This window comes from Argopecten irradians, chromosome 2, assembly GCF_041381155.1.
Source record: "Argopecten irradians isolate NY chromosome 2, Ai_NY, whole genome shotgun sequence".
Classification (NCBI taxonomy): Eukaryota; Metazoa; Mollusca; class Bivalvia; order Pectinida; family Pectinidae; genus Argopecten; species Argopecten irradians.
In genome coordinates, this window is record NC_091135.1 from 1,550,394 (window position 1) to 1,689,989 (window position 139,596).

General features: G+C 36.2%; 1 protein-coding gene across 5 annotated transcripts; it reads right to left on the reverse strand.

The window, feature by feature from the left end:
* Positions 1-14,021: 14,021 nt before the first annotated feature.
* On the reverse strand, positions 14,022-120,521 carry LOC138314065 (heparan sulfate glucosamine 3-O-sulfotransferase 5-like). Of its 5 annotated transcripts, XM_069254258.1 has the most exons (4): positions 120,187-120,521; positions 75,716-75,767; positions 28,208-28,270; positions 14,022-20,670 (listed from the first exon to the last, which is right to left on the reverse strand). In XM_069254258.1, exon 4 carries the CDS (start codon positions 20,647-20,649, stop codon positions 19,600-19,602), a length of 1,050 nt encoding a protein of 349 aa, XP_069110359.1. In that variant the 5' UTR covers positions 20,650-20,670; positions 28,208-28,270; positions 75,716-75,767; positions 120,187-120,521; the 3' UTR covers positions 14,022-19,599. The 5 variants fall into 5 exon arrangements, with proteins under 5 accessions (XP_069110359.1, XP_069110368.1, XP_069110379.1 ...); XM_069254267.1 differs by lacking the exon at positions 75,716-75,767; XM_069254278.1 differs by lacking the exons at positions 75,716-75,767; positions 120,187-120,521 and adding an exon at positions 61,272-61,503.
* Positions 120,522-139,596: the final 19,075 nt, after the last annotated feature.

The following is a 139,596-nucleotide window of genomic DNA, read 5'->3' on the forward strand; positions in this document are numbered from 1 at the left end:
CGGGTCATGGCTCTTTAAAGTGGTAATTTGATGGCCCCTGGTTCATAGTTCTTTGCAATGGTACTTTGGTGGTCTCTGGTTCATGATTCTTCGAAATGTTTTTGATGGTGTTTGGTTTAAGGTTATTTGAGGTGGTTATTTGATGGTCCCTGGTTCATGGTTCTTTGAGTAGATCTTTGAAGGTCCTTGGTTCATGGTTCTTTGAAATGGTTATGTGATAGTCCTTGGTTAATGGTTCGTTGAAGTAGTTCTTTGATGGTCCCTGGTTTCTGGTTCTTTGAAGTAGTTCTTTGAAGGTCCTTGGTACATGGTTCTTTGTAATGGTTCTTTGATTGTCCCTGGTTCATGGTTCTTTAAGTAGTTCTTTGATAGTCCCTTGGTTCATGGTTCTTTAAAATTGTTCTTTGACGGTCCCAGGTTCATGGTTCTTTGAAATGGTTCTTTGATGGTCTCTGGTTCCTGGTTCTTTCATGTGGTTCTTTGATGGTCCCTTGTTCATGGTTCTTTGAAATGGTTTTTGAAGTAGTTCTTTGATGGTTTCTGGCTCATGGTTCTTTGAAGTGGTTCTTTGTTGGTCCCTTGTTCGTGGTTCTTTGAAGTGGTACTTTGATGGTCCTTGGTTCATGGTTCTTCAAGGTAGTTCTTTGATGGTTCCTGGCTGATGGTTCCCTACTGCATGATTCTTTAAAGTAGTTCTTTTATTATCCCTGGTACATGGTTTTTTGAAGTGGTTTTTTGATGGTCCCTGGTTTATGGTTCTTTGAAGTGGTACTTTGATGGTCCTTGGTTCATGGTTCTTCAAGGTAGTTCTTTGATGGTTCCTGGCTGATGGTTCCCTACTGCATGATTATTTAAAGTGGTTCTTTTATTATCCCTGGTACATGGTTTTTTGAAGTTGTTTTTTGATGGTCCCTGGTTTATGGTTCTTTGAAGTAGTTGTTCGATGGTCCTTAATTTGATTATTTTTAAGTAGTTCGTTGATGTTCCCAGGTTCATTGATATATGATGGTAGTTCTTTGATGGTACCTGGTTCATGATTCTTTTAGGTAGATCTTTGATGATCCCTGGTTCATGGTTCTTTATGGTATTTCTTTGATGGTCCCTAGTTTATAATTCTTTGAAATAGTTCTTTATACATAGAGCTGAAATGTATTATTAGGGTTTGTGCAGTTTTCAGTCTAGATAGGATTGGAATTTCATCGCTCGTACGTGGTCGAAGACACCTTGTCTACGACTAGGTACTGGTGAGGAGTATTTAAAGGCCCTTATCGGGCTTAAATTACATTGCCCATAACATCACCATGGCAGAGGCGTTAGCATTTTTCCTATACGAATCCTTTAGCGAGTTCAATGAGGCCAACCTCTTCTGTTTCTACCAGGAACTGGACTACATGGAGACCAGTGTTCTTGGTTTCCATACCCTAGTTCTCTACTTATTGAGCGAAATCGATAATCTTATTGAATTTAATATTCACCTGGGTCTCATGTACAGCCTGTACACTCGCCATTAGGGTTAGGGTTAGGGTTAGATGGAGACACCATTTGTAAATATGTTATTTGTTTTATTTTCCAGTTAGATAATTTATTTAATTATGGCCTGGAATTAGCCATGGTGATTCCCTTGATTATACCCTACCAATCAGGTGGGATTGAAATTCAATTCATAGATCAGAAAACAATATCAGCCACACACACACAGACACACACACACACACACACCCTCACACACACATACATACATACATACACACACCTCAAACCTCAATGCCCATTCCCGCCAATTTTGTCACGTGATGATTTAATCCCAGAATGCTTTGCGTCGATTATTTTGAAAACGATAGGTGATATGCAGAGGCTTTTTTCTAGTTTTGGCGTTAACCTGGATGAGTGTAGGATGTGATTTTGGACGAACAGCTGAAAAAACATTGTCAATGTGGAGTGGTAGTGCGTCGTTTATTCCCGATCATCAGATATTAAGGTATGTTTTCTTTTTCAATTCGTTGTATAAGTAGTTAGAATGAGATATACAGTTAATCGCTGATGTTGTGAAAACATATATGTTAAACCGTAACATGAGCCTCTCTATTAATCAAAGACCATCAAAAAAGCTATTTCAAAGAACCGTCACCCAGGGACCATCAGGGAATTACTTCAAAAAACCATGAACTAGGGATCATAAAAGAATTACTTAAAAGTACCATGAACTACGGAGAAATAGCTGGAGATTACCAATCGAATAACAATAACCTATCTTGATCTGCACTAAATGATACATTTTAGAAAAAAAAATCACAAGATCGGTTTTAAATAATAAAACAAGGTTTGTTTCTCTATTTTGTCAAGTTGAGTCTTACCACTCGTGAAATTTTAAGTTATCTTCATATGCAACAGATGAAACTTTTGGAAAAAGAACCTTATGATCGTTTTTTATCAAATAACTGACCCGTCCAACCATGTCACGCGGCCATGTCAGAAATATTGTATCACACATAACACGATAACACTAATATGAGGACCTAACCCTAAACCTAGAACATTAACCTTTATCTATATACAATCAAAATAACAAGTTGAAATGATCATTTACTCTACACAGAAAACCCTAACTTAGGAGCAATTACTTTTCTATAAAATCTAAACAAAAAACATTTTGATTGTTATTACCTCAAAACTATCAAAGACAAAATAAGACAAAGAATAACTTTTAACAACCATTAACCACTTTCTATCAAAATTTCACTAACTGGCTACGATAACGGACCACCTGCGATCGGCTTTCATGCTCCGTAAACTGCAAACTATTCATGCACGACGTTAAAGAACTATAATATAGGCTGGGCTTTAGATAGCAAGAACTACATAAAATGAAAATAGAATCATACACAAAGCAGTGTCTTTTTATTGATGAATCAAATGAAATTACAGATGCAAATTATTACATGAAATAATTGCTGCAAAGTTTGAACAAATATTTCGTTTACTTATTCTGTAATCAACACATACACATGAAGAAAAAATGGCATATAATATCATGATGAAACTAAAGAGCACAAGAGAATATAACCTTTGTCATAGCTTATTCCATAATGGATTGACTTCACGTTCACTAAACTTTAGTCATCAGAACGTGATATTATTTTCACATATGTAGAACCTTAAGTTATCGAAGAATGACATTGAAAGGGGTTATATAGATTTAAACAAAATGTGTACGACAGCAGAAAATACGAACACTGCTACTTGCAGATTTGAAATATTATGAACAATTCGTTTGTATTGTTGAATAATCAATTGGTCGTGTTCATTGGTTTCCTTTTTTGACTCACTAGTGCTGAGAGTCTTTCCTTTCTTTCTTTGTTTTGTGATCTGACTCTTTCCTTCTTTAGATGGTTTCGGAAGCTTTCCTTCAAATATTCAACGAAGTCTTTCTCTGTATCAGGACGGAATTCCAAAGGCCAGATCTTTTTTTCAACTCCTTCGTCAATGCACTTCCTGGCCAAAGCGTCATTCACACTTTCCGAGCGATGACTGGAGACAAACATTCTCACAAACGCTCTCTGTTCCCGCGAAAGCCTGTCATTGCTGCTGCACGCAGTCATGTATGGAGTTAGATGATCTAGAAAAGCGGGGTCAATATCACGAAGTTGTTTGGACTGGTAGAACATTGTTAACGTTTAGTATGGGTCTAGGTGTAGACACGATATTCATGAATGCGTTTATTACAGAACTGTCTATTAGCATGTCCACGGGATCCAGGATAGCGTTGATTCCGGCCTGCAAGGCCGTCACTACACTTGTTGCTGAGTTCTTTTCTTTTTCTAAATGCTCTATTCGTTGCGCATGGACTTCAACCTCAGTCTTTAATTTATCTATTTCCTTGTCCTTTTCAAGCGACTCTCGCTTCTGCTTTCCAAGCTCACTTTTAAGTTCCCGAATATCAGCCTGTTGGGAGGCAAATTTTAGTTCAAACTCCTTGACCTGGGTTAAACTTGAATGTTGCAGTTTTGCTACCTCCTCTGCCACAAACATTTCGATTTCCTCCTTGGCAGATTTTTCATCTTCCATCATGTTAACTGCAATGTAAGGAGAATAATAAATAAAAACAAAACATGCCAATTATAATAAAATGTTAATCCTCATTTCTGAAAAAAATAACCATAGGTAAAATCTAATACCATTAAACTAGTACCGATCATAGGCCGAACCAAATAACCACAATGAATGTCAATTACATACCGACTGTCAAAGAACTACATCAAGATACATGGATCGTTGGACCATTAGAGAACAAATATAATCACTGAACTAAAAGGAACCAGTTGTATAGCTGCAATGAAATGCATCAAATTGACCATCAAAGAACAAAATCTTGTTTCCAGAATTTATTGACTATCGCAGCAACGCACAAAGATAGAATAAGTTGTAAACCATCGAAGAAGAAAATTGAGTAACATTGACTTGAGGGCAAATAAATGGAACTAACTTTAAATGACTATTAAATCAAACCAAAATTACCTAGGAACAGAAGAAAACCGCATCAACTTTAAATGACATACAGACACGCCTATAGAAGTACATCGGCAATCATTAACCTTTGGATCCTCAGAAAACGTTTCAAATTACGATGGCCTGCGGACCACGTTAAAACCAAAATTCCAAAAAAGGCAATCATAAACCTTATTCATATAACTACATTAATGAACTTACTTCCAGTTCTTACCAAAATACCAGGTAAAGGAACCATAAACCTTTGTCAGATAACTACATTAACAAACTGATACCCAATTCTTATCAAAATATATGATAAAGGAGCCATAAACCTTGGTGATATAACCCCATTAACGAACCATTAAGATATCTATAATACAATAACTTACTTTTCCGAAAACAATGTCCGCTCCCATAGCAATCATAAACCTTATTCATATAATTGCATTAAAGAACTTGCTTCCACTTCTTACCAAAATACCAGGTAAAGGAACCATAACCCTTTGTCAGATAACTTCATTAACAAACTGATACCCAATTCTTATCAAAATATAAGATAAAGGAGCCATAAACCTTGGTGATATAACCCCATTAACGAACCATTAAGATATCTATAATACAATAACTTACTTTTCCGAAAACAATGTCCGCTCCCATAGCAATTATAAACCTTATTCATATAATTGTATTGATGAACTTACTTCCACTTCTTACCAAAATACCAGGTAAAGGAACCATAACCCTTTGTCAGATAACTTCATTAACAAACTGATACCCAATTCTTATCAAAATATAAGATAAAGGAGCCATAAACCTTGGTGATATAACCACATTAACGAACCAATACCCACACTTCCAATCAAAATACCACATAATGTGCAATTTTATATATCATTTCATTAAGTAATCTTCAGAGAAATACTTGAATGACCATTACCATCTATTTCGAAATAAACTTGAAAAAAATCAAACCCTAAAATCAAAGGTTGAAAGGAATATTTATATTGTGAGGATCACATTTGAAAACGGGTCGAGTCTGGATATTGTCGAGGTCAGATATGAAAACGGGTGGAATCTGTATATTTTGTAGGTCATAATTGAATACGGATTGAGTCTGTACATTTTAAGGTCACACTTGAAAACGGGTGGCGTCTGTATATTTTGGAGGTCATATTTGAATACGGATTGAGTCTGTATATTTCTAGGTCACACTTGAAAACGGTTGGTGTCGGGATATTGTGGAGGTCACATTTGAAAATAGGAGGGGGCTGTTTATTGTGAGGGTCACATTTGGAAACGGATGGAGTCTTATTATGGTGGAAATCATACTTAAAAACGGGTGAAGTCTGTATAATGCTAGGGTCACACTTTTAAACGGGCGGAGTCTGAATATTGTGGAGGTCACATTTAAAAATAGTAGGAGGCTGTACATTGTTAGGGACACATTTGAAAACGGGTGATGCTGTATATTGTGGAGGTCACACTTGAAAACGGATGAAGTCTATATATTGTGGAGGTCACATTTGCAAATAGGAGGAGGATGTATATTGTGATGATCAGATTTGAAAACGGGTCGAATCTTGATATTGTGGAGGTCAAACTTGAAAACGGGTGAAGTGTGGATAATGTGGATGTCGCATTCGAAAACGGGTGAAATCTATATATTGTGGAGGTCACATTTGCAAATAGGAGGATGCTGTGTGTTATTGTGAGGGACACATTTGAAAACAGGTGGAGTCTGGATATTGTGGAGGTCACATTTGAAAACGGGTGGAGGCTAGATATAGTGTAGGTCATATTTGAAAATAGGAGAAGGGTACACACATTTGAAAACAGGTGGAGTCTGGATATTGTGGAGGTCACATTTGAAAACGGGTGGAGGCTAGATATAGTGTAGGTCATATTTGAAAATAGGAGAAGGCTGTACATTGTGAGGGACATATTTGAAAACGGGTAAATCCTGTATATGGTGGAGGTCACACTTGAAAACGGGTGGAGTTTGGATATGGTGGAGGTCACACTTAAAAACGGTTGGAGTCTTGATATTGTGGAGATCACATTTGAAAACGGTTGGAGTATGGATGTTGTGGAGATCACATTTGAAAACGGGTAGAGGCTGGATATAGTGTAGGTCACATTTGTAAATAGCAGGAGGCTATACATTGTGAGGGACACATATGTAAACGGGTTGTGTCTATATATTGTGGAAATCATACTTAAAAACAGGTGAAATCTGAATATTGTGCAGGTCACATTTGAAAACGCGTGGAGGCTGGATATAGTGTAGGTCTTATTTGAAAATAGGAGATGGCTGTACATTATGAGGGACATATTTAAAAACGGGTTGTGTCTATATATCGTGGAGTTCACACTTGAAAACGGATGGAGTCTGTATATTGTAGAGGTCACCTTTGCAAATAAGAGAAGGCTTTTTATTACGAGAATCACAATTAAAAACTGATAGAGTGTGTATAATGGGGAGGTCATATTTGAAAACGGGTAAAGTCTGTATATTGTGGAGGTCGCGTTTGAAAACGGGTGGAGTCTTGATATTATAGAGGTCATATTTGAAAATAGGAGGAGGCTGTTTATTGTTAGGGACACATTTGAAAACGGAGGGAATCTGGATATTGTGGAGATCACACTTGAAAACGGGCGGTGTCTGTATATTTTGGAGGTCATATTTGAATACGGATTTAGTCTGTATATTTCTAGGGTCACACTTGAAAACGGTTGGAATCGGGATATTGTGGAGGTCACATTTGAAAATAGGAGGGGGCTGTATATTGTGAGGGTCACATTTGAAAACGGATGGAGTCTTATTATCGTGGAAATCATACTTATAAACGGGTGAAGTCTGTATATTGCTAGGGTCACACTTTTAAACGGGTGGAGTCTGGATATTTTGGAGGTTACATTTAAAAATAGTAGGAGGCTGTACATTGTGAGGGACACATTTGAAAACGGTTGGAGTCTGTATATATTTTGGAGGTCACACTTGAAAACGGATGAAGTCTATATATTGTGGAGGTCACATATACAAATGGAAGGAGACTGTATATTGTGAGGATCACATTTGAAAACTTGTGAGGATCACATTTGAAAACGGGTCGATTCTGGATATTGTCGAGGTCAGATATGAAAACGGGTGGAGTCTGTATATTTTGTAGGTCATAATTGAATACGGATTGAGTCTGTACATTTTAGGGTCACACTTGAAAACGGGTGGCGTCTGTATATTTTGGAGGTCATATTTGAATACGGATTGAGTCTGTATATTTCTAGGTCACACTTGAAAACGGTTGGAGTCGGGATATTGTGGAGGTCACATTTGAAAATAGGAGGGGGCTGTTTATTGTGAGGGTCACATTTGGAAACGGATGGAGTCTTATTATGGTGGAAATCATACTTAAAAACGGGTGAAGTCTGTATAATGCTAGGGTCACACTTTTAAACGGGCGGAGTCTGAATATTGTGGAGGTCACATTTAAAAATAGTAGGAGGCTGTACATTGTTATGGACACATTTGAAAACGGGTGATTCTGTATATTGTGGAGGTCACACTTGAAAACGGATGAAGTCTATATATTGTGGAGGTCACATTTGCAAATAGGAGGAGGATGTATATTGTGATGATCAGATTTGAAAACGGGTCGAATCTTGATATTGTGGAGGTCAAACTTGAAAACGGGTGAAGTGTGGATAATGTGGAGGTCGCATTTGAAAACGGGTGAAATCTATATATTGTGGAGGTCACATTTGCAAATAGGAGGGTGCTCTGTGTTATTGTGAGGGACACATTTGAAAACGGGTGGAGTCTTCAAAAAAGGAGAAGGCTGTTTATTGTAAGGGACACATTTAAAATGGTTGGAGTATTGATGTTTCGGAGGTCACATTTGAAAACGGGTGGAGGCTGGATATAGTGTAGGTCATATTCGAAAATAGGAGAAGGCTGTACATTGTGAGGGACATATTTGAAAACGGGTAAATCCTGTATATGGTGGAGGTCACACTTAAAAACGGTTGGAGTCTTGATATTGTGGAGATCACATTTGCAAATAGGAGAAGGCTATTTATTGTGAGGATCACATTTGAAAACGGGTGTAGTCTAAATATTGTGGAGGTCACACTTGAAAACGGGTGGAGTCTGGATATAGTGTAGGTCAAATTTGCAAATAGGAGTGGATGTACATTGTGAGGGACACATTTGAAAACGGGTGGTGTCTATATATTGTGGAAATCATGCTTAAAAACAGGTGAAATCTGAATATTGTGCAGGTCACATTTGAAAACGGGTGGAGTCTGGATATTCTGGAGGTCACATGTGAAAACGCGTGGAGGCTGGATATAGTGTAGGTCTTATATGAAAATAGGAGATGGCTGTACATTATGAGGGACATATTTAAAAACGGGTTGTGTCTATATATCGTGGAGTTCACACTTGAAAACGGATAGAGTCTGTATATTGTAGAGGTCACCTTTGCAAATAGGAGAAGGCTTTTTATTGTGAGAATCTCAATTAAAATCTGATAGAGTGTGTATAATGTGGAGGTCATATTTGAAAACGGGTAAAGTCTGTATATTGTGGAGGTTACACTTGAAAACGGGTGGAGTTTAGATATGGTGGAGGTCACACTTAAAAACGGTTGGAGTCTGGATATTGTGGAGGTCGCATTTGAAAACGGGTGGAGTCTTGATATTATAGAGGTCATATTTGAAAATAGGAGGAGGCTGTTTATTGTAAGGGACACATTTGAAAACGGAAGGAATCTGGATATTGTGGAGATCACACTTGAAAACGGGCGGTGTCTGTATATTTTGGAGGTCATATTTGAATACGGATTTAGTCTTTATATTTCTAGGGTCACACTTGAGAACGGTTGGAATCGGGATATTGTGGAGGTCACATCTAAAAATAGGAGGGGGCTGTATATTGTGAGGGCACAGGTGTTCGTTTCTAATATAAACATAAGTATAATACTGGGTCAAGGTCTATAACTCGGCCGGCCATATAACAGTACCCAATTTCAGAAAAAGTATGATTATTAACCAACCGTATAGGATATGATAATAGGAATACTCTCAATCGACAGCCAGATAATTTATCTTTAATTTGGTATATGATACAATATATATCATGCCATATAAATGTCACTAGGTATCCAGAAACTTCGGAAAACAGCCAGATTTCAACTGGTCGGACACTGTGGTGTCCTCCGATAAAACACGCCAGGACTCTAATGCGTAGCTCAAAAACCATTGCATGTCAACACTTAAGCGTCATAAGAATGAAAGTTTGGTAGAAAACAAACTTACCGGTTAGTAAATCCATGGATAAATACCATCCATTTGCCTAACGTAGCCCTTTGAAATTTCCGATTGAAAAATTTATGTCTCTAGCCGCCATGTAAGTATGTGTGCAGTAGATTTGTTTTGTCGGCGTTGATTGGCTCTCGAAAATTAATTGACCAATCAACGCCGAGAAAACAAATGTACTACACACATATCAAACTGACGGCTAGAGACACACATTTTTTCAATCGGAAATTTCAAAAGGCTGTATTGAGCAAATGGATGGTATATAGATAAACACTAACATACCGGTAAGTTTGTTTTTTACCAAACTTTAATTCCTATGAAGCTGAAATGTTGACATGCAGTGGTTTTTGAGCTACCCATTAGAGCCCTGGCGTGTTTATCGGAGGACACCACAGTGTCCGACCAGTTGAAATCTGGCTGTTTTCCGATGTTTCTGGATACCTAGTGACATTTATACGGCGTGATTTATATTGTATCATATACCAAATTAAAGATAAATTATCTGGCTGTCGATTGAGAGTATTCCTATTATCATATTCTATACGGTTGGATAATATCATACTTTTTCTAAAATTGGGTAGTGTTATATGGCCGGCCGAGTTATAGACCTTGACCCAGTATTATACTTATACTTATATTAGAAACGAGCACCTGTGGTGAGGGTCACATTTGAAAACGGATGGAGTCTTATTATCGTGGAAATCATACTTATAAACGGGTGAAGACTGTATATTGCTATGGCCACACTTTTAAACGGATGGAGTCTGAATATTGTGGAGGTCACATTGGAAAACGGGTGGAGTCTGGATATTTTGGAGGTTACATTTGAAAACGGGTTGAGTCTGGATTTAGTGTAGGTCACATTTAAAAATAGTAGGAGGCTGTACATTGTAAGGGACACATTTGAAAACGGTTGGAGTCTGTATATTGTGGAGGTCACACTTGAAAACGGATGAAGTCTATATATTGTGGATGTCACATTTGCAAATGGGAGGAGACTGTTTATTGTGAGGATCACATTTGAAAACGGGTCGAGTCTTGATATTGTGGAGGTCACACTTGAAAACGGGTGAAGTGTGGATAATGTGGAGGTCACATTTGAAAACGGGTGACGTCAATATATTGCGGAGGTCACATTTGCAAATAGGAGGAGGCTGTATATTGTGAGGGACACATTTGAAAACGGCTGGAGTCTAAATATAGTGAAGGTCACACTTGAAAACGGGTGAAGTCTGGATATTGTGGAAGTCACATTTGAAAACGGGTGGAGTCTTGATATTATGAAGGTCACATTTGAAAATAGGAGGAGGCTGTTTATTGTGAGGGACACATTTGAAAACGGATGGAGTCTGGATATTGTGGAGGTCACACTTGAAAACGGGTGGTGTCCGTCTATTGTGGAGGTCATATTTGAAAATAGGAGGAGTCTGTATATTATGGAGGTCACACTTGGAAACAGGTTGAGTCTGGATATTGTCGAGGTCAGATATGAAAAAGGGTGGTGTCTGTATATTTTGTAGGTCATAATTGAATACGGATTGAGTCTGTACATTTCTAGGGTCACACTTGAACACGGGTGGAATCTGAATATTGTGGAGGTCACATTGGAAAACGGGTGGAGTCTGGATATTTTGGAGGTTACATTTGAAAACGGGTTGAGTCTGGATATAGTGTAGGTCACATTTAAAAATAGTAGGAGGCTGTACATTGTGAGGGACACATTTGAAAACGGTTGGAGTCTGTATATTGTGGAGGTCACACTTGAAAACGGATGAAGTCTATATATTGTGGATGTCACATTTGCAAATGGGAGGAGACTGTTTATTGTGAGGATCACATTTGAAAACGGGTCGAGTCTTGATATTGTGGAGGTCACACTTGAAAACGGGTGAAGTGTGGATAATGTGGAGGTCACATTTGAAAACGGGTGACGTCAATATATTGCGGAGGTCACATTTGCAAATAGGAGGAGGCTGTTTATTGTGAGGGACACATTTGAAAACGGCTGGAGTCTAAATATAGTGAAGGTCACACTTGAAAACGGATGAATCTGGATATTGTGGAAGTCACATTTGAAAACGGGTGGAGTCTTGATATTATGAAGGTCACATTTGAAAATAGGAGGAGGCTGTTTATTGTGAGGGACACATTTGAAAACGGATGGAGTCTGGATATTGTGGAGGTCACACTTGAAAACGGGTGGTGTCCGTCTATTGTGGAGGTCATATTTGAAAATAGGAGGAGTCTGTATATTATGGAGGTCACACTTGGAAACAGGTTGAGTCTGGATATTGTCGAGGTCAGATATGAAAAAGGGTGGTGTCTGTATATTTTGTAGGTCATAATTGAATACGGATTGAGTCTGTACATTTCTAGGGTTACACTTGAAAACGGGTGGAGTCTAGATATTATGGAGGTCACACTTGAAAACGTGTGGTGTCTGTATATTTTGGAGGTCATATTTGAATACGGATTGAGTCTGTATATTTCTAGGGTCACACTTGAACACCGGTGGAATCTGGATATTGTGGAGGTTATATTTGAAAATAGGAGGAGACTGTCACTTATAAACGAGGGGTGTCTGTATATTTTGGAGGTCATATTTGAATACGGATTGAGTCTGTATATTTCTAGGGTCACACTTGAACACCGGTGGAATCTGGATATTGTGGAGGTTATATTTGAAAATAGGAGGAGACTATATTTGAGGTTCACAATTGAAAACGGATGGAGTCTTAGTATCTTGGAAATCACACTTAAAAACGGGTGGAGTCTGTATATTGCCAAGGTCACACTTTTAAACGGGTGGAGTCTAAATATTGTAGAGGTCACATTTGAAAACGGGTGGAGTTTGGATATTGTGGAGGTCACATTTGAAAAAGGAGAAGGCTGTTTATTGTAAGGGACACATTTGAAAACGGATAGAGTCTGGATATTGTGGAGGTCATACTTGAAAACGGGTGGTGTCTGTATATTTTGGAGGTCATATTTGAATACGGATTGAGTCTGTATATTTCTAGGGTCACACTTGAACTCGGGTGGAATCTGGATATTGTGGAGGTAACATTTGAAAATAGGAGGAGACTGTATTTTTTGAGGGTCACATTCGAAAACGGATGGAGTTTTAGTATCGTGGATATCACACTTAAAAAAGGGTGGTGTCTGAATATTGTGGAGGTCACATTTGAAAACGGGTGGGGTTTGGATATTGTGGAGGTCACATTTGAAAACGGGTGGAGGCTGGATATAGTGTAGGTCACATTTGAAAATAGGAGGAGGCTGTTCATTGTGAGGGACACATTTGAAAATGGGTTGAGTCTGTATATTGTGGAGGTCACCCTTGAAAGCGGTTATCTGACCGTCGTCAGCAAATAACGGTTCGTTGGAGATTGGATATAATTATCCGTTCTTGAATTGTGAACTCCAGCACCTTGAGTAAGATAAATAGATAGCAGAAAACTAGAACGAATTATACTTGTTTATCGTATCACGGATTCCTAGATTCCATGGCTACAGGTTTGATTAATATTTGGTTAAAGGAAGAGACAAAGACAAATATAGGAACAAGTGTAGACACAACGTACAATAGAAGGAAAAATCATGTATATCTTAATGTAATATTTTACGAATTGAATGTGTATTACGTAGTGAGTAATCAGAGTCGTCTCTCTTCGACTAGAAAAAAGGCTATGGTAAGAAAGAAAGAAACATTTGTATTAAGCTCGTCTTTGGTTTCTTTGATTGTTTGTTTGGTTGATTAATAAACGTCCTATTATCAGCTAGGGTCATGTAAGGACGGCCTCCCATGCATGCGGTGTGTAACGTGTGTGAAGTGCGGGGTATATATATCCTATTTATATCCAAATACTATTTATATGTAGGTTTATTAAAGGACTGCCTCCCATGAATGCAATGAATTCTGTTTATTTTGTGAGGCTGTGGTATATTCGTTTTGCAATATGGGACACTCTTGTGTCTATTTTAGTGCAATCTCACTGAACCCTACAGTCAGTTTATGTCTGTCGTGAATTCATTGATAACTTTAGTGTGTAAACAAACATTTGTATTTGACGCATTTTAAAACTCAAATCTGTCAAAACAGAATACAAATAATAATCGTAAATCATAGACGTTAGAAATCGCACTAAGTGCCAATGATTTTTCTATGCATGTAATGTAACATAAAAAACACAAAAATAACACATAAAAGAAAATGAAATGTATTAATATTTTATTTCTTTTGATAAGAATAAAACGTTTGTAACAGTAGACAGTAACAGATGATTCCATTAAACTGGAATATTGTAACTAGCACACATAATAACAATGAACATTTCGTACAACCGAAATATCATCATATCCTCACGTACAATCGAAATATCACGACCTGTACATATTAAGTACTGCTCAGAAGCTAATTAGTTACCCAGATATCTGTAAATAAAACTTTGATTCCTCTATGATAACTTACGTGGTAAGAAACCAAGGTGGGATCATAGAAACATGTCGGACGAATACCAGATGGGATCATAAAAACAACATGTTAGACGAATAAAAGATGGGATTATAAAAAACATGTCGAACGAATACAAATGTACAAGCAAGCTACGAATTGCTCAAAACTCAATATAGATTATTTTAGTAGCTATGAATAAGGGTATACCTATAAAATCTACATCTGTAATAGGGTTACTGGTTAAATCTTTTATTATTTATAATTTTCTTCATTTTGAATACAAACGGTGACAACCTCGTATGACCTTTTAAAGAATAATTCATGAAACAAAACTGCTGCTCTCAACAGAAGTGGGGTATACAAATAACAAAAGGAACATACATTACGTACTACTTTAGGTGCAAGTACGAAGAGAGGCTCCTCAAAGCGAAATGTATAACTATAATATTCGATTCGGTCAGATTTTAGATTTTGATGAGGTATTCTTTATGATTAAGGTATTGCATGGTATTGCATGTATGTTAGCATAGCAATACATGAACCTGTTTATGCTGTCTGTAAACACCTGGACTTTAAAGGGACAATTCAGTGCGGCTAATTATGTTACATAACCGCGAAGCAAAATATGACATAAATGTATTGTTCTACATTCCTTATGAAACATGTAACAAGAAATATTGACAAATGACACGACGTTTTTAAGTATTTTGATTTGATAACGTTGAAATTCCAAATCGCTGATCAATACGATTAAGCATGTACAACATGTACGTTGTACCCATACCCGTGCCAAAGTCACTAACGTTCAACAAATACAATACAATTATTTTAGACAAGAACATATACATACTGAAGTGTTAATTTATCCCCTGATTTTTATTTATCATTATTATTATTCTTTCTATTTATTTACTATTATTAATTTATTATCATTATATTATTGTCTATTAATTATTTTGCACCACTATAATGCACTATAGATAGTACTCAAATAGTTTTATGTACATTTACTCAACTAGTTGTCACATAACTTACATTATTCTTTGTACAGATTAAGCCATGTCGAATATTGTATTACATTCATGTTATTCTATTTATGTAATCTTCAAATTGGAGGTAATAAAGAGAACAATAATACATCTAACAAGGTAATTAGGCAAGAACACGCATCTAATAAGGTAAACACACTACTGTAAGAGTGATATGAGTAGTTCTAAACAAAAACAATCCTGACTACGGCATACAAGACATTCGATCATAATGTGTACTAATGGCGGACAGTAAGCGAGTTTGAACACATCACACACATTTCACTACAGTGGGCTTTTCTGGCATTTTACAGTAAAACCAACTAATCTAATTTCCATTAGAACTGGTTTGTTTCCGAAACATGTGCAAATTTTAATGTACTCTTAGACTGAATTGTCCCTTTAAGCCGTGTGTCACCAAACAGACATGACTCCAGACATATAGGAGACCATTTTTGTCATCATTCCTTAACAGTCCAACCATAAAGAGTTTTCTAACTCATATTACAGCGACACCAGCCGAGTTACAAATCACCACGACATTACCCGATGATTACCCGAAATAGAATATAGGCCATGGAAATCGCTTGTTATTTAATGCTAACTTATGCACATTATTTGATTGAACAACGATAATGTAATGATTGTTTTGGGACGTGTTCCTATTGTTTACACACAACATAACAATGTGTTTTGGTATTTTACAGCTACATCAGTACTACGACGGGTTATTGAAATTATTGGTAATTAAAATGTTAGAATTCGTGAACATATTGAATTCTACGCATGTTGCTTTATGGAAGAACTAAGCTGAACACCACTTCCTTCTATCACAGAAGATAAATGGGCTGGGCGTATATCTTAACACAAAACAATTCCTCTCGTACGTTACAAACAACCCAGAAAGTACGTAATTATTAACACAATCTATTATGAATTATGGTTTTTACACAAATATCAAAACACCATTTCAACGTAATGACAGCTACATTGATGCATATAGGTTCTGTAAATAATTATAAGGGCGCAGCCCTTCGTGCACGAAGGGCACTAAGTGCGAAGCACTTCTAAGGTAACACATATATGAAAATATAAGAAAAAAAACAATTCAAAATTCAATCCAACACATTGACAACTTCAGTTTGAGGCCGCCATTGTTTTAACCACTGTAACAAATCCCATCAGCGTGAATGCGATGCTTTGAGGTGAGCTCATTATATTATCAAGCGGCTAAAACGCTTTTATGATCCGACGAACGTAATCTTCATCCACCAAAAGCTCAGTGCTATTGCTCTTTATAAAAATTCTTTCTCATATGTGGATTTCCTTCTCAAATGGGGGTTTTGGGACAAGGATAGAGTGTGAATATATGAATAAAAAATAAACAGAAAATTCGGCTCCGTTATTGCCGTAAATTGAACTTTTTTAACATTGTATAATTAATGGTTACTGAAACGTCTAGTCATATTATTACTATAACTTTTGTGACGTAACTATTGGGTAACGTCTTTGTGACGTAACAACTGGGTAACGTCTTTGTGATGTTACAACTGGGAAACGTCTTTGTGTTGGGATGGTTACACTGAAAGCACGTGTAATGGTCATCCTCGATATTCCAGGGGTTCCGATCACTTACGATCTCTACACCTCTGGACTATATCATAGTAAAACTGGAGGCGACAGAACAGAAGATGTGATTTAGTCCTTTGATGTACATCAAAAGAGCCGTGTAACGGTACACTGTGGTTGATTGTGTGACTTTGAAGTTGGGCGTCGCTCTCTCTGTAGTCATCACATTTTTTCTGCAGGCCTGTGATTAGTTCAGATTTGTTCCCCTGAACTGCCTTCAGTTTTACTATGAGGTAGAACAGGGGTTTCAATATACTACAAAGTAATACACACTACACTATTCAACATATCACAAAAATCCAAATTAACAGAAAACAAACAAAGAAATCAGATGGAGTTAACGTTATGATATGTGATCATAATATGAAATGAGATTACTGTGGAGGTATATATATCCAAACCAAGGCTCAACAATCACAATGTAATAAAGTAACGGTCATTTGTTAATACAAACATTAAATAACGTAAATAAAATAGTTATGTGTTTCCGGCAACACCCTTTGAAAATAAGAAGGTAAGCTCTTCTTTTCTTTTTACTTGTTTTCTCTCTTTATTGATTTTACAAAAATTAAAAAAAAAAAGAAAAAGAAAATTACCTAATTTAGACCACGCGTTCATACCTAGAATACAATTGGTATCCTTTAAAGAATATAACATATAAACAAGATTCTAAATGTGCAAAACAAACAATACTGTTTTGTTTGATGACTGACGGATGAAAATGGATATGGACTTGTATGGGTAGGTATGTACTGTAGCCTTACCGGAAACAGAAACATTTTTGCATGGCCTTAACAAAGCACTCGTCTAAAACGTACACATCACACACAAACAACTGATAGCATCCCTGGTATGACAGAAATATTAAAACTCGTGGATAATCTGCAATCACATTGTATATCATTTTTTCTAGAGATTCTCATATGCAGAACAGCCAATAAGACAACATAAACATATTCACTTTGTTCACAGTGAGTAAAACTTACAGGTACAACTTAAATAAAACGGGTATCGGATATAAAAAAAGATAAAATATCCTCATATCCTCTATGTTATAATATCCATCTGAGAAGGCATTTTAATTATATAAGAATCCTTTTCTGCATTTGCATATTACAGAGTTATCTGCCCTTGCGGGTAGGTATTGATTGTTACGTCATACTTTTCGACGTGTATTGCGCTCACAAAATATTGACGTAACAATCGATACCTACCCGCAAGAGAGCTAACTCTGTAATATGCAAAGACAGAATTGTGCATTTCTAGATGTTCTGGGGTGCTTGTAACTATATTTTAGTACCAAACCGTAATTAACATGGAATCCATACAAAATACGTGATCGTCTCCATGCTAAACTACTTAAATCATATCCATACAAAAATATGACGATCCTCAATTTCCATGGATCACACATGATCTCTACACCCATGGAACACAGTTCCGACCAATCACATGCCTGCAGATACTTCATTTGACGATTTACAGAAAAAAACGCTCACCTTCAAACCCATACAATACATCGATATTTCATTCTTTTGATGTACATCAAAGGACCAAACTACCTTATCCGAAGTCGTGCAACAGAACGTTCAGTTTTGCCACGACATATTTCCAGACAATTAGTGATCGTAACTCAAGTGTTGACAATTCCTTACGCTTTGTTTTAAAACTTAACGTGCTCGTACAATGCAACTATAGTTATTTTTTATCCACGCCTTCCTAAAACCATCATAAGATTGGCTTTTAGCTGTACAATATAGGCGAGGCTCTATCTGGGCCAATAACCGCTACTGGGACGACTTAAGCGAACGTGTATCACAATAGCTGTAACATGAAAAATCATTTACTATTCAACAGGTTTTTTTGTTTGTTTTTCCAAACACTAGTACTTTTTAAAAGGTTTATAATCAAATGGTAATTATATTATTAAACAATCGGATAAATAACTTTAATAAAACAAAATGCAAAACAATAAGACGAATTGATACAACTCTACCGGCACAAAATGATGGAAACAAAAGTCTATGGAATGTTAAGGAGCTGAAGTAAAAATATCTATGTGTTTATAAGTCAACAAAACAACGATGTCTATACATTAACCCACACATACAGGAATGTATCTAAAACGAAACCTCACAATACATCATATATTCGAGTGCTTGTTGTATCATCCATTGTCATTTGGTTTGGTTTGCTATCAACAGTCGCTCACATTTAATGATGTGCCATGTTTTGGAGATGGAAAAAGCCCGAGCACCCTGAGAGAATTATCCAACGCCGCTTAATTAATATGTTATAATTGTTACTCGCAATCCAAACTAGGTATTATCATAGTTTATTAGTTATCGCTGTTTTGCGGTGCTCCTTATCAAGTGATTTGTGTTGTTGATTGCACACATTCACAGTAAAGTTTACACAATTTATAAACTTTTGTCATCCGACAACTTGACGCACGTGCCATCCCAGAGAAATATGGTTCGACCACAGTTTTAGTGCCCTGTCGCCTGTCAAAGCACAAACTATCAGTATAACGAAGATTGAAGAACACATCGTATACAACAACCGTGAAGTAAATTGTTGGTTTCTTTTATCACGTAACCAACTCACAACAGTTCAACATAAAAACATTCCTAATTACGCATGGACGAGCTGCCTCTAGAAGAGAAGATTTACTTTTCATCACCAGTTGAATGAGCGACCGATTGTTCGATAAAATTTTTCGTTATATGGTTTAAAGAAACCCTTAAGTTTGCGCATAACTTCCGGATCAACAGCTGGATGGCGTCTGCCTTTTGTTTCCGGTAAACATTTGGTCTCTTCCCTCCGTCCTTTGTTCTTTTTTATACAATAAAAACCCTTTGTTGAGCTGAAAACGAACTTGTCTTTTGTCAAGCAATGAGGTATTCCAAGAAATTGTTCCACTTTTTTCACTTCCTCGTACGGATTAAGAATCAGATTACCTCCGTCCACAAAATGTAAGTTTTCCAGAGGAAAATATTTAAGCCACTTTACCGTATGTTTTTGGTAAATTGAAGGTTTGATGATTTTTTCAGAAGCGTCCACCTCGCCCGTGTCAGAATCTATTACAAAATTCTCAAATGGAGGATAGTCGATGTCGTCACTTTCGCTCTTCTTTAGCTTCCTCTGTATGTAGTCGGACACCGTGCGTTCTACAGGCTCCCGCACCACCACTATCAGCTTCATGTTAGAACTCATGTTATAAATTCGATCAACAGTTTTCTTATTGTGAAAATAATTACTTGTTTTTTCCATTGTTAATTGACCCGGCAGTGCCATTGGTAACTGGTTTTTATACCATTCATATCCATTTTCGTATTCAAAATCGAAGAAGTTGATTTCGGCACTTGCGATTTCAACATATGGATGCATGTCTAAGTAGAAGCGCATGGCCCCAGTGCCAGCTTTTCTTACTCCGATAATGAGAGCCTCCGGGAACTTCTTCACTGGACGTCCGTCCTTGAGTTTCTTACATACCATGGACGACTCCTGGACAGACACCGTCGGTAGGTAACATGACTGTTCATGCCAGCAGAGTCTGCCAGAAAGACACGCTGGTGTTATCAATAGAATGGCTACCACAACAATGAAGATACATCCCAACTTCTTAAACCGCGACACCTTCCGGTAACAGGAAGGCCGTGCGGCGCTCATCTCCGCATCTGTTTCGTTGTAGAGTAAATGAACCTTGTCTTTTGATACCATGATCATTGTTCCGCCACCAGCCTCACCCTGGGAATAAATAAAGAAATGATTTATTACATTTCACTATTGAAATTATGCACTTATATCAGGTTTAATGTACTTGCATCCGAAGAAAAATGATGTCTGGACGGCTTTACATCCGGTATGTAGGGAAATAAAAAGAAAATCGATATATCTGTTTGAGTGTCTGGAAGTTTGTAGGAAGGGTCCAACTAAAGTAGTCCACGGTGATACTGTCACTTGTGTTTACTAAAGTTACTGCAGAACGTGCTTCAGATATGAGTTAAAAAAGAAAGATGATAATGGATTAGTTTCCTTTTTCTAATAAAATCGACAAAACGAATACGTTGGCCGATATCTTCATTAATACGACTATCTAGTTGATTGATGTCCTCTGTGATACTGACCACAATGTCGGGCTAAATACTCAGTGTAACGTCGTATCGTGTGTCATTGTCGCTGTACTTAGTGTAACGTCGTATCGTGTGTCATTGTCGCTGTACTTAGTGTAACGTCGTATCGTGTGTCATTGTCACTGTACTTAGTGTAACGTCGTATCTTGTGTCATTGTCACTGTACTTAGTGTAACGTCGTATCGTGTGTCATTGTCGCTGTACTTAGTGTAACGTCGTATCGTGTGTCATTGTCACTGTACTTAGTGTAACGTCGTATCGTGTGTCATTGTCGCTGTACTTAGTGTAACGTCGTATCGTGTGTCATTGTCGCTGTACTTAGTGTAACGTCGTATCGTGTGTCATTGTCACTGTACTCAGTGTAACGTCGTATCGTGTGTCATTGTCACTGTACTTAGTGTAACGTCGTATCGTGTGTCATTGTCACTGTACTTAGTGTAACGTCGTATCGTGTGTTATTGTCGCTGTACTGAGTGTAAAGTCTTATCGTGTGTTATTGTCGCTGTATATACTTAGTGTAACGTCGTATCTAGTGTCATTGTCGCTGTACTTAGTGTAACGTCGTATCGTGTGTCATTGTCACTGTACTCAGTGTAACGTCGTATCGTGTGTTATTGTCGCTGTACTGAGTGTAAAGTCTTATCGTGTGTTATTGTCGCTGTATATACTGAGTGTAACGTCGTATCTAGTGTCAATGTCGCTGAACTTAGTGTAACGTCGTATCGTGTGTCATTGTCACTGTACTCAGTGTAACGTCGTATCGTGTGTTATTGTCGCTGTACTGAGTGTAAAGTCTTATCGTTTGTTATTGTCGCTGTATATACTTAGTGTAACGTCGTATCTAGTGTCAATGTCGCTGAACTTAGTGTAACGTCGTATCGTGTGTCATTGTCACTGTACTCAGTGTAACGTCGTATCGTGTGTCATTGTCACTGTACTTAGTGTAACGTCGTATCGTGTGTCATTGTCACTGTACTCAGTGTAACGTCGTATCGTGTGTCATTGTCGCTGTACTAGTGTAAAAGTCTTATCGTGTGTTATTGTCGCTGTATATACTGAGTGTAACGTCGTATCGTAGTGTCAATGTCGCTGTAACTTAGTGTAACGTCGTATCGTGTGTCATTGTCACTGACTCAGTGTAACGTCGTATCGTGTGTCATTGTCACTGTACTTAGTGTAACGTCGTATCGTGTGTCATTGTCACTGTACTTAGTGTAACGTCGTATCGTGTGTCATTGTCACTGTACTCAGTGTAACGTCGTATCGTGTGTTATTGTCGCTGTATATACTTAGTGTAACGTCGTATCGTGTGTCATTGTCACTGAACTTAGTGTAACGTCGTATCGTGTGTCATTGTCGCTGTACTTAGTGTAACGTCGTATCGTGTGTCATTGTCACTAGTGTACTCAGTGTAACGTCGTATCGTGTGTCATTGTCGCTGCACTTAGTGTAACGTCGTATCGTGTGTCATTGTCGCTGTACTTAGTGTAACGTCGTATCGTGTGTCATTGTCACTGTACTTAGTGTAACGTCGTATCGTGTGTCATTGTCACTGTACTCAGTGTAACGTCGTATCGTGTGTCATTGTCGCTGTACTTAGTGTAACGTCGTATCGTGTGTCATCGTCGCTGTACTTAGTGTAACGTCGTATCGTGTGTCATTGTCACTGTACTCAGTGTAACGTCGTATCGCGTGTTATTTTCGCTGTACATACTTAGTGTAACGTCGTATCTTGTGTCATTGTCTTTGAACTTAGTGTAACGTCGTATCATGTGTTATTGTCACTGTACTCAATGTAAGGTCGTATCGTGTGTCATTGTCGTTATACTCAGTGTAACATCGTATCGTGTGTCATTGTCGCTGTACTTAGTGTAACGTCGTATCGTGTGTCATTGTCACTGTACTCAGTGTAACGTCGTATCGCGTGTTATTGTCGCTGTATATACTTAGTGTAACGTCGTATCGTGTGTCATTGTCACTGTACTTAGTGTAACGTCGTATCGTGTGTCATTGTCGCTGTACTTAGTGTAACGTCGTATCGTGTGTCATTGTCACTGTACTCAGTGTAACGTCGTATCGTGTGTCATTGTCACTGTACTTAGTGTAACGTCGTATCGTGTGTCATTGTCACTGTACTTAGTGTAACGTCGTATCGTGTGTCATTGTTGTCACTGTACTTAGTGTAACGTCGTATCGTGTGTCATTGTCACTGTACTCAGTGTAACGTCGTATCGTGTGTCATTGTCGCTGCACTTAGTGTAACGTCGTATCGTGTGTCATTGTCACTGTACTTAGTGTAACGTCGTATCGTGTGTCATTGTCACTGTACTTAGTGTAACGTCGTATCGTGTGTCATTGTCACTGTACTCAGTGTAACGTCGTATCGTGTGTCATTGTCGCTGCACTTAGTGTAAGGTCGTATCGTGTGTCATTGTCACTGTACTTAGTGTAACGTCGTATCGTGTGTCATTGTCACTGTACTTAGTGTAACGTCGTATCGTGTGTCATTGTCACTGTACTCAGTGTAACGTCGTATCGTGTGTCATTGTCGCTGCACTTAGTGTAACGTCGTATCGTGTGTCATTGTCACTGTACTTAGTGTAACGTCGTATCGTGTGTCATTGTCACTGTACTCAGTGTAACGTCGTATCGTGTGTCATTGTCGCTGCACTTAGTGTAACGTCGTATCGTGTGTCATTGTTACTGTACTTAGTGTAACGTCGTATCGTGTGTCATTGTCACTGTACTCAGTGTAACGTCGTATCGTGTGTCATTGTCGCTGCACTTAGTGTAACGTCGTATCGTGTGTCATTGTCACTGTACTTGTGTAAGGTCGTATCGTGTGTCATTGTCACTGTACTTAGTGTAACGTCGTATCGTGTGTCATTGTCACTGTACTTAGTGTAACGTCGTATCGTGTGTCATTGTCACTGTACTCAGTGTAACGTCGTATCGTGTGTCATTGTCACTGTACTTAGTGTAACGTCGTATCGTGTGTCATTGTCGCTGTACTTAGTGTAACGTCGTATCGTGTGTCATTGTCACTGTACTTAGTGTAACGTCGTATCGTGTGTCATTGTCACTGTACTCAGTGTAACGTCGTATCGTGTGTCATTGTCGCTGTACTTAGTGTAACGTCGTATCGTGTGTCATTGTCACTGTACTCAGTGTAACGTCGTATCGTGTGTTATTGTCGCTGTACTCTAGTGTAACGTCGTATCGTGTGTCATTGTTCTTTATACTTAGTGTAACGTCGTATCGTGTGTCATTGTCACTGTACTCAGTGTAACGTCGTATCGTGTGTCATTGTCCTGTACTCAGTGTAACGTCGTATCGTGTGTCATTGTCGCTGTACTCAGTGTAACGTCGTATCGTGTGTCATTGTCACTGTACTCAGTGTAACGTCGTATCGTGTGTCATTGTCGCTGTACTTAGTGTAACGTCGTATCGTGTGTCATTGTCGCTGTACTGAGTGTAACGCCGTATCGTGTGTCATTGTCACTGTACTTAGTGTAACGTCGTATCGTGTGTAATTGTCACTGTACTCAGTGTAACGTCGTATCGTGTGTCATTGTCGCTGCACTTAGTGTAACGTCGTATCGTGTGTAATTGTCACTGTACTCAGTGTAACGTCGTATCGTGTGTAATTGTCACTGTACTCAGTGTAACGTCGTATCGTGTGACATTGTCGCTGCACTTAGTGTAAGGTCGTATCGTGTGTCATTGTCACTGTACTTAGTGTAACGTCGTATCGTGTGTCATTGTTACTGTACTTAGTGTAACGTCGTATCGTGTGTCATTGTCACTGTACTCAGTGTAACGTCGTATCGTGTGTCATTGTCGCTGCACTTAGTGTAACGTCGTATCGTGTGTCATTGTCACTGTACTTAGTGTAACGTCGTATCGTGTGTAATTGTCACTGTACTCAGTGTAACGTCGTATCGTGTGTCATTGTCGCTGCACTTAGTGTAACGTCGTATCGTGTGTCATTGTCACTGTACTTAGTGTAACGTCGTATCGTGTGTCATTGTTACTGTACTTAGTGTAACGTCGTATCGTGTGTCATTTTGTCACTGTACTCAGTGTAACGTCGTATCGTGTGTCATTGTCGCTGTACTTAGTGTAACGTCGTATCGTGTGTCATTGTCACTGTACTTAGTTAACGTCGTATCGTGTGTCATTGTCGCTGTACTTAGTGTAACGTCGTATCGTGTGTCATTGTCACTGTACTCAGTGTAACGTCGTATCGCGTGTTATTGTCGCTGTACATACTTAGTGTAACGTCGTATCGTGTGTCATTGTCACTGTACTTAGTGTAACGTCGTATCGTGTGTCATTGTTACTGTACTCAGTGTTACGTCGTATCGTATGTCATTGTCGTTATACTCAGTGTAACGTCGCATCGTGGGTCATCGCTGCTGTACTTAGTTACGTCGTATCGTGTGTCATCGTCGCTGTACTTAGTGTAACGTCGTATCGTGTGTCATTGTCACTGTACTCAGTGTAACGTCGTATCGCGTGTTATTGTCGCTGTACATACTTAGTGTAACGTCGTATCGTGTGTCATTGTCTTTGTACTAGTGTAACGTCGTATCGTGTGTTATTGTCACTGTACTCAATGTAAGGTCGTATCGTGTGTCATTGTCGTTATACTCAGTGTAACATCGTATCGTGTGTCATTGTCGCTGTACTTAGTGTAACGTCGTATCGTGTGTCATTGTCACTGTACTAGTGTAACGTCGTATCGTGTGTTATTGTCGCTGTATATACTTAGTGTAACGTCGTATCGTGTGTCATTGTCACTGTACTTAGTGTAACGTCGTATCGTGTGTCATTGTCGCTGTACTGAGTGTAACGTCGTATCGTGTGTCATTGTCACTGTACTTAGTGTAACGTCGTATCGTGTGTCATTGTCACTGTACTCAGTGTAACGTCGTATCGTGTGTCATTGTCGCTGTACTTAGTGTAACGTCGTATCGTGTGTCATTGTCACTGTACTCAGTGTAACGTCGTATCGTGTGTAATTGTCACTGTACTCAGTGTAACGTCGTATCGTGTGTCATTGTCGCTGCACTTAGTGTAACGTCGTATCGTGTGTCATTGTCACTGTACTTAGTGTAACGTCGTATCGTGTGTCATTGTTACTGTACTTAGTGTAACGTCGTATCGTGTGTCATTTTCACTGTACTCAGTGTAACGTCGTATCGTGTGTCATTGTCGCTGCACTTAGTGTAAGGTCGTATCGTGTGTCATTGTCACTGTACTTAGTGTAACGTCGTATCGTGTGTCATTGTTACTGTACTTAGTGTAACGTCGTATCGTGTGTCATTTTCACTGTACTCAGTGTAACGTCGTATCGTGTGTCATTGTCGCTGCACTTAGTGTAAGGTCGTATCGTGTGTCATTGTCACTGTACTTAGTGTAACGTCGTATCGTGTGTCATTGTTACTGTACTCAGTGTTACGTCGTATCGTATGTCATTGTCGTTATACTCAGTGTAACGTCGCATCGTGGGTCATCGCTGCTGTACTTAGTTACGTCGTATCGTGTGTCATCGTCGCTGTACTTAGTGTAACGTCGTATCGTGTGTCATTGTCACTGTACTCAGTGTAACGTCGTATCGCGTGTTATTTTCGCTGTACATACTTAGTGTAACGTCGTATCTTGTGTCATTGTCTTTGAACTTAGTGTAACGTCGTATCATGTGTTATTGTCACTGTACTCAATGTAAGGTCGTATCGTGTGTCATTGTCGTTATACTCAGTGTAACATCGTATCGTGTGTCATTGTCGCTGTACTTAGTGTAACGTCGTATCGTGTGTCATTGTCACTGTACTCAGTGTAACGTTGTATCGCGTGTTATTGTCACTGTTCTCAGTATAACGTCGTATCGTGTGTCATTTTCGTTTTACTCAGTGCAACATCGTATCGTGTGTCATTGTCGCTATACTTAATTAGTGTAACGTTGTATCGTGTGTCATTGTCGCTATACTTAGTGTAACGTCGTATCGTGTGTCATTGTCGTTATACTCAGTGTAACATCGTATCGTGTGTCATTGTCACTGTTCTTAGTGTAACGTCGTATCGTGTGTCATTGTCGTTGTACTCAGTGTAACATCGTATCGTGTGTCATTGTCACTGTACTCAGTGTAACGTCGTATCGTGTGTCATTGTCACTGCACTCAGTGTAACGTCGTATCGTGTGTCATTGTCACTGTTCTCAGTGTAACGTCGTATCGTGTTTCATTGTCGTTATACTCAGTGTAACATCGTATCGTGTGTCATTGTCACTGTACTCAGTGTAACGTCGTATCGTGTGTCATTGTCACTGCACTCAGTGTAACGTCGTATCGTGTGTCATTGTTGTCACTGTTCTCAGTGTAACGTCGTATCGTGTTTCATTGTCGTTATACTCAGTGTAACATCGTATCGTGTGTCATTGTCACTGTACTCAGTGTAACGTCGTATCGTGTGTCATTGTCACTGCACTCAGTGTAACGTCGTATCGTGTGTCATTGTCACTGTTCTCAGTGTAACGTCGTATCGTGTTTCATTGTCGTTATACTCAGTGTAACATCGTATCGTGTGTCATTGTCACTGTACTCAGTGTAACGTCGTATCGTGTGTCATTGTCACTGCACTCAGTGTAACGTCGTATCGTGTTTCATTGTCGTTATACTCAGTGTAACATCGTTTCGTGTGTCATTGTCACTGTACTTAGTGTAACGTCGTATCGTGTGTCATTGTCACTGTACTTAGTGTAACGTCGTATCGTGTGTCATTGTTGTCACTGTACTTAGTGTAACGTCGTATCGTGTGTCATTGTCGCTTAATAAGTATAAAGTCGTATCGTGTGTCATTCGATTAAGTATCTTTACGGTTAGGAAAAAAGTTACTAATTCGCTTTATTTCTAATCTAAACCGCAAATGTATTATGTTTGATATATGTAATATACATAAGCAGATAAGAAATTTCTCCCGTAGAGATATATTCAAATACAAACACAGATGTCATGTTATTAAACTTAACTTTCATCACAAAATATGCTGTCCTTTTACCATCACTTGTCATTTCATGTATTTTTACTTACATCTATATGACATCATTACCGCGTTTTATGACGTTTATGGTATAATAAAAACACACTTACGGTGAACAAATGGTCACTCTGGTTGGTCTAGTCACTAGTCCCCGGTCTGATCTGGTCAGAAATCTGGCAATAAATAAAACAAGTTATAGTTAGACTGTCTGAGTACGAACATCCCGCTCTCACAAAACAACCACATCTTACATATCAATCTCTGTCTTTAACCGGCAAGAAACAATGTCCAGACAAAATATAAGCATTGGCTACAACACAACGGAGGGAGACTAAATTAGAGTTATGTCCCTTTAAGCACCAAATGAAAGTTTTACGATCCATTTTTCAGGCGAGGGACGTCCCTAAGGAAAACTGTCCAGCAGATCGATTGCCTAAAGACGGGGTGATGGTACGCATTGTCAGTATTAGCATTTTAGTATATGTTGAATACAGTTACGAATTAATTCATGTATGCGATGGTCTTGTACCCGGGAGAAATTATAAGCGGACACACAACTTTGTTCTCTTTAACATCATACAAATCCATAGTACAACATGCTGAAGAAGAAAGCATTTAAAATAATTGTTTCAGTATATGGTAATATGTGTCGACACCAATTTACTGGAAACTGATAACTGGACATGGCTAGGCGATCGTTTACACGCCAATATTATGACCCATCACATCGCTAACATGGCCTATCCCGAACTTTCATTGTGCGGTAATATTCATCGTTTTCATAATGCTAGTCATAGCCTGTGTAAGTTGTGCTGGGTGATGGTGTTGGCTTAGAGTGTGACAGGCCATGTAATAGCAGCTACAAGTTATATAACAGTTCTTATCACCAATATCATTGATATGATATGAAATTATGGCAGACAACGTGAGACTAGACCATCCTCGCTGGTCCGTTTGTCCAGAGTTGGTGTGGCCAATCGATAGTGAGGAAATATTTGTTGTTGATTTGTGATATGATTATTTCAACACAATACACAAGAGAAATATAGCACTGAAGCTATCTAGGTAATACTCCAAGGCACAATAGATTATCAATAAGTGCCACAATCACAAAGTATTCACCTAAATTATAAGTGTCGATATCAAGGACACACTGGTAATGATAAAATGTAATTGGTATTCAACTAAACAGGTCACTGTGGTTAACAAACGTACACTTCGCTTGGATCCTATTAACAAATACAATAAGGTTCTAGTTAATGTTATATACGAATTTGTAACCGAAACGACTATTGGAAAGGCAAATTATAAGACACGTTCTCTTATATCATAGAAAACAGGTTTTTTTTCAATAAGAGTAATATATTGACGGAATCTTGTCTATCGAAACCCATGGTTTTTTTTTCTGAATATTTCGTCTTCATAATGAACGATTTGGGTATTTTATTTATTTTTTTTAAGTAGTTACCAACTGTTTTTATTCAAAGGTGATTTGAAATTTCATACGGTAACCATAAATTCCATGATTATCTCTACTCTCAAGCGAGACCCTCCGGGGAACAAAATAAGGATTGAAAAATAAGAAAAGAAACATGAACAAATCCAAGAAACTTTTTTTTACATCATATTTTCTTTTTTCCTTTTTTATAATTTTTTTATATATATATATTTTTTTTTTACAAGTGAGATAAAAGTTAACTGCTTCAAACTTAGCAATCATAAAGCGATATGATAGAAACTTATAACTTCTAAGTCACTTGGGAGTTTTACATCTATGTATAAAATCCTTTTGTAGGTTATCAAGTTGCACTTCTGAACTTTATTTATATTTTGGACTATGTAGAGACACAGTTCCTGTTATTATTTTCATCGTTAAATCACAGCACTAGGTTTTTAAGTGTTTGGACTCTCAGAAACTAAGTGTAGCCATGTGAGCTTTCGAGTACTAGCAGGAGAGAACACTGGTGTAAACTGTTATCATTATGCCTTTAAATGCGGTCCTTTTCCCGATTTCATTTCGAGGACATCAAAAGGAAAAAAAATGTCATTGTTGATTGCTGTTGAAGTTGCCATACCACATCTACAATACTCACAATTGTTACCATAGTGACGTAGTACCCACTATCCAATCACAGAATTGGAAGGTGTGGATAAACTCTTGTTTTTCATAATGCATGATTTCATAAAATAAGGAAAAAATATTTTTCGCAAGACAAGTAACATACAAAATTAAATAAAATTACAGGAAAGAAAATGCAATCATGCACTGTGACAAAATCCATGGTTTGCTTAATTTCATCCACAACTTAAAATTCAAAATTGAACAGACATGAGTTGAGAAAGTAACTCCACTACTACATCCAGTCTGTTAGTATCACATGACAATCATGTGATCAGCCACCTTGTGTGACCTTAGGCAGTCTGTTGCTGTTGGGGACGTTTTTTTGGGTAATGTTAATAACCTATATATAGCCAAACTGGTATCACAACTTGATGATAGTTCAGATCAAATGTCGAAAATTATAGCGTCTGCGAAATGATAAATTATCGGAGAAGAAACACTGCATGTTAGATCAAAAAATAACAAAGCTTGTTTTAGCTCGTAAATATGCCTCCTCTCGCCAGGTGCTCAGGTGTGCTAGCGTTTGTTTATAACGTATGGAGAAATTCAATAAATTTTGCAGGTTTAAAAGAAAAAAAATCACCATAAGATGATGTTCAACATGCGTGTTGTAATGTATAACACTAAATACATGTAGTTATTAGATAAGGGAGATAACTCCTATAGCTTTATTATCAATACATCCTATAAAGTTCATATAATTAATTTAGGTTATAGAACTTTCTAGAAAAGTATCATGTATATAAACAAAATATGTTTGTAAACATGTTGATTATAAGTAGGGATCTAGAATGATCTATTTCCAAAAAGCTCTGTGTGTTTATTTGTTTACTGTTTTTAGTTAGATATTTCTAGAAGTAGAAGGTTCTCCAATATTTTTAACTAGGGTTTAGCTACAAATATATACTCCAACTGTCCAAAGCTAATCAGAACTGTAATGAGAACTGTAATGAGAACTGTAATGAGACCTGTAATTAGACCTATCAAGAATTGTACAGCGCCATATAAGATTCTATTGGGAGAGCTATTGTGACTTTATCTGTGGATTATTACAACACTTTGTGTGGATTTATTCATATTGCCTGGAACTTTACAAATCATCTGTGGACATTCATTTACCTCGTGGATTTGTGATTATTATTAATTTGAAACCTGGAAGGATCAAGGATTATACCAGGACATTCGCATACGGATAAGTAACACTTTAAATCATCGTATTACTCTTGTACCTACCAATTACTTTAGATGTTGTAAACCATCTCTGTATAATATTGTATATATAATCAAATTGTGTTTTGAATTTAGCTGCTGGTTTCTCATTTCTGTTGTTCGTTCATGTAACAGTGTGTAACTTTCACACAACGTCAGCTGCCGACACATTTTACTTATACAAAGTTAGTAACCAAATTAAACTTATTACAGTAATATTTTCTGAAATATGGGAGAGGTTTAGACTTTGAAATGTTTTACAATACAATTAGAAGAAATACTTGTCTTAGTTTATCAAACCGAAACTCATTATCATCGTGGAATGAATGTAGTTAATCGGGAACACTGGTTGTCAAAAATAAACATGTGTCATAGCTACAATTATTTTCATTTTCATTATAAAACGTTACTAGGGAACACTGGTCGTACCATGGCTACTTAACAGATGCCGTTACTAAGGAAAAGAGGTCGTTGCAATAAAACAGTCTCATGTAGTCGTTATACAAAAGGAAAATATAGTGTTCCGTGTATGTTATAGATTTTTCGTATTAAACAAAGCAACGAATTTCCGCCTACGCTTCCAATTTCCTGGTCAAAAGCTGAAAGCGAAATATCAAAAAGAGCTATTCCCTGTTATCTTTTTATCAGTAGTATGCATATGTGTTTTATTATTTTTACATTCCATTAATTAAATTGTGATAAACTTACCAACATCTACAGGATCATATCGCTTTAGAAGGGCATAATTCTTGCACTTTACAATTTGTATAAAATGGTAGATAATGGCACGTCACATCAAATCATTCCCCGAATGTAATCTTAATTACAGAGAAGGTTTTTAAAGAAAGAACACATCCTAGCTCTGGAAGTGATCTGGTATATAAACCGACAGATATCGTATCACAAACATGCAATACACGCGCACACACGTGCCATCTATTGATGTACCGCGGTACAGGTGCCTATAATGTTTTTCATCAATTAACAACATTAACCGATGTGATGATAATACAAAAACATGTGGCCCTTCACTCTACATAACAAGTGTACCACACTGTTCGTACCTAACAACCCCCATGTCGAAACTATGGACTTCAAATGAAAACATTCATTTGGAATACAAAATAAATTTACGTTATATCCAAATGTCCCTTGGGTACTATAAAATATGAAAACACAAATCTCTGATAAGATCTACTAATACGGATATGGATGCACCAGTTGTTTAACGAAGTCGTTAGATGATGACTTTTTCGTGTTTTGTTTTCAGTTTCATGAAGGACTAATACAATGTTTGAAAGATAGAAAGCAATATAAATATGAATATCGTACCAGTTACCAGTACGAACCACAATCCTTTACCGTCTGCACTCGTCCACCAGACAGGCAGCAATGAGGTTTGTTGCTGCAGACCTAATTGGATGTTTTTCATACTTAAGGGCCTTTTTAACATCTGGTAAACCCACTGATGTTATAGTTTTCCAACTGTAATTGTAGATGTTACAGTTGGAATTCCGTCTCACCATGTGTAAGTTCCATCGAGCAATCTATACGACATACCCCTAAACTATACTGAATAGGTCAGATCTTCACAGGCTCTTAGTCTTAGATATGTCAGATATGAACGAAATTGATAATGAACAAAATAACAATAATATCAATAATTCGTCAGAACAAATATAGAGCGTGGTCAACAACACTCATTTTGGTGTTCGTAAAAATATGTAAGAAACCCATAACGATTTATCAAGCCAGACCGATTGGTGTGAAATTACAAAAAGTAATAATTTATCAATCTGCCACGATGTGACAGATACAACGAGACCCTGGTCCACACTTTGATGTTGAGAGTTTGATATACGGGAAAAATCAGGCACATTTAAACTATATTTACTGTCATTCGGCAAAATCATTACAATGATTGGCAAGGCGTGCTTCTATGTAGACTAGATCGGAGAGAAGGGAAAGTTTGTAGGCACCGGAGACAATGAATAAGGCGGTTTCATAGATAAAGATTTAAGGGATGGGTGTGGTTAGAATTGATGGCATTGCGAAAAGGTGAAGGCATGGAGAAAAGACGAAAGGCGTAATTAGATCTTGAAGGCAAAGAGAAAAAGTGAAGGTGAAAGGAAAAGCTGAAGGCAAGAGGAAAAGAAGAAAGGCGTAAATAGATCTTGAAGGCGTGGAGAAAATGTGAAGGTGATGGGAAAAGGTGAAGGCAAGGGGAAAAGGCGAAGGCGTAATTAGATCGTGAAGGCATGGAGAAAAGGCGAAGGTGTAATTAGATCGCGAAGGTATGGTGAAAAGGCGAAGGCGTAATAAGATCGCGAAGGCATGGTGAAAAAGCGAAGGCGTAATTAGATCGTTAAGGCATGGAGAAAAGGCGAAGGTGTAATTAGATCGTGAAGGCATGGTGAAAAGGCGAAGGCGTAATAAGATCGCGAAGGCATGGTGAAAAAGCGAAGACGTAATTAGATCGTAAAGGCATGGTGAAAAGGCGAAGGCGTAATTAGATCGTGAAGGCGAGGGAAAAAGGTGAAGCGCGGAGAAAATGTGAAGGAGTGACGAGAAGGCAAGAAAGTCGAGGATAAATCGTGGAGGAACGATGCGCAGCTATCTTTTAAACATTTGCGCACTAATAAAAGTTTAAAGGATCACACGTCCAAGGACATAAAGGTAAATATGAGAAAAGACGAACAGACAAAGTGGTTAATCAGCGGAAGTAGCTACAGGGAACAGTTTCTGGCAACAAATAAGTTCTATTTTCATTATTATCATGTACTAAATGATAATTAATATATTCCAGGCTTAATCATCAACACTGTTTTGATGGTAAGCACCGTTGTATGTGCTTGCAATTGAATTTCCGGTGTATAAATGGAGGACCAGGAAGGGAAGTCTTTTCTTTGCTGTGTGTAATTAAAGACAAAGTTCTACGACAATTATATCTTTGTTTGATGTTTGTAATTACAGCAGTCAGCCCCACACCGCCGACCTGGCGTTCAGTAATAACATACAGACGAGCTTTGGCTCAGTACATCAGAAGCTTAAAAATCACCGTGTTTCGTTTGGTCTGTAAACATGTACCGGTATATTTAAAGTATTTGATATTCTACTGCCGCTCAATGTCTGTTGTCGGACAAGAAATAAAGCCAATATTTGAGAAACTATAGTATTACCATGAAATAGAATTAATTAGTCCCTAAGCCAAAGTTTTATATGATTTGACAAAGAGGCTCAATGTTTATAGAAAAATGTTTTCTTTTTTGTTGGTTTACATCATTATCTGATGTAATTAACTCTGAGAAGTTCCCTCGACAGCTGCCTACGATAATGTTACAAAGTGTTAATGAACCTCATTAGAGTCTATAATTATACATGATCAATACGTCTTCCTATCTTCTCTAGCTGTGATACTGACATGGTATTGGAGCCGAATGTAAAGAGTGATAGCTTTCCGACGAGCTTCATCATCATCGCTGCTACGTACGGACAATTGGTTACGTGTTGGCTATGTGTGATGATATAGACTATTTCGGACGGGACGTGTCAACCACAACGTAACAAGAAATGTATGTGTCGAAAAACATTACCGTTGTCAATATCAATTACCATGCAACAGCTGTGACACTAAGACTTTTTGTACTGTAACGTTTCATGATAAGATGCAGTGAGTATGTGTTACATGTAGTTAACGAAGACTGATGTAAGTGTGTGTTAGTCTCCATGGGATAGCAGTAATCCCTCTCTATTTTAAAGCGCGCTCTCGAATCACTACTGCTGAAGACAGACCAGTATATCCAAACCATTAGCATTATAACAAAGAGTAATAACAGACTATGTGGAGCATTGAGACATTACCCTGAAATGGTATCCGATTATTTACTCTTATTGTTTTACCTACACTTCCACAATTAATATTACCCAAATGTCGAAATATTTGATTCATAAAGCTGTTTAACTTTTTAATAATCGGTACCGTCTTTGGATAACTTCCATTCATACCTTATACCCGTGTGTGGTAAAACATTGTAGTACGGATTGTGACCATTTTGGACCAATAGTAGACTCAAGTTGATATAAAAGATTATCTAATTTCAATTATCGCCAATGCAAAACAATTTCCGACTTTCTCTGTGGTCAGATCCGCCAATGAACGACATGATTAGGGTTATCCTGTATTAGTATAGCCATCTTTCTCCATCAGATCTACCTACAACCACCGTTCTGTGGTTCAAGGTCTTCCCCAGCTGTTGTCCTTTAGCAGGTTGACATTCCCCCATCAGATTTCATTCATTTGGTTAGCCTTTAGCAGAAAGCACAAGCCCACTAGAGCATGTACTACCAAACAAGAGGTTACAATGCCGATTTAACCAGCCTATTCCCGTCTCAAGCTTTACCTATCAACATGAGGAATACTGTCGGGGTTACTTCAACAAATAACAAGCCAGTTGATTGATTTTTGTCTCACTACGATGACAATGACTACAAACATGCTTATTTTCTTCTTTACTGTACCTCCTAACATTAAACATAAATATTATATATGTAAAGAACGATATATACTATAAAGGTTTGTGATAAAGCTAGCGTTTCATGGACTCAGGAGCTCACGGCGGCTGTAACCATCTTACATGTATAACCGAGGTTAGACTGGCATTGTAGTAGGCACCACCGCGGAACTTTGCGATTTCCCAATATGTCTCCCTATAGTTCTATTTCCAGAGCAGTAATTGCTATTCCAAGTTAAAAAGTATTATTTACATGAATCGCTCTCTGACTCTGACAAGTTTTCAAAGAGCCAGGCGCCATTCATTCCCTGTATCGATAAATAAAACAAACCTTCACTGAAAATTTTATCTAACAATTGCGGTGTTCTGTCCTATTGCTTGAGCTAGGAAATACTATTTCTATTAGCAATTTAAAATCTATATTGATAAATTTATATCTAAATTTCCTGAAACACATTTCGCTACACTCGTTTTTGATTTTTACTCCATCAATTACATGTACAAGCAATCCATCCTTATATTACCATGTTGCAAATAAAACAAAAGTAAGATGTTATTTAAATGAAACAGCTCTATTAAGAAGGGAACTGACAAATGCCAAAACAGCAGATTTCCATGTATCTCTGTCAAGCAAGGGAATCCAAATAATATCAAATAAGTAGAACAATTTTGATAAAATGCCATTATAGGAATGTTCATTATTAGAACAACAACAGGGATTGATGCAAAACGTATATTCAGACTAATTTCTATAATAGTTCTAAATTCAAGAACTGCAGTCTTGTACATATGTACTGTAAAGAGCTAGGCTAAAACTATCATACAGACACGTGTGCCATATTGAAATCGTGTTTCTGGATCGAGGAAGGATTGGTGAGAGTTTAGGGTTGATATGTGACGTACAATACCTCCTTGTCGGTCGGTATAACGTGATCAATACCCAATCTCTCTACGAGATGGGTTTGGCAGTTTGATGCCACTCGTGGCTACAGCCTAATTTGATGTATTGATCTACCGTGTGTAGGTGTAACCCTTTATCGTCGCCCCATTCCCCGACTGACCGATCTTCGGTAGTTAGGCTTACCAATGTAGTATTGTACTGGACAAACTACCATATTCTCTAATCGTATGGACACTATACCAGTAATGTCAAAGTTTTCGGTTTTAGTCCAAGGACGATACAATATCTCCCAGCTCTAGTGACCATATCCTATTCGTCTACTCTTCCCCAGAATATCCAATTCCATTTTTGATACACATGTACAATGATCAACCGGGTGAATAACCTTATTCTCCTCACCAGAAAGCAAATGGTAACCACATCTTTTTAGTCTCCCATAAATCTATCCTTCATGGTCAAGTTGTCACCTACCTAACCCAACATGAAACGAAGGGAGATAACTCTAATAAACTGTAACTCTTCACTAATACACGTACATGGACGTTTAGTCAGAAATAAAGATCAACTGTACCTAGATACACAAACTGTAACTATACCATAGAGGATAGCATTAATCACAACATTATGATAATTTTATATCAGAAGGGAATAGCGCAGTATCCAAAGCCTTGTATCTGGACAATATAGTCTTTGATTAACACAAAAAGAGAAATACGTTGATATACTCAGAAACAAAGAACAATACAGGAATATAAACATTTACTTACTATGCTCTGTTTTATTCATATAGAAGTGTGTTTATCTACGATTTCCATAATTAAGTTACTTTCCAGATGCATATAAGTCCATCCTTTAGATTTCAATTTTAATGAAGGAAAACTGTACGAACAGAACCTCCTCAACAGCAGTATCACCGTGTACAATTAACGAAATTGTGGGCATCTGGTAAAACTGTGTGTATAGAGATGGACCGACGCCATGGCATATTGAAAGTACAACGCTAATGCCAGATTTCGTTCTAAGGCGCCCAAAACTTGAGAAGTAAATTTTTACATACACGCAACATACAACTAGGAAACATACATCCCTAGCTGACAGCTGTCAAACAGTGGTCAAGTTACACACGTAGTATTTAATCAATACACTCTATAATCTACACAACATAAATCGTCATTTCGATTTCATAAACGGATGAATGTCACGATTAACGACGCGACAAAAGGCCAGGAGGAGAGATTTCTTATCATCTATCAGAAATTACCATGATGTTAAAAGCTTTGCTATGACATTGGTAATTGCCCACTACACTTCTGAATTGGGTCGTTAGTAAAGATAAACCTTAAAATAATAGATAACATACTGTCTTACTGTTCCGATAACAACACACTATCCGTTAATTTTTGTCTGTTCATCCTTGCCCTGTAGCTAGGACGTTATACTGATTTAAAATGTATATATGCGTTGTCAGTTAACAGTCTATTTTATTCTCGGTTTTAGAAGCTAAACAAAAAGGACTTGATTGGTGAAAAGAACGATGGTTTTATACCAGTAAATTGATGTGAAAAAAGACTGGAATACATCAAGAAATAAACTTGATGTATAGTTTTTTCTGCTTCCTAACTGCCTTTCTAATTCTAACGTTACCTTTTGACACCGCCTAACTTTTGGTTTTGAGGTAAGCGTTTGGCTTTGAGGTTAGCGTTTATCTTTGATGTGAGCGTTTGGCATATGGTTACCGTCACCTGGCCAGGTCTTCACCCAGTATAACGTGGCCGATTTGAGTGGGCTTATCGGTAGCTTTGATGCCATATTTCAGTATGCTAGCACTATAAATGGGCAAGTATTCTTTTCTGTCGTGAATCAATGAACGGCTTCCATTCTAGTTATACACCCTACCGTATATTTTCCAGTCTAACTGTTATTTTGTTTTGCCATCCGCAATTATCGAGTCAGGACATCAGACCATTTTGTCTGTGCTTTCTCTCATTTAAGTTGTCAGTTTTCTTATTCTGATTCACAGGATAACGTTCAATAGTAATGACAATAGTCCTGATAGGTTATAAGTTATCTTACTTCTCCTTGCCTAGGACTATATAAAGATGTAATTGAAATAAATAACAATCGATTTGTAGTGGTACGGCCAGACATAAAAAACAGCAATATCGGAAAGGAAACTACGGTAAAATGGAGCCTTACAGTGGACGGTCTAGACTCTCCTAGGACATTTAGAGATGTAATTCCTCTGTAATGAACTGCTATGAAATTGGATGGTACCTGATAGTATGATTAAAGCTTATAATGGACTTTAATATACCTGGATTAGGATGTCTTTTTCTAGTTTATTATCATCATATCATCTAAACCCAAACTAAGTGCACGAAGTAGAACTATATGATAAATAATTAACCCTAAAAGAATTAAAAAAAAAATAAACTTGAATTTGGGAAAATAGGATAAATAGTATGCGAACGCGGCACCGTGTACCCGATATATGGGGCGATAAAGACGATATTCTAGACTGGTCATCAGGCCCTCTTTGTTGATTGGATTTTCTCAGCTGAATGATAATGTACTAGGTATCTCCCTCTAGTTTAGAACTTAGAATCAGACAAGTAGCAGGGGAAAATATCAAACTAAATTTTAGTGGTGATCTTTCTATTCTAGAGACTGGTAACGCATCGCACAATATGCCTGACAGTTACGGTCAATTGCAAATTACTTATCTTTATAGACGAAATCAGTAATAGGTTTATACATGGACGAAAATGAAATCTCTATAAATGTCTAAAAAAATTTAATTCTGAGTCATTAAAACCACATAACCCTACCTACACCAATGGGTAGTGTCCATGCATTCTGGTGTAATCTGAGGTGAAATGGAACACTACACAGACACAACGGTCTGCCAGGTTCTGCTCTGTTTAATTCACATTTGTCACCATCTTATTCACCAAACATATTTGTTGTCTGATCGAAGTATGCTAATTTCACAGCCACATCAAACACGCGCTTACCATTTAAAGTGGGAAAGAGAAGGTTTATGAATCGATAAACATGCTCAGAGAATGCAAACAACTTGAATGGGAGACGCACAAACCATTTCAAAAAAAATATATTACTAAATTGATGTTAAATATATCGTTTTACCCATTCATTATGAGGAATAATGTAAAATATGAAACGTAATCATACGTGTTTTTACATATCAAATAGTGTGCTTTTATAAAATATAAGTTGAAACTGAGCTATTTCACGAACCATATTTAAGGGATCAAAGCCAATTTACCTAATTATATAACTGTCACTTCAATATATCTGAATGACATTGCGTCCACATGCTCCGTAGATCAGAAATAAACACTGATTATAGTGGATTGGTTACATGATGCAGCAGTTCTGTCATACTACAGACGGTCTGTAAGCTCTATACTCATAATGTCGTGTCACACGAATGTCATAACTAGTGTATAGGTTATATCACATCATGACAACGCATGTTAGTTGATAAGTTTCATAATATATTTATTTTATTCAAGTATCTAAAATCAAAGAGGAATAAAAAAGGAAAATTCATGATATTTTAAATTAAGAAGATAAGCCGAAAACTGACTATATGTGTGAGAGGATACAGCTACGAGGCCCGTTATAGTGAAGATAGAATTAATACATTCAGGTTAAAATTCTGAATATTATCGTTATTGTCTAGATATATAAATGATATGTGTTTGTTGTTCAAGATACATAATTCTAATAAAAGTATTTTGAAACTCTTCTGAAATTATTTATGCCTTAACACGTCGAGCTGTTCTCAGGATTTACATATAACTGGTTTATGATAAAATCACTGTTCAAAATGATCAAATATAAACCGAGCAGAGGTCCAAAATCTTAATATTAACCGGCTACATGTCACTTATAGACATCCAGTACATTCCATGAAATGTAACCCAAAAATAACTTTACGCTGTGTTTTAACTATGAATATGCTTAATTTTGCAAAGAGCTATTTATAAAAGAGACAATCTGTGATATAACAAGAAATCCAATCACTGGATCATGTCGTCGACTATTGTAACAGCATTTTACATCGATATTTTCAGAATTACCTATATAACTACATCTTGGGCGTTAACGTATAGGTTTAGGACCCCAATGGATGATGCAATGTGATTTATTTGGTAAGAGAGAATAACCTTGTGGTCTATGTAAAAAAGAAGAATGGCGGGATAGTTCAGCTCCCGAAATATATATTCTAGTGAGAAGAGTCCTGATTGCAAAGCAATATGAGCAGGCGTAGAGAGAATGCCAAAGGGTAAAGGTGATAGGCAGTACTGGCCAATATTAAATGTTCACATCATACGGAATACCGCTTTAACGGAACAAATTCAGACGCAGCAAAAAAGTGGTCATGTTTCTTGCTAAAATCAATAGAAAACAACAATGAAAACGGCTTAACGCCTAACCTCCCCAAGGAAGAAATTCATATTTGGTTTGGGAAGGAATTCAATAGATCTAAGAAAATGTTATTAGGAACTTCACGTGGTGATGTTGCTTAGGGACGTCGGTGTTCTAACGCTAATGGTGATGTCATCTATTGCTATTGCTTGAGGTATAGTCGGAGCAAAGTCTACTATTATCACCTTCCACTTTGGAATAGTTACCTTTTGCTGTGGAATAGTTTGTGAACTATTCCACGGGAAAAGGTAACTATTCCACAGTTGAAATAGCTTAGCATGTAGTCAGAAATACATCCTCTGTCACTAAATCCACGGAGAGATGGATTAAAGAGTAACCCATGTACTTGTCAACGTTGTCATGATGTATTTGTAAACTTATTTTCATAATATACCGATATATTTTTTCATCACTTCATTCAAAAATAAATTTCATCATTTATTTCACAGCCTCTGTATTCACGATCCAGAGAAGAATTCACTTAAACAAATCCAGAGGAGAGAAGATAAAGATTTCTCTGCCAAAATGAAATTACAGATGCAATGCTTGACATGATTTTTCCTTTTTTCGTTATTCAAATCACTTCATATTCCATAAAAATGGCATCTATCAAACAAATTCACATCCCAATACCTTTCATGAAGATAATAATCCCAAGGTGTACTTTCAAAAACACGCTCTTTTGCAACATGCTTTCATTTTTTTCTATATGTACCGGTAGTATAATAATTCAAAATATAGGAATATTTTGTTGGTTTTTTGGTTGTTGTAAATTTTGATTAGCTCCCTCTAAGGGCTATGTTTCATGGGAAAAGTTTTTTGCCCAAATCACTTTAAATTCTTATGCAGAAATCATCACTTCTGTGTTCAAAATCTACATTCATGAGCTACATATGTATGGTCGTCCATGTTGAACTGTGATAACTAAACTGAGTAAATGTTTCAGTGTGAGTACCATATAGTACCTGTGAATAGTGCTTTCAAAAAAAGCATGCAAATCATGATTCTTATTTTCAGAGTGAGGTAATAAAATGAATCATGAATAGGTCTCAAGGTTTAAATAGGTAGTAAGGGTTTACCTGGAGCTTTGTAATAGTTAAACAATACCCAGTGGAATAGTGACTTTCGGTGCTATGTTTTAAGTATGAGAAACACCGAAAACTGTGGAATAGTCAAGATAATGAATAGTTCTCGGCCCTTACGGGCCTCGAACAATTCATTATCTTGACTATTCCACAGTTTTCGGTGTTTCTCCTATACATATTCGTGATTTATCGTTTAACGAAGCCTCCAGTGATAGAATTGTTTCAGTATATAGAGAACACTGGATTTTGATACAAAAACCGCAGTGATTCATTGTCCGAATGTTTGAGAGCCTTCCACACAAACATCACATCAGAATCCCCTGTACCATACAGATCTTCTCGATCTCTCCACACAAACATCACATCAGAATCCCCTTTACCATACAGATCAATTCGATCTCTCCACACAAACATCACATCAGAATCCCCTTTACCATACAGATCAATTCGATCACTCCACACAAACATCACATCAGAATCCCCTGTACCATACAGATCTTCTCGATCTCTCCACACAAACATCACATCAGAATCCCCTGTACCATACAGATCTTCTCGATCTCTCCACACAAACATCACATCAGAATCCCCTGTACCATACAGATCTTCTCGATCTCTATTGTGATAATTAAGACCAAAACAATGGTATTTGGAGGCGACTAAAATTAAAACATATCCAACAAAGTGCTAATAGAAAAGATAGGAAGGTGAAAAACTGGCGATAATCTGATATAAAATCATTTAGTGGGTTACTTAGTAGGTTATTTATTGGGTTATTTACCGTTTAAGTATCGGATGACTTGAATGACGACAGGCAGATTATTGTAAACCTTAGAGATCCACCAATACACCACCTAATATATCAAACGATCGCACAGAAGCACACAAGATCTAGACAACTTAAACAAAGTGTATTCTACAACCGTTGCGTCCTTAAGGCCTCGTCAAGTATGCTACTCATATTTAAACGATGACGTAATTCGATCCTTTAGGGGTGATAAATGCATAAATGTATTAGATGAATATTATAGGATTCTGACCAAGGGAAGCGTCTGTGTATCAGCTTTACCAAAGCGGTCGTAAACCAAGTATGCACAAAGCGCGTGGCATCTTTCGTACTCCAAGCAGCTCGTCAGTAAACATTGCATCATGGTATCTAATTGGTCCTTTATTTCCCCCAGATCACCGGTTCATACATACTAAATGGCTTTTTAGTCGTCACTTGTTTTTTACTCCTTCAGAGTTAGCGAAGATAACACGCAGACCGAGCTATCACAGCCCAGGCCAGACTCGATAATACCATGTAAAGTATACGGGCTTGGGGAGTGGTAGGTAGCCCCGTATTTAGAACGAATCCTGGCAGTTTCTATAGTACCGATATTTCCTATGATTCAAGTTCTATGAATCACTCCAAACGTAAATCCCTAAAGCCCCCTTAGTCGGTACATGCCTGGCAATGATGGCTGGAAATGACGCCGGATCAGATAGCGTAGTTCCTTGGAAATATCCGTGAAATTGAAACAGAATAGATTCCGCGCTGTTGAGACAGTGCAAAAATAAGTGGTAGATATTGAATTTATGAATAGGGGAAGAACAGAATAAATCATAAAAGGGAAATAAAAGACAGGAAAAGCAAAAGATAAATACAAATATACATATATAACTGCCATGTTCATCTGACAAAATTTCTTAACTAAAGTTTAACGAAAATGTACGTAATACATAAACTGCAATCGGCATCAAATTCTACATTTACTCAATTTTATAGAATGAATGAAATTTATATTCTGTTTTACTTTGCCCCATATCAAGGTATAAAAGCGCAGTTTTTGTTGAATGAAAAATGCCATTTGCACGATTATATGAAATATAAAATTGTAAATAGCAACAATGTGCACCAGCCGTGTATGAACACAAAGAAAGCGCTAACGTCACCTCCTGCTATATGAATACCGTATACTAGTGTAACATTAATCATACCAGATTTAACGTAGGTGTCTACATTATATGATATTAATATGGTTTTACAGTGTAATGAAAGCAACACGAGTTTTCGTATCTGATTCCAAGTGTCAACACCTTCGAACCCCTCGTACTGCTAATTATTAGGTGTCTCTGTTCACACCAGGTATAAATAAAACTTTCATGAATATGTCTCCACTCTACCTAAGGGACAAGATAATGTCTTACAAAAGGAACTAGACACCAATCGTTCAATTGGTTGTGCATAGCTCTGCCAAACAACAGTGATTTGACAATACGTACAGAACGTACTGTAAGATGTACGCTGACACAATATGATGTGGTATGTTTGTCTGTACTCAACCCATTATCACTTTGGATTACGGTTTCGTTATATGTAGTTAGATTTAAACATCTAATAAAATCAAATTTAATCAGTATCTGTTCGTTATGCAATACATTTTATTAACAACTAGGATCAGGATAGCTTGCTTGAAGAAAAGAGCAAAAAATTCCTGGAGAAAAGCATCGATCTACAGTCTATACCTGGACAACTGTACAATGTGGTTACGTGCGAGCAGGCAGGCTGTGGAGCGCTTGTGATAGAATGCCAGACACATTAACCACCCTGTTGTCGCGGGCTCCGGCCAATTACCATTTCTAAATCACAGAATTCCATAAGCGCAATATTATATTCTGTTGGCTAGCTGCACTCCAAGACATCGTTTCCTTGATTGATCTTTGTTATTTGCTTCTTTAATGGAAAGGATGTACACCGAACCTTAAAAGATGCTAGGTTTAACTTATTCCAAGATTACAACTTCACACACGAGAAGTGCAGGGATATATATGTTCGATACTGTAAAGGTTTTCTCACACTATTTATTTATAGATAGTCAGCCGAGCTGACAGGAGCAGTATTATTAGATCGATTTTTTCAGTTATTTTCGTCGATTTCAATGGAAAGGGAATCGGTTTCGTTTGTTCACTACTGCTACAACATATGGAGGATGAAAGGCACCATGGGAGTTACAAATTACGAAATGAATTGGACGGAACGCATTCACCAGATTGATTCCAATCGTGTGTGTAACTAAGTAAAATAGAAATCGACTGTAACACTTGCTATCATGATCAGTGGTTTCTCTCTCTTCTCTACTGACATTTAGTAATTCCATCCAAGTGAAGATTAAATCTATTCCCGACTGGCGATTGGTGTTGTCACATGGTAAGCGTAATATTACATTTTCGATAAGTGGTTTTGGCTCATGTCTGACAATCTCAAGCACGAGATAGACATGACGGCAACGATCCGCCGCGAAGGGAGACAACTGTCATCCTTCTAAGAAATATAGTACATGTATGTACTTTTATGATCATACATAGCTATATTTCTATGTACATCACGAAGTACATTTCTTACACGTATAAACCGATTTTTATTATTGATACCAATATTAACAAGAGGCCCATGGGCCTTAACGGTCACCTGAGTTTGAATATATAATGAAACAAATAATGAAACAAATTAAAGACATATAAACACCATATGCTGGGCCTTGAAGTTGGTCAGTGATTTATAAATTTGACTTTTTAGACTATGAAGAGTATTTGCTTCCATCAAACCTGTGAACGTAGAGGTATTTTTTGAAATTTTAATCATTTTGACCCTGTTTGGTCCTGCCCCTCTGGTCCCCCAGGGGGTCATCGAGGACGGATATGGATGTTAAAATGTTATATCTTAGGCTAATAATTCTAATCAAGTTTGACTAATTTCCTACGAAAATTGGGCAAATAATGTTCACAAATATGTTTTTCCTATATAAACTAAAGTAAACTTGATCCCTCCCCAGGGGGTAACGTGAGACCCCAAGGTCATATAATTCACAACTTTAATAAAACACCTTAAGACCTTTCCATCTATAATTATTTGATTCTACAATATCCAGAATTTTAGAAGATTTTTGAAGTTTTAGCCTATTTTACCCTTTTTTAGCCCCGCCCCTCTGCCCCCAGGGGGTCGGCCAGGACCAATGTGGATATGATATTAAAATGCTATCTCAGGCTAATAATTCTAACCATGTTTGACTCATTTCCAATGAAAATTGAGCAAAACATGCTCATAAATGTGTTTTCCCTATATAAACTATAGTAAACTTGACCCCCTCCCCAGGGGGGAAACGTGAGACCCCAGGGTCATATAATTCACAATTTTTGTAAAGGACCTCAAGAACTTTCTATTTATGAAAAGTATTTGATTCTACCATTTCCAGAATTTCAGAAGATTTTTGAAGTTTTAGCCTATTTGACCCATTTTGACCCCGCCCCTAAGGCCCCTGGGGGTCAGTCATTGAAAATTTGTTAATATGATTAAATGGCCTTCTCATACTGATAATTCCGACAACATTTGACTCATTTCCTATTACAAATGACCAAATAATGCGCAAAAATGTGTTTTCCCAATATAAACTATAATAAACTTAACCCCCTCCCTAGGGGGAAACTAGAGACCCCAGGGTCATATAATTCACAATTCTTGTAAAGGACCTTAAGACCTTTCTATCTATGAAGAGTATTCAATTCTATCACATCTGTGAGTAGAGAAGAAGATTTTTGAAATTTTACTCAATTTTACCCCTTTTGGCCCCTCCCACAGGCCCCTGGGGGGTGGGGACCATATCATTCACAATTTTGATTGGCCTTATGCCTTAGAAGGTTTGTGCAAAATTTTATTGAAATTGCTTCAGCAGTTTTGGAGAAGAAGTCGAAAATGTAAATTGTTTACGGACATACGACGGACGACGACTGACAAAAGGCGATTAGAATAGGTCACTTGAGACTTCATCTCAGGTGACCTAAAAATAGCAACAGAATGGTACATGTATGTCCATCGGATTTACCAACCAGAACATCACCCAATAAGTGTATTTCCCTAATTCATTAAGCAGACAAAAACACAAGACGGCGATCCTTAACCTTGACGTATCTTTAACATTCTGTTATTTTCAGCTTTAACAGAGAAGACGGCTTATTTTGTCACCCTGATTAAGATTGGTATAACGACTGTCCCATCGAAATAAACGTCATTGAATGACCCTTCCAATATCATTATCAGAAGCACAAATACAAATAAGTCCTTAATTCATTAATATCAGAAATATCTGATTAATGCTGACGATGCAAAACAAATTCTGAATATTGATTTTCCGTTGCTAGACATAAATTCGTCGAAAAGCCCCTGAGAAAATCCTAATTATCCCCAGGATAACGGATTTCACATGAAGCTTGAATCAACAAACGCAGAATCGCAATCAAAGAATGACAAGTGAGAAATAAATCAGACGAGAATTACGAGAGATAACGAACCTCTTGCCTGGTTAGGCTTACGATGTATTGCTTTCTTCACATTATAAAAATATCAAAAGACAAAAAACACTTGATATTTTCTCAGAAACATCCGTACTACATGGACAAAACCCAATTTTGGATACAATTAAGAGATAGTTTATTTGGTTGCAGATTTAAGGCGGAATGACAATGAAGTGTTTTACATGCATTCGCCTGTCGTTTGCGCATGTTGAGTTGGCGTATGATTTCACGATACACTTGAGAGTTGATTTGGACCCACAGTCGTTCTGATAATAGTATTTCGCCCATTATTACAGCTTCCGAAAGGTCAAACAAGCCAAGCCAAGTAGTGCCTTAGACATTCGTTGTTAACTTGCGTGCTATAGAACTATCTTGTTGATGTATAATTCACCCTCTACCAATTAAATGAAACAATTTTCTCATAATTAGGTATCCAGTCACTTGTGATGATATGTTACGTTGTAAATTCTGCTAGTAGTATTGTAAGTTACGTTTCTATTTTCAAACCTGTTCAATGCTCACATGGAGGTGCAATTGTAACAATAATTACACCAGTAACAGAAACTGGATTTCTAATATCATTAACTAGAGAACTGTACGATTAAAATGGAAGTCTTGCTTAACATTCAAATTCCATTTGACATTTGTGAATATAGTCCGATATAGTCTATGATAAACCACGTGCTGTTCTTGGATGCTCTCGTGCGGCCATACAAGTAGACAAGATCTGCAAATAACAAATGCTTCAAAATTATGGTTGTATCCTTCTTGGATTCATGGTATTAATTAATCTGGTGCTAGTCAGATATGTGTCAGATATGTATAGTGTATTGTAAATATATATCCAAATTAGTAAATTAATGCTTTTTGACATTTTTTTCATTGGCACTCCGCAATGGCTAATTTATGTTTGTGGAAAGGACTGATCAAATAAAGAAATTTCATTGTACTTTGGTTTCTTCAATAGAAGAAATGTAATTAAGTTTTCCCCACAGTTTCAGCAGGAATCAGTGATGAATTTCGAGGACGGTAAATATGATGTATGGTTGTCATATACTGTAATCAGTGGTGAAGTGGCCGTCAGACTGGAGCAGCAGACCCGGATGTACACTACGACACGTACAATTCAACAGAAAATAAGTCTATGCCACATCGTAAACATCTATACAAAGATGTCAGAAAATGAGACTTAACTCATCACGTGCCGCGTGCACCTACTTGTAGAAAATATAATTTTCTCGATTGCTTTCATAATCAACTAGGTTTGTCCGATCGACAGAGAACACGGAGGTATCCACAAGTCCTACATGACCACTCTTACTCGTCTCCAAGTATTAGACGCTACACAAGAGTGGGTTAAGCTATATACAAGTACACTCAGAGCACCACTACAGAAATTCCTATTCTGATTAACCAATTGCATCGTCTAGCTTTAACCATAAGCAACAACGGATGTAAACCTCCACAACTATCACAGAAACGAATTCATACTCGTAAACAAATATATCATAATGATATTTAAGACAACGTTTGAGATGTTGCTAAATTAAGAAGTAATTAAGAATTCTACTTTGAAAGTATAAAGGCTTGTTTTGTTGTGACAAAATCTGCTTGATATACCAAGTACAAAAAGGTGTTGATGTCGCCCACGTTTACACTAAACCGTGATGATGTCTGGGCTATATTCCACTATTAATGGCCATACAACTCAGTATTTTCACTTTATTTTCTAAAGTTTTCTATAATTTCCAACCCTCTCCCTATAGGGTAAAACTGTACTTCAGGACATTGTTCTGCATTCTCTGATGACTTGTGGCTTGATGAAGATGCGTTATATTTGTGACACCAGGAGCTCCCCGAGGACAATCAGACCAGACCGACACTCGAGTTACATCTCATTAGATAGCCTCTCAAACAGACAGATCACCTAAACTTAGACTTTTGGTAACATAGTTTTAACAAAATGATATGACTCCGGTAACATTTCGACTTCTGTAGTTACCTTCATAGCCCTGTATATTGTACATCAAGTCCACAACGGTCATAACAACGTAATAACACAGATAAAGAGAACAGTATGTATCGGAGATGAAAGAACGAAGGGGTTTGTTTGTCTGTCTGTTTGTTTGATTAATTAACGTCCTATTAACAGTCAGGGTCATGTAAGGACGACCTCCTATGTATGCAGTGTGTAGCGTGTGTAAAGTGCGAGGTGCGTGTCCTGGGAGACTGCGATATGTTCGTGTTTTGTCTTCTTGTATAGTGCAACTCTTAACCTCTTGCTATATCAATGAAGCATGCTGCCGAAGACACCAAGAAACACACCCCACCCGGTCACATTATACTGACAAAGGGGGGCGAACCAGTCGTCCTACTTCCTTAATGCTGAGCGCTAAGCAGGAGCAGAAACTACCACTTTTATAGACTTCGGTGTGTCTCGACCAAGGAACAGAACCCAGAGCCTACCTCAGGGGCGAGCACTAAACAACAGGCCAGAGATGAGGCGGTATCAAGGGAGACGTTATCAAGATTTAAGTTAGTTAGGAAAATGAGAAAAGATAATATCCTAAATCTAGTCGCCTTTTACGATCATGCAATAGGGACAGCCGGTACAATTCTTAAGCCCTTATGCAGGGCTGAATCCAACAGAGAAAGCGTATTCTTTAACATCACAAGGAATATAAAACGAAGTAAATCCAGGTCAGAAAAATTTAAAGGCATTTTAATCGACTCAGCAAATCACTGTCTTTTTAAAAGCTAGTGTGTGATTTTCAATTTTCAGAGAAAACAAAACATGCTTCAAAATAAGGCTTTGTCAGAGTCCTGCATATTCCTAATTCACCAGCTTTTATGAGACCTGAACATAATATAATCGAAATTCATCAATTTTTACATGACATAACTTTATTGGTCAAAATGAAGCTAATGCCAAAAGACATTTGAGAAATAAATAAGTTTTAAGACTTGCACTGTAGTTGTGTCGTCCCCAAGGAACCCGTTAGAGATGCTAATAGATACGTCCACAAAAGCATCGAAGAGAATACGACGAAGTTCGACACAAAATCAGATAAATACATACACATAATATAATTGCCAAGATGTGTTTAGGTTTGCCAAAGATATTTAGTTACAATTTATTGATAACAGAATCTATTTAAAGGCCCACTACCTTTCCGGAGCAAAACATAACGGTTTCTAAAAAAAACGTTAAATACCAGAAAATATATACCGTTACTTAAGATGAAGTTACACCACTAAACATATGTAAGATTTCCAGCGTAATATATGATAACAGTGGATAGTCATTTAGCTGTTTTACCGTCTGGCGCATTGATAGCAAACTACCGCGTGGTGTTTAGGACGACGGCGAGAAACATAAGACGACCCGCGTTATGAAAATTAACATTTTATTTTTTTTTAATCAAATTGTTCAGACTGTGGTTATACGAGTAGTATTAACGGTACATCAATAGATTGTGCGACTCTACAAAATTATCGATAACCTTTACATTCCCATTTAAAAAAAAATAAAAGCCGTTAAATGATAGATATCGGTGTAAACACCGTCTACCCATTGCTTTTCAGTGAACCAGAATGAACCGACCAATCAAATCGACTAGTCCCATACATATGACTCATTATTATCTAATTAATTCAAGATGATCTTCATAAGCATCAAAATTAGCAGGGAAAACATCAAAACAACACTCAATGGTATAGTAAAGCCACTAAACTACTCATCGTTGGTGGAGGTAAGAATTAATTATTTATCACTCTGCTATCGTTCTCCCATTGTACTAGCAGGTAGCCCCACTAAACATGTACACAATGTAGATTCAAATGGATCGGTCGTGTCTGTCATTTTAATACGCGACACAAACTTAAAAATACTCTTAGAGCTGCTTTATACGGGTCATATCGACCGGAAAATGAAAAGCAACGATATTTTCCGCGTAGCTTGAGTCCACATATTCCGTGGCACAGTTGTTTTGTTAACCGATAATAGGCCACTGGTTTCGTACAATAGATTGGCGACATAGAAAAGGAAACTTGTCAAAGAAGTATGGAAGTGGAAAATACGTCTTCATTCTAAATTGAAGATGGTTATTCACATTAATTGTTTACATAGAACTGAAAACGTAATTCAAGTGTATTAGATGAGGTTAAAGGTTAAAGGCCCCTTTACTGATGACGTCATTTTAGAGTCGGGCAAAAACGTTCTATATATAAACACCAATCATATAATATAATACATGTTTAGTTAAAAAGCAGCTGTCTCAACACATGTCAAACTTTGATTTATTTCCGAACTAAATGGGATTTTATAACTGGAATTGTATTGTTTTGTAACTATTGTGCACGCTAGAATGTTGGTGGTTTAATCAATTATTTCATGTGTAAAACTTTAATTTAACCAATTGACCACAATGGACACAGGGAATAATGCGGAATATTTACATTTTCACTTCGCTCCGCTTCAATGAAACTAGTAAACTCCGATCACTTCATTTCCCAATGAAGATGCTTGGTCACGCGCTGACCTCTGACCGGCGTGAGAATACATTTTGACATTGTTTACATTTTAACCTAGTTTTACGCCGCTTCAGTTTTGAATGAACTTTCTGGGATGTGGCCTATCGCTGTACATTTAGAAACACAGACAGAAATGTTTGATAAAGTGATATTAGAAATTGTTAGTAATTATTAACAATTGACAATGTAATCGACGAGTCTGGAAAATTCTGTGAGAAGTATATTTTGAACAAGCTGACCTCGAAACAGAACTGGATGTCACAGCTTATTATGTTGAAAAAATCAATTCCAAAATGGTGGTTACAGGAACTCCAATCTAATTCTTCTATTAATACAACAATCACGCATGATGTTTTGAAATTGCAAATAACGACTAAGAGTAGACAGTGTATTCCTCTTGAAAAGCTTACCAATAAAGTAATTTATGACTTATTAGTAAAGAATAAGAAAATTAAAGCACATACATTTAATTTTTGGAAAAATATATTTTAATTGTCAAGCAATACTCAATTAAAAACAAGCCTCAACTTTAGTTTTCACTCTTTGAATGAGAATAAATTAAAAGTCTTTAGGTGGAAACTTTTCATATGTATACTACCCTGTAAAAAATTACTGTACAAATGGAAAATAGAATCCAATCCTTTGTGTACTACATGTCAGGTAACGGAGGATTACGATCATTTCTTTATTTTATGTGAACATGTTAAAAGATTCTGGGAAAAAGTCAATGAAACGTTTAAGAAAATTAAAATTGGAAGGAACTTTGCAAATATCAAATATATTATTACCGGCTATAAAACGGAATCGCCAGTATATTAAGATGTAAATGTCCTAGTATCGATTATATATTTTTCTGTTTATAAAACATACTACATTAGTGAAAAAAGAACGAAGGAAATTGACATTTTTAGGGTATTAAAAAACGAATTGAAAATGTATAGCGATGTAAGGAAAATTAGGCATTTGCCAAGCAACACATGCATAAATAACTTTTTACATGCGTGTAATGATACCTGGTAAATTAATTTCTTTGAATTATCTAATTTGCATGTACATGTTTGTAATAATATCATGCAAAATATGGCAATTAGTATTCATACTTGAAAAAGTTTTTTTTTTTTTTTTTTACTTTCTATGTATAAGATTTGAGTGTCGTAGCCTTTTTCCTTTTATATGGACTGTTTTGGTGGAATATAGGGCAATGACACTTGATGTATACCTGTACAAATGAAGATTGTGTGCGCATGAAATCAATTTTGTTAAGTATAATTGTATGTAATGTTTTTGGTTCATGACTCGCTCAGAAATTAAATACAGTGTATTTGAAACAATGGCGAAAAAAGATAATAATAATAAAAAAAATGCACTATGATGACACTGAAAGAAGAATATCTTTAGCAAATATGGAAAAAGTGAGACAATGGATATTTACAACAATTAAAAAAAATTACTCAAACAATATATAAATATTCACATTTCTTCTCTCCGCATGATTGTATTATACTTGAATATTAGCGTAATGTGAGTCCTTGTAAGAAAGATGATGACTTCATGACTCTCACATAGCTTACTTTAGCTTTCGCACTTGATCTAGCCTGTCTCTCATTTCTCTACTCACTCCCTTTACCGGATATACTCACTCCCTTTACCGGATATACTCACTCCCTTTACCGGATATTCTATTTTTCTCTAAGCTTTCTCGCTCATCTACATTAGTTCTACTTGCCACGCGCCCACGACTGTCTCGCCTGCCTCCACATCCTCTTTATTCTCAAACTCCCCCTTCCTGTCTTTTCCCCCTGCTTTTTTTTCTGCTCACTCTCGCTGTCTTTTTTTCTCTTACCCTCCCTCGTTCTGTTTTTTTCCTCCCCTTCCCCCTATATATATAGCTATCGCTTTATGTATTTTCTCTCTCTCACCTTCTCTCTGTATTTCTCTCTATCTTTCTGTATTTGCTCTCCACGTTGCTCCTTACTCTCACTACCCTCCTCTCTATCTCGATTCTCCTCTCTTTCTCTCTATCTCCGTCAGAAATAATTACTGTTAGATAACAGAAAAAAAAATATATATATATATACATATGCTATATACCATTGTCGCATTGGGACCATATATGCATAGAGAATGACCTTATAGTCCTGAGTGCTATAAAAAAAAAAAAAAAAAAAAAGAAAAAAAAAAAAAAAAAATTGTTAGTAATATGATATTACAGATATTTTACACGTATTTTGAAGAAACGATGACTTAGGCTCAAGCCCCGGAAAATGCTGAACATAGGCTACTGAGCGCAGCGATGTTCATCACTCATCGAAGTAGGCATAATCGAACGCAAATAGTTAGGATAATGTGTACAATATATAGATCTATATGTGAAACGGTGACATACATGTAAGCTTAGAAACGATAGATTCCATAAAAATACGCTCAAATACCAAACAGGCTGATTTCAGTGACATAAGCCTAACGAAACGATTCTGCGAGTGTCAAAATCCACGGCATTCGAGGGTCGTTGGAAACCAACAACATTTCAAATAAATGTTTCTCTACTTACTTTATACAGAATTTTAATCCTAAAACTCCAGTTGACAGAGAAGTTATCACATTTCAAGAATAACACACAAGTCTTCCAGTGATCTGCGACTAAATCCCACATTTTAACACGTTTTATTGAGCCCCTGAAGCATGGTTCTTGGACTGCATCGCATACCATAGACACAGGGGTTGGATTTCACAACAGGTTTAGTTAATAAACATTTAACCTGCCAGCTACAAACAATTACCAGACGGAAATACAACATTCAGGTACATTCCATAACAATCGCAATTGATTTTTTATAGATTTGATTATGTTTAGATACCAACTATTCAGCATTTTCACCACAATCGTCATTTTCTTCAAAACCGGACCCCTGCTAAATCGAGCAACCGGATTACACGTTGACTGCACTGCTAGTACTGCACAGTATTTTTTTTTTATTTGAAGCTACATGATCATGTTTTTATGATACAATTTAAGCCATTAATTCCAGTACATAAAAACAATATTTCAAAATCGCCGTTTTTAATTGTAACAACGCGCAAAGAATGAAGTTATTTTCGGAACTACATTTTATGTTGCCTTGGTGACGAAAAGAACTGACTGGCGGCTGTTCCGTAGCTGTACATACATGTACGATAACTGGTACAATGTTGCAAATTGTATAATAATCTTATACCGAATACATATAATTTTACTTTTTTCAAAAGCGGGATATTTAAATTGGTTAACGTAAATATAAGGATTGATTATCAATTTTGTTGCTTGCATTGACTGATGAAGAAAGTTAATCTCGTGCAAATGTTACATGAACTGCTTCGCAGTTCACTTCATTTGCACGAGATTAACTTTCTTCATCAGTCAATGCAAGCAACAAAATTGACAATCAATCCTTAAATATTGGTAGAAAATTGGTGAAGGGACAGTGGTACAATTTAAGAAAACAGAACTACAGTTGCAACTTCCAGGTCCCCTATTCACTCCACTGTCATAACCAAGGCGTGTCAGACATAAAGACACACCAAAAAAGATTTATTTATAATAATCAATAACACTTTTATAAATGACACTTGTATACTGGAAACTTAGCCTATTCATTCGGAATTCAAAAGTCAACTTTAAACTCTCTGTTGAAAATACAATCTTATTATTCTCCACTGGATATCTCAGCAATTCTATTTAATTCTATTATTCTTTAAAAGTAGGTTAATATGTAAAACCTTCCTGGTGTGTACACCTGTAACACTACCACATTGTCTATGGGTGTACACCTGTAACACTACCACATTGTCTGTGGGTGTACACCTGTAACACTACCACATTGTCTATGGGTGTACACCTGTAACACTACCTCATTGCCTATGGGTGTACACCTGTAACACTACCACATTGTCTATGGTTGTACACCCGTAACACTACCACATTGTCTTTGGGTGTACACCTGTAACACTACCACATTTTATATGGGTGTACACCTGTAACACTACCTCATTTTCTATGGGTGTACACCTGTAACACTACCTCATTGTCTATGGGTGTACACCTGTAATACTACCTCATTGTCCATGGGTGAACACCTGTAACACTACCACATTGTCTATGGGTGTACACCTGTAACACTACCACATTGTCTATGGGTGTACACCTGTAACACTACCACATTGTATATGGGTGTACACCTGTAACACTACCACATTGTCTTTGGGTGTACACCTGTAACACTACCTCATTGTCTATGGGTCTACACCTGTAACACTACCTCATTGTCTACGGATGTACACCTGTAACACTACCTCATTCTCTGTGGGTGTACACCTGTAACACTACCTCATTTTCTATGGATGTACACCTGTAACACTACCTCATTGTCTATGGATATACACCTGTAACACTACCTCATTGTCTATGGGTGTACACCTGTAACACAACCACATTGTCTATGGGTGTACACCTGTAATACTACCTCATTTTCTATGGGTGTACACCTGTAACACTACCACATTGTCTATGGGTGTACACCTGTAACACTACCAAATTGTCTTTGGGTGTACACCTGTAACACTACCTCATTGTCTATGGGTGTACACCTGTAACACTACCACATTGTCTATGGGTGTACACCTGTAACACTACCTCATTGTCTATGGGTGTACACCTGTTACACTACCACATTGTCTATGGGTGTACACCTGTAACACTACCACATTGTCTATGGGTGTACAACTGTAACACTACCACATTGTCTATGGGCGTACATCTGTAACACTACCACATTGTCTATGGGTGTACACCTGTAACACTACCACATTGTCTTTGGGTGTACACCTGTAACACTACCTCATTGTCTATGGGTCTACACCTGTAACACTACCTCATTGTCTACGGATGTACACCTGTAACACTACCTCATTGTCTATGGGTGTACACCTGTAACACTACCTCATTGTCTATGGGTGTACACCTGTAACACTAGCACATTGTCTATGGGTGTACACCTGTAACACTACCACATTGTCTATTGGTGTACACCTGTAACACTACCTCATTGTCTATGGGTGTACACCTGTAACACTACCACATTGTCTATTGGTGTACACATGTAACACTACCTCATTGTCTATGGAACCGGATATCGGTGATGATCAATGGAGGAGCGAACATCCGGTCCACGGGTGGCGAAGTCCTGAAGTGATGGCTATAACAAGTCATTGTAAGGCCAGATATTTACACTGACTTGCATGGCCTGTGGGATTTTACCAGCCTAGTCAACGCAACGTTAGGTTTATCCGAAACGATAGATTAGTAATTTGTTGTAAATGTCAAACTTTTAAATTTACGGCCTGTGAGTGTTTAAACATATTCTTTTATTTCTCGTTAAAAATCAGACTAGAGTCTACCGAACAAAGAGTGCATATCGCTATAGAGCTGTAAAGGGCTAGCCTATCAAAGACTTCTCACCATAGAGGTGATGCCTGCTATCCTTGACATTTGATTACAGCCGTTCAGTGTCTACAGCGAAGTGATTTGGGTCGTGCCACTTCAGGCGGACTACGCATGCTACCATATTAGGGAACTATTATTTAAGACAAAATTGCTTCGTCAAAAAAAATGATGGTGTTAAAAGGGTACCCTTTTCGATAATGCATCTTTTTAACTTTTGAATTGATTTAGAGTAAACGTAGTCGTTGACGCGTTGATAATGCGCGACCTCTAAACCCTTTAACTCCCTAGAATAAAGTTCACAGCCTACTGGCGGCGGTTACAGCTCACTTTTTCCACACCTACGACAGGTTTTTTTCCCACTTGAAACACATTTCTATTAGCTTTTTTTCACAGTATACAAAGACAAATACGAAAGATCATCTCTTTCACTCTCACTTTCTCACTTTTAATATTTAGCATATTTTGAATGCCTTGGTTTCAGTCTCTAGTAGACATTAATATTTTTGATATTTTTGGAGTATTACATTTTTGTAATGAATCTACAATGCACTTATATAAAATTTCTCTATGCAAATAGTAGTATTTATATTCATATATTATTAATCTTTAGCCCGATTTGATGATAAACCTCGCTTAAGATTAAACACATTTAGATTGCCATTGCACAAAGAGGAGAACCTTTCAGAATTACCAGCAGTAATACGTTTGTCATTGACACATGTGATAACTTTATCTTTGAAATGCCATGTTCGCAACGTTTGCTGTAGAATCGAATCTAATATCACTTTCATGTCATTAAAGGTCTCCTTGACGTTTTAGTGTGTCGGAATCCATAAAAATGAATTCATTTACACGTCAATGTGAAAACAGGTTAGTAAATTCATGTTTGTATTTCAACCATTTAGCCGTTCAGATATCGGGTGGACCTAATCAGGACATGCTTGCAAGTTTATTGAGTCTATTGCTTATCGAGTTAATATCCCCTACAACTTCTCATACTGGGAACAGTCATAAACTGGTTATCTGAGGGGTATCGTATACAGGGTATACTGTAGCATAAGTAGTATTTATTCTGACCCTTTTGTAAATGACGCTTTGTATTGAATATTTTATGTTTAAGTTTTTGATATTTATATTATTAAATATTTATATTTGTTCCGTGTTAGTAAACCCTCATAGGTACATTGTGCGCAATGGAAACATTGTCCATATTTTATTGAAGTATGTTATTGCAAAACATTGTTTCAAAATAACAAATGCCATTCCACTTCCCTAGTAGACTGGGATGTTGCCTTTAATATTACAAAATTTTCCTAATAATTGATGTCTCGGGTATATTTGTATATCATTGACTGAACAGCAATACCCGAGTTTTGTTTCTTTGTATTAAGTTATCATGACATTTCGTCTGGTAGATATTCATAAGGTTTATAAAAGCAACAAACATTGGTCTACTAAAGTATTGTTGGTCATGAATGTTCATACAATCTCTTTCTCAAACACTTGATACTTATAATACTTCTTAAGTATGTATGCAGATTATTCCTATTTGTAGTGACATGATATTAATGCAGGTGAGAAAACATCCCCATATACATTATACATCATGTTATCAAGTTAAAATTACATTTTACACGAGACAGGACATAACATCAGATTGCGAAGTGGTGTATTTAGATACCACAGCAGGTAATTGCGTTATTATAAAAGATAAAATCATCCAGATGTAGACTGTTGAGGTAAAAACCTGGCGTGTTCATGTATACATTGTGTGCTACCTGGAATGTCTAAAGATAAGGTAACTATTGACTTATTACGAGACTGAAGCCCGACAAGTTTGTACCTCACCACTTATAACCATTTATAAAGCTATGGGTACCCTTTTATATATCACTGATCAAGTATCGACTATATAGGCCCGCATATTACATTCCTTTTAGAACTTTAATTGATCAAGTTGGCATTAATTCATGACGTTGGTTAAGGTTTTCGCCCTCTCCGTGATATGTTGGTGTTTGCTTATAGCCTTATCGAACTGACGAGATTCTATAGAATATGTACGTTACCGTAAACCTTGAAATTTTAGGGGATGTTTTCAAGTCTCGTGATCTATATAAATGAATGGTCATAGGAATAATGTCAATAATTTTTGCCCAAATATTGACATGCTGGCTATAATACATAAATCGGATTCACGACCTTAATAGATATACTGCATGATAACTATGGCTGATATATTTATGGAAATTGAGTGATCTCTCAACATTATAATTTACTGCTTGAAGGAATATCTAAAACAAACTTTAATTGCGTATCAAGATGCTGTTGTAGCTGACACTGCTAAAGAAATCTGGCGCCTCGGAGTAGTCAGTATCCACATGGATACGGCAAATCGAGACAATTACCGTCATTATAACTAAACACCGGTTAGAAGTAAATTGATTTTCCGATATACAGCTGGGATAGATATAATAGTTGTTTTCAAATCGTTTTGAACAGCGATTTTTGTTGCATTTATAAACTTTAAGACATTACAAATAAACAAAAAAATTGCTACGTACAATATTGACATTAATAGATTATGGCACTTTTAACTAAATAAAGAAATTGATTAATTTACTTGATAAATAAACAAACAAATTGATGGATCGATAAGTAATACCAGTGAAACAAAAAGGTATCGTTTAAGTATGGTTTATTTTATGAACTTCTTAAATTGTCTCTGACTGGTGCCGTTTCATTAAGAATGCTATCACTCTAATACCCGGTACCTTATTATCAACCCCTGATTTTGTATGTCTAACAAGATACATATGTAGACTATAGATCAAATAATCAGTATGTTACACCTGTATCAAGGGTTACCAGACACAACTGCAGGTAAGGCAGAGGTAAATGTGTGACAAGATCATCATGCACATCAGTTATATAAAACATGTATACGATAAAATATTTCTCCTACCTGCTACAAGCCTTACATTCCATCGTTATATTGTTGTAGATTTCCGTGGTATCACTATTGAACACGACTATTTAACACGTTATAAACTCACACCCGTCCGTCTGTTAAAGGTACAACACTACAAACTACAGGCAACATCAACACAGTCACAATACACCTGAGGTGTGTCAGGCAGTGTTACCTTTGGGGGGACCACGAGCCTCCACGCTAGTCTCCTGACCTGGACTCCATGTAACACAGTTTCCCACTCCGAGGATCTCCTACCCCCGGGGACCGTTAATGTCGTATCCCATTGTACAAAGACTGCTAACTTCCTAACTGTCCCCGCTGGTCGTCAACGAAGGACGTACACCACCTTCTTCCCCTTACAAGCGCAAACTTTCCTGATTGGGCACTTTAGATCTCCCCGTATACACAAACGAGTTAACACTATTATCCCTCCGCCAGAGCTTTACATGTTTTCACAGTCGCGTTATCATATCTAGATACCTTTAAACAGGTGCGAATCATACAGGTATGCTACTGACACGGCTTGCTGACATTCCAAACCCAGATGTTATGTATAGTATCACAAAGTCTTACCTACCTTTGATATGGACGAGTCAGTTGGCTATGGGGAGCTTTATGTACATACGTTCTGCTCCGCTTAATACGCCGAGCCTTTAAGCTTTAACACACAGATAGCTGTGGCTATCAATAATGCATGCCGGAGAACGAAAGAAAAATCAGAGAAAACGTGCCCTCAGTTCTCAGTAGGTACATGTACATGAACAGCGCATGATCACACACCTCCACCATCTCAGGCGGGGCTCCTATTGTTTCTCTGCCTGACATCGATAGAACGCCCAGGACAAAAGAGCGTGAGATTCGCCGTTTTTTCTGAAACCTGTCTAACTTTTCGCGTTCCTCTAAACAACAAAACATTCCACCCTCTATCACATGAGTCAGATCTTTTTTCTGTATAACGAACACATAAATAAGCGTCCAGGTCTCAATCCCCCCGCGAGGTGCTGAGACTCGAGGGCAGATTCACGACTGGGGACCCTTCATATACTGTCACCTAGAAAGCAAAATTAATTACGTTTTTGTCAAGAGATTTAATTTCTCAATTTCTCGGGCAGACAGATGGAAATGCTAAAAAGAGCAGTCTCACGATCGAAATACAATACAGAAACTTGTAAGCAAAGATAACACATTTATCTTACAAGTATGAACTATGACAAAGTAACCTGTCAATAAAGAAACGAGAACTGATTCATATTAAATTGTGGTGCACTATGAAGCAATATAATACTTATTAAAGACTAAATCGGAGTTTATCGCTATCCAAAGGCGGATAGATACTAGTACATTTTTATGTCCATTCAGACACCTCAGAGCTTGTACAACCTAAACTTCTGATCTGCACAGCAGACATTATTACCGAGTAGATATAAGAATCTGTCCACACTTTACAGGTCAGTATCCTGTGTGTTGAGGTTATATTACATTGTATGTACGATGACTATCATTTCATCAAACGGTTTGTTTTGTGGAAATCGATAATGCAAGATTGCATACACATGAGAGTTTTAAATATATTGAGATTTCGCATTTAGATTGTAATTATGTGATGTAGCAGCCCATTAATTACAACGAACTCAGACGATAGATAAGGGCGATAACAAAATGACAAGGACGATGGCTTATCAACTGGAAAGGTGAAAAGGGCAAATTTACGAGAGGTAATCCACTGATACATGGAGATAATCCTGTAAGGATCAAAGTAAGAGATACGCATAAACTATAGAGATCACCAATAATATATGAATGCGGCAAGATTTTAATTCAGAAACGGAGCTTATTGGACTAGGAATCATATGCCGTAATACATTAAATTATATGAAATGTAATAAAATTATATGAAATGTAATAAAATGGTGGAATAATTATTCCACCATTTTAATTACATTATATATAATGAAAAACAAGTGAGATTTAGGACAGACCATACCAGTGAGATCTATTAGACTTACAGCCAGCCATGAGGATATAATATCTTAAAACAGCCTACGTATGACTTGTGAACCAGGGCCGGATGCTGAGACATCACAGAGCCAAGCAATGGAACCAAATACACTCCAGCCAAAATCGAATACATCAAAAACAGGAACCAAATACATTCCAGCAAAAATCGAATTGATCGTGCCAACACATCAAACACAGGAACCAAATACACTCCAGCAAAAATCGAATTGATCGTGCCAATACATCAAACACAGGAACCACATACACTCCAGCCAAAATCTAATTGATCATGCCAATACATCAAACACAGGAACCAGATACACTCCAGCCAAAATCGAATTGATCGTGCCAATACATCAAACACAGGAACCAAATACACTCCAGCAAAAATCGAATTGATCGTGCCAATACATCAAACACAGGAACCAGATACACTCCAGCCAAAATCGAATTGATCGTGCCAATATATCAAACCCAGGAACCAGATCAGATGTTATAACAGAAATGTATAAATGTGACCTTCATTGAGAAGTGACCTTAACATATGGAGTAAATGGTGACCTTGGAAGATGTATGTGGGTCTGGCAAAAAACAACGAATACGAGTTGTATTTATTTACATTTTGAGAGTGGTAGACATATACCTGATAGCCAGACAAAACACTGTACAATATCATCACCAATACCCATGTCAGGACGATTCCCCCTGAAACCTCAGAATTAATATCACCTTTCTGTACGTGCATTTACCCCAATAGCACGTGTACAGAACCATATGTCGTCCAAAGAAAACAACTGTGCTGTTTACCCTCCAGGGGAGGTAATCAGAAGGGCTTTAACTCGAAGCAGACGATAAACACATTTAATTAAAAAGTGATCAGAGAGCGATTATACTGATTAGGCACACGAACACGAACAACCAGAGGTGATTCAATCTCTACCCCGGGGTAGGCCAACAACCAGGGAGAGACGTGAGTCACGGACCTTCCACCATATCTAAACAGTAGCTGTTAAAGGTTGTCTCTAACGATCTGATAAACTATAAACTCCTCTCCAGAAGTACCGATTCTGAGCATTCAAAATGACATTTCCCACCAATCCGACAGTAATCTCCGAAGGTTTCCTCGAATGGCAACCAGCATTAGAAAAGCGATTTAATGGGGTACGGGTCTAAACAACTGTCATTCTACAACGAGTCTCGTCAAAACAATAGGCTGTCATGTCAGGTGCGTCAAACGTCGGCATATAAGGATTGGCGAACGGGCTTATAGAGGTATGCGGCGCACTCCTCCCAACATGTATCAAAGTGTACTTAAAGATTACTAACTCATCGTACCGACAATCTAAAGCGACATTTGGAAACAAATGTCAATGGTAAAACCATCACCGTTTTTGTCTGATATTAAAAACATACGTTTTTGGAAAATCATCATATGCAGACGAGCAGCCGAACCGGATCACTGTACAGTAGACGCTCCCGAGGCATGTCCAACTTCAATAAAACGCGGGGACATAGACCAGTGGGGAGTGGAATTCAGATTGAAATGTCTTTATTATATTAACTTCAAATCAATAACATTTCCATATTTCCTCGCAACGTTTGCGGTCAAATCAAATCTAATATCACTTTCATCCAATATCTACCGCAATTTTCCACAAAACCGTCACATAATTCCCCCAGGTAGTTAACGTACGATGTGATGTACTTAGAGTCCGTTACACCAATGCAATTTCTTTTGGATCCAGCTTTATATATTTCGGCAGGTAGTAAAGGGTAAAGGTTTGAATGTGAACGCATTGCTGACTTTAGTACATTGACTGTTTATGACGTCTATATACGCAGTAGCTAGCTATAGGTGATGTGATAACCTGGTTAGGATAGTTTTTGTATACCATATATCGCTTGACCATCAACGTTAGATTAATTACACAAATACCTTTCTTTATAAGTGGGCACTATAGGATACATGTATCTTGTTTGTCCCAGTGTAATACTATAAGCAGTGTTTGGAGCTGTAGACCAGTGTACGACTATGGAAGGTGACACTCCGTAACGTTGATAGAGGTGTCAAGTAGTATCTAGTCTACGGAACGGTATTTCTAGTGTGGAATGATGTCATTACAATGCTAAACCAAAAAAAACGACATGTTATCTACAAAGGTCACACAGATCATACCTGTGTTAATATGTGCTGATTACAGCGATGTCAAGATCAATAGATCGAGATTAGGAAAACCTCTCTAACATTAAGCAATCAGATTAGCATCATTCATAATTCCCCATCGTTTAACTAAAATTACCAGTACTTCGTTGATCCATAGGTACTTAGCACGCTGATAAGTCAAACACCTACTATAGACTAATATATAGAGAAAGGTAATGAACTCCTCCGTGACACAAAATTGGGTAATTTAGTTCGAAGTGTAGTAAAAAAAATATCCAGACCAGATAATTCAACGGCTTTGGTCTTAATTGAAAGTTAAGATGTCCCACTTCAAGATGATAACAAGAAGTCCTACTGAACTTTTCTACTTTTTTCACAAAAAGCCTCGAAACTTGAAAAACTGACGAATTTTCCCTTAGTCGGACACGATCGAGAACATTTTTGCAAACGAAAATGTCTATTCGCTACACTGAAAACACGGCAGACTACAACAACATAAACAGACATCAGGCGAAAATAAAAGTATTTACTTGTTTGACAGTTCGTTCAAATCCCCCTCTCGTGGTCCTTATGTCGTTTTTTCAGCGCTATTGTAGGCTGCCGTGTTTTTAGTGTAGCGAATAGACATTTTCTATTCAAAAATTCGAGTAAAAGCACTCAAATCAACAATTTGAGTAAAAGCATGCCATCTTTCCGAATATTTGCTATATATGTAAAATGTAAAAAGGATTAGAGAATCATTAAAAGTTGGTTAATTCGTCTAAGAAGTTAATGGTTTTAAGGTGATCTGTGTGTCAGGAATGAGCCACATTTTGAGCCACATTTTCAAGTAAAACAGACATGAAACAAAGGTCATTTCTGCTTTACACATTATACAAGTTAGCTATCTAGGCTGCCACTTGCAGGGTTAATTGCGCTCCATTGTGCAGCTAAATAATCGTGTTTGTTTTGTGTGACTTAATAAAGGGGCAGACGGCCTCGAACAATTGACATTTTTTTGTCCACACGGTCGGAATTACTTCTCACGTGCCATTTTGACTTCATGCATCATTAAGGAAACTAGTTGTACAATGTTTAATTATGCACCAGACTATGTTGATGACTAGGTTGATCTATACACACTAATTTACATGCTCCCCACTATTCGTGTGATATCTCCATGTATAATTTTGTTCCACACTAATGATACCTGAGCACGTATGATCTGTCGGCTATATAATAGCCACCCGTTAAAGCCTGTATCGGTTCCTCGCACACATTATACACAAACCAGGAAAAGCCACAAAAGACAGATGATGCTATTCTGCTATGAGCAGGTAAACAACGAGTTTTTTTCTATCAAATAAATGTATATTCTTCGTGATACAGAAAAATAACCACGGTTCTGTCCCGCTTTTTAGTATCAATATTTCCTCTTCCGCAGTTCCGTATACACCACGTGTACCATCAAACAACACTATTGAAATGACGTATTGCCTACTATAGTTTAAATAACGATATTTCTCCGTGCATTCTGTATATAATTCACACGATTTGTTCTCTCACGCTCTCCTTATACATACTCCAGGAAATAAAGTCACGATCGATTTCTGAAGGTCGGTACTACATATGAAAACTTACCATTTGGAAAGCACAAAAATAAGCACCATTTTAATTTACGAGTACTCTCACATAGATAGTTCGTATAGTCGAGTGCGGAAAAATGAATTCACACCGGTAACAAATGTAACCTTTACCAAGAGAACACGCAATGCATGCCTTTACAAGATCACGGATTATGTTTGCAAAGAAGCATCGCTTTAAAAGACAGCACCTACAAAAAACAGCTGTGGGTCGATATTATATAATTACGTTAGGTACAGAAATAATAAGTACAGGATATTGTGCCATGATCATACCATCGCCACGCATTTGTGGTTTTTTTTTCAGTAGAGAGTTTAGTCACGTGGGGGAGATTTCGGGTTTTGGCCAATCAGCATATATCAAAAGTACCTGGGTCAGTGACGGATCCAGAAGGTCTAAAAAAATTTCAATGTGTTAACACTACCAACGTGGGCACTGCCAAGAGGGAAGACAATCCCCCAAAACACAGTTGTACTTGCATTGTATTTGGCCCTCATTGAATGACATCTAGGTCCTACCGGTCATATCTCTAATTATTACTCTTCCACTGATTCGTTCCCGTGGATGCAAAATAAATACGTAATCAAGCATTTCCTCAAAAGTGCACTTAAGTTGTAATCAATATGTTTTCCTATTGTAAAAGACCTCCATGTTTAGTACAGTGGTACACCATTAACCATGGATAAAGCACTCTAACACGGAGAGTACGGGACTACGGCTGCCGATCGTGAACTGTCACAAACAGCTGTGCATCTCATGATAATACATGTATAAAGTGATGGCGTTCACCACCTGTGTATATTTCTAGGTTAGTATTGGTTTCGTGACCCAATTCCATATTTTAAAGTAAGGCTCTGCGGAAATGTATGACTTGTGCGTTGAGAGGAAGATTTATAATTGTCTATGTCAAAGCAGGATAACGGAAACTGAGTATTTGGACACCCAGATTTAGGCTGGTTCCATAAAAGTTTGAATATCACATTACACCATGTATGTACATTAAATGGATTTCAGGTCTAAGATTTCTGAATCCACATGTTCACCGGAGCTGGATGCACGTGTATCGCTGTTACTAGATTAGAAGATGGTTCCGTGCATGTCAAATCGTCAACATACACGGATTGATGGATTCTATAAATTCCTAAAGGCGTTCCTTGAAGCTACTAACTAGGGAACTTTGATCAGCTCAGATTCATTCTTCGTCACTAGTAACGCTAATCCCAATTCGTTATCATCAATTATGAACGACAAATCACATTAATTGATCAACACTGGCACATCATTTAGACCGTTAGCACAGTATACAGTTAGACAAACGTTCCCGCGAGTTAATCAATTATTGAACTTATTAACTTATTTCCATTGATTCTCTCTCCCTTCAGCGATTAACGCTCCATGAATGGCTATTGGGGAATAAAAGGCACGGTATGATCAGATGAAATATGCTTAACATCATCCATTGTATTGTTTTAGGTGCCACCTCCACGAGATTGGAAACGCGGATGTTCAGTAGATTATCTTTAGTATAGCCATGATAACAGAGCAGAATAACAAACGGTGTCCCATACTTACATATTGTTGTTACAATAGCATTCTGCATTCTTCTCTCATATGATGTCGTAGAATCTCATACACAGATCATTATAGAACGAATAATCATACCCTGCTTCCACTCTGTTCCCGGCAGGGTATGAATTCCGACCCGTTTCCGATAGTGTTGCAAGCCCCGATGTGGATAAGCCCCGATGTGATCCACATCGGGCACTTTGCGGCTGATAAAATATATGTATATTTTCGGATAATATACATATTTAACTGTGTTGTTCTGACAACTATAACCAATATTCAATTCACAAACCTTTCGATTATAATATTTCATCAACTATTAGTGGTAAAATTGAAGGCAAACTCAACACACTCATAATTCTGTTCAAATACGTCGCCACGTTTGATTTACCGGAAACCATGACTGTTTCATGTTAAAAACAAGAGATCCCTTTGCCGAATAAAAGGTACATTATTTCATTACGTATATCACTCGGATTTCTTTTAAACTCACAAGATCGCTAGCCGTTAACATCATGACTTCATGTAATGTACCGGACTTTTAGCAAGTCTTCGTAAGCCTAACAGTAACTGGGCGAGATATTATCGTGCAGAACATTATACCGTGAGTTGTGCTTTGTCGACTTTTGACTCATGATGAAACATGGCCATATACTTTTGTCAAGTAAAAGGTACATTATTTGGTTACTTACACCACTAAAATTTCTTTTGAATTCATAAGAACGCTAACATCAAAAAAACTTCATATAATACATCGGACTTTAGCAAGTCTTCATAAGGCTACCGTACATTACACGGCAATATAAGTTTATTTGTCACTTTAAAATGCTCGTACATATATAGATCTATATCATCATTATATTTTGTAAGTTTATGTTGATAAATTTTGTACCTTTCCCCTTTCAATATAACGCAGTTGTCGATAAACAAAAGACACAACTCCCAGTGACAGACACATACTCAAAACTATTAACTTTTACTGCGCAATAGTACAGTGTATCATCGGATATAGTTCGTCAATGCAACCAACACAAAAAACGTTATAAGCGATATAAGAACTTTCTTTTGTAGTAACCTTCAAAACATTTGATTACAGTAATCGATCAGTAGCATGAATTACGTAAAATTTAAATAAACATACACAATCCATAATCCACCGAAAGTCTGCCGCGGAGGAAAACAGCGAAGAAGGCGTTGTTCGTGATTTTCGGGAGACTACTATCTCGGAGTTATACCAATATCATAGAGTCCCAACGGAACACTTAAAACACTCCATCCATGGTGTATATGTATGTACAAATTCAATGACTGCGGTTTTGAATATTGGGGTTTTATTTTTCATACCATCTAGTGAAATGAACAAAACAACTTTTAATTTTCATCGTGGAGTGGTTTCATTGTTCTTATGTGCACAGACTCGTCGAGCGTACCTAAGAATGCTGTTTCACAGCATCAAAAACAATTACTAGATATAAACATGCCACCACACCAAGGGAGGTACCGACGTAAATCGCCTGTCGTTCGAAGAGATGTTGGTACATATTTTAGTGCTACATTACTCTAATATGATATATAAGGGTAGATTCATAAGAACATACTTCTTAGCCCCATCTATTTATGTTATGGGAGCAATGTAAAATATCGGTGGTGTACGGCTCATAGCTTATATTTTATTTGGCGGGTTTACGGCTCATAGCAAACGAGGTGTAAGGCTCATAGTGACCTCAATATCGCTAATTATCATAAAGATAATAAATGAGGTGTAAAATTGCATAAATAACGTTTGTCTGATCAATATACATATCTTTTTTGTCAGATGACATATAACGTCAGCGAATATAGAATAAATCCCGATAATACGTACATATATATTTACATAGATACGTCGCCATCTGGATAGTAAAAGATAGGAATGCTGTGAAACTTGAAAAGTTTTGGATTAAACATATTTCATTGTCAATTCAATAGACAAAAAAATCTGGCAAAAATTATTACAACTTTGAAAAGCCTTCTCGTAACATACAATAATGAAACAAGAGACAATAGATATTGACAATATTAATAACATTAAATACAAAATTTACATTTTTTATAAAACCAAATCTTTTGCTTAGAGGATTATCGCCCTTTGACTATGCGTATAATTAGTTTCCGGATGGCACAAGCGTGCCGGTTTCATTATTAGATAATCACGGACAACATCCGCTTACAATCGGAGACTGCCATGTGCTAGTGTGACGCTATAATAAATGGACTGATAGGTATGTTTCATTTGTAGCATTATAAGTGCACTTACAGGGACAGATAAACATGTGCTTTATTGATTATGTCAATCTATTATTTTGCATTAATGATTGATTGTTTGTATCTTTATTTACAGATGACTGTGGTCATTGTCTAGCTGAATGAATAAATCTACAGTACTGACAAACAGACCTGGTTCTTATTTATTGCTGGACTTTATAAATTTATGCATGTGTCTGAAAATACTTTGAATTATATGATCAGAATATAGCAAGCTACCGCGTAGTGAAATTTTCAAATTTATATCAACATTCAAGTTTCTTAAGTTACATGTATCTAATAAAATAATTCTGCCATTCAAATGTTTATAACATTGAGGAAAAATGATAGGCACTCTTACACTTATGACCACATATCCCATTTAGACTGTTGATGTGGTTTACACGAAACAAGTTTAACTGACTGCACCGATGTCTTAACTTTGCATGTACAAAATTTGTATTCGTGTCACCAAAAATTGTAGTAGGCTGGATCGTTTTCATCAAAATTACATGACACACTTTTTTTAAGTTGCTTATGAAGATAATGATCTAGTCGCTTCATCCAAGTTATTCCACATACATGCATATAAGAATGTATAAAAGAAGATTTAGTTAGAGAAAGTCTGTGAAGAGGAATTCCATAATTGCTGTTAGTTCTTAAATCATAGTTAAAATTATTCTCGATTTTGTAGACTAAACTGTATGTTTTCATTTGCGTCTCTAAGAAAGGGTCTCAAGGCTCGGTTCGGGTGGGCGAGTGGTTATGATGTCCCGACATATTTCCGCAAGCCCTCCATCTCTGGGATGCGGGTTCAAATCCCATGTATGGCAGTTGAAAGTTACTGACCGCTGGACGATGGTTTTTCTCCGGGTACTCCGGCTTTCCTCCACCAACAAACCATGCACGTCATTTAATAACCCTTGCTGTTAATAGGACGTTAAACTAATAAAACCAAAACCAAACGTTTCCTAATATATAGCTGAAACAGTTACCTATGAAAGTAAGCCAGTAATAATTTTTGCGACTTAAATTTTATAGTCTATTGTTATTTCTTTTTCATGTGCAATATACTGCACATAGCTTAATAATTTCATTCTTATTCACATTCAATATCGCTATCACACTCAATCTCAAACATCTTACTCATATCATCATCATAAATCATCATCACAACCATCATCTATATCGTCACCATTCCATGATTTTTATCATACGGTCAATGGGACGGAATCGTAGCTCTGACGACAACCATCTTTCAGAAGTCTTCCGTTCGTCGTTCAGAGCTACGTCATCGCAGCTAAGATCATTACTGTGCTAAACATACCTATAAAACGATTTGATTATAAACAGTTCTATGACATACACAAGTAAACTTGTCGCAGTTTGTGTCCATGAGGTAATCCATCACGACTACATTCACCAGTGATGTGATACTGTACATGATCTGACAGTTTTACATGCACCAAATGTACAACGTGACAATCTGACATTTGATATATGCGCGCATAATTAGGCGATTTAACAATGCACGCACTAAAATGGACTTTACTTATTTTGAGAGACAAAAAAATTTTTGTATACGACAACACACCTCCTATAAACTGTCCGTTAAAATTGTAACATACAATGTATGTACATATACATTGTACCTTATTAACCTGATGTGAGCTGCAGACGTTGGCTTCATGCTAAGAGGTGTTGTGTATAAATAAATAAAATTCTCGACGCCCAGACATGAGTAAGAGCACCACACAGGTCAAACAAGGCCAAAACAGTACCATAACGTCAATTTGGCAAGACAAGATGGAAACAAACAAGTCACACAAAAAAAGATAACACTGTGTGCAAAAAAGAGAAATGTATGATTTCGGCCAGACAAGACCAGATTTTCGAACGTTCCACTATATGTAACAAATATTTATAACAGACCAGAAGGAATGCACTAGGAGCTACAGAGGGACAAGCTGGAACGGTACAGTACAACGTTTCAAACTCCAAACGATAGTACATGTAAACACCGTATACAGCTACTATCAGAGACCGACGTCCTAACAGTAAACATCGTACACAGCTACTATCAGAGTCCGACGTCCTAAAAGTAAACACCGTATACAGCTACTATCAGAGTCTGCCGTCCTAACAGTAACACCGTACACTGCTACTATCAGAGTCTGACGTCCTTACAGGAAACACCGTATACAGCTACTATCAGAGTCTGACGTCCAAACAGTAACATCGTACACAGCTAGTATCAGAGTATGACGTCCTAACAGTAAACACCCTACACAGCTACTATCAGAGTCTGACGTCCTAACATTAGACACCTTACACAGCTACTATCAGAGTCTGACGTCCTAACAGTAACACCGTACACAGATACTATCAGAGTCTGACGTCCTAATAGTTAACACCGTACACAACTATTATCAGAGTCTGCATCCTGACAGTGACACTGTACACAGCTACTATCATAGTCTGACGTCCTAACAGTAAACACCCTACACAGCTACTATTAGAGTCTGACGTCCTAACAGTAACACCGTACACAGCTACTATCAGAGTCTGACGTCCTACTAGTTTACACCGTACACAGCTACTATCAGATTCCGACGCCCTAACATTAAACACCCTACACAGCTACTATCAGAGTCTGACGTCCTAACAGTAACACCGTAAACAGCTACTATCAGAGTCTGCCGTCCTAACAGTAACACCGTACACAGCTACTTTCAGATTCCGACGCCCTAACATTAAACACCGTACACAGCTACTATCAGAGTCTGACGTCCTAACACCGTACACAACTACTATCAGAGTCTGACGTCCTGACAGTAACACCGTACACAACTACTATCAGAGTCTGACGTCCTAATAGTAACACCGTACATAGCTACTCTCAGAGTCTGACGTCCTAACAGTAAACACCGTACACAGCTACTATCAGAGTCTGACGTCCTAACAGTAAACACCCTACACAGCTACTATCAGAGTCTGACGTCCTAACAGTAACACTGTACACAGCTACTATCAGAGTCTGACGTCCTAACAGTAAACACCGTACACAGCTACTATCAGAGTCTGACGTCCTAACAGTAGACACCGTACACAGCTACTATCAGAGCCTGACGTCCTAACATAAATATGTAACTAATCATTGCTCTCTAAATTCACAAGATATATATGTATTCATTAGAAAATATAACGTGATAATCGTTGACTAAGTGATGAAAGATAGCGTCGCTATTGTCGTTACATTGTCTTATGTCGCGATCTGATTGCAATCCGATTTATCTAATAATATATATATATATTGCTGCGTCGTGTTGTGATGACGTCATGAACAAGTGATGCCCTTTTACTTATCTACTATTCAGTAGCATTCGAAAATATGTTTTAAGTGAGAAATTCAAATGAATGTAAGCAACAACTAGCAGGTACATATATATATATATCACTTACCGCAAATGCAGCCAAGTTGGAGCGATAAAGAACCGAAATCAAAAGTGATTTAACAGCTCCACAAACAGTGTGTTCCAAGCTATAGTGTACGTCTGGGATATTAAGATATTTCACAAATGACATTAAACAAATAACAAAAGGTCTAATTTGAGTAATGTATCTAGACATAGTACCTTTTACGTCATGATTAATTATTGAAGACAGGTTCAGCCCTCAGGTATAAAACAGGTTATCGAAGCTTTAGGTAACTACATGTACTTATAATTATTACATGTCTCCAGGGCCACAGATAACACAATACATCCATATAATGTTTCTTGTTTAAATTGACAACTTCCACAAAGGACTATGATATTAAGTGTCAACAATGACCGCTGGTCAAGGTATCGCTATCTTTATTTCCGGTCAATAGGATGACTAGCCATGCAGTTACACCAGAGAGAGAGAAAATAATTATATATGTACAGTTGTATAGTTTTCTATCTGTTTTTTAGCCATCGTATGGTACTGCATATGTAAACACACGTTGTGTGTGTCAACATTTGTTCCAAACGTAGCCAAGACGTGCGAGGAGATGTAGATAGGCGTGACAAATAGGATTCCTACAAGGAGCTCATAACACATACGCTTTGTTTTTGATATGACGGAGTCAAGTAAACAGTAGAACTGACATCTCAGAAACATAACGTGAGTGTAAAAAGAAAGAATTTGTCTCCATCAATTAACCTTATAATAACAAAAAGACATTCCACATCAATTCAATATATACAATAACAAAAAGACATACCACATCAATTCAATATTTACAACAACTATTATAAGCGTACGGTGTTCTAGACTATATCGTTTATCTTGTATCTTGTATTTTTGATATGGCAATCATGCCTTGGTTGTAAGGCCTCTCAAGCACATTATTAGGGACGCATACGTATGTGACGTAATCATGAGACTTACGTATACGTAAAAATGCCTACAGTGTGTAAGATTAAGGTTTTTCTATTCAGAGTTTCCCTCTTGCGGGTAGGTGTATACGGGTGTGTGATATCATTATTCATTCTAGATTGTGTAATTTGCCGTAATTCTACTCTTCGCTAGACTTCGGTCCGAAAATACAAAATGTACAACGTGTCTTTAAATATTTCGAAAAAAATACCAACATTTATTTTTTGGAAAAGATTATCTCTAGTCTTCAATGAAATGGTAATCTATGAACATAATTCCATAGAAAATGACTACATTTGAGCATACACCATAAGTTGTGTATTGGATGGTCAATCACAAAATTGTTAATTTGCAGCAGCAGAGGGTTTTCGGTATACACTTATTATTATATCAGGCACTCTGGGTTTTCCGGTACACTTATTATTATGTCAGGCACTCGGGGTTTTCCGGTACACTTATTATTATGTCAGGCACTCGGGGTTTTCCGGTGTCAGGCACTCGGGGTTTTCCGGTTCACTTATTATTATGTCAGGCACTCGGGGTTTTCCGGTACAATTATTATATATTTCCTGGATTATGCTTTTTCAATGCTGATTGCTTCCTTAATAATACCGAAACTTCATTTCCAACATGTAGCCACTGTAAACTGGAGGAAGTCTAAAATGACGTCAACGATTTGTTGATTGAATTGACCAATCGGAACGCACTTTGTCAAAATCACCACCTTAATGATGGCCCTGACCTGTCTTTTTATTTTCGCAGTGAAGCCTAGGGGAGATTAGAAATACTACGAAAGGCAATCTAGTGTGATTGGAGGATCACAAAGAACCCTGTGGGAGATCACTCGTTTTCTCTGAAAAGCATGACGTTGCGCTCGCAAATACATGACGTCAAGTACAATCACTACCTACCCACAAGTAAAGAATAACTGAGACACCCACTATTCGTAAACACACAATCAAAAAATAATAAGAAGTACTTACAAGGTGGGTCTCTTCCTATTGTCTAGAGCTCTCGGTTAAACTTCCATTGTATCTGCAAAAACATATATATATATATATTATAAACGTCAAATTATCAGAATTAAAACACACAGGAAATCGTCTTAAATACTTACAGTGAACGACGCTTGATGAAATTAACACGAGGAATTTATTCTTAAAAACAACGTGATGAACTGAATATTATGTAAAGTTCCCTGATATGACTGACAAACGAATTCCTTCTGGAGCGTCACACAGGAAATCGTCAAGGATAGGAAATAAAGTCGTAAAACGGAAACATCAATTAAATCCCTCATGACTCATTTACTTATTGATAACGTGAATACAACACATCGAATATGATGTATAATTATTTCGCTTGCTGAACTGCGTTCATATGGCTACATGTAGTTTTAAAGTTAAAACACGAAGTTTTAAGGATGACGCGTATTTCCTCGATTTAAGCTCATGCATACATCCATTAAATACATGTATCATAAAACCAAATATAATGATATATACTTACTGATAAATTACTTGATTCCGTGTCTAATATATTTCAACTTTCAAATATTACATACAAAATATACTATGTAAGCATGCTAGATCCTGTAAGATGATACACTACGGAACGTTTTATAAAACAAGAGGCCCAAGGGCCTTAACGGTCATCTGACTATCTTGGCAATAGCTGTATAGGAAAATAATTAGATATGAAGTCATGGTAGCCATTTCCAATCTGGGATCAACCAGAGATATAACAACACTTTGACAAGATCATATCAGCCGCATTCCATGTTTCAACCTTCAGTTAAATTGCACTGGTAGAACTTGAGAAGAAGTTCAAAATGTGTTTTCAAGATGGCATATGTGGCAGCCATCTTGGATCATCTGTTGCAGCCATCTTGGATTTTGGATCGACATAAAATATAACAACACTTGGTCGGGACCATGTCAGGATCATTTCATGCAGGTTTCAGCTTAATCACACTGATAGAACTTCAGAAGAAGTTCAAAATTCAAGATTTTAGCTTAATTGACCCGTGACCTTGAAAGAAGGTCAAAGTCATTCATTTTTATAACTATGGTAACCCTGCATCCCAGCTTGCCACCAGCAAAATATGAGTATCCTGGATTTTGGGTTAGTTAACAAAAATCGTTCAAAGAATTTAGCCTATTTGACCCCTGTAACCTTGAAAGAACATCAAGGTCATTAATTTTCAATACTTTGGTAGCCCTTCATCCCAGCATGCTACAGGCCAAATATGAGTACCCTGAACCTTTCGATTAGTTAGAAGAAGTCATTCAAAGATTTTAGTCTATTTGACTCCTATGACCTTGACAATAAGTCAAGGTCATTAAGTTTCACAACTTTTGTAGCCCTTCATCCCAGCATGCTACAGGCCAAATATGAGTACCCTAGACCTTTTGGTTAGTTAGAAGTTGTTCAAAGATTTTAGCCTATTTGAACCCTGTGACCTTGATAGTTGGTCAAGGTAATTTATTTTCACAACTTTGATAGCCCTTCATCCCAGCATGCTACAGGCCAAATATGAGTACCCTGGACCTTTTGGTTAGTTAGAAGAAGTCGTTCAAAGATTTCAGCCTATTTGACCCCTGTGACCTTTAAAGTATGTCAAGGTCATTTATTTTCACAACTTTGATAGCCCTTCATCCCAGCATGCTACAGGCCAAATATGAGTACTTTGGGCCTTACGGTTATTGAGAAGAAGTTGTTTGAATGAAAAGTTTACGCACGGCGCACGGCGCACGGCGCACGGCGGACGACGACGGACGGTGCATGATGACTATAGGTCATCCTGACCCTTTGGGTCAGATGACCTAAAAAGGTAGCATTTATTTATGACGAGTCAGTGGCGTAGGAAGATGAAACGTAATGGGAGGGGGGGGGAGGTCTTCAATATTTTGCGCCGCCGCACCTACAGGAGGGGGTTAATTCAACTCCCAACCATATATGCTTTATGTACATTTTTCATATATCATTAAATTTAATCCTACATTTACAGACAGTGGGGTCGCTAAAAGGAAATTAACGAATACGCAAATTGGCCAAATTAGCGTGTGAGCGCCGAAGGCGCGATATTTAGGTGTTTTGGGGGTCTGAGGGTGACCCCCGAGAAACAAATATTGTAATTTAGAATGGCTGAGATGAGTTTTACAATGTATTTGGATAATTTTGCGAGGGCCCGAAAGCGCGAGATTTTAGTGTTTGGGGGGGTCCGGGCCTCCCCCGGGAAAAAATGTTACGATTGAATGGCTTAGATGAGTTTTACGATGCATTTTGATGAATTTGCGAGCGCCCAAAGGCGCGATAATTTGGTGTTAGGTGGTCCGGGGGTCTCCCCGGGAAAAAAATACGATTTAGAATGGCTGAGATGAGTTTTACGATGTATTTTAATAATTATAAAGCGTTCTTAATATGGTAATTTTTCGATTAAAAGCTACCTGCATTTAGAAACAAGAGGCCCATGGGCCTTAACGGTCACCTGAGTTCAGATACAGAATGAAACAAAGACATGCATATAAACACTATATATTTGCCCATCAGCCCCATGAAGTCAGTCAGTGATTTTATAAATTTGACTTTTTAATCTATGAAGATTATTTGGTTCCATCAAATCTGTGAATTCAGAAGAAAGATTTTTTAAATGTTATCCATTTTGACCCATTTTGGCCCCACCCCTCTGGCCCCTGGGGGTCGGCCAGGACCAATATGGATATGATGTTAAAATGCTATCTCAGGCTAATAATTCTAACCCAGATTGACTAATATCCTATGAAAACTAAGCAAATAATGTTACTAAATGTGTTTTTCCTATATAAACTATAGTAAATTTGACCCCCTCCCCAGGGGAAAATCTGAGATCCCAGGGCCATGAAATTCACAAATTTTTGTAAAGGGCCTTAAGACTTTCCAATCTATCAAGAGTATCTGGTTCCATCACATCTGTGAATTAGAAAAGAAGATTTTTGAAACTACCATTTTGACCCCCTTTTGGCTCCGCCCCTCTGGCCCCTGGGGGTCGGCCAGGACCAATATAGATATGATGTTAAAATGCTATCTCAGAATAATAATTCTAACCCAGTTTGACTGATTTCTTATAAAAAATAAGCAAATAATGTTCATAAATGTGTTGTTCCTATATAAACTAAAGTAAACTTGACCCCCTCCCCAGAGGGAAACATGAGACCCCAGGGTCATATTATTCACAATTTTTGTAAAGGACTTTAAGACCTTTCCATCTATGCAGAGTATTTGATTCTACCAGTTCCAGAATTTCAAAAGAAGATTTTTGAAGTTTTAGCCTATTTGACCCGTTTTGGCCCCGCCCCTTAGACCCCTGGGGATCAGTCATGGAAAATATGGTAATAAGACTCAAAGGCCATCACATAGGGATAATTCTGACTACAATTGACTAATTTCCTATTACAGTGACTAAATAATGCTCAAAAATGTGTGTTCCCTATATAAACTACAGTAAACTTAACCCCCTCCCCTGGGGGAAACCTGAGACCCAAGGGTCATATAATTCACAATTTTCATAACATACCTTAAGACCTGTCCTTCTATGACGAATATTTGATTCTACCATTTCCAGCATTTAAGAAGCAGATTTTAAAAGTTTTAGCCTATTTGCCCCCGCCCCTCTGCCCCGACGGGGTTGACCAGGACCGATATAGATATAATATTAAAATGTTATCTCAGGCTAATAATTCTAAACAAGTTTGACTCATTTCCTATGAAAATTGAGCAAAAAATGCTCATAAATGTGTTTTCCCTATATAAACTATAGTAAACTTGACCCCCTCCCCAGGGAAAAACGTGAGATCCCAGGGTCATATAATTCACAATTTTTGTAAAGGACCTCAAGACCTTTACATCTATGAAGAGTATATGATTCTACCATTTCCAGAATTTCAGAAGAAGATTTTTGAAGTTATAGCCTATTTGACCTCTTTTGACCCCGCCCCTAAGGCCCCTGGGAGTCAGTCATGGAAAATGTTAATAGAATTCAATGGCCATCTCATACTGATAATTGTAACAATATTTGACTATCCTATTACAAATGATCAAATAATACTCAAAAATGTGTTTTCCCTATATAAACTATAGTAAACTTAACCCCCTCCCCAGGAGGAAACCTGAGATCCTAGGGTCATATAATTCACAGTTTTTGTAAAGGACCTTAGGACCTTTCTATCTATGAAGAGTATTCAATTCCATCACATCTGTGAGTGGAGAAGAAGATTTTTGAAATTTTAGTCAATTTTACGCCTTTTGGCCCCTCCCATAGCTCCATGGGGGGATGGGGACCATATAATTCACAATTTTGATTGGCCTTATGCCTCAGAAAGTTTGTGCAAAATTTTATTGAAATTGCCTCAGCAGTGTTGGAGAAGAAGTCGAAAATGTAAATTGTTTACGGACATACGACGGACGACGCACGACGCACGACGACGGACAAAAGGCCATTAGAATAGGTCACCGTCTCAGGTGACCAAATGATAATTGTGTCGTCATAACATTATGCAACCCTACTCGATCTGAATACACCGGCTTCACACCATCGGCACATTGTTGTGTGACATAAAAATGAATTAATTGTCTCGCTAAGACATAAACAGATTGATCTTTTAAGAGACATTTTTTAAATAGTACATAGAATTCCTTGATGGACATTTTTAGGAAATGCGCCGCGCAGCGGAAAATTTTCTAGAATGAAGTACGAAAAATGTGCAGAAGGGCCTTTTTTTCAAATAAGCATCTTTAAAAAATTTCAGTCGGCGAAAATGGGGGGGGGGGGGGCAAAAAGACATGTTTGCCCCCTCGTCCTTGGGAACGGGGGGTGCAGTTGCCTCCTTGCCCCCCACCCCCACCCCCGCTTCCTACGCCCCTGTGAGTAATACATTGCAAAGTTTTACAACTTAATTCATATTGCCTCCTTCTGAAACCACCTAATTGTGGCGTTAGATAACATCGGTCACTGTTGATATGTGTGACATGTTCTGTGTAGTGTCGACATAATAATCAGACGATGATATCTGAAATTATTTTATCTTGTACATTTCTAGTAAAAGGCCTACACCCGTTTATACAACCTATACCCGAAACTCCACAACAACGCCTACACATATTCTAAAACATAACACAGACAGACTTTCATTACATGAAATAGAATTACCTCATTGTTTCTGAGAAACCTAAATAAACTATTGGAACTAATTAACACTGTTGAAATAGGCCCAGCTGTGACTGGTAATGCAATGATGATTCTATACCGTGACAACCAAATGAAACTCAGGCCACTCTTACTTTCAGTATACAGACAATTACTGGGTAAATTCAATTTTGTAAAATTAAACAAGAGGCCCATGGGCCTTAACGGTCACCTGATACTTGTTACAAATTAGTTATGTAATTTACTAGCCAACTGCCGTCTTTTGTTCACGAAATAGGAACATACATCTAATAGGTCTACATACAAAGTTTCATTAAGCTTGGTGCACAATACCGTGTTCATAAGGTTCAATAATTATTATTCCAAAGGGCAATAACTCCGTAAATAAGTTAGAGTTGAATCAAGCTTATTTTAAAATTTGTTCAAGATATTTCCAATGTATAGTCTATATACAAAGTTTCATTAAGCTCGCATCTTATTTACTCAAGTTATCATGTTCACAAGATTCAATAATTATCATTGCAAAGGGCAATAACTCCGTAAGTTACAATTGAATCAAGCTGATTTCCGAAATCGTTCGAGATCTTTCCAATGTTAGTCTACACACAAAAATTCATTAAGCTTGGTTCATATTTACTAAAGTTATCGCTTTCACAAGATCCAATAGTAATTATTAGAGCAAAGGGCAATAGCTCTGTAAATTAGAGTTGAATCATTCTGATTTTCAAACTCGGCCGAGATCGTTCCAATGTTAGTCTACACACAAAGTTTCATTAAGCTCGGATTATATTTACTCAAATTATAGCATTCACAAGGTCCAACAGTAATTATTAGTGCAAAGGGCAATAACTCCATAAATTACTGTTGAATCAAGCTCATTTTCGAAGTCGTCCGAGATCTTTCCAATGTTAGTCTACATACAAAGTTTCATTAAGCTCGCTTTACATTTACTCAAGTTATCGCGTTCACAATGAAATTTAAACGGACGACGAACGACGCACGACGGACGACGACGGAAAAAGACTATCGCAATAGGTCACCATGGCCGATGGTCAGGCGACTTAAAAATGTTACGGACACGGATGCCCAGTCTGTACAATGTCATATTCCGTTACGTTCATGGCTGTATACGTACAATGTGATGTTTTGATGCATCCACGTGTTAAATGAATAAGACCACTATACATAACCAACAGAATGCAATCAAACGCTGACACAGAAAGCAAACTCTCCACAACAAAGACAAGTTTCTATATAATCCCCAAGGTTGACCTTGACAGTAATTGCACTTCATTAGTAGGCTTAAAGCTACAATCTGCCACAATTACGCGACTTTTAATTGAATTATTCGAACCTCAAATGTTGATTATCTGTTCTTTCGTTTGAGTAATTGTTCCCATTTGCTGTTGTGTTGTCTAAAAGCTGAAATCAGCAGTAGCAGAACTCTCGATCGACAATTGTCTATCATATAAAAACTAAACCATGGGATGAAGTCGAGATGAGCAAGTCGATTGTTGTCTAGCTCATACAATTAAGCTTTTGAATTAGTCCGAAAAGTTGTCTGTATGTTTGATAACCTCAGAAAAAGTGTTTGAAAATCTGACAAACTAACTGGATGGACGGATCAGAGAAGAACATAGTGCCTGTTGTTTTAACGTTCACAGGTGAAACAAAATGCTGTCTAACTGTAATGTATGACACTAAATACATGTAGTTATGAGATAAAAGAGATAACTCCTATAGCTTTATTATCAATACATCCTATAAAGTTCATATCATTGATTTAGGTTATAGAACTTTCTAGAATATCATCATGTATAAACAAATATGTTTGTAAACATGTTGATTATAAGTAGAGATCTAGAATGATCTATTTCCAGAAAGTTCTGTGTGTTTATTTGTTTTCTGTTTTTAGTTAGATATTTCTAGAAGTAGAAGGTTCTCCAATATTCTTGAATTAGGGTTTAGCTATATATACTCCAGCTGTCCAAGGCTAATCGGAACTGTAATGAGACCTGTAATGAGATATATCAAGAATTGTACAGTGCCATATTAGATTCTATTGGGAATGCTATTGTGACTTTATCAGTGGATTATTACAACACTTTGTGTGGATTTATTCATACTGCCTGGAACTTTACAAATCATCTGTGGATATTCATTTTCCTCGTGGATTTGTGATTATTGTTAATTTGAAACCTGGAAGGATCAAGGATTATACCAGGAATTCGCATACAGATAAGTAACACTTTAAATCATCGTTTTACTCTTGTACAACCACCAATTACTTTAGATATTGTAAACCATCTCTGTATAATATTGTATATATAATTAAATTGTGTTTTGAATTTATCTGCTGGTTTCTCATTTCTGTTATTCGTTCATGTAACACTAACCCATAGACTAAATTACAGGAAGGGTCATAGGAACTTAGCCATCAAAAACCGAGAAAAAATCAACTAAAGCTATTAAGCATTTGTCTTACTCACTAAAGTCAAGGATGCATTCGAGAAAAAACAATACAACAATCGACTACCCCAGATCGTTGTCTTTTCCTAGCCCATTGCATGACAACTACATCATAATTGATTACTCATACAAGTTAGCCAACTAATGAAGCCTGTTCTGTCGGTTACTAGTGGGTGTCGATATAATTCTATGATTATATTTTAATTTCCTCTAGTTACGATTTAACCTTCCTTAATTCAGTTATTGCCGTGGCACACCGTCTTTCCAGAGAAAAACTTGACATTTTTTTGTGGAAAATCGTTCGTCAGACAATTCAATATTTTCTGGAACATCGATAATTAGGTTATATTATCAGTGAGGTTGATGACAAGACGAATTCAGAAATTAGCTGTCAGCTTACTCGGTCTGACAAGATTTTACAGGGACACTTTCGGCCTGAACTTTCGTAAACTGATGCATTCTTTTTATGTCTGGTGACATTTAAACATAATAGAGCTAAAAGTGAAATTCTGAAAGGGCATGTGAAACTTTTTTTGTGTGAAAATGAAGTAAAATAAAGGGGAAGGGTAATACATATGTACTTTATCAAAAAAAAATCTGGATTGATAATATCGTATCCGCTTGTGATTGTCTCACAAAAGGTAGCAAATAGTCATCTTCTTTTATACATTGTTTTCAAATAATGTGGGGTCTATACCTATCAAACCCCCAGACTGTATTGTGGGTCTCTATATATAAGATCCAATCATGTCATCGGACTTTGTGAGATTCCTCCATCAGCATTAGATACATCGACCATTGTGCTCACACCGAGCAGGATGGAGTCTACATAACTACCAAACTAGAGCTAATTATCAAGAAACGTCAATAATTCCTTATGAAGAAACTCAAAGCGACAAAGCATTTTAACAATTAACACGGTATATTTTTACAGCACAGTAGGCGACGACACCAAGAACTGTTCCAACAAAAATAACACCAGCTTTTTGTTCTTTCTGTACAAGAGAATGGTCAACATAAGAATCGTTCGATATCCTAGCCAAATCCCCGACCCCATCGAACTGATCGCCGACCCCTTTTAACTAATCCTCAACCCCATCTAAAATGATCCCCGATCTCATTTAGCTAGCATACCCCCCTCATCCTTCGATCATCGAAGATGAATAACATGCTTCAGTGTAGAAGCTCGTGGTCGACACTTACACATACCAATACAGAAAGAAGACACCTTCCTGGTTTAAAATTATCATTTCCTATTGTCAAAAGGCCACAAACACTTATCTGTTACGCGCGATGAACGTACACGCAACTCAAAAGTGGTTTTACAGATGAACAGTTGACACTATTGACCTTACCAAACGTCACAAAGGGACTAGGACACACTCTGACATCATACAAACGTAATAAAGGGACCAGGACACACTCCGACATCATAAAAACGTCATAAAGGGACCAGGAATCACTCTGACATCATACAAACGTCACAAAGGAACCAGGACACACTCTGACATCATACAGACGTCATAAAGGGACCAGGAATCACTCAGACATCATACAAACGTTCATATAGGGACCAGGAATCACTCTGACATCATAAAAATGGCATAAAGGGACCAGCAAACTCTGACAAACTCTGACATCATACAAACGTCACAAAGGGACCAGGACATACTCTGACATCATACAAACGTGACAAAGAGACCAGGACACACTCCGACATCATACAAACGTCATGAAGGGACCATGACACGCTGACATCATACAAAAGTCATAAAAGGACCAGGAATCACTCTGACATCATACAAACGTCATCAAGGGACCAGGACACACAGTCTGACATCATACAAACGTCATAAAGGGACCAGGAATTACTCAGAAATCATACAAACGTCATTAAGGGACCAGGACACACACCCTGACATCATACATACGTCATAAAAGGACCAGGTCACTCTGATATCATACAAACGTCATAAAGGGACCAAGACACACTCTGACATCATACAAACGTAATAAAGGGACCAGGACATACTCCGACATCATAAAAACGTCACAAAGGGACCAGGACACACTCAGAAATCATACAAACGTCATTAAGGGACCAGGACACACCCTGACATCATACATACGTCATAAAAGGACCAGGTCACTCTGATATCATACAAACGTCATAAAGGGACCAAGACACACTCTGACATCATACAAACGTCATAAAGGGACCAGGACACACTCTACAACAAACAAACGTCATAAAGGGACCAGGACACACTCTAACATCATACAAACGTCACAAAGGGACCAGGACACACTCTGACATCATACAAACGTCATAAAGGGACCAGGACACACTCTGACATCATAAACACGTCACAAAGGGACCAGGAACCTCTGACATCATACACACGTCATAAGGGACCAGGACATCAAACAAACGTCATAAAGGGACCAGGACACACTCTAACATCATACAAACGTCATAAAGGGACCAGGACACACTCTAACATCATACAAACGACACAAAGGGACCAGGACACACTTACACTCTGACATCATACAAACGTCATCAAAAGGGACCAGGACACACTCTGACATCATACAAACGTCATAAAGGGACCAGGACACACTCTGACATCATACAAACGTCATAAAGGGACCAGGACACACTCTAACATCATACAAACGTCATAAAGGGACCAGGACACACTCTGACATCATACAAACGTCATAAAGGGACCAGGACACACTCTGACATCATACAAACGTCACATAAAGGGACCAGGACACACTCTGACATCATACAAACGTCATAAAGGGACCAGGACACACTCTGACATCATACAAACGTCATAAAGGGACCAGGACACACTCTGACATCATACAAACGTCATAAAGGGACCAGGACACACTCTGACATCATACAAACGTCATAAAGGGACCAGGACACACTCTGACATCATACAAACGTCACAAAGGGACCAGGACACACTCTGACATCATACAAACGTCATAAAGGGACCAGGAATCACTCTGACATCATACAAACGTCATAAAGGGACCAGGACATCACTCTGACATCATACAAACGTCATAAAGGGACCAGGACACACTCTGACATCATACAAAAACGTCATAAAGGGACCAGGACACACTCTGACATCATACAAACGTCACAAAAGGGACCAGGACACACTCTGACATCATACAAACGTCATAAAGGGACCAGGCACACTCTGACATCATATAAACGTCATAAAGGGACCAGGACACACTCTGACATCATAAAAACGTCATAAAGGGACCAGGACACACTCTAACATCATACAAACGTCATACAAACGTCACAAAGGGACCAGGACACACTCTGACATCATACAAACGTCACAAAGGGACCAGGACACACTCTGACATCATACAAACGTCACAAAGGGACCAGGACACACTCTGACATCATACAAACGTCATAAAGGGACCAGGACACACACTCTGACATCATCATATAGGGAAACGTCATAAAAGGTCACCAGGGACCAGGACACTCTGACATCATACAAACGTCATAAAGGGACCAGGAATCACTCTGACATCATACAAACGTCACAAGGGACCAGGACATACTCTGACATCATACAAACGGACAAAGGACCACTCTGACATCATACAAACGTCATAAAGGGACCAGGACACACACTATGACACATAAAAACGTCATTAAGGGACATAAGGCAGGACACACTCTAGACAAACAAACGTCATAAAGGGACCAGGACACACTCTGACATCATACAAACGTCACAAAGGGACCAGGACACACTCTGACATCATACAAACGTCACAAAGGACAGACACTTGACATACCGGACAGAATCATACAAACAAACGTCATAAAGGGACCAGGCACACTCTGACATCATACAAACGTCATAAAGGGACCAGGATCCACTCTGACATCATACAAACGTCACAAAGGGACCAGGACACACTCTGAATCATACAAACGTCATAAAGGGACCAGGAACACTCGACATCATACAAACGTCATAAGGGACCAGGACACACTCTGACATCATACAAACGTCACAAAGGGACCAGGACACACTCGACATCATACAAACGTCATAAGAAGGGACCATGACACACTCTGACATCATACAAACGTCATAAAGGACAGGACCAGGACACACTCTGACATCATACAAACGTCATAAAGGGACCAGGAATCACTCTGACATCATACAAACGTCACAAAGGGACCAGGACACACTCTGACATCATACAAACGTCATAAAGGGACCAGGACACACTCTGACATCATACAAACGTCATAAAGGGACCAGGACACACTCTGACATCATACAAACGTCACAAAGGGACCAGGACACACTCTGACATCATAACAAACGTCATAAAGGGACCAGGACACACTCTGACATCATACAAACGTCATAAAGGGACCAGGACACACTCTGACATCATACAAACGTCATAAAGGGACCAGGACACACTCTGACATCATACAAACGTCATAAAGGGACCAGGACACACTCTGACATCATACAAACGTCATAAAGGGACCAGGACACACTCTGAACATCATACAAACGTCATAAAGGGACCAGGAATCACTCTGACATCATACAAACGTCATAAAGGGACCAGGACACACTCTGACATCATACAAACGTCATAAAGGGACCAGGACACACTCTGACATCATACAAACGTCATAAAGGGACCAGGACACACTCTGAACACAACAAACGTCATAAAGGGACCAGGACACACACTCTGACATCATACAAACGTCACAAAGGGACCAGGACACACTCTGACATCATACAAACGTCATAAAGGGACCAGGACACACTCTGACATCATACAAACGTCATAAAGGGACCAGGAACACTCTGACATCATACAAACGTCACAAAGGGACCAGGACACACTCTGACATCATACAAACGTCATAAAGGGACCAGGAATCACTCTGACATCATACAAACGTCACAAAGGGACCAGGACACACTCTGACATCATACAAACGTCATAAAGGGACCAGGACACACTCTGACAATCATACAAACGTCACAAAGGGACCAGGACACACTCTGACATCATACAAACGTCATAAAGGGACCAGGACACACACTCTGACATCATACAAACGTCATAAAGGGACCAGAATCACTCTGACATCATACAAACGTCATAAAGGGACCAGGAACACGCTCTGACATCATCATAGGACAAACGTCACGTAAAGGGACCAGGACACACTCTGACATCATACAAACGTCATAAAGGACCAGGACACACTCTGACATCATACAAACGTCACAAAGGACCAGGACACACTCTGACATCATACAAACGTCATAAAAAAGGGACCAGGACACACTCTGACATCATACAAACGTCATAAAGGGACCAGGAACACTCTGACATCATACAAACGTCATAAAGGGACACAGGACATCACTCTCGACATCATACAAAACGTCATAAAGGGACCAGGAATCACTCTGACATCATACAAACGTCACAAAGGGACCAGGACACACTCTGACATCATACAAACGTCATAAAGGGACCAGGAATCACTCTGACATCATACAAACGTCATAAAGGGACCAGGACACACTCTGACATCATACAAACGTCATAAAGGGACCAGGACACACTCTGACATCATACAAACGTCATAAAGGGACCAGGACACACTCTGACATCATACAAACGTCATAAAGGGACCAGGAATCACTCTGACATCATACAAACGTCACAAAGGGACCAGGACACACTCTGACATCATACAAACGTCACAAAGGGACAGGACACACTCTGACATCATACAAACGTCATAAAGGGACCAGGAATCACTCTGACATCATACAAACAAACGTCATAAAGGGACCAGGACACACTCTGACATCATACAAACGTCATAAAGGGACCAGGACACACTCTGACATCATACAAAACGTCATAAAGGGACCAGGACACACTCTGACATCATACAAACGTCATAAAGGGACCAGGACACACTCTGACATCATACAAACGTCATAAAGGGACCAGGAATCACTCTGACATCATACAAACGTCACAAAGGGACCAGGACACACTCTGACATCATACAAACGTCATAAAGGGACCAGGACACACTCTGACATCATACAAACGTCATAAAGGGACCAGGACACACTCTGACATCATACAAACGTCACAAAGGGACCAGGACACACTCTGACATCATACAAACGTCATAAAGGGACCAGGACACACTCTGACATCATACAAACGTCACAAAGAGACCAGGACACACTCTGACATCATACAAACGTCATAAAGGGACCAGGACACACTCTGACATCATACAAACGTCATAAAGGACCAGGACACACTCTGACATCATACAAACGTCATAAAGGGACCAGGACACACTCTGACATCATACAAACGTCACAAAGGGACCAAGACACACTCTGACATCATACAAACGTCACAAAGGGACCAGGACACACTCTGACATCATACAAATGTCATAAAGGGACCAGGAATCACTCAGGACATCATACAAACGTCATAAAGGGACCAGGACACACTCTGACATCATACAAACGTCATAAAGGGACCAGGACACACTCTGACATCATACAAACGTCACAAAGGGACCAGGACACACTCTGACATCATACAAACGTCACAAAGGGACCAGGAATCACTCAGACATCATACAAACGTCATAAAGGGACCAAGACACACTCTGACATCATACAAACGTCATAAAGGGACCAGGACACACTCTGACATCATACAAACGTCATAAAGGGACCAGGAACACACTCTGACATCATACAAACGTCATAAATAGGGACCAGGAAATCACTCTGACATCATATACAAACGTCATAAAGGGACCAGGACACACTCTGGACATCATACAACGTCACATAAGGGACCAAGGACACACTCTGACATCATACAAACGTCATAAAGGGACCAGGAACACACTCAATGACATCATACAAACGTCATAAACAAAGGGTAACCACGGAAGGATGGACACACTCTGACATCATACAAACGTCATAAAGGGACCAGGACACACTCTGACATCATACAAACATAAAGTGACCAGGAATCACTCTGACAAATCATACAAACGTCATAAAGGGACCAGGACACACATTTAAAGTCTGAACACTCTGACATCATACAAACGTCATAAAGGGACCAGGACACACTCTGACATCATACAAACGTCACAAAGGGACCAGGACACACACTCTGACATCATACAAACGTAACAAAGGGACCAGGAATCACTCTGACATCATACAAAAAGTCATAAAGGGCCAGGACACTCTACATCATACAAACGTCACAAAGGGACCAGGACACACTCTGACATCATACAAACGTCACAAAGGGACCAGGACACACTCTGACATCATACAAACGTCATAAAGGGACCAGGACATCACTCTGACATCATACAAACGTCATAAAGGGACCAGGACACACTCTGACATCATACAAACGTCATAAAGAGACCAGGACACACTCTGACATCATACAAACGTCATAAAGGGACCAGGACACACTCTGACATCATACAAACGTCATAAAGGGACCAGGACACACTCTGACATCATACAAACGTCATAAAGGGACCAGGACACACTCTGACATCATACAAACGTCATAAAGGGACCAGGACACACTCTGACATCATACAAACGTCACAAAGGGACCAGGACACACTCTGACATCATACAAACGTCATAAAGGGACCAGGACACACTCTGACATCATACACACGTCATAAAGGGACCAGGACACACTCTGACATCATACAAACGTCATAAAGAGACCAGGAATCACTCTGACATCATACACACGTCACAAAGGGACCAGACACACTCTGGCAACAAACAAACGTCAAAAGGGACCAGGACACACTCTACATCATACAAACGTCACAAAGGGACCAGGACACACTCTGACATCATACAAACGTCATAAAGGGACCAGGACACACTCTGACATCATACAAACGTCATAAAGGGACCAGGACACACTCTGACATCATACAAACGTCATAAAGGGACCAGGACACACTCTGACATCATACAAACGTCACAAAGGGACCAGGACACACTCTGACATCATACAAACGTCATAAAGGGACCAGGAATCACTCAGACATCATACAAAAATCATATAGGGACCAGGACATACTCTGACATCATACAAACGTGACAAAGAGACCAGGACACACTCCGACATCATAAAAACGTCATGAAGGGACCATGACACGCTCTGACATCATACAAACGTCATAAAAGGACCAGGAATCACTCTGACATCATACAAACGTCATAAAGAGACCAGGAATCACTCTGACATCATACAAACGTCACAAAGGGACCAGGACACACTCTGACATCATAAAAACGTCATAAAGGGACCAGGACACACTCTGACATCATAAAAACGTCATAAAGGGACCAGGACACACTCTGACATCATACAAACGTCATAAAGGTCATAAACGTTTATGTGTAAGCATGCGTAACACTTCTTAAAACTGTGTCGGCGTTTATTTCGTTGATCAGTTTTGTAATACAAACAACGATTTGGACATCAGACAATAAATATCGTTTCCGTTGACTTTGACAAAAACGGAACTAACTAGTATTAATAGTTCCTGACCGACTTTTATAAAAGCAGAGCAACAACATTTCTCTGCGATGTCTAACGAGATAAGCTACAAAAAACATAATTTCTTGCAGAAGTCAGACATAACACATGATGTGGATGACACAGATAAACTATTGTCTCGGGTTCTGTAGAATATTTACATGGTGATTACCAAATATATCAAATAGTGCCCATCGTGTAGCGCTCATATTACCACAAGCCCTCCAACTCTGAGATGCGGGTTCGAATCCCATGTGGGGCAGTTGCCAGGTACTGACCGCTGGCCGGTGGTTTTTCTCTGGGTACTCCGGCTTTCCTCCACCAACAAACATGGCACGTCCTTACATGACCCTGGCTGTTAATAGGACGTAAAACTAAACAAACCAAACCAAGTGTAGCGCTTTGAATTTAGTGAACCATTGCATACACGAGAGAACGTCCTCAAAAACCAACCAATTGCAATTTCCATAAGAAAACTGAGATGCATTTTGACATTATATCTGTCCGACGCGGGTTCATGCGCGTGCATGATGTAATGGTCTTGTGCATGCACGGAAGCGAGTTAAAGCATTGGCTTTGAAAGGAAATATGAGCGAGGATGTGACGGGCTCCTGGGTAAGGCGTTGAAGATTCCTCATAGTTACAACAGTAATTAATTTGTCCCGTACAAATTATGTGTTACATCACCCGCTAACATTAAGATAAATGCATCTAGTTAAAAACACATTAAGTAAAAATCGAAACAGTGGGAGCATACTGACAAAAGGAACATGTAATACCTAATGATCAACTAGTTATTTCTAATTAAACACAAGTAATGGAATGGAAACGTAGTTCAAATTTATATTAGTTTGTCGTGTCACAGAGTTGAAACACTTCAATAGAAACAGAGGCAATTTGCAAATACCATCTATTTTGTCAAGTCGACAAGTTACTTTTTATTTCGGTTGTCTGCAAACGATCCAAGAATATAACACCTTTTGGCATTCCTTAAATTAATAACTGGTGAAATGCATACACGATTGGATATAGTTGCGTTACCAGGTTACATTTATAAGAAGAACAGCTTCATAATTAAACCACGTATTGCCATTGGGAAAAGTATGTATGACTTCACGCGGTGTTGACTCGTGACAGGTGTCATGGATGAAGCTGACAACGCCTGCACACATGGAACACCTGGTTCTAATGTCACTGAATGTTATTTCAGTCGTCTCCGCACAAAGTTAATAATGCTTTAGCTATTAGTATGTTGCGAAGTCAGTTCCCCGATGTCGTGTGTTGTTAAAAACCTAATGTCACTTTATAGCTGTAGGACTGATAATTTTATATATTGTAATTAATCCGATAATGTCTCTGTCCGACGACCATATCACATCGATCTATAAGGTAAGTAAATAACGACACATAACGACATTAGCAGTGCCTTATATAAGACAGATCGCCTGCTGCCGAACTTGATCCGATATACCGGCGGGATTCACAGACAGTTTTAACATCACGTCACCACTAAGTAATCACTACCATAACTATCCAACTCATGGAAATCAAACATTAGCCGAACTCCAGGAAGCAACACAAGGCATCGTTATATAACGTTGATTTCCGCTGACGTCATGAAGACGTATCGAAGTCAACTAGATTGTGGGGTTAGAATGATTTGTATGTACCGGGTCCAGACTCATCCTAGACTAGATACCTAATTACGCTAATTAAAGTCTGAATCTTAGTCAAATACTAAGCTTGTGACTATCTGTGTCGCTTAGGTTATTGCAAATCAGTTGTCATGAAACCAAATCAGTTCCGAAGACGAGGCAGAATTGTATCCTGCTGGACTCCGACGTATTAATTACGTTACAGAATAAGTTTGCGGCGTTTGTTATGGGTGGTGTTTGATGATCCTGATATATGTAGTATACACACTATGTCGGAGGTTCCATGGAATCTAATTTATCTCCTGTAGACTAAAAGCGGAATTCTGAATCCCTGTAATTAACCGCAACTTGACGACAGTGCTGTACATACCTTTTAAGGAAGCTGGTCAGCGGGGACGACCTCGCAGCTGATTTCTGAAGTTACTTACCTTTCAGTATATCTGTGTGTAATTCGGCCCATTATATAATACTATGGCATAATAATTAATTCCTTACCCCAGACACCTGTGTTATAACCAAGAAAATTATGATGGACAGTAACATCATATTGACGTATGCCACTTACCCAGGTACTACATGTATTGACGTCGATCTACACAAGCTTTGACTGAACCAGCAGACATTGACTAAATCGGTACTAAAAGGTTCCACATGAATGTAAAGACAGTTGTCATATTTGGGCTAATCTTCATTTTGTTTCAGGCAGTCGAAGTAAAGCAGACTTGAAACTCGGTACAATGAACATCGTCTGTAAACTACACTGAAGGTATAAATGTCTCATTGATTGAAATGTAATTGATACCCCGAGAGGTACAGGGAAGAACATTTCTCCTACCCTAGAGGGAAGCCAAATGATTGTGATAAATTACGTAGATGTTTCCTGGAGATACACAACTTAAATCTACGTCTAATTAGGGATCGGGACATATGGGTTCCGGAAAGTAAAATTATATCGGCAGTGATAAACATGTTTCTCGGAGCATCTCAAGTTTTATTGTGAAGTAACCAGGCGTCGCAGTTCATATTATGTCTTAGCCAGTGGGATGAAAATGTTATAGCTCAATTGGATGGTGGAAAATACGCGACATTAAACTTTGTGCACTTTTAACGAACAGCTGGTGATCAAAATTCCGTATAAACCTCGATATAAAAAAACATTATTTTTGTTTAATGCAGACATGATTTTTTGTTCTGTAAATCTCACATCTAATATGTAAAAAAAAAGTTCAGTTGCTTTGTTGTCAATAATGTTTCCTTTTCCGGTTTGGTCGGTTTTTGTCTATAGTAATTAAAAGGGTAATGGGTCTTTCCTGTATTGGTAGGCGAGTGCAGGGCAAAAAAAGAGGAAGATAAATCGAGTCGGCGACACCGGAACTCAAAATTGCAATTCTTGCCAAATAATAATTTGCATCCCTGGCTCGCACGTGTTACGATAGATGATGTCATGACAGTATAAAAGCAAGAATTTAGTAATAGTTTTCGGGTTGACGATTAACACAACATTACACATCTCCACCATCTCCCTCGCCATATTTGTTTCAGTTGCACTGATAGGATCGAGTTTAAGATAAGATTAATTAGACCAAATTAACTTACATGCATGCCATGTACACCACATGGTGTGTCAGTTAAGAAGCACTGTAATCCAGTGTAACGAAAAATGGACAAAATAAAACGATGTCGATCACCTGGACTACTTACTATTTAAAATGATTCTAGAATCTCTCATTGACAAACGTCTGTCTTGTTTTAAAACCTACTCCCTAGTAGGTTTTAAAACAAGACAGACGTTTTAAGTCATATCCCTTGCGAGACGCTGATGAATAATTCATGAACATCAATAAATAATTCACGATTATTCATGAATTCATGAATATTCTTCAATTATTCATTCATGAATATTCTCATGCCATTCATGAACTTAAAACTTCATGAATAATCTAGGGGGGGAGGAATCATGAACATTCATGAATCATTTCATTCATAAATTCATGAATGTTCATGAATCTTTCTTATTCGTGAAATCATGAATATTCATGAAAAATCATAAAAAGTTTTTGAATAATTTAAAAAATATTCATGAACTTAAAACCATCATGAATGTTTATTCATGATGATTCATGAGTTATTCATGAACTACAACTCGCATATAGAATGCACAAACAATTCATGAATATTCATGAAACTTCATGAACTGGAAAAATTCATGAATATTCAAGAAATTTAATGAATGCCAGTTGGAGTCAGCGGCAGTTGAATTTCATGAACTCTACTGGAGACCCAGAATTGAAATTTTGTATCAAACCAATGACAATTCTATTAGAATCAATTCAATATGTGATGAAACAAATTTTGATGACAATATAGGTGTATATAACACCAGAAGAGTTTAACATGAAATCACCAACAGTTTATTCATTAATATTTTCATACTGCCACAGATAAGTGCTAACAAAATGTGTTTTCAGTAATACGCAGCAATCAATTTCACAATACATTCGAAGTTAATTAGTATATGACCAAATTAACCTATAGTTGTAAAGCATCAAAGTTTATATGGGCAATTTGATTAAAAAACATTTGACAAAGTTTCACAAACCAATATCTATGCATAATATTACTATAGCAATATCAGTGTGCAACAATTTCATGTTAAAAAGAACTAAAGATAACTCAAAACTTACTGAAAAATGTTCATCTGTGTTTAAAGAAGTCCAGAAAAGGAGGAATCCGTTCACGAATGTGCTAAAACTGCCATTTTAAGATGAATAATGTTTTTCCTTCCACACGCCAGTAGATACAGCGGCCATTTAGGATTGGGACTGTTTTGGCGGGAAATGTATATAGAAGTCATGTGACTCATGTGGTCATGTGACAAGTCATGTGACTTTAGTGGATATTCACTAAAATTCATCAAAATGAATGAAATAGCAGGTCAAGAATCATTCATGAATTTTATGCATAACTGATATTCATTAAAATTCTTTAAAATGAATGAAACATCTTCATTCATTTTGAAGAAATAAATTAATTGTCAGTCATACATAAAACTTCATGGGTAATTCTTGATACATTGATCATGAACAATCATGAATGCTTCGAGATTCATAAAACTTCATGAAGAGTTCATGAGAGTCATTTGATGAATGTTCATGAACTTTTTTTCATGAACCACAATCTGCTAATATTCTTGAAAATTCATGAATCATTCATGAATATTCGTGATGTCATGAATATCATCTCGCAAGGGTACTGCCATCAAAAAACAGAGCAATTTGACCAATTTCTACCACAGTTGGTTGTGCCGTTTACATGTTGGTGATGCTATGACGAATTAAATTCTCTTAGATGCATAATAATGCAACCTTTCTCCGGATTGTACAACAAAGATCGTCTACTTATGATGAATTAAACGCTGTACAGAAATTATGACGTCAATCCGTTGAGTTTTTTTTTTAATTTTTTATTCACATATGTCGTGTAGTTCACGCGCATCGTCTGTTTCAAACTCAGCATGAACTCGTCCATAAGTCGTCTTTTTTCATTTACTACTGTCGTCGAAAACTGACATGATATATTGTGACCATGTTAAATGTCAACACAGACGACATAGGTATAGTTTATATGTTGAATAGTATTGCCAGAAACTTTATTATCTGGCACTAGAGTAACTAGGAATATATATATGTTTAAACGTATCCGATATAATATCAGTGTTGGCTAGATCACAAATTAATTCCGTACCGGACGTCCAGTCCACCCCTACTATAAAATCGCGTCAGATAGCGTCAATAAGTGATCAGCATTTCAAACTGTTGCCAGGAGGCGACTGACCACTTGGCACCCAGTTCGTCAGTAGTACGCGTACGTGGCGCTGTATGGGAACGACTCCGTGCTGTAACTTGTTAGAGTTCCGCATTAAATGGTGGGTCGTTATCAGTGAGAAAATTGATTTTTGTCCGTTAAATTGGTAAGTTTATCTTTGAACTCGCAGTATATAACGTTACACAAGATTTTTTCACATACAGCAAGTTAATTCGGTTTTCATCTCTTCTTTAACTATCAAGTTAGACTGAGAAGTGTGTGCCAGTAAAATTGCTCGGGAAAGACATTGCGCAATATTTTCAAAAGTACAAATGTTTGCAATAGTAAGAATAGCATATGGGGTAACATATATAATTCTAATGTTAATGGTCAACATTGAATACTGAAAAAAGTGATACCTCCAAATATAAACGTCAACAGATACAACTTGTGGTTGAATGTTACAACCAGATCATAATATATATTCACTGCCACATATATCTCAGTGAAGTGTAATATCGAAAACACCGAATGTCTCCAGTTCCTGCCACCTCATAGTTCAATGGTATATTATAAGTCCCTTAGAATTCAGTTTGTTGGTCTGTGCGCCAACTCTATACGTGTCCAAAAGGTTAACCGTAACATAGTTAGTATTGCTATACTGATATTGATAGATTCGTTGTTTTATTCTTTCTGACAAACTTTAAGCTTGGTAACAATAAAAATGAAGACATATGTGTTTTGTATCATTTGAATGTAGCCCACTAAGGAAGGGATAAGTGGTGTGACATTCTGGCGAATCCAATCACTGTACATACAAACTCGATCAGTAAATTTCAAAATACTATATATTCACATGCTAAAATTGCAAAACAGACGTTTCAGAACTGATATTGTATACTGGCAAAATGAGTAGATATCTGCTTGTTGAAGTCAGTGCGGTCTCTGTGCAGTTTCCAGACATACTACGTGTACAAGGGTTACCCCTGACGTTAATTAGGAGCTGACATGCCGGCTATCAACAAGCTGTAACTTACGTTCTCTGTAAATTTCTCACAATATTTTAACGGTGATTAAACGATCGGCCTGTGTAACTACTTCCGTCTGACTGTACTGTTAGAGACGTCTTCTATTGGGGCCCTCATTAACGACTATGGGGAATGAAGGAGATGATGACATTACCTGAAGAGGGTTGTACCTGGAGTCAATAACTGGTCGTAATCTAGTGGAATCTAGTGGCTGATGAGTTCATTAGGGAGACATTATCATTAAAGACTTCAGCGAGTGATAGATACTGAAACATTCAACAAAAACCTGGTTCGTAAGTATTGTTACAGCGTGAGATACACGGATGGATCTCAGCAGATTCGCCAAATGATATGCTAAAAATGTATTTACAACTTGGTAAAAACTTAATCTACTCCAATGTCACGGTGGAAACTCGAACACCTTACAACACTCCAATATCAAAACGAAACGTAGCTCACTTTAATACACCACCAATATCACAATGGAAACTCGCTCACTTTAATACAATACCAATATCACGATGGGAACTCGCTCACTTTAATACAATACCAATATCACGATGACACCTCGCTCACTTTAATGCACTAATGCACTACCAATATCATGATGACACCTCGCTCACTTTAATACACCACCAATATCACGATGGGAACTCGCTCACTTTAACACAATACCAATATCACGATGACACCTCGCTCACTTTAATGCACTACCAATATCATGATGACACCTCGCTCACTTTAATGCACTACCAATATCACAATGGAAACTCGCTCACTTTAATACAATACCAATATCACAATGGAAACTCGCTCACTTTAATGCACTACCAATATCATGATGACACCTCGCTCACTTTAATACATTACCAATATTACGATGGAAACTCGCTCACTTTAATGCACTACCAATATCATGATGACACCTCGCTCACTTTAATACATTACCAATATTACGATGGAAACTCGCTCACTTTAATACAATACCAATATCACAATGGAAACTCGCTCACTTTAATGCACTACCAATATCATGATGACACCTCGCTCACTTTAATACATTACCAATATCACGATGGAAACTCGCTCACTTTAATACACAACCAATATCACAATGGAAACTCGCTCACTTTAATGCACTACCAATATCATGATGACACCTCGCTCACTTTAATACATTACCAATATCACGATGGAAACTCGCTCACATTAATGCCCTACCAATATCACGATGTGAACTCGCTCACTTTAATACACTATCAATATCACGATGGAAACTCGCTCACTTTAATACAATACCAATATCACGATGGAAACTCGCTCACTTTAATACACCACCAATATCACAATGGAAACTCGCTCACTTTAATGCACTACCAATATCATGATGACCCCTCGCTCACTTTAATACATTACCAATATTACGATGGAAACTCGCTCACTTTAATGCACTACCAATATCATGATGTCACCTCTCTCACTTTAATACATTACCAATATCACGATGGAAACTCGCTCACTTTAATACACAACCAATATCACAATGGAAACTCGCTCACTTTAATGCACTACCAATATCATGATGACACCTCGCTCACTTTAATACATTACCAATATTACGATGGAAACTCGCTCACTTTAATGCACTACCAATATCATGATGACACCTCGCTCACTTTAATGCACTACCAATATCATGATGACACCTCGCTCACTTTAATACATTACCAATATCACGATGGAAACTCGCTCACTTTAATACACTGTCAATATCATGATGATACCTCGCTCACTTTAATACATTACCAATATCACGATGTGAACTCGCTCACTTTAATACATTACCAATATCACGATGGAAACTCGCTCACTTTAATACAATACCAATATCACGATGACACCTCGCTCACTTTAATACATTACCAATATCACGATAGAAACTCGCTCACTTTAATACACCACCAATATCACAATGGAAACTCGCTCACTTTAACACACCACCAATATCACGATGGGAACTCGCTCACTTTAATACACCACCAATATCACGATGGGAACTCGCTCACTTTAATACAATACCAATATCACGATGACACCTCGCTCACTTTAATGCACTACCAATATCATGATGACACCTCGCTCACTTTAATGCACTACCAATATCACAATGGAAACTCGCTCACTTTAATACAATACCAATATCACAATGGAAACTCGCTCACTTTAATGCACTACCAATATCATGATGACACCTCGCTCACTTTAATACATTACCAATATTACGATGGAAACTCGCTCACTTTAATGCACTACCAATATCATGATGACACCTCGCTCACTTTAATACATTACCAATATTACGATGGAAACTCGCTCAATTTAATACAATACCAATATCACAATGGAAACTCGCTCACTTTAATGCACTACCAATATCATGATGACACCTCGCTCACTTTAATACATTACCAATATCACGATGGAAACTCGCTCACTTTAATACACAACCAATATCACAATAGAAACTCGCTCACTTTAATGCACTACCAATATCATGATGACACCTCGCTCACTTTAATACATTACCAATATCACGATGGAAACTCGCTCACATTAATGCCCTACCAATATCACGATGTGAACTCGCTCACTTTAATACACTATCAATATCACGATGGAAACTCGCTCACTTTAATACAATACCAATATCACGATGGAAACTCGCTCACTTTAATACAACACCAATATCACAATGGAAACTCGCTCACTTTAATGCACTACCAATATCATGATGACCCCTCGCTCACTTTAATACATTACCAATATTACGATGGAAACTCGCTCACTTTAATGCACTACCAATATCATGATGTCACCTCTCTCACTTTATTACATTACCAATATCACGATGGAAACTCGCTCACTTTAATACACAACCAATATCACAATGGAAACTCGCTCACTTTAATGCACTACCAATATCATGATGACACCTCGCTCACTTTAATACATTACCAATATTACGATGGAAACTCGCTCACTTTAATGCACTACCAATATCATGATGACACCTCGCTCACTTTAATGCACTACCAATATCATGATGACACCTCGCTCACTTTAATACAATACCAATATCACGATGGAAACTCGCTCACTTTAATACACTGTCAATATCATGATGATACCTCGCTCACTTTAATACATTACCAATATCACGATGTGAACTCGCTCACTTTAATACATTACCAATATCACGATGGAAACTCGCTCACTTTAATACAATACCAATATCACGATGACACCTCGCTCACTTTAATACATTACCAATATCACGATAGAAACTCGCTCACTTTAACACACCACCAATATCACGATGGGAACTCGCTCACTTTAATACACCACCAATATCACGATGGGAACTCGCTCACTTTAATACAATACCAATAACACGATGACACCTCGCTCACTTTAATGCACTACCAATATCATGATGACACCTCGCTCACTTTAATGCACTACCAATATCACAATGGAAACTCGCTCAACATCTCGCTCACTTTAATACAATACCAATATCACAATGGAAACTCGCTCACTTTAATGCACTACCAATATCATGATGACACCTCGCTCACTTTAATACATTACCAATATTACGATGGAAACTCGCTCACTTTAATGCACTACCAATATCATGATGACACCTCGCTCACTTTAATACATTACCAATATTACGATGGAAACTCGCTCAATTTAATACAATACCAATATCACAATGGAAACTCGCTCACTTTAATGCACTACCAATATCATGATGACACCTCGCTCACTTTAATACATTACCAATATCACGATGGAAACTCGCTCACTTTAATACACAACCAATATCACAATAGAAACTCGCTCACTTTAATGCACTACCAATATCATGATGACACCTCGCTCACTTTAATACATTACCAATATCACGATGGAAACTCGCTCACATTAATGCCCTACCAATATCACGATGTGAACTCGCTCACTTTAATACACTATCAATATCACGATGGAAACTCGCTCACTTTAATACAATACCAATATCACGATGGAAACTCGCTCACTTTAATACACCACCAATATTCCAATGGAAACTCGCTCACTTTAATGCACTACCAATATCATGATGTCACCTCTCTCACTTTAATACATTACCAATATCACGATGGAAACTCGCTCACTTTAATACACAACCAATTTCACAATGGAAACTCGCTCACTTTAATGCACTACCAATATCATGATGACACCTCGCTCACTTTAATACATTACCAATATTACGATGGAAACTCGCTGACTTTAATGCACTACCAATATCATGATGACACCTCGCTCACTTTAATGCACTACCAATATCATGATGACACCTCGCTCACTTTAATACAATACCAATATCACGATGGAAACTCGCTCACTTTAATACACTGCCAATATCATGATGACACCTCGCTCACTTTAATACATTACCAATATCACACGATGTGAACTCGCTCACTTTAATACATTACCAATATCACGATGGAAACTCGCTCACTTTAATACAATACCAATATCACGATGACACTTCGCTCACTTTAATACATTACCAATATCACGATAGAAACTCGCTCACTTTAATACACCACCAATATCACGATGGAAACTCGCTCACTTTAATACACCACCAATATCACGATGGGAACTCGCTCACTTTAATACACCACCAATATCACGATGGGAACTCGCTCACTTTAATACAATACCAATATCACGATGACACCTCGCTCACTTTAATACACCACCAATATCACAATGGAAACTCGCTCACTTTAATGCACTACCAATATCATGATGACACCTCGCTCACTTTAATACATTACCAATATCACGATGGAAACTCGCTCACTTTAATACAATACCAATATCACAATGGAAACTCGCTCACTTTAATGCACTACCAATATCATGATGACACCTCGCTCACTTTAATACATTACCAATATCACGATGGAAACTCGCTCACATTAATACACTACCAATATCACGATGGAAACTCGCTCACTTTAATACAATACCAATATCACGATGGAAACTCGCTCACTTTAATACACCACCAATATCACAATGGAAACTCGCTCACTTTAATACATTACCAATATCACGATGGAAACTCGCTCACTTTAATACACCACCAATATCACAATGGAAACTCGCTCACTTTAATGCACTACCAATATCATGATGACACCTCGCTCACTTTAATACATTACCAATATCACGATGGGAACTCGATCACTTTAATACACAACCAATATCACAATGGAAACTCGCTCACTTTAATGCACTACCAATATCATGATGACACCTCGCTCACTTTAATACATTACCAATATCACGATGACACCTCGCTCACTTTAATACATTACCAATATCACGATGTGAACTCGCTCACTTTAATACATTACCAATATCACGATGGAAACTCGCTTACTTTAATACAATACCAATATCACAATGGAAACTCGCTCACTTTAATGCACTTCCAATATCATGATGAAACCTCGCTCACTTTAGTACATTACCAATATCACGATGGAAACTCGCTCACTTTAATACACAACCAATATCACAATGGAAACTCGCTCACTTTAATGCACTACCAATATCATGATGACACCTCGCTCACTTTAATACATTACCAATATCACGATGACACCTCGCTCACTTTAATACATTACCAATATCACGATGGAAACTAGCTCGCTTTAATACAATACCAATATCACGATGACACCTCGCTCACTTTAATTCATTACCAATATCACGATGGAAACTCGCTCACTATTATACACTGCCAATATCACGATGGGAACTAGCCCTCTTTAATACACTACCAATATCACGCTCATTTTACCACCCTTCAATAATACGAGTCCTCGCTTTTGATTTCTACGCCATTGCGTAACTGAACAGACATTTATGGTTTAATGTTCTTGGATCATGCTTTGATTATTGGCACAAATCAAAACAAATATAAATTCAATTTGATCAAATTGGTCTAGAACACTTCAAAGAGCCGGAAATTTCAATGTCTATTGAGTTTGGAATCAATGCTGCCTTGATGTGTTGTAGAGCGCTATTGCACCAACAAACAGCTGATACATGTATAGGTTTTGATCACAAGCCGCCACCATTACGGTTATCGTTAAATGGTCATATCAGCTACATCAACACAAACCCACTGTGATGGCTTGCCTTCCTGTTGACCTAGAAGGCTACAAACAGGTCACATACGATATATTTCTCAGTTCTGGAACCAGACATCGGCTATCGGACCGGTCATGTCAAAGATATCGGACGGTAACAAGCTTATTACTAAGTCCTAATTCTTTCATTTCAGTAAAAACATTAAGTAGCCAAAAACAAACTTGAAAGTTAATTTTGTTGTGTGGAAGTATAGATGTATTATTTCTGTAATAACACACATCAATGATGTCAAAATCGCCGCATGTTTCTGTTCCACTACACCGTCGTTATTGCAAGAACTCGTAGCGTCTTCTGGAAACCTTATAGTTGTCTGTCAAAAACGTATCGTCTATAATTACACGGCTAGACGCCTTCATCAGTGTTTTAATTAGTATTTAAGATTCGAGGAATACTTACAGATTGTTTAACAAACCAAACAACAAACAAGCATTATGATAAGCAGACGGGAAACTCACTTAATTATATCAACTGTTCTTGTCATATCAACAAAACTAATCTAGTATATCCCTTGGGTCCTGTTATACCGAACCGCAGACATAATGCCGAGTTGCGACATGTACAGCAATAGCCGGAGTCGTGTAGGTGATGAGTAGACAGCGGTGATTCACTAGCGAACGGGAGCTGACAGAATGCTGGCCTGCGTTGAGACGTCGTCTCTGTGAAAGGTTCGGTTCTGTTCCCTGACCAAGATTGTCTTCTATTACAATGGTGTCCTGTGGCAGGGTCGCATATACAGTGTGAATTGTCTGTCGTGTCGGGTTTTTATCATGATCTTCAGTCGATATCATCTGACACCTGTTACAGTCTATCTGTACAATCTACGCCGGAAGGGTGTGCTTCTCCAAGTCTTTGTCAAAACAGGCAGCCATCTAACCGAAAGGGTCAAAAAGTACAACTATCAGAAACCTAGCAATAAAGCAGTTATTCACTAAATACATTTGAGAAACATATACCTCACCTCCTCATATTTGATTTCTACACTCCAGGCGTTATTTACGTTACACAGCGGAATTATAAAATTGTACTATTACAAAGTAGCTTATGAAGGCTTGTTTCCAAACGAACATCTTTGCGAGAAATCACGACCTTTCAGTAATCGAGCGAGTCTCGTATACAATTTGTGATAACGGCTTTAATTGCTGATAGAGTAAACTTGAGATTATCGGCGATATGTCCCATGAAGTGATGTCCCAATCCACTTCTGCAGAGCGACACATGTCGAAAATATCGCCCACTAATGTGTTACGTTCTACAGCAGCCTGCCTCATCTTCGTTTTGACCATAAAATGGCCCGTTTGTTTAGGAATAGCGAACTGTTGTTAACATTTCGACACGACAAATATGTGAATTAAATCGACCTTAGATTGACAATTGATATACTGATAATGGTCTATTTTATCCGAAGGTTTGCTGTATAACACTGCGCGTGTCCATTAGGATGTTGACAAATTTATTATTGACAGCTTTAATTTCCTCAGGATGCCTCTTATAGTTCACATATAAAGTTCATTTCGGCAGTAATGGCAATTCTTAGAATAATACCAGAGTCATCAAGACACGAAATGTTTTTAATCTGATTTTAAAGGAGTGCTTTTTAAGCCTTTGGAATTTGATTGGTTGGTTGGTTCGGTTTAATATTGAGAACTCAGATCATTTAAGGATGACATACCATGTATGCAGTGTGTTGGGTATATGAATGACTATATGGTGTATTTGGATGCTGGTATATTCACGGTAGGTCTCCTTTGAATAGTGGAACTCTTGTCCATTTAAAGATGCTGAGCACTAATTTATAAGCAAGAGCAGATCCTCCCAGTTGTATAGACTATGGTGTGCCTCGGTCAAGGGACAGAACCACACACCAGTTGGAATTGTAATGACAACTGACAAAACAATCGTCCCATTTCAAAAATTCTGAGCGCTAATTTATAAGCAGAATCAAATCCTGTGGTGTGTCTCTGAAAGGGGACAGAAGCCAATATGGTGTCACCCAAAATGACAGGGGTCCGTTACATAGGTCTACCTTGAAAATGGCCATAGCAAGCACTTTTCCTAATGAATGTATCAATGAAGTTTGAATAGATAACCAAGAGGGGTCTTGGGTTGTCGCGAGTAAAACTATTTCCAAACAACACCGTTGGTGCCGACGCTATCGCCATGGTGATACCTTACAGTCGCGTTCCCGTTACGGGTGACTTGAAATATTTTCTATGTAAGATTAATCATTCATTTGTACTTTTATATGCATACAGATATAGCAGACAATATATAATAGGATTTAACACACGTAAGAATGCTGATGTTACAGAGTTAATATGAATTTATGTTTAATTTGTCTGAGTTTGTCTGAGGCCAGAGTTCAGGCCTTCCCTCACAAGGATCATCGCGTTTATAACGTAAAGGCTACATGTGAGACGGTCTTGAGGGAAACATTTAAAAGAACATATGCCCAAAGTTGCTGTGTGTGCAGTAAGATACTAGCTCTATCCACGGGATACAAAGGAACAGCAAGCATTGTCTTGGATTTCTATTTATAACCTCCCTAATGTAAAAGTACATGTATCTAGTAGCGACATAACATTTTTTTGCAGAGTATAGACAACAGTTAAAACCAAGAATTTCGATTAAGTCCGAAAACAATTTTACAAACAAGACCCGGAAGAGAATGCGTGTACTGTTGTATTGGCAAAAGACACTGAACATCTTAATCAAGGTCAAGATCGTGTCCATTTACTTTCTAAAATGGAATCAACGTAGTCACAACGAACTATTCAACTCCGCGTTGAGAAATGACGAGGGAACACCACCTGTACCTAAAATCACAAGTAAAGGTTGTAATTTAATTCTTGACTTTACACAACCAAGCTAACCAGTCATTCACACCCAGCGTTCTTTCTTAACAACTCAAACGTGTATATCATGGCCACATTGTGATGGCACTTGTGTAATATTGGAACGCTGACGATTTTGTTATGGTTACCCAACACAAAACGGAATCTGATAATTTACAATGACACCTTTATTGATGTACATCATCACAGTAGTCCAACAAGGGTTCATTGTCCAAAAACGTGTTTTGAACATTCCAATCTTATCGTATGTAGCATTAAAATGCTTTAAAACGTTGTTTATAGAGCAATTTAAATGAATGTAAAGTCTGTGTATCTGTGCACGACAATATGAAGACACCTGGACAAGTCCTATATAGGATACATGGAGCACAGGTAGATCTAGGTCAGAACAGGTGAGTAAATACATCTTCAAATCTCTACAAACATTTGGCTTTACCAGACACAGACAGGCGATAACGTAAATCGTTATATTGCTTCCGTATATTGGACCCAATAAATCAAGGCCGTATCAGTTCTATAAATCTCCTTGGTTTTGAAATATCAATTTGGGTCCTTGTCTTAGCAGGCAGTACATCTTATATTACTTAAATGTAAACATTGCTATGTTTGAAAAATATCCCAAAGTGGAAAATAACAAGCAAATTCGTGGAACTTATATCCCCCGCTTTCGTTAATTAAAGGGCCATAACTTAGCCAAATAGGGTTTAACCCAATTCACGATCAAGCTTGGCCAAGGTCATGGGACCTGTAACCATGTTACCATGTTTCGAGAAAATCCGTTCATATTTGCGAGAGTTATTGAGCAGAAACAACCAAAAATGGCGTTTTTCGTTATTTAAAAGGCCATAACTCCGGAAAATAGGGTCTGATGAAAGTGCCGAGCGAACTCATCCGAGCCCTTGGCAAATTTTAGCATGTGATTAATTACATATAACAAAAATCGCTTTCAATTTGTGGCAGTTATTGCACGGAAACCGAGCGTTACAGACACACGGAAAGACCCAATTTAATATCCCCAGTTTCGGTGAACGCGGGGGAAAAACAAACTGTATCACAATAGGTGCTGCAATGTGCAGGACAAATAATGAAAATCCTGATATATACAGTGTAAACATGTTTGGAATATACATTTTTGTAAACGTTTGAAAAAACAAGAGCTGTTGGAGAACAGCAAAGCTCGCCTATTCAGAAGAAGTTGATGTTCAAGTATTTACTATTCAAACATGGAAATATGACAAATTAACAGACTCAAAAAAAACCTAAAGGGCCCCAAATTGGTTGTATTATCACGTTCAGCATCCATACACATTAGGAAAATAAAATCATAAACATTTATGATGACTTATGCTTAAACAATTGACAAAATAGAAACTTGCTCAAAAACTTTAACATGGAAATATGACAAATTAACAATCTCAAAAAAAACCTAAAGGGCCCCAAATTGGTTGTATTATCACGTTCAGCATCCATACACATTAGGAAAATAAAATCATAAACATTTATGATGACTTATGCTTAAACAATTGACAAAATAGAAACTTGCTCAAAAACTTTAACATGGAAATATGACAAATTAACAATCTCAAAAAACCCCTAAAGGGCCCCAAATTGGTTGTATTATCACGTTCAGCATCCATACACATTAGGAAAATAAAATCATAAACATTTATGATGACTTAAGCTTAAACAATTGACGAAACAGAAACTTGCTCAAAAACTTTAACGTGAAATGGGACGCCAACGCTGACGCCGACGCCGGGATGACAACATTAGCTCCCCCTATTCTTCGTATAGAGCGACATTGCAGGATTTTACTTTTTTTGACAATTAGCTCATCACAAGCGGATTTTAATGCATGTTATTTCATTTTAGAATCATAGTTTATTCACTATTTAGTTAATTTAATATTATGGAGGCATTTTGGGGAAAAAAACAACATTATTTTACAAGAAAAAGTATTTTACATGACAACATACATAGTTGTTAAGTGTGGCAGGGAGGGGTTAATGCCTTGGGCTATGGAGTTTAATTTTTTAATGTTTTAAAAAAATTATATTTATTTTTCATACTCATCATTATAAAAAAGCATAACATGCACATATTATGAATTCAATGCACTTGCATTTTTGTGTATTGAAATTTTGACACTTCTCCCGGGTTAAGGGGGCAAGGTTTGGTTTTTGGTTTGATTAGTTTAACGTCCTATTAACAGCCAGGGTCATTTAAGGACGAGCAAGGTTTGTTGGTGGAGAAAAGCCGGAGTACCCGGAGAAAAACCACCGACCAGCGGCCAGTACCTGGCAACTGCCCCACATGGGGTTCGAACGGGCGATCCAGAGGTGGAGGGCATGTGGTAATATGTCGGTACATCTTAACCACTCGGCCACCGCGGCCCAAGGGGGCATGGTACACTTGGAGTAAAAGTGGCCCCATTTCTTTAATATTTCATATTTTTGAAAAATTTCTTTTGATGTGTACTTGGTATAACATACTGTATAGGTTTGGGTAATAATTTTTACAATCAGTTACAACAGGGTTTTGTATAGGTAAGACACCTATAAATAGAATATCGCCTCTGATTGGCCAAAAATTAATGTTGATGGCTCGAGACTGCATGAACTTCATGTTAGAGGGTGGACTATTGGCTTAAAATAAACCATTTTTGTCAACTAATGCCATAAATATTAAATTCATGTTTTCTACTCTTTAAAAATAATATTTGAGCATTAATTTTTGCATTTGGGGGATATTTAGGGTAATTTTGAAAATTTGACAATTTCCTGTGTTTTCACTTAGTATTCTGTGCGGGATTGCTTTATTTCAGAGGAGCATGGATTTTGGAAGAAGTTTTATTGGTGAACACGCATTTTTCACTTCGTAACTGTATTCGTGACTGAATTACCTTTCCAACAAGTATAAGTAAGTTATATTTGTATGAACAGAATTTTAGATACACTTATTAATGCTAGCATTATCGCCTATGGGAAATCTATACGCTAGTCTTACCAATAGGCGAGCTAAAAATGAAAATATTAATACTAAATTGCAGTTTATATATATATATGTGTGTGTTGGGAGGGGGGCAGCAAAAAAGTACTTCCAATAGTGGGGACACTTCCGAAGTGACACGCTGGAATGACTTCTTTGTCCTATATTGACCGCTTTAAATAATCCGCACATGTTTGTAAGGATTCAGCGTTATCTGGAAAACAACCGTTGACATTACTTCGTCGAGCATATAATCTATACGGTGTTTTTATACACTGCATGTACACATGGCTCCTAACACACATCTTATTTGGACGGACACATGCAGTTCGTGCGGACTAGAGTAAGTGTTCCCTTGGGACCTAGATACGGTAACATTTCATCCCTTATCTCTCATCCCTAAACAAATCAAGGCAGTCACGCTAGCATTGCAGATGCGCCCATGTTGGGGTATGGTACAATGCAGTGCATGTGTATTTAACATTTACATCCGACACAAATTGCTGTTGACACTGTTTGAGTTTGGCACACCCATGCAACAGTTCCACAATGAATGGTCTGACAGAAATGTCAAGGTCGGCCGACACATTGTTCTCAGATTGACTGTGTACCCACGGAATAGTGCCATGTATTTATAGGTCTGTATAGCCTGATTATCCATGACCTAGAAAAATGATCTACTAAACATCTACAGAAGAAAGTCTTCACTCTTGTCCTCCATCATTCAAGGTTCGAAATAAACACACATATGGTTTGATGGGAAGGTCTTAACAGTGAGACTATAGGGTCAAGGTCGTCCAATCAGTTAACCTATCAATTTTATACGAATAACAGTTTGAATTGTAGCGTAACAAAGAACAAGAGGCCCAGAGGGCCTGTATCACCAGGTTGTGGTAATGCCAAGTAATGTTCTGAATACAGGATCGTTGTTTCTTTTCTGTAGGAATTTAATTATTTACCTGTAATTCCCAAATGGGACCCATTGTTTCTGCTCCAGTGGGTCAGAGCCAAAATTTATACAAACTCTGGTTTAATGCATGCAGAGCTCTCTGATTAGCAGCGATTTAAAGGCTTTACCTCTATTTTCCCTATTGGGCCCCGCCCCTCCTGCCCCTGGGGGGACAGAGCCAAAATGTATACAAACTATTGTTCCCCTTCCCCCAAGGATGTTTTGTGGCCAAATTTGATTACATTCCATGCAGAACTTTATGACTAGTAGCGATTTAAAGAATATACACTGCAAAAAATACAACATTAGAAATATTACGATTTCCGCATGTTTTGGTTTCCTTTTTAGAAAACTAACATGGGTTGCTTTGACGACTTTTGACTCATAAATCATGGCCAGATACTTTTGCCAAATAAAAGGTACATCATTTCGTTACGTATAAAACTCAGATTTATTTTAAATTCAGAAGAACGCTAGTCGGTAACATCAGAAAAACTTCATGTAATCATCGGACTTTAGCAAGTCTTCGTAAGACTTACACAAAATTGTACAATTAGTTACTGTACTGGTTGGCGACATATTATCGTGAAGAACATATTATCGTGAGTTTTGCTTTTGAACAATAATAAATCATGGCCAGATATTTTTGCCAAATAAAAGGTACATTATTTGGTTACTTATAACACTCAAATTTCTTTTGAATTTATAAGAACGATAACGTCAAGAGCATCGGACTTTAGCAAGTCTTCGTAAGGCTACCGTACATTACACGCCAATATAAGTTCATATGCCACCCTTAGTAGCTCGTAATATATATATAGATCTTTATTATCATTGTATTTTGTAAGTTTATGTTGATAAATTCTTTACCTTTTCTCGTTCAATATAACGCAGCTGTCGATAAACAAAAGGCACAACTAGCTCCCAGTGACAGAACAAGGGAGGAAACTGATAACTATTAACGAAGTGAAGAGTTGTACGTGCCGTCACGCTATCGTTTCGGAGCACGCGTTAACGTTATCTATTAACTTTAACTTTTACTGCGCAATAATATCATCAGATACTGTATATTTCGTCAATGCAACCGAAACAAAAACCTCTATAACCGTTATAAGAACTTTCTTTTGCAATTATCTTCCTAACATTTCATTACATTAATCGATCAGAAGAATGAATTACGTCAAATTGAAAAAAAAAAAAAAAAAAAAAAAACATACACAATCAAAAACCCACCGAAAGTCTGCCGCAGAGGAAGACATCGAAGAAGACGTACGCGTTGTTCGTGAATTTTGGGACCATGCATGACGCGTAGGTATACATAAATCATAGAGTCCCTTCTGAACACTTAAAACATACCGTCTATGGTGCATATGTATGTACAAATTCAATGTTTGTGTTTTTTAATACTGAGGTTCGATTTATTCATACAAATAACATTAAGTTTTCATCGCGGAGTGGTTTTATTACTTAGATGTGCGTAGGCTCTCCGAGCGTACATGTACCTTAGAATGCTGTTTCACAACATCAACATACTAACTTTGACGGACAAAAATAAAACTCTGGCGGTTTTTTTATATATTATCGCCGAAATTGATATGCTAGTGCATCATAAATATAATACATAGATACATTCTGACAACATACATGTGTACATGGAATATATGTACATGATTTGTAATTTTGTAAAAGTCAGCTCAAATATTTATTTGCAGGATGATATAAGCTTACATCGTCGCATCGTCGGGATCCAGACTAAACACGACAAAGCTCCATTAGTATATATGTACCCTCATACCATATTAGGCCTATCTTTTTATTTCAAGGACTTTTATATCTCTGAGTTCGAGCTTAAAGAACTCTCGACATGGCCCTACGTACGTGTATATCAAGGCATTTGACACTTGGTAGCTAAGTGGTGATAATTTGTCTTACCTTTCTTTGAAGGACATCAACCACGCCTGGTAAACTTCTATTGTTTTTAATTTCAGCTGTCCTGTGCTCTAGTTTGTCGAGTAGTTTCAGCTCTGTGATAATTGTGAACTATGAACTTTTATGCGTGTACATGTACGTAGTATACGTAATTTACCATGCTAAATGCCACTGACCGATATTACGTCAGATTCACTCGACCGTGTCAATTAACACAATATGGGCTATAGAGTTAATTTTAAATGGCTCCATGCAAGGAAATGTAAACAATCCTATCATTACATAAATAGCCTTAATTAGGCGTTAATTATTATATCCACACCGGCGTCTTTATACATATGCAATTCTGAAGTCGTTAGCGTTTGTGAGATGTCAATTTCTACTTTAACGATAACATATACTGAAAGAAATGTGACCGTCATAAATGGGGTCGTAATTTAAATTGTATGTCGTTAATCAGTAACGTTGTTCATAATAAATACCTACGTATACATGTCCAGCTTTGTTGGGTTGCACATTGTCGATGATAATATATTTTAAATTGCTATTTCGTTTTCATAAAATTATTTTGTTTAAATGTGCCGTGGATATTCTATAGATTATAAAGTTGATTATTCATTGATTTAATATGCGTGGTATTTGAAACTCAAACAAAAAGTATTAGACAACAGTAACGATGTGTATATCGGGTAGCTTTATACACATGCAAACAGCTATATACGTCACACGTACAGGCGTCGTTTTAGGAAGCCAGAAATTTATAACGTACATGTAGTTCTACCTACCACCCTCCCCCCAATCTATTAAATGTGTTACTTATATTTTATGAAGATTGAATACAGGTTAATGCATGCATCAACCTTTCATATTAATTAAGCAATGAATTAGTACAAATATCTCCAATTCAGTAATTAAATGCTCCCTTCATTTTTGCCTGAAGCAAGAGTAACTTTACATGGTAATTAATGACAATGGGCTGTAGAATAACAGTGTGTGCTCTAAGCTGTTACAAATGCATACCTTAATAAGAATTGTCTTACGAATCGACAACATATTACTTACCTTTACTCTCATTTTAAGTTTAAATATTATAATTATTTTTTTAAAAATATGAACATTTTTAAGTCTTAGATCTACATCTTTTAGTCTTGATGAACGTGCGGTGCACTTTCTCACGTGCGTTTTATTTGATATGTTTATATGAAGAAAACATCAATAATGCCACGATTTCTTAAGCACCAGGATGAATATGCATCATACAATCACAAGCTAGCGCATTGATCAATCTTTATTTTCAAGGTCACAAGAAATATCCGTTTTGCTCAGAGAATCCACCGTTTATCACACTGCGTGGGATTATTAAATGTCAGTCGACCTATTACATCAAAAGTCAATACCAGAGTAGGCAGGGGCTCTGATAGAGTAACATTCAATATAACCATCACGCCACACGACTTGTACAAAGGTCACACCGATGTTGCACTTCAATCAAAATTATTTTAGGATTTTATTTTCGCTTTATAAATTATAGCCTAGAGCATTTAAGGACAACCTATCATAAAGTTTTATGTGCCTTGAAAGACTGCAGTGTCCCCTTGTGATAGTAGAAACTCCGGTCTAGTCTGGAGCCGTCAGACACCCACCCACCCCAACTCAATTCAATTCAATTCTTTTATTACCTTGAGCATTTCGGCTCATCGGTTTGAAACAAACATATATACAAATACAATACACAAAAACCACACTCACATCCATGCTCTCGCCATACTTACCTACAAACTGATACACAAACAACCCTCGTTAGTATACATAAGGATAATGTAGAGGGATTATGCTAATATTTAACTTAAAAAATGTTACTTCTTATTTTATTACTTAATTTAATATATTTTGCTAAATTTGACAATTCTATTTTGTTCTCTGTTTCTAAAAGTTGAATTAATTTGTACCACTACGCCCGCTTTCAGCATCATTGATCCTTTGTTCTGATCACACATGTCTAGTTAACGTTGCTGTCATAGGTATTCGAAATATATTTCTATTTTCCTGCAGCTATTGGATATGAATTGTATACCGACACGTCTGATATCCTCCAGAGTAAAATACAGGTATTTTTATATTGGGGTCATGTTGGTTAAGTTAAAAAAAAACCGTCTAAGATAAAAGACGTGTGAGCTGTACAGTAATTTACCCATACGTCTGTCACTAATATGGCAGTGCTGACAGATTTAACACGAGGTTAGAACACAGCACTCAACCAACACATGGAACAGGTTAGTCGGCCCCCGATTTTACACCAGATATCCAAACAAAGAGGATAGATATATAATATACACGACGTCTCTTTAACTCAGTGATAAAATGTGTAAAATACAAGAAACCGTAGAAGGAGGACAAATTATATGACTTTTTTTTTTAAACATAACTTTGATAAAGCACGTGATTTTGTTCGGGTAGCTGCTACACAATCTTAGAACAAAACATAGTAAACAGGTAATGGAGATGTTTGTTGATAGTGATCAAATTCAATAAGAAGTTCAAACTCATGCTACACAAATGGCACAAACTTACAGGATACTTAGCGAACTTACTAGGCGCATGTAATATCTGTTATAAATACATAAATATATGAAAAAAAACATATAGAAGTTTATTATACACTATACTATAGAATATTGAATAAAAACATGCAAATGGTTCACCTACCAAATATAAAAAACAGATAAATATATATAGAAGAATGAAGTATACTAGTCTATATTTCTATGGAATTGGATACATTGAAACAACATGATTTGTTCTGTCTACTTTATACTAGGTATAAAAACATATATATGGAAAATTATTTACATACATAATAATTGTAAAGTGCTGGCTAAACGATATGTATATTTACATTCAATGACTAAGCATTCTGCTTCACATGTTAGATGGTTACCATAAATAAAAAAAGCTGATTTAAAAACATTAAAAATTACTTTGCAATCTAAGTAAGTAATTGTTCCAAAAGTGAAAAAAAGTACATGTTATGAATTATGTTATCTTATAATGAATATACAAAAAGTGACTTTGAAACTGGGAAAAACTATGATATTGATGGAATTGGTATTGATAGAATATTGGTATAATTATATAATATACAATATATTTTTCATAGTTTTGGCAGTTTCATATCTGGCATAATTGATATGAAAACATCATCTAATATACCTTCGAATTAAGTCTTGTTTTTCTTGAAGTTGAATTTGATAAAATGTACTTTTAATTATCAATAAAACCAATTGGAACATAGTTGGTTATTTGCTGAAGAGTTGAAATGCCAGACTATGTAATGGTTACAGAATTGTTTGTGATACGTAATATTGTTATATATTTCTTTTTCTTCTAAATATAAACGAATGTAACGAATCAACGTCCACAGCCTGTACAGTTGAAAAGCCGTGTTTGCCTATATGGCGTGTGTGTAGACATCTCTATTGGTTTAATTTTATCAATTTTGTTGAAAATAAGGCATTAAAAAGAAACAGATAGTTTTAATATGCCGGGGTATCGTATTTTGATGGTGTATCTCCGAAATGTATTTTGCTGTATTTATTTTAATAATTTACATACTGGTATTATACCGGTTTATGTTTAGTGAAAAGGAGACAGATATTTGTCTTTTTTGTCTCTTTTTATGTATTAAAGCAATATTGCTTTTTCTTTTTTAGGGTGGGTAACGGGGTGTATTTCATATGTAAAATAAGTCATATTCTATGTTTTTGTCATGTTAATGAAGGAACGTTGTACATGATGTCTACATCAAACTTTAAGATCTTTGAAAAACACACGCAAATAATGTATATTTTGAAAACAATTCTTATAGTAATCATATTGTTGATGCTTTGCGGGTGAGGATTTGAAAATATGTAGTGTAAATTGTAGGGGTTTATCTTCAGATCCAGTAAAAAGACGTGACATTTTCGAAAGGTATAAAAATAAATATTTTTTTTTAATTGATACTCATTCAAAAACAGAAGTAGAGAATAAGTGAAAATCTGAATGGGGTTATGAAGCTTGGTTCAACTCGTACTTTTTAATAATACATTTAGTTATAAACTTTTATCAGTAACAAAAGACAGGACAGGTAATACTATTATGTTAGATATAAACATCATCTCAAGTAATAGCAATTTAACACTTGTGGTAGTTGATGGTCCCAATGACACAGATAGTGAATTCTATAATTTTCTATTAGATCAATTACTCATTCGTGAAAATATAATTTTAGGGGGTTACTGGAATGTACCACAGAGTTATACAACGGACACAAAAATTACGTAAATAGGAATAATGAAACAAATCGAAAGGAAATTGTCTCAATGATTGAAAAGTTTGATTTAGTAGATATATGGAGGATGCATAATCCAGATAAAAAATATTTACATGGCATGGTCCCCACAGAAAACAAGCTAGACTTGACTAATTTTTGATTTCATCAAATTTAATTTCCCTTGAATGTAAAACTGATATTGGTACAAGTTATAGATCTGATCACTCGCCAATTTCTTTAATCATAAAATTCATTGATCAGCCAAAAGGAAAAGGAACATGGAAGTTCAACAATAGTCTATTAAATGATATTGAATATTTAAATCTTTTCAAAAACTGTATTAGGGATACTGTTGAACAATATGCTATCAATCCTGAGGAAGAAGACATTAACAATGTATAATTATCAATAAGTGATCAACTTTTTTGGGAAACTTTGAAATTAATGATTAGGGGGAAAACTATTGCCTACTCAACATTCAACAAGCGTGAGAGGAATAAAATAGAGAATGATATAGAGTTAAAACTAGGGAAATAACAGCAAGAGGAAAATAAAAATAAAAATGAAATTGAAGAAGTAGAAAACGAGTTGAAATTGATAAGAGAAAACAAAATTAAGAGCATTATACTGAGAGCCAAATCAAAATGGAAAATCGAAGGCGAGACAAGTTCTAGTTTTTTTTGTAATTTAGAAAAAAAGGCATTATCAAGAAAAGTTAATCCCAAAGCTAATATAATTATATAAGAAACATGTGACGACCTTACAAACATACAAGAAATTTTAGAAGAGCAAAAAAAAAATTATCAATCACTATATTCCAGTTCAGATGTCAGTGATAATACTGTAAATGAAACATTTTTTGATGATGGAAAAACAATAACGACTGACTAGTGAGCGCTTTCGCCCCATTCAAGGGAGCTCTTCAAACCTCACTAGTCAGTCGTTATTGCTTTATTTCTTATATATATATATGTTTATAGAGCCAAATGCCTGTGTTTTGCCTAATAGAAGGAGCTCCGGAGTATGGCTAGGCTTTTACACATGATCCTATTAAATTATTGCTGAAAGTGTCTCGTTGACCATTTCCTAGTGTCCATGCTAGATTCTATTGCACAAACATGATGCCAACAAACAAACTTGTTGAAAAATTGTAGTATTTGAAATCTATGGCGTTAAATAACATTAAGCTGGTGTCATTCATTGAATATTTAACATTGAGCAATTACCTTTAAGCTAAGACAACAAATAGATATTATATATTGTAAAAATGTGAACATTTCTTCTAATTGTAAAATAGACACTTCACCAACACACATGCCAGGAAATTTTTATAATGCTGAGAGTGACATGCAAGTGTGTGTCAGTCAAATCACACAGATAATATACAGTACGACATGCAGTGTGTGTTAACCACAGCGTTATCTATATAGTCCTAGTCTATATTAGGACAGTACCAGCCAATACTGTCATCGAGGAGATGTGCGTGGGGTTATAATTGGCGTGAATAACATCTAAATAAAGGACACATTGTATCTACATACACATGTATAAATAATACCGATTTGTGAGATACATGTATCGACCTTACACTAGACATAACCAACGTGTGTTTAGTCATTCTATGTATGTACTATATGAACTGTTTTGATTACATTACTTAAGTAATACACACTGCAGGTGTGTAGACTAGCCACCGACCCTACAGGTGTGTAGACTGGCCACCAGACCCTACAGGTGTGTAGACTGGCCACCAGACCCTACAGGTGTGTAGACTGGCCACCAGACCCTACAGGTGTGTAGACTGGCCACCAGACCCTAAGTTGTCGATAAGAAACAGGCTAAAAAATCAGTCATGTAGTAGAGACAAAAATGATCAAGCCAAATTTAGTGATGTTTTTAATATTCTAGAGACTGGTGGTCGTTCACTGCTCCAGCATTCATGCTAACATTCCTATACTTTGGTTCAAATTGAAGTTATCTGTCAATATATCTGACACAAATACCCGTGTTTTTATACAACTTTTGTGACGTCATTGCGATGGCACAGTTATAATATCTTTGCTGATAACACATGATGGGCTCACTGAGGACGAGCACTGATAAACACGCTATGTCTATGCTATGTTTACCTCTAGTAGTGTACGATATACCGACTGTGTGGCCACCAACATGTTAAGAGATCAATACTGTGGACAAATCCAGATTTACTTAGACATTATCTCACTTCCGGTGTATTGTCAATACACACACATACCTGATAATTTACAGGTAAACATCAAAGAAACAGACTTACCTCGACTTTACATCACAGCTTTGGATCCATTCGTGTTTAGTTAAACCCGTGGTAAATTCCGTCACCTTGCAACTCACATTTACTGAGGTACACACGTGTTGAAGGGTAAACACACACATACGGCCAATAATCAGTTAGGTCACACTGTCAAATTTGAGTGTGTATCGGCGGCAACAGACGACCGTATGAATGAGTGAGAGTGGGTCTAGATCTGCCGTCAGTGACTTTAGACGTCTATGACATAGCTAGTGTTTACTATGTGTCGGTGTGGTGGTAGTATAATTCTCTTTGTACCGGCGACTCATCATGTCTAATGCCTATATAACGTACACTACTTATCTCTTTGTTTGCATCGCGTGCTTAAAGAGTGATTCACAATAAATACTTACATGTACGTCGGCTCTCAGCCTCTCAGGGACCCAGAGAAAACCATTCATAGAAGGTATTTATAACGGAGGTTAGCTCTATTTACGACCAGGTTTTAAGAGGAAGTAAACTGGAGTGCCCACAGGAACGCCACCGATCTATCGCCAACGCCAAATTTTTAAGTTTTAAACGTAGGTTCAAAGGTTTTGACGTTCGGGTACATAACCGAAAAGTTAAGTTCGATGTGGTAGCATATCTAGAAGGGCAGAACATATTACCACATACTTACACGGAACTTTAAACAAGACTTATACTGTATATATATGATCTTAATGAGGGAACCGATGGGGAGATTCCCCAGTGGTAGCACTGTGTAGATCAGAGGTAGTCCGCTAAACCTGCCTATATCATTAGGAATTTTTATTTTTATTTTTTTTTTTGCCTAATATAGGCAAAAAAAATGCCTAGTAATATAGGCAGGTTTAGCGGACTAGATCAGAGGATGCTAAAACATAAGTCTCCAGGGACGTGCGCCAACCTCAACGCGATACCCGAGGAAACAGAAGCCCGTTGTACGTGCCGAAGAAGGCTTCGATCCTCATCATTAACATGTGGTACCAATATGTCAACAGTGATGTATACTCGGGCATCTGGTATAAAACATAATGAACGTACACAGACGGAAATGCACGTCTATTGTATGTTATTGCCTGTACGGAATTGACAGCTTTATAACATAAAAAAAAACATCAAAGCCTGATGGCGTGGCATTCTAACTTTCGGATTATCGTTAATGTATACGGGTTCCATTGACTAGTGTACACTGCTGTGATAGCAACTAAGTTAAACAATCCGTTAGACCGACAGGAAAGTAGAAGCAAAAGTATTATATTCACCATCGACCGGCTCAGTTTGTTATTGTTGCAAACATGTCAGTAAAAATATCTTAGCAAATCTTCAAAATGGATATACATTTAGTATTTTTTATTTCATCAGTGTATTGAAAATGAAAGTACATTTAGCCTTGTGAGTGAGGTGTTTAGAATGATGTAAGCTGAGAAAAAACTGTCTATAAAAATAGTAGTCTCTGCTCCTGCTTAGCGTTCAGCATACCCGGAGCGGAACGACTGGTTTGCCCGTTGTCGATATACATGTATTGTCACCGGGTGGGTAGAACTAATATACGTACCCGGCCTACATTACCTTTGGTCCGGGTACAAAGTGGTCCCTATGTGTCCTAGTGGAGCACTGCCTCAGAAAATCACTCGGGCACAATTTCCGATACTTTTTGTAGGTTTCATATTTTATTTTTTCCAAAACAAACTTAACTACCATCTTTAATGTCTACCATCCCGCTCACAAGACGTGAAAATCACAGTTTGTAGACTTGCCGTATAAATTCCCTTCAGAAAGACATGCATACACTGTATGCATAATTTAAAAAAATAATGTCTCGCTCAGAATTTGTTATTTTATACGGTTCAGTTCTATGGCCTATTAGGTAAGAGATATAAAACAAATATGGTAAAATGCTTACAAACGTTTTAATAATGGTTTGCATTATAATTACTTTGCTCCATTAGCAGTAAAAGGCACCAATTGTAGCTCTAAAGACGACACCATTTTCTGTCTTAAGTTCGAGCTACAATATTGCAGCTACCGGGTGGGGTGTTGCTTGGTATCTTCTGCGGCAAGCTTCAGTGATATAGCACTATAAAAAGTGCAAGAGTTCCACTATGCAAGAACACACAACACGAACATACCACAGTCTCCCAAAACACGCACCTTGCACTTCATACTCGTACACGCTACATGGGTACTAACCCTAACTCTAACCCTTGCATGACCCTGGCTATTAATAGGACTTTATTAATCAGACAAACAAACAAAAAACCAAACAAAAAATTCATATATATGAGATGGAAATGTTTTAATAATTCATTGTGGTTTAGTAGTTTCATTGCACTTAAAGACGTTTGCGGGTTGAGAGTTTCAATTTGTTTATTTAGTGATTGTGATGATAGATTACTTCAATATACTTTTATATTTAGTCTTTTTTTAATTTTATTTTCAGTACAATTGTGGTCCCATTAAGGGTTGAGTTCAAATATAAAATGCATACATTTTGTATACCTTGCCAAATAAATAAGGAATTCAATTTGAATGTCGATTAATTACATTAATATATCACACAAATAAAAAAAAAAAAAAGACATAAATAAAAATGCAGACATAAGAATTATTATCAATATTCTGATCAAATCACAAAATTACGAAAAGTTATGTAAACAAAATATGAGATTTATCGAGATAAATGATAATGGATCTTCGAGCTCTGAGAGAACATTAACTTCCACTTTGACTGTCATGTGTCAATCTGGGCCAAATCCAGAAGAATTAATTCACGATCACATATATCAATCAAAGGACGACAGTGGAATCATATCTGAGATTTATTGAAACTTGTTCATTGGAATCGTATGTGCACGTACTTAAGGTGAACTAAAGTATACATATTTCGTCTTCAATTTGGCAGGTTAATGTTATGATCACCAGAAGCAAAATTGGTGATATTTTACACATTGATGAGACAAGTCTCAGCCAATCTAGTTTCCTGGTATCGCTGGCAGCATATACGTGATCCATATCGTCCCGATTACATAACAACTAGGACTTGTTATTTAATAACTCATGTATTGTAAGTCTCATAGCAGTATTACCTCTGTTATAATGATTCTGCCACTTCAAAACCAGCATACCGGACTGAAAATGTTATTATGAATGGAATATTTCGTGAAAAGGTTTTGATTATTTCAGTATAAATCTAATAACTATGTGCATTTCCGTGTAAATCAACAATAAATATTCATCGAAAATTATAAGACAATATGGTATTATGCCTTTCGGCGCCACCGAACTTTGAATTGGTGTCAGTCTGAATCAGCGATACGAGAGTTGAGGTCTAAACAACTTCTGATTTTCGAAACAGAGAGCTGCAACACGTGATCAAACATCGCACTTGTCTTCAATAAATATCTATGCTAATGTATTCATACATTTGGTTAATTAATTTGCTTTAATATTTGACTCATTTATGGCCAATAATAATTTTACAAGTTTGTAAATAAAGCCTACATTGGTATAAATGTCAATGACCGCAATATTTATGTAAGCCTTACATTGTAAAGTGCTTTCGGGTGACAATTATGGGAGGATGAATGTCAACTGGACATCGATAATACATTTCATGTTGAATTAATTTTGTCGTTATCAAGGTGGAATGTATCCTTCCAAAGTTGGTTACGAAAGAAATGAGAACTCCTACATGTGTCATTAAAACCTGATCGTCAGGGATATAACATACGGAACTTCCGCACGTTTTGTCACGAAGTAAAGATGACGTAAGAGAATGTTGAATTTTAACTTTAAAATTTAATAACGATACGTTTGACTTGACGGAGGGCTATTCTGGAATGTCCAGAATGTACCCGATGTGTTCCGTACAAAGTCTGGGACCTAACTAACATGAAATAAAACATAACATGGTTAAATACATATACAGACAATGAAATTCTAGAATTGTGATTGACAGATGTCGCTTATCTATAGGTGTTAAATTAGACTGAGGCAATCTGAAGATGACCAGTGGACTAATATGATAATCCTATTACGTAATATAATGGACAGGTTAGCTGAGTTGTTATACCTATACGACAAAGAATTGATCAATGTTGACATGTACAGTAAAGCTGGACTTCCGGACTCTAATTATATACATTGTTAATATTAACAATAGGAATACTAGCTATTGTGATGTCTTAGAAATATATTTAACAAAGAGTCTTTTGAGTAAACGTATTTTCAGTTCAAAGTCAATTTTAGCACAATGCGTTTTATCACAAAATTTCCTTGTGATAATTCCTTCCGGCTACGAAAAATGAGACGTCCTCGTCTCAGAGAGTCATTTAAATCTCCCTCTTCGGCTTCGTTTATTTTGGTACGGCCCATGGTTGTAATGTAGGGGTACTGGTGCTGTTGGTTCACGGGGCAATCCATTTGAAGAACACGTGTTCTGGTTGTGCATATAATTTGCTGAATGAGATGGTAAAGTCTGTATACATTCTTTATTGTTCCGCTTTAATCTAGAAATTTCTTTGCCGAGGTTGGTGTTCCGTTGGATAAGCCTGCTGTTTTCTAAACTAATAGTGCGAAATTCCTCTTTTTGAATCGAAAGCGATGCCTGTAAGTCCTCGATGAAAATATCTCTGGAGTGCAATTTCCTTATTGTGTTCTGATGTTCAATCTTAAGGGTAATAAACTGTTTTTCCCATGCCGATGCTATGTTGTCTTGGGAGTTCTGAAGTTCGGAGACACAGTCCTTAAGAGTTGTGATTTCATATTGAAAATTATTACATTGTCGTTGTAGAATCTCTACTGTAGACACTAGTCTTTTGTTCTTTTTTGTGAGACATTTTAGATTGTCCTGTTTCATATCAGTTTTCAAAACGGCTGTCAGCTCAATGATAGAAAGTTCATAAAAAGGAAATGATTTCTGTACCTTTTTGATCTCTCGGTAATTCCTGAGTCGTTCGGAATCTCGCCGCCGTTTAGATGTGGACTTGGTTTTTTTTCTTGGTGATGTCGGACGATCAGACTCTCTGTCCGAAGAATTTTTCAGAGCAGAAACAGGACGTGCATAAGAATTGGGACACTGTCTGGTCCAGGGAGACGATCCTGTAGTACTGATATTTTCAGTACGATATCCGGTCCGACGAAAACACATCCGAGAAAAATGTCCAATATTTCCACACCGGAAACAGTAACATCCATTTGCAGGACACCACAATACATGATTGGGGACGAATTTATCACCGCATCTGTAACATGCGGCGTTCGTCATCCTGACAGTTACTGTCATACACAAACGTTACTCTACTCTGGTTAGATCCAAAGTATGACGAACACAGCCTTGGTAGGGTTCCAGTCCGTGTGATTCCGAATAGAGTTGGTCCTTCTAGATCTCTGTGTCGCTCGTAGGGAATACTTCGCTTAGCAGCTGAGGTAACGGGAAAGCGTACCCAGCGTAGAAGTGGGTACTGTCCGGATTAACTCCACCAATTAACATACGGAACTTCCGCACGTTTTGTCACGAAGTAAAGATGACGTAAGAGAATGTTGAATTTTAACTTTAAAATTTAATAACGATACGTTTGACTTGACGGAGGGCTATTCTGGAATGTCCAGAATGTACCCGATGTGTTCCGTACAAAGTCTGGGACCTAACTAACATGAAATAAAACATAACATGGTTAAATACATATACAGACAATGAAATTCTAGAATTGTGATTGACAGATGTCGCTTATCTATAGGTGTTAAATTAGACTGAGGCAATCTGAAGATGACCAGTGGACTAATATGATAATCCTATTACGTAATATAATGGACAGGTTAGCTGAGTTGTTATACCTATACGACAAAGAATTGATCAATGTTGACATGTACAGTAAAGCTGGACTTCCGGACTCTAATTATATACATTGTTAATATTAACAATAGGAATACTAGCTATTGTGATGTCTTAGAAATATATTTAACAAAGAGTCTTTTGAGTAAACGTATTTTCAGTTCAAAGTCAATTTTAGCACAATGCGTTTTATCACAAAATTTCCTTGTGATAGATATAAGAGCCATTCCACAATCATCATCCATGATTATACAAATGTTATGATATTTAAGGATTGGGTCTTCCTTTCCGGTATACCCAATCAAAGCATAACTAAACCTCACAAATATGTAGAATAGGCCTAATGCCAAAGGTTAGGTCTTCAGCCATCCCCCTCCCCCTTCCAAAAAGAAACGCGTCTCTCCTTTTTCTGATTGTAAAAAGAGAGTTCATGTAAATATTCTTAAAATTGTAGAAGTCCGTCCGTGATATTTGCACTTTTTCACACAACCACTGTTTAGATTTTGGCTTCAAAAGGAAACTATGCCTACTTAGGCAGTAAGCCTTTCTTGGGTAAAGTCCGATGTAACATACCCAAGTTCATAAGCAAATGAAAAATGATTTATCAGTAAGAATTGAAATATATTGCTATGACGCCAAAGTAAGCTACTGCCAGTCATGCACTCAGCAGCCCCAACGGCGTTTGGTAAGGTTACATACATGTACATGTAGTGTGCATTTTATAGCATTGGGACACTTTGTGTGACGTAACATTGTAATCTTCCTTTAGATTTCTAGCAATTTTGCCATATTGGAGATGAATGGCGGTTAGCGATATTTTCTTTTGGCTAGCATGATATAAATTTTCATAGACTTTATGAATGAAGAACTAAACTGACACGTTATGTAGCTGTTCCCAACTATTCTATTTTTGTGTATCTCTCTTCTCTGGAAATGCTATCTGCACAAGGCACTGCCTTTTAGCTTTTCATCATTTACTATCTGTGATAATGGCGTAAACAATATGTTTGATGATATGGGGAAACATCCACATGGTGTAATGATGGTGCATTCAAAAGTACGCAAAGATGTAAAGTAATAAACATAATAAGTACTCTCTAAACTTAGATTATACAATGTATAAAGAAATAAACATGATAAGTACTTATTAAACTTAGATTATACAGTGTATAAAGAAATAAACATATATGTATTAAGTACCTTCTAAACTTAGACTATATAGAGTATAAAGAAAGAAACAAAATAAGTACTCTCTAAACTTAGATTATACAATGTGTAAAAAATAAACATGATAAGTACTCTAGATCTCTAAACTTAAGATTATACAATGTATAAAGAAATAAACATGATAAGTACTTATTAAACTTAGATTATACAGTGTATAAAGAAATGAACATATATGTATTAAGTACCCTCTAAACTTAGACTATATAGTGTATAAAGAAATAAACATTATAAGTACTCTCTAAACTTAGATTATACAATGTATAAGAAATAAACATGATAAGTACTCTAGATCTTTAAACTTAAGATTATACAATGTATAAAGAAATAAACAAAATAAGTACTCTCTAAACTTAGATTATGCAGTGTATAAAGTAATAAACATATTAAGTACTTTCTAAACTTATTCTATACAGTGTATAAAGTAATAAACATATTAAGTACTCCTCTCTAAACTTAGATTATACAGTTATAAAGTAATAAACATATTAAATATTTTCTAGAAATAAACATAATGAGTACTCTCTTAACTTAGATTATACAATATATAAAGAGATAAACATAATAAGTACTCTCTAATCTTAGATTATTCAGTGTATAAAGAAATAAACATAATAAGTACTCTCTAAACTTAGATTATACAATGTATAAAGAAATAAACATAATGAGTACTCTCTAAACTTAGATTATTCAGTGTATAAAGAAATAAACATAATAAGTACTCTCTAAATTTAGATTATACAGTGTATAAAGAAATAAACATGATAAGTACTCTCTAAACTTAGATTATGTAAAGAAATAATAAAAAAAACATGCTCTACACTTCGACAGCACCACAGGGTATATTGATATAGATATAGAGAGGTAGAATGGTGCAATGATATGGTGGCTTCAATTCAATTCTTCTATGTCTTTGAACCTTACGGTTCATCAGAAAAAGTGAATGAATATATACAGTGCAACAAAACTTAATATACAATAACATAGATATTTAACACATATACATAGTACAGATACACCCAACGTGCACGATCGCTACGCTAGTGTAGAGGGTGTTTCTACGGTTGTTTCAAACAGTATTTATTCTTTTTTTCAAAGCTAAAACTATATTTTTTTCTAAATTCGACAATTCTTTATTATTTCTTGTTTCAATCAGTTATCCATTAAAGGCTGAAAAGAAGTGGCGGATACTGTAGTATAGAAGAGGTAAAGGAGGAACGACAAAACAAATGGGACAGATCATTTCAACACTATATATATAACTTCTCAGTTTTATACCAGGCCCATCAATCTGTAAATGTTGTACAGACCCGTATACGGAATAAAACAAAAACGCAGTTATCAGAAAATGAAATTAGATTTTGTATTATGATCCACAGGCACAATCAACATCCATATATGCCCAGTACCAGTACTACTGGTACGCCCAGTACCAGTACTACTGGTACAATCATGTCTTTTACAAATGTACTACAGTTAAATTTATTACTTCATTTCACACAACATAGAGCAAGTGACAGGTTTTTAGTCGTAAAAATTGATGAAACTGTTAATGGTACGAGCGGTAGTTTATAGGGGTAATAGGCTTGAAAAAAGAAGAGGGCATCACATCATGTATTGCATGTTCGTTACTAAATCATTTCTGATATAACAGATTCATTTTTGTTTTTTTGTATTTTGTTTTATTTTTTATCAAACAATACATCAGTTTTACATTAATCACATAATCATGAAATATTGATATAGTTATCTTCCATACACATCTTTCACTCTGCCAATCTTTCTTTCATCATTATAATTACATTGTTTGATTTCTTTTATAGAGAGAGAGGAGGGAGAGAAAAAAAATTAAAAAAAGAACAAAGAATTGGGAAGGAAAGAAGGGATAATGGGATGAACTAGAAAGGAGAGATCGTGAAGAATAAGAGTTAAATGTATATATATTCTTATATGAAGAATAATGAATCAACTAATGAAAACATGAGTAAAAAAAGTAAAGAAAGAAAAAGAAAGAAAGAAGGAAAAAATGAGGCAAGAAGTTAGATAATCATTCTATATTTGATAGTTACAATTGAATTAAAAATTACTGCTCAACAACCTGATCAAAAACAAGCATGACACATGTATGTATGACAACAAATAAATATATAAACTATTTTAATAAAAGATATGTGCAACTGTCAGGGATTTGTGAGTTCTATTAGCTTTATCCATTTTTTCCAATCTTTGGTTATTTCTTTATTTTTTTTTCTCCTTTTCTATAAGCTATATATCTTTGAACATGATAATAATCTTTAATACAGTTTAAAAAAGCCATCACATTTAAAGAACTATGTAAACATCTTGTTTTGTAAATATAGTGTTTGATAAAAAGAACAATTTTATTATCTATTCTTTGATATATGCCGTTATAATTAAGTTTTCCGAAAAGCATAGTTTCTTTATTTATTGCAAATGGTATAAACAGAATATCTAAAAGACTTTCAAAATTAGCTAAAAAGTCCTGAACTTCAGAGCATTCCCAAAATAAATGAGTGATTGTCTCCCTTTCTAAAGCACATAACAAACAGTGAGGATTATTAGAGAGACCAATTTTACAAAGATAAGTGTTAGTTGTTAGTATATAATGGGAAATTCGGAACTGAAGCCACTGAAGTTTAGTATTATTGGTAGAGATGAAGGGTATGTTGTATATATCTTTCCATGTTTCTTGATCGTAGTCAACAGAGGTTCCCCATATAACAGATATGACAGATTCATTATAAACGACTAAAGAAGCGCATTAGAATAAATGTATCGTTTACAGACATCCTGTATTATCAGACCTTCATAGGAGCGAGCTAATGATATCTTTATCTGCTTTAAACTAAATTAACATTTTCGGCAACATGTTTTTGCGTTTTCGTCGTAAAAGTTATCCTATCATGATTGAGTTCGCGGTACAGAATCAGACATATTTCTATATTATATGTAATTGATATATTCTATAGGTGGTTATTGCTCTCGATTCCAAAGTTGACCATGAAAATAACTTACATGTAGTTTGTAGTATCCAGATCACTTCCAGACGACTCCAACGCTGCTGTGAAATGATGTTCGATAGGATTTCGACATTGCTGTGAAATGATGTTCCATAGGATTCCGACATTGCTGTATAATGATGTTCCAGAGGATTCCGACATTGCTGTGAAATGATGTTCCATAGGATTCCGACATTTATGTGAAATGATGTTCGATAGGATTCCGACATTGCTGTGAAATGATGTTCCATAGTATTCCGACATTGCTGTGAAATGATGTTCGATAGGATTCCGACATTGCTGTGAAATGATGTTCCATAGTATTCCGACATTGCTGTGAAATGATGTTCTATAGGATTCCGACATTGCTGTGAAATGATGTTCCCGACGATTTAGACATTGCTGTGAAATGGTGTTCCAGAGGATTTCGACATTGCTGTGAAATGATGTTCCCGGCGATTTAGACATGTCCGTGAAATGATGTTCCATAGGATACCGACATTGATGTGAAATGACATTTCACAGGATTCCGACATTGATGCGATATGATGTTCCCGACGATTTATACATTGCTGTGAAATTATGTTCCAGAGGATTTAGACATTGCTGTGAAATAATGTTCCAGACGATTTAGACATTGCTGTGAAATAATGTTCCAGAGGATTCCGACATTGCTGTGAAATGATGTTCCCGACGATTTAGACATTGCTGTGAAATGATGTTCCATAGGATTCCGACATTGATGTGAAATGATGTTCCAGAGGATTCCGACATTGCTGTGAAATGATGTTCCAGACGACTCCGACATTGCTGTGAAATGATATTCCAGACGATGTAGACATTGCTGTGAAATGATATTCCATCGGATTCCGACATGGCTGTGAAGTGATGTTCCAGAGGATTCCGACATTGCTGTGAAATGATGTTCCAGAGGATTCCGACATTGCTGTGAAATGATGTTCCATAGTATTCCGACATTAATGTAAAATGATATTCCAGACGATGTAGACATTGCTGTGAAATGATATTCCATCGGATTCCGACATGGCTGTGAAGTGATGTTCCAGAGGATTCCGACATTGCTGTGAAATGATGTTCCAGACGATTTAGACATTGCTGTGAAATAATGTTCCAGACGATTTAGACATTGCTGTGAAATGATGTTCCCGACGATTTAGATATTGCTGTGAAATAATGTTCCAGAGGATTCCGACATTGCTGTGAAATGATGTTCCAGGGGATTCCGACATTGCTGTGAAATGATGTTCCATAGGATTCCGACATTGCTGTGAAATTATATTCCAGACGATGTAGACATTGCTGTGAAATGATATTCCATCGGATTCCGACATGGCTGTGAAGTGATGTTCCAGAGGATTCCGACATTGCTGTGAAATGATGTTCCAGACGACTCCAACATTGCTATGGAATTATGTTCCAGATGGTTCCGACATTACTGTGAAATGATGTTCAAGATGGTTCTGACATTGCTGTGAAATTGTTTGAATGTTCCTATGCTTACAACTTTAGCAGCGACAACAAGTTCAAACAAGATATAGAGGTTACACCACGCACGGTTGTTGGATATGGAATTCTTTTTACACGAGTGAGTTATTTTTTTAAGTTATAAAAGATACGATCTTTAGCGAGTGTCTTTTGAAACTTAAAAAAAAGTTACACGTGTGAAATAATTTCCATATCCAATAACCCCGGCACACATGTATGCAAATAAGGTATACTGATATCACCATTAGAAAATAGGCACTCATTAATATTCAAAACTCTTAATTGCACAAAGAATGTATTAACAACAAATAGTCCATGCATTCCATTTAATTTTCTATATATATAGATAATTCAATAAGAAACTAATCGTTGTCGAACTACATTCGGACCTGTTTATTGCGAAGTGATATCATACCATTGTAACCAAGTCTAGGTGGGTGAATTCTACCGAAACATCCACAGAGTCATCGTTCGGCAAGATATACCCCTAAACAAAACACAATTCAGAATTTTGGGTCGATAGTTTAAGGTAGCTCCATACTTTTGGGAAAACCCATGTCATTTTTTACCTAACAGGTCTTATTTTCTTGCATTTTTCATGTAGATTTCAAATCTGTAAAGATAAATGGGTGTTCTCGAACTACTTTTTGAGATATTTGAGCTTGAAATATACCATCCATGCAAATTTGCTGGCCGAAAATAGAAAAATTCATAAAATTATGTTTTCTGTAATATTAGGGTGAATGTAGTCTCGATCCTGTTGATTTTTTGTCCTAAATTTCTAACGATAGAACAATATACAAAACTCTTGTATTTTTACAAATGCTAACTAATTTTTGTTATTTTCCAGGACCGTTTCTATACGTAATTATCATGTTTTGCCATATTTTCGCCCGTAAAAAATCAATGAATAGGCCAAAAAGGAAATGAAAACCCATGTCAATTTCACAATATTTGTATATGATATGCCCAAGATAATATATTTTTCAAATATCATATAAAAACATGGGGTCCTCGATCAAAATTTCACAATTTTGTAAGCTTGAAGTTTGTAACTCACAACCCTACCCCCATTTCATCCAGTGCTAAGATGGGTCATATTTGACTATTTTTTGAAAATCATGCCGCAAAAAACATTCCACATCAGTTCATATGTTTTTGTGATAGTATATAATATATTATGGTTTATGTCTGTTTGTTGTTATGATTTTCTCCAAATTTTGTGTTTAAAGGAAATCCGTATGCGATTTTTTTTTAGAATTCCGGAATTTCGGTCCGGCCGGGTTCCCTCTTATCATTCATAGTGACGAACGGCACTTCCGGTGTTTGAAAATCCATTCCCATTTACGACAGGGAACGCAAAAACTTCAGAGATAGCATATAATTTTCACTTCACTGCTTTTATTTGATTTATTTGATGATTTTAAACATTCAATATTATATGAAGACAATTTTCACCTATTGAAAAAATATCAAAGTGGGATGTCGTGGCGTATCGGAAACAATTCTGGAGTTCAAAACAACCTCCGTAACTTCCGGTATAGCGTCATATGAATTGGCGCGGTTTTCAAAAGTATGGACCTACCTTAAGCTACAAATGGGAAAACATGACAGATCCCGATATCCTCACACATCCGGTTTCAATAGCGGTTTGTTCTGAAAGCAGCGATTGGAGTACAGCAACATGACGTCATTCGTTTATTGATAACGTTAGCAATTTGTGACGTGACAAAGTAGTTTGGGTCAAAGTTTAAAATCTGGACCAATAAAAAGACCGAAAGGTGTGAAATATCAATATATATATCCAACACCAAGTACCTTTATGCAATGGCCTGAGATTGGAAAAAACAATACCTTTGGTGGTAGAGGTTTAGATACAGCCATCCCATAATTAATGTACGTGTCTGTGAAATAGGACAACGTCCGGCAAGAAACTATATTTCATATTTTTGATGATGGTGCCCCGGTAACAATATTACCGTTTATGGCTTCCTTTTGCGGTTCATTCAGATTTACTATATACGGGAAGAATATAAGCCTGTCGATCTACGTGACAATCCTCAGTAAATATAACTTAGACTAAAATAGATAATTGTGTTATTTCTGTATTCTATCTCGAGTAAAAAAAAACGCCATGGAAAAACAATGGCATAATCTAATTTTCAGTTTTTCGACATAAAACTTTATCTGTCCCAAAAGCGATATCTATGAGATATTATTCAACGGGACAAAGCCAACTAATACCATGTGTATCATCATTGTTTCCTATTTTGTTTATAAATCAAAAGCATTAATTTAAAATTTGCAGTTTTCCTGATTACTGTTACGATGCACTAGTTTAACCATTACCAAGACCTATTCAGACCTATTCCGAATTTGCATATTAAAGAGTTGTCTGCACCTGCGGGTAGGTATTGATTGTTGACGTCATATGTTTGCGAGCTTAACGTCATACGTTTCGGAGAAAACGACGTGAATTGAGCTATCTCTGTAATACGCAAAGACGGAATAAGTAGTTCTACATATGTTCCTCTGCCATAGAAATTAGTTCCGGGATGTTGTGATGTCAGTTAGACAGTACCGTGGCAGATAGTGTTTTATTTTAGCAAATGATAAGACTATTATATAACATTATATAACATAGAATATCATCATTACAGACAGACGTCCTTGACCTCCCCCCCTCCTCCCAACGTATCCAGCAATCGTTGGAATGTCTATTGGACAGGATTTCTCCTCCAATGTCTTATACTATTTTGGGTCAAGTGTAAGTATCTAAGGTCAGAGAAATATCTTTCTAGTTATGTTTTACGTTACATATATAATATGCCATCCGTAGCCTACGCGTTGGTCCATACGGTCAGGAGATTCACTGCGGCAGAAGATAGAGTAACGGATTTCATATTATATTCCGTCTCAAAGTCACTAAATATAATAGTTAAATTAAATGATCTTCTAGGTATAAAGCGAATTTAAACAAAACAAAATTAAAAAAAAAAAAAAAAGCGGTGTTGACTATGACGATTTTCCTTCGAAAGCTGAAACAGCAGATGAACAATATCTATAAAATAAATTAATGTGTGTTATTGGAAAAATGCGAACATTTGGAAGTCTATGAAAGAGCGTACAGTTTGCTTTCGTGATCTCTACATGGTATCCCGGACATTCACGGCCGTTTGAACCAGACGGGACATTTTGTGGTGTTTATCTGTTTAACAGGGCGAGGCGACGACGAGAGTAACAGGGTACCCCCAAATGATACACAACGATCATATTCGTCTTTTATACCGTATATAGAATGTGGTTTTAAATTCATTTTGCATTATTGCACTTGTGACGTTATCAATAAATGTGAAAGATGAATACCACAATGTAATACATTGTGAGAAAGACTGCTATAAAATGCACGAATACCATAGACACACGGCATTATTTATGCGGCACAAGCAGGAAGAGTAATTATATTGTAATCTTTGTTAAAAGGGATTTCTTTTATTGACTTTGAAACGATATTACGAAGATTAATAATTTGAATTAACGTTCGCTTCCTGAGTATACCGTACAGTGTATGTGCAGTTTAATCAGAGGACTATCCTAGTTTTTTTAACTGTTTGTAAGATTTCAATAATCTCGCTCGAAAACAACCCGGTATTCATTACAAGACGCCATCAAGTATCATAAATGTACCAAAGCGAAACCTGTTCATGGCTAGGTAATGTGACTTTAAAATTAAATTTTGTGATATAATTAAATTGAATTGATATCATTGACAGTTAACGTATTAAAAGCTAAATGATTCCGCGGTGTAATCACCGTCGGCACACCAATACTGAAAATTCTTGCTGGCAGAGCTTTGTCTCTGATTACATTTATAAGCCATCATTGAAATTATTAATTTACTTTTTTATAGTTGTACCAGACCATGTAATAAATAAGAAATAATATTAAAAATTTAATATTAAAAATATAAATTGTAACTGTAATATTAAAAAAAAAAAAAAAACGGAGCTCTTCCACTTAACAACGGGATTCCATATAGCCAAGGCAGTATCATTATACAACAGGCGAATCCTCAAAAAAAAAAAAAAAAAAAAAAAAAAAAAAAAAAAAAAAAAAAAAAAAAAAAAAAAAAAAAAAAAAAAAAAAAAAAAAAAAAAAAAAAAAAAAAAAAAAAAAAAAAAAAAAAAAAAAAAAAAAAAAAAAAAAAAAAAAAAAAAAAAAAAAAAAAAAAAAAAAAAAAAAAAAAAAAAAAAAAAAAAAAAAAAAAAAAAAAAAAAACAGGCTTGTCGAAAAAAAAAACCAAAAAAAAACACAAAAAAAAAAAAAAAAAAAAAAAAAACAAAAAAAAAAAAAAAAAAAAAAAAAAAAAAAAAAAAAAAAAAAAAAAAAAAAAAAAAAAAAAAAAAAAAAAAAAAAAAAAAAAAAAAAAAAAAAAAAAAAAAAAAAAAAAAAAAAAAAAAAAAAAAAAAAAAAAAAAAAAAAAAAAAAAAAAAAAAAAAAAAAAAAAAAAAAAAAAAAAAAAAAAAAAAAAAAAAAAAAAAAAAAAAAAAAAAAAAAAAAAAAAAAAAAAAAAAAAAAAAAAAAAAAAAAAAAAAAAAAAAAAAAAAAAAAAAAAAAAAAAAAAAAAAAAAAAAAAAAAAAAAAAAAAAAAAAAAAAAAAAAAAAAAAAAAAAAAAAAAAAAAAAAAAAAAAAAAAAAAAAAAAAAAAAAAAAAAAAAAAAAAAAAAAAAAAAAAAAAAAAAAAAAAAAAAAAAAAAAAAAAAAAAAAAAAAAAAAAAAAAAAAAAAAAAAAAAAAAAAAAAAAAAAAAAAAAAAAAAAAAAAAAAAAAAAAAAAAAAAAAAAAAAAAAAAAAAAAAAAAAAAAAAAAAAAAAAAAAAAAAAAAAAAAAAAAAAAAAAAAAAAAAAAAAAAAAAAAAAAAAAAAAAAAAAAAAAAAAAAAAAAAAAAAAAAAAAAAAAAAAAAAAAAAAAAAAAAAAAAAAAAAAAAAAAAAAAAAAAAAAAAAAAAAAAAAAAAAAAAAAAAAAAAAAAAAAAAAAAAAAAAAAAAAAAAAAAAAAAAAAAAAAAAAAAAAAAAAAAAAAAAAAAAAAAAAAAAAAAAAAAAAAAAAAAAAAAAAAAAAAAAAAAAAAAAAAAAAAAAAAAAAAAAAAAAAAAAAAAAAAAAAAAAAAAAAAAAAAAAAAAAAAAAAAAAAAAAAAAAAAAAAAAAAAAAAAAAAAAAAAAAAAAAAAAAAAAAAAAAAAAAAAAAAAAAAAAAAAAAAAAAAAAAAAAAAAAAAAAAAAAAAAAAAAAAAAAAAAAAAAAAAAAAAAAAAAAAAAAAAAAAAAAAAAAAAAAAAAAAAAAAAAAAAAAAAAAAAAAAAAAAAAAAAAAAAAAAAAAAAAAAAAAAAAAAAAAAAAAAAAAAAAAAAAAAAAAAAAAAAAAAAAAAAAAAAAAAAAAAAAAAAAAAAAAAAAAAAAAAAAAAAAAAAAAAAAAAAAAAAAAAAAAAAAAAAAAAAAAAAAAAAAAAAAAAAAAAAAAAAAAAAAAAAAAAAAAAAAAAAAAAAAAAAAAAAAAAAAAAAAAAAAAAAAAAAAAAAAAAAAAAAAAAAAAAAAAAAAAAAAAAAAAAAAAAAAAAAAAAAAAAAAAAAAAAAAAAAAAAAAAAAAAAAAAAAAAAAAAAAAAAAAAAAAAAAAAAAAAAAAAAAAAAAAAAAAAAAAAAAAAAAAAAAAAAAAAAAAAAAAAAAAAAAAAAAAAAAAAAAAAAAAAAAAAAAAAAAAAAAAAAAAAAAAAAAAAAAAAAAAAAAAAAAAAAAAAAAAAAAAAAAAAAAAAAAAAAAAAAAAAAAAAAAAAAAAAAAAAAAAAAAAAAAAAAAAAAAAAAAAAAAAAAAAAAAAAAAAAAAAAAAAAAAAAAAAAAAAAAAAAAAAAAAAAAAAAAAAAAAAAAAAAAAAAAAAAAAAAAAAAAAAAAAAAAAAAAAAAAAAAAAAAAAAAAAAAAAAAAAAAAAAAAAAAAAAAAAAAAAAAAAAAAAAAAAAAAAAAAAAAAAAAAAAAAAAAAAAAAAAAAAAAAAAAAAAAAAAAAAAAAAAAAAAAAAAAAAAAAAAAAAAAAAAAAAAAAAAAAAAAAAAAAAAAAAAAAAAAAAAAAAAAAAAAAAAAAAAAAAAAAAAAAAAAAAAAAAAAAAAAAAAAAAAAAAAAAAAAAAAAAAAAAAAAAAAAAAAAAAAAAAAAAAAAAAAAAAAAAAAAAAAAAAAAAAAAAAAAAAAAAAAAAAAAAAAAAAAAAAAAAAAAAAAAAAAAAAAAAAAAAAAAAAAAAAAAAAAAAAAAAAAAAAAAAAAAAAAAAAAAAAAAAAAAAAAAAAAAAAAAAAAAAAAAAAAAAAAAAAAAAAAAAAAAAAAAAAAAAAAAAAAAAAAAAAAAAAAAAAAAAAAAAAAAAAAAAAAAAAAAAAAAAAAAAAAAAAAAAAAAAAAAAAAAAAAAAAAAAAAAAAAAAAAAAAAAAAAAAAAAAAAAAAAAAAAAAAAAAAAAAAAAAAAAAAAAAAAAAAAAAAAAAAAAAAAAAAAAAAAAAAAAAAAAAAAAAAAAAAAAAAAAAAAAAAAAAAAAAAAAAAAAAAAAAAAAAAAAAAAAAAAAAAAAAAAAAAAAAAAAAAAAAAAAAAAAAAAAAAAAAAAAAAAAAAAAAAAAAAAAAAAAAAAAAAAAAAAAAAAAAAAAAAAAAAAAAAAAAAAAAAAAAAAAAAAAAAAAAAAAAAAAAAAAAAAAAAAAAAAAAAAAAAAAAAAAAAAAAAAAAAAAAAAAAAAAAAAAAAAAAAAAAAAAAAAAAAAAAAAAAAAAAAAAAAAAAAAAAAAAAAAAAAAAAAAAAAAAAAAAAAAAAAAAAAAAAAAAAAAAAAAAAAAAAAAAAAAAAAAAAAAAAAAAAAAAAAAAAAAAAAAAAAAAAAAAAAAAAAAAAAAAAAAAAAAAAAAAAAAAAAAAAAAAAAAAAAAAAAAAAAAAAAAAAAAAAAAAAAAAAAAAAAAAAAAAAAAAAAAAAAAAAAAAAAAAAAAAAAAAAAAAAAAAAAAAAAAAAAAAAAAAAAAAAAAAAAAAAAAAAAAAAAAAAAAAAAAAAAAAAAAAAAAAAAAAAAAAAAAAAAAAAAAAAAAAAAAAAAAAAAAAAAAAAAAAAAAAAAAAAAAAAAAAAAAAAAAAAAAAAAAAAAAAAAAAAAAAAAAAAAAAAAAAAAAAAAAAAAAAAAAAAAAAAAAAAAAAAAAAAAAAAAAAAAAAAAAAAAAAAAAAAAAAAAAAAAAAAAAAAAAAAAAAAAAAAAAAAAAAAAAAAAAAAAAAAAAAAAAAAAAAAAAAAAAAAAAAAAAAAAAAAAAAAAAAAAAAAAAAAAAAAAAAAAAAAAAAAAAAAAAAAAAAAAAAAAAAAAAAAAAAAAAAAAAAAAAAAAAAAAAAAAAAAAAAAAAAAAAAAAAAAAAAAAAAAAAAAAAAAAAAAAAAAAAAAAAAAAAAAAAAAAAAAAAAAAAAAAAAAAAAAAAAAAAAAAAAAAAAAAAAAAAAAAAAAAAAAAAAAAAAAAAAAAAAAAAAAAAAAAAAAAAAAAAAAAAAAAAAAAAAAAAAAAAAAAAAAAAAAAAAAAAAAAAAAAAAAAAAAAAAAAAAAAAAAAAAAAAAAAAAAAAAAAAAAAAAAAAAAAAAAAAAAAAAAAAAAAAAAAAAAAAAAAAAAAAAAAAAAAAAAAAAAAAAAAAAAAAAAAAAAAAAAAAAAAAAAAAAAAAAAAAAAAAAAAAAAAAAAAAAAAAAAAAAAAAAAAAAAAAAAAAAAAAAAAAAAAAAAAAAAAAAAAAAAAAAAAAAAAAAAAAAAAAAAAAAAAAAAAAAA

Excerpts from the sequence above, each read along its gene's own strand:
- LOC138314065 (XM_069254267.1), bottom strand. The coding sequence starts at position 20,649 with ATGATCATGGTATCAAAAGACAAGGTTCATTTACTCTACAACGAAACA.